The sequence below is a fragment of the Lissotriton helveticus genome, chromosome 1_1 (assembly GCF_964261635.1).
Source record: "Lissotriton helveticus chromosome 1_1, aLisHel1.1, whole genome shotgun sequence".
In the NCBI taxonomy this organism is placed as follows: Eukaryota; Metazoa; Chordata; class Amphibia; order Caudata; family Salamandridae; genus Lissotriton; species Lissotriton helveticus.
In genome coordinates, this window is record NC_136057.1 from 2,000,773,485 (window position 1) to 2,000,917,663 (window position 144,179).

The 144,179-nt window shown below is 45.6% G+C and overlaps 1 protein-coding gene across 3 annotated transcripts; it reads right to left on the reverse strand.

Annotated features, from left to right (window-relative positions):
- Positions 1–3,555: 3,555 nt before the first annotated feature.
- On the reverse strand, positions 3,556–121,139 carry VCAM1 (vascular cell adhesion molecule 1). Of its 3 annotated transcripts, XM_078644568.1 has the most exons (7): positions 120,928–121,128; positions 119,981–120,265; positions 117,257–117,586; positions 88,775–89,038; positions 56,867–57,124; positions 8,637–8,870; positions 3,556–6,945 (listed from the first exon to the last, which is right to left on the reverse strand). In XM_078644568.1, the coding sequence occupies exons 1-7, from the start codon at positions 120,992–120,994 to the stop codon at positions 6,788–6,790; spliced, it is 1,596 nt and encodes a 531-aa protein (XP_078500694.1). In that variant the 5' UTR covers positions 120,995–121,128; the 3' UTR covers positions 3,556–6,787. The 3 variants fall into 3 exon arrangements, with proteins under 3 accessions (XP_078500694.1, XP_078500685.1, XP_078500703.1); XM_078644559.1 differs by lacking the exons at positions 3,556–6,945; positions 8,637–8,870 and adding an exon at positions 14,505–15,612 and having other exon boundaries at positions 120,928–121,135; XM_078644577.1 differs by lacking the exons at positions 3,556–6,945; positions 8,637–8,870; positions 88,775–89,038 and adding an exon at positions 14,840–15,612 and having other exon boundaries at positions 120,928–121,139.
- Positions 121,140–144,179: the final 23,040 nt, after the last annotated feature.

Here is a 144,179-nt window from a genome sequence, read left to right on the forward strand (position 1 = left end):
GTTTGTTTGGGGGGGTTGCTGTGAGTTCTAGGCAGTAGCCATGTTGGATAATCTGTCTTACCCACTTGTCTGTTGTGATGGAATTCCAGACAGGTAGGAACTGTGATAGTCTGCCCCCCACAGGAGTGGAATGCTGTAGGGGAGGCAGAGGGAAGTCACTATTTGGGAGTGGAAGAGGAGCGGTTGTTGTTATTACCTCTACCTCTTCCCTTATTGTTGTTGCCTCTGTATCCTCCTCTAAAGTAGCCTTTATTAGAGGAGGTTTGTGTGTGTGTTTTAAAAGATGATGTGTTATCTGTGCCGGTCTGCTTGGAGCCTCCTCTATAAGAGGAGCGGCGAAAAGAACTTCTAGTCTGGGTGGATTGTAATGCACCCATAGACTTAGCAGTGTCCGTGTCTTTCTTCATATTTTCTAGGGTGTTGTCTACTTCCGGCCCAAACAACTGGTTCTGATTGAAGGGCTGGTTCAGGATGGTAGTTTGTACTTCTGGTTTGAAACCTGAAATGCGTAACCTTGCATGATGTCTGAGATTAACACTAGTATTAACTGCTCTGGATGCTGTGTCAGCTACATCTAGTGCGCATTTAATTGAGGCATTAGATATTAATTTGCCTTCTTGTAAGAGCTCTGCTGCCTGATCTTTGTATTGATATGGTAGGTGTTCCATTAATTTTTCTAGTTGGTCGTTGTGAGCCCTGTTGTAGCGTGAGAGTAAGGCTTGTGTGTTTGCTATGCGCCATATGTTTGTTGCTTGCGCAGCAATCCGTTTCCCTGACGCATCAATAATTTTAGATTCTTTGTCAGGCGGGGGGGTGTCACCAGAAGTTTGGGAATTGGCTCTTTTACGTGCATTTGACACTACCAAAGAGTCTAGTGGCAGATGTCCCTTAATGTAGACTGGATCAGCTGGAGCTGGTCTATACTTTTTCTCTATTCTGGGATTTAGCACCCTACACTGTACTGGATCTTTAAAAATGTCGGGAGCATGTTTAATGACTCCTTTGATCATGGGTAATATTTGAGTAGACCTTTGTGACTGCTCAAAAGTGTCTAATAAGAAATCCTCCTCAATGGCATCAGAGTGCATTAAAACTCCATGGTAAAGGGCAGCTCTGTTTAATAGATGATTAAACCCAATACTATCCTCTAGAGGGGAAGGTTTTGTTGGGTAGTACTGAGGATCAGGGATGTCTGGTGCATTGTTTGGTGGAAAATGATATGCATCGTCATCTTTGGGATATTCTGGATTGACATCCTCATCTAAAGGGTATGTATGTGGCTCTGGTACGTCATCCCCCCACCTAAATCATCCTACTCGTCAGTGTGGTGTGATGATGCAGGAGATTGAACAGGAGAAGTTATAGGTTCAATATATGGGGGGATAGGAGAGGAAGAAGGTGAAGGAGAGGAAGGGTGGTGTGTCTGCTGGTCTTTTTTTATAAGGAATTGCTTCCACATGTCTAGTTTTTGGATTATTATGGACTTTTTTCTGTCTAGGATCTGGTCTAAACAGATCTTCCTCTTCTATAATCTTCTTCGGCGTCGATTTTTTCAGTGCCGATAGGGGTTGCTTAGTGTTCTTTGCCTTAGGAGGAGTGATTGAGTCCTGTGGCAATTTTTTCGGTGCCGAATGTGGTTTAGGCTTGTCTGGAGTCTTTGGTACCGATATTGAAGATTTTGGCGTGGAGACAGGTTTTGTTGGGCCTGCAGCGCCGGAATCTAGCTACCCTTCCTTATTTTTGGAACCGGAGGGTTTTGGAGTCGAAGCTTTCGGGTTCGGTACGGTTCCTGGCTTTGGCACCGATGTGTCTTTTGGTTCGGGTGCCGAAGGGTGTTTGGGCACCAAAGGGCGTTTTGGCTTCGGTGTCGAAGAGTCCTTCGGTGTCGAAGGATGTTTCGGTGCCAATGGAGGAGGTGGAATTGGCACATGTGTTTTTTTCGGCGCCGAGGCACCGGAAGGCGTAGTCTTTTTCCTCGGAGCCGAGCCCGAAGGCGGGGCTTCGGAGGATACATTTCGGTCTCGACTGGGCCCCATGGGCGGCGTGCTGACCGTTGCCTTTTGTTTAGGTAGTGTCTGTTGTGAAGGGGCAGAGGTACTCACGGATTGTCGAGATGGAATCGAATCGTCCGAGTCCTCTGCTCCCGATATGATCTGGAGATAAGGTGAGTCTTTCTCGGCGACGAGTGGAGCCTCGTCCTCGGAGATATCTTCGAGTGGGTTCTCGTCCCCGGAGACGTCTTCTTCGACGATTTCCTCCTCAAAGATGGCCTCCGGTGCTGGCGCTGATCTCCTCATCTCGTGTCGACGGGCCCTCCGATCCCTAATGGTCTTCTTCGATCGGAAGGAGGCACAGGCTGTGCAGGTCGACTCGTCGTGTTCTGGTGAGAGACAGATGTTGCAAACCTCGTGATGGTCACTATGAGGGAATTTTGCTCGACATACCGGTCATCTTTTGAATGGAGTTCTGTCCATGAGGCGTAGGCCGTACGGCGCCGATAGGCCCAACGGCCTGCGTCGACGCACCGGGATGTAGCTGGTGATGTCGAAAAGTCTATTCGATGTCGAAAAAGTTTATCTAAAGTTTCACGCTTCGAAAATGCAGAAAAAGTGTTTTCTAGCCGGAGCGGAAAACTTTCATCCGAACCCAGGGGCGGAAAAAAACAATCTGAGGATGGAGTCGATGACCATGCGCAGTATTGTCCAAGGGAGGAGTCACCTATCTCGTGACTACAAAGACTTCTTTCAAGAAGACAACAACCTGCAATCATCCGAGCCCAACACCAGGTGGCGATCTATTGCTAAGTGTACAATCTGCAGCTCATATGCCTCGAACATATAGTTTTAATGTGTGAAAAAGGCATGTGTGTTCAAGGCATTCATTGTAATGTTATAGAACCTTGCCAAGACACTGGAGTGAAGGATGGCTTAAGATCAGTAGTCCCTGTTCAGACAATATTTAACAAGAGCATTTGGGATGCACTTACCAATTTATTCTTTAAACGTTACCAGCCTCTTGTCCATTATCAGGAGATGGTGTACACACTAGAAGTATCCAAATTGTGACAATGACTTCTCTTTCTTTACACCAGAAGACTTCCCAGACCATAATGTCTATTATGTAAGATTTGAATCAAAACAAATGGGAATTTTAAAGGTGAAAAGTCAATCTTTCCCAGAACCCATGCTGATGATAATACATCTGCGTCAAGTAAATGCAATATTCCGGGCATCTTTGTGGAGTTAATTAGATAGGAGTTTTGGAAAATCTGGCATTTGTACTTTTTTTTAACCCTGTGAAAATATTGAACCTAAGCTGAATTTGGTTTTATAATGTCTTCTTTACAGGTGGAGAAGCGGGGTCCACTTTGTATAAATTGAGGTTGAAAAAAATCTGATTAAGAAGCAGGTCACATGTCAGAATTTGAACTATTCTTTCGAAAGGGCGATGGGGTCAAGTGGATGGTATCACTAAAAAAAACATTATACTAAATACATTTGCACTCTACATGAGAGATCATCAGAGAAGAAGGGGGAGAAGAAGGCTGTACAACAGTTTAAAAGTTAACAAAATCTGGACTTTATTCTCAGTAATAAAGGCTTGTTACACAATGGTACCTTACAGGTGTATTTACAAAAATATAGATTACAAAACAAAATATTAAAATACAATTTTTCTGTATTGTTTATTATTTGCTTGCTACGGTAACTGGAACATGTTACAAACATATTGCTATTTTTATCATATATCCAACATAAAAGCAAAGTCATGAATTAATTTACTAGTACCTGAGATATGATACATTGAAAGAGAGTTGTAACCAAGTTCATTGACAGGCTGATAACATTTGATGTCCTATGTTAGAAGGTATCAAAAAGTAGGACCAACTTATCCACTGTCGAATGAAGAGTAGAAATCAGAAATGCCCCAGGCAGGGTATTCAATTCCATTTTGACGACACTAAGTGCAAATAGTGGGTGGGAATGCAATCAGTCCCCTCCGATGGATGCCCAGTCCTAACCATGCATCTTTATTTAGGGAAACCTTCTTAACAAAGCGGGATGAGCCATAAGTGCCGTTTACCCTCAAGCAGAACCATGCTTATCTTAACCAGGCATATGCACTAACCACGCATATGCGTGGTTACGGCAGTGCGCAGTGTAGATGCTGGGATGGGCAGGCACAGGAAGAGGAAGGATCTGGACATGACACGGCGTGTTAAGTGGGGCTCAGGTTTTTGGGGGGTCGTTTATAAGGGTGGGGGTAGTTTTAAGGGCTCAGGGTTGGTTTTTTAGGGCTGCAGGGGTGGTTTGTTTTTAGGGCTGGGGTCAGGTTGCTTTTAAGGCTAGTGGGGGCTCAGGTAGTTTTTAGGAGACAGAGGTAGCCGGGTAGTTTTAAGGGCTCGAGGGTCAGGATAGTTTTATGGGCTCAGGGAGTGTGGGGAATTTTTTGGGCTGGGGTGTCAGTGGGTTTTAAGGCTATGGGGAGGACCGGGTGGTTTTTGGGGCTCGGGGGGGGGGGATTAGGGTCGTTTGTAATGCTCAGGAGGGGGTACTGGTAGTTTTTAGGGTCAAGGGTGGATACTTTTTAGGGATCAGGGTGGGTGTCCTTGGTGTGATCTTTACCACACATACCTTTACCAGTCATGCCTTTACCACAAAATTGCGTGTTAAAGGCATGCGTGGTAAAGGCAAGCATGGTAAAGACATGCATTGTTCAGCTGCATTTGGTGTTTAGGCAGCGTAGTAGAGAAACACATGTTTAGCAATGCGTGCCTCTGTCATACAACCCTTTATTTAATAATAAACAGTGAAAGTTCCTATGGGCATGAGATCTTCTGAAGTAAGGTATACACACACTGCTAGACTTGCAAACACACAACATGTAGTTAACCTGGCGTATGAACCTTAGGGTTATTGGATCATGAAATAAGCAGGTGTGTTTTAATACCCTATTTGTTCACAAAGGAACCACAAAATCAAGTATTGCCACTTTGTTCAAAAACGCTTAAGAGTAGGAGATTTTACGCATGTTATACAATCCTGAAAGTATTAATTTACTTACCCATTTTTTGAATCACAGACATCACAGTGGAAACTCTTTCTACCATCACAATTCTATGTTTAAAAACCGTGGCTGCTTATTTTATGGTTAAACAAGTTTAGGAAGACGGAACAATGCCTTTACCTCTAGTCCACTAGATCAAAAGCATTCCCATGGTAGATGTGATCAAACGAGATTGGCACTGAATATTGTTCTATGGATTAAGCATAATTTAAGCTTGTTTGCCAGGGGTGCCACCACCAGAGCTTGAGTGCAGCAATCAATTGGCACATTAGCTTTCACAGTCACAGAGACCACGGACTTAACGGGTGCTGGATCTGTGTATTTTTCCAGAGTAGCTAAGACTGTCCCTGAATAGATACTAGTGGGTGTACAGAAGGGTCTGTTAAATCTCATAGGTAAAAGGTGACCAATTTATGGAACTGAAGCCTTGCCTTTTCAGGCTTCAAAATCTTTACAGGCTTACTCGGCTGATCCGTCAGTAGGATTGACTTCTATATTCTGCTACAGAAAGAGTCTGCACTTGCCAGTTGTGGCAATGAGGGTAAAAACACCCAGGTGCTCCAGTCATGATGGAAGCCATACGTGTAGGGAGACGTGTAAATCATGAGACAGAGGAGAAAGCAAGCGGCAGAAAGAGTAGACAGTATGGGGCTCGGCCCTAAGGCAGCATGGTGCACAGAAAAGAAGCAACTGTGAGAATGTGCTTGGAGATGTGGGCACTGGTTATGAAGAGGAAGGGGACAACAATATGGCACTGGGCAAGAAGAAGGACAGGCAGAAGCGATGACTTTGCAGGAAGTGAACAGGGATACTAAGATGGGGCGGATGCAGAGACGGGTACAGTAATATGAGACCCAGGAGGGAGGATTCAAAAGAAAGAAAGGTGCCTTAAAAAGGGGGAAAGTGAATAGATACAACATTAAGGTGGGGAAAGAGGTGATGCCTGTGAAGGTAGGAACAGCCCTGCTAGTGGAATACCTGAGATGGCACTGTGATGATGAAAGGGGGAAGAAGAAAGAAACGTGGATAGGATAGGAGTGGATAGGGTCGGAGAAGGGACCAGTGTCTCCTACTTAAAGGAACTCCATTCTACAAAAGGCAGAACATTACAAATGAGACATAATCATATTGGGGAAACCAAAGCCATTTTAGGATTTGGAGCTTCCAGGCTATAGATCAGCATTGAGAACAGAATGGTGATGCTCCTCTCGATGAATACATCTGTAGGCTATTATTCGTGTTTGTTTGGCACGGTAGGCCTTGGTGGTAACCCCAAGCTTCTATCAGTTTTCTGTTACATTTTCCTGGTGAACACTGTGATCCATATGAAATCATGCCTTAAATTGTTTGCTCTTCGCATATCATTTGGCAGTGGAAGGTTGATTCTTAAATGTAGAGCAATTCTAGTAACTTCAAATTTTTTAGTGCCTTATTCATTTCACAGTTACCACAATAATGTACACACATACATGTACTTATTTATACATTACTAAATATGTACACATCTCTAACACTGAACATTGTTTCTATTTACAGTGTGACAGTCCTCCGCATGCGCCAAAGATCCAATGCATTTCATGTGTGATGTACTCAACGTCATGCGAACAAACTCCAGGTACTCTGCAATGCAGGTCCAATAGGGTCTAGTTTGGGGTTGAGCAGCACTCTGGCACACAGAAGATACTCTCCTTCTCAGATCCGCCTCTTCTGCAAGGGATTGTCACACCTTTGTCTTCAGAGGATTAGCAAGACTGTATGATCCTTTTGACTTAGCTTGCTTTGAAAAATGTACAGCTGCTATGATGGCCAAAACTGACATCACTGCAATACAGGTAAGGACAGAGATCCCCACGTAGACGTCTTTCAGTGATTCTGGTTCTGAAAAAAATATATACAAATTAGAAAACACTGCCCACTCTTACTGTATATTGCACTGCAGGGATTATTTACAAGCCCAGTGCACCGCCGGAACGCCACTGTTTATAATGTATTGGCGGCACACTAGGCTTACCCATATCTACAAGGCAAGGTAAAGTCACCTTACATGGCTTTTTATGGCCTTGTAGATATGGTGTGAGGCAATGTAGCACAGGTCGCTGTGTTGCCTCACACTGCAATGAGGAGGCATGCAATGGGTGTTACTGTGGGTGTTCCCACTTAACACCCATGACATCTGGCACATTCCCAGATTTACAACATGCTGTGAACCTGGGATTGCATCAAAAGCCTATGCCTCCCAGGGGTGATGCAAGGGTTGTTTTTGTGAAGGACGGTGTCCCCTTCCCCACAAAAACAACCTGATTTCAACGCAGACACCCTTGCACAGTGCAAGGGTACCTGCGTAGGTGCATGGCAGCCATTTGTGCGCCAGCGCTGTGAAAGATGACCTGCATAACTCATAGATACGGTGCATTCCTATCCTTTTCTTTTGACGTAGGGCAGCGAAGCAGGTACCTTTGAATCTACTCATTAGCCAAAAAAGTAAATTTCGAGGTTGCATTCTCTTCCTAATTCTTTTATTATTATTTTTTGCCAATTATGTAGTGAACTAGCCCGGAGGTTTTCAGATTATGTTACATAAAACACAACGTTTTTTAAGTACAACACAGATGGGAACCAGCTGCACCAATTTACACGTAAGCTGTAAGATATGGGGATAAACTCCCTGCAGGCATGACACAAACCCTTTTCTGCCAAGGGCACACGCTTAAAGTGATAGAATATATCACCTACCGCAAAAACCCCAGAAAAGCAATATTGTTTTCTCACTAATTACTTCTCATGTGCTCCCCACCCCCAACACATTGTTAATGCCCTCCCTCCCCTTGTAAGGGTGAAAATTTGACTATTTTAACTCGCCCTAAACCAATAGAATGGCTTGGATGGGTAGTATTAGTCATTTATCATGTATACATAATTATTAAACAACTGTTGATGTGCTCATTCAAAATTGGACAGACAACGCCACCATGTAGTGGGCAGCCATAAGTACCAGTGCTGACAATTAAGTGCTGGTGCCAGGAACCGGAAACCACCGGCTCAAATTAAGCATTACCCACACACAGCATCTATCCTTCAACCTCTAATCCCACCCTCATCACGGGCAGACGTTTGCTCCAACCACTCTCTCCACAGTACTTGTCATTATTTTTCAGCACCTCAATGTTTAAAGAAAACAACCAAAATGACAAGTTATTTCTTTTCACATAGTTGTCCCGGAGAGGTTTTGAAATAAAATGACGTAGAGGAGGTTATTACATTTTCTGGATTTCCGGCCACTTTGACCTCTATTTTTTTTAAATGCCCACCCATTAGGTGAGGAGGAGTTTAGTTTGTGTTGCGAGCTTGCCCTTTAACATGAAAATTGTTGTCAAGGGCAACTCTGTTAGTGCATACGTCATGGAGCCATGTCTAGAATTGGGGACCAGTGTCCTGTAGCTCAATGTATACCTCAGCATCCTTAAGATTTTGAATGAGTATCAAATCTCTGTGGTATTCAATTAAGTCAAGTATAAAGTTAACAGAGGTCACCAGGGCCAGACACAAAGCTAGGTGCATGCGATACTCACCTGAAAAAAGTATTTTAACCTCCTGAGTCTCATTCCCAGGTATGATGTAATTGTCAGCGGTGTCGGTGCCCACGTCATCATTGACCACAGCAAAAGATGCAACCGTGGAGTTCCTGGAAACGATGAGAGCTTCATCTTCTGACCACACAATTGTTGAAGGGGGCACTGTCGTGCTTTTTTCTTTTGGGTCTTTTTCAGCTGGTGGTAATCGTATGGTGGTACTTGGGTAGGTAGCTGCAAAGAGGACATTTTGAGAAATAAACAGATTACCACAATCATAGTGGTGCAGCAATAGATCACAGTGGAGTAGGAAAGGAAATTACGGTGGTGGTTTTGAAATTATTACTCTAAAAGAAAGTAAATTACAGCCTTTAAAATATTTTGGTTGCAATTCACAAAGAAAAATCTGTGAGCACAATATTACAGATGCATAATATTGTGACCCCCATATCTGCATAAATCTGTGCATGGCAATTTACAACAGTGGTGGTTTATGATGTAGCATCTGCATTTGCAAAGACCCACTGCGGCACCAACTAACATCATGGGTATGGCAACATTGCACCCCGGACGTGCCATATGTCCCATCTATCACATAGCCCAATAGATGTGGAGGTTTCATTGAATTATCCACACACCTAAACCCAGTGTGTCAAAAAGAAAACACATATCCCCTCAACATATTCACATTTTCTGACTCTTCCATTACTTTGTTGTCTCTAAATCAATATGTACACATTATATGTCGTCTGTAGCCTGCAATGTTTCATGAGTATATGCATGTATCTGCGTTGCATTAAAGGGGCCCACCATCAACTACTATTGTCTTACCACAGCAACAGGCCATACAAAGAACCTGCAGGTGTTCAACATCATGTAAGATTCTTTATTCACTTCCCTTCAACTATCAAAACGTTCCTTTTTTAGTCACCTAGGTATTGCTGATGCTTATCATCACTTCTAAATAACTAGCCATATTCCAGACTCTCTGCGGCATTCATTTCTATGTAACCATAGTGACATGCCTCACTATCCAAACAATATCCACTCCTTGTTCCAGTACAAAGATGAACTGCTGTTTAATCACCTTTTATTGAAAACCACCAATAAGGCATGTCTCATGACAAGGACTTTAAGCCTGCACATGCAGTCAATCACTGTGTGAGTCAGTTCTTTAGGACTCTAAGGGCCAGATGTAGGTAATCCCCGATTACCGATTCTTAAATTCCGAATCATACCGATTCGGTATTTAAGAACTGGCAATCGGGATGTAGGTATATTTACCGAATCAATTACCGAATCGGTAAGATTCGGTAATTACCGAATCGGTATTTACCGATTCGGTAATTGCCATTGATTCCTATGGGCCTCAAGGCCCATAGGAATCAATGGCAATTACCGAATCGGTAAATACCGATTCGGTAAAATTAGCGAATTTACAAGGGGGACAGGGTGTCACTTTGACACCCTGTTGCACCCCTGATTATGGCTTGTGTCCAATGTGACACACATACATGCCCATAGGGCATGTATGTGTGCCACATGGCACAGGTGTACATGCACAGAAGTGCATGTACACGGGAATTCGTTATTTACCATGAGATAGTATTTCATGGTAAATAACGAATTCTGAAGGGCCTGTGGCACTATTTTAAGTGCCACCTACATCTGGAATTACCGATTCGGTAAATATACTGAGTCGGTATTTTATCCAATCTGTAAATTTACCGAATCGGTAAATTTACAGATTCGGTAAAATTCGGGCCCCCTACATCTCAAAAACCAATTACCGGTCGGTAACGGGCGAAATCGGCCGTTACCGACCGGTAATTGGCGACCTACATCTGGCCCTAAGCACTTTACCGCTGCTAACCAGTGCTAAAGTGTATGTCCTTCTTCCCTAAACATGGTGACATTGTTATATACTCAATTGGCAAATGTAATTTACTTATAAGTCCCTTGTAAAGTGGTATACTATATACCCAAGGCCTGTAACCTAAATGCTACTAGTGGGCCTGCAGCACTGGTTGTGCTACCCAGACAACTAGCCTTTCAAACCTGTCTGAGGGATGCCATTACAAGGCCTGTGTGTGTGCAGTTTACTGCCACTTCGACTTAGCATTTAACACCACTTGCCAAGCATTAAACTCCCCTTTTATTACAAATAAGGCACCCCCAAGGTAGGCCCTAGGGAGCCCTCAAGGTAGGATGCTGTGTAAGTAAAAGATAGGATATGTAAGTAGAAATAAGTAGCTGTAACATGTTTCATATCTTTGAAAAGGTATTGATAAATCCTGTTTACTGGTTAAGTTGGATTTAACCTTACTATTTTACAAATGCCACTTTTAGAAAGGAGTTACTTGCTGGTTGAGTGATGGCCGAAAGATGCAATTAAGTTTATCACAAGAATTCGGGACGTGGATGAATTGAGGCCTGCGAAGGCGCGAAAACTCCTATCCTTGGAAAGTGAAATATGACACGCCGTACAACTCTTGTCTAAATCACCAGACCCTGTCGTCCTGATTTAAAGCAGATGCCGACTCGCAACTTTGTTTACTTTACGAATCCAACCAAGTCTCCCCAGATTCTCGCGAAACACTCATGAATAAGAAGCCCTGATGATAGGCACAGTACTTGATGCCTGTGCTTTGAAACGAGTTGGCATTCTACAAACAACACTGAGGAACTGCTAAAATTATACTTTTTGTGGTTGAGGGAATTGGACTGGAAATTAAACCTCCGCTACTATATGCAGATAGGAAGTTCCCCTTGTTAGGCGTTGCCTTGATTTTGGCCTAAGTAAAAGTCAGAAGGCTAGCTGTGTGTTTAATGAACATGGTGTAAAAAAACAATGTTTCTTTTGTGAATTGTTGCATTTTTTCAATGTCGTTTTTTCATTGTTTTGTCCATGAATGTATTTTTGTGAATTGTTTCATGTATTAATTGTGTTTGATTATAGAAATATATGTTTCTTCTTTTACTATGTTTGAAATAATGTGTTGCTAAAAAGATACAAAAATTCTAAAATAAACTGGTTTAATTAATAACCTAAATCAAACATAAAAAAGCTTTGTTTGACAGATGCTATAAATAGATTCAAGCTAAAAATATTGAAAGAGTCAGGTACCTCCCATTGTTTTTGATAAGTATTACGGCCTTACCTGCCTCTTGTCCAATGGGCCAAACCCCTTTAGCGGTTTCACTTTTAGAAAGTGGGCATTGCTCAGCTTGTACTGCTCTGTGTGTCTTGCAGCCTGTCTCCAATACACCCCTGGGATGGGTGACAGCTACACTTTGTGAATTCCCTCTAGACAGCCCACAAGCACAGGAAGGATGGGTGTGACCGAGAACTCATCTGCATTCATCTACATTCTGATTGCTCTTCCTGAGGAGGAGTTGACACTTACATCTTAATAGGCAGTGTTATGTGTCACACACAAAGGGCTGATTACCCCCTACTGATAGTCTGGAGCCAGGGTTGGGATGAAAGGGGACCTGTGCAGGGCTTCCTTTGAAGTTACTCCCACTTCAAAGGCACATTTGGGTAAAAGTACTGGGGCTCTGACCCTACCAAGACAGTACACTACTGGACCTGTGAAGAACTCTGCCAGGAGCAAAAGACTGTTGTGCTACAAGGATTGCCAGTTTCCTTGAGTGACTGTTCTGGAGGAACTTCTTCTCTGCCTGAAGGCAAGGACTTGGCCCATCTCATTTGAACAGAGAGTGACTCCAACGGCTTGCCCCCTGTTCTGAAGTCTCAGGTTCATCAAAGTCTTCATACAACCCTTCAGCTGCTGCTAGACTCTGTCATCTGCCTCTCTTGCCAGAAGTGCCAATCGGGTCCTGAACCTCAGAAGTTGGTTCTCCTGGTGTGTTTGCTTCACAATTGGTGCAGTGACCACTCTACGCCAGTGGGAACTGGAGCATTGCCGTTCGATGCCGGCACAGGAACTGGTCGACTACTTCGCTCGATAGACTGCGTGGCTTGACGACAACGGACAGCACAGCTCTATGAAAACACAGTGACTGCACTGTAAAGGGGTTCGACACCAAAGCATTCATCAACTGCACAGATCAGTGCAGACGATTCACCTCCATCCATAAGATCAACGACGTTATGGTGCCTTCTCAACTCCTCGCAGCTATTCTTTGATGTCGACGCTTGCTCCACCCAAGTTACTTTGTCAGCAGAACCTGGCTGAGTCCTGTCACCGGCTTGCCCTCCATCGTGGTTGGCCTGAACTCTGGGTCTACCCCAGCTCAGCGCAATCTCAAGTCAACCTTTAGCGCTATTGACTTCTTAGCACTCTTTTTGGTTTATTCTTTGAACAATCATGAATCCAATCCTACTTATTGTATTTGTGTTGTTTTGATTTTGCTTTAATCATAAAAATATTCTCTTTTTTTTTTAAACATGTGTGGAGTATTTTGTGGTGTTTTCATTGTGTTACTGTGTGTGTGTTGCTCAAATACTCTACACATTTGCCTCTCTAGATAAGCCTGACTGCTCTGTGCCAAGCTACCAGAGGGTGAGCACAGGTTATCTTTTAGTGTGTATCTAGCTAACCCTGACTAGAATTGCGGTCCCTACTTGCACAGGGTCCATACCTCTGCCAACTAGAGACCCAATTTCTAACAACAACCTACAAATATTGGTGAATGTTCTGTGTTCCCACCTGCATGTTCCTCCAGTCAATTGTGTTGAAGGAGAATGAAGTTTTCCACTGGTGGAATTTTCAAAGTTGCTCTGCCATTGGAAGAAGCCACTGTGTATTCCTTGGGATGACAGAAGTGAGATCAGCATGGCTACCCAACTGAGGGCATCGGCACCTATGCAACATTTCTGTCAGACTTGCTGTTTTCCACTGACCGTGATATCATGGTGAATCTTTACGGAAACACTTGCTAACGGCATTAGCATCTTGTGCCTCTACCCTAGCACTTGTGGGACTATGAGATGATCTTCTAGACATTAATACGTGCTAAAGCTTCATCCATGCCTCCCTGTCTGGGAAACAAACCTGTCTTTGTAGATTATTCACAAACAGCCAACTGCTACACACATGTAGCTGTACCAGAGTAATAGTGCTGAGATCCTACAACTGTGGTATCAGATGTGGGGCCCCTGCCACAACAAAATACTTCAGTTTTGTATGCCAGCATGGAAATTGCCACCTAAATTGCCTGCAAGACTGTCTCACAAGAAAAGGGCTTCTCCCAAAATTGTGTTGTTGTTGGCGCAGAAATACACATCATGTATCACTGTTTGAATGGTGTACCGTGTGATATATTTTATCTGCAATCCCTTCAAAACTGTGCTAGCATAAATAGCACCTCTGCAATTATATGTACTTTTCAAGCTCTTGTACTGGAAAATTGGGACCACAAGACCATGAAGTTCTACAGCTCTTTCAAATGGTGAGGGCCCTCACATGGTTTAGAATGGGAAGAAAAGGGTTCTGCAACCTGAATCTCTCTTGCAAACCCTAAAATCACTGGATATTTTCATGATAACGTGGATGACCCTCAACCCCTTGAACATATATGCCACTCATTTGTAAAATATCCTTGAAATAACTATCATATATAATACTACATGCCACACTGGTCTTACATATCACTACCTATTCCCAAACTGATGGAAAATAAACCTGCAAACCCCCCTAAAAGCCATTGGCTAATAAAATGTTACATTGTCTAAGGTGACTGAGATGTTTGACATGTATCAGTAATATGTAGGAAGGGCTGTGTCCAAAATGTAACCTTCCCTCAAGGTACACCTACTTGCAAACACACCATCCATGATCTATATTTCAACATAGATACGGTTATTACACTTGGGTAACAGAGACATTATAAGAGTTTGAAAATAGTAAAGCATTTTATCAACGTTTACCAGTGCAAGGTGATATGTTCAGAAAAGAAAAACTAAAGGTTTTGGGGTCAGAATGAATAATCTTAAAAAATATAAAAATAGCCTGGAAAAAACTGTAATACAATTGCAGTTTGAAAAGGGGTTGTAAACGAGGCAGTCCCAGAAGTCCAAAAATTGATAGTAGAAATATGTTCAAATATGAGTAAACAAAAGTCCATAAAAAAAGAATAATAATAAACCCGAAGTCAGTTCACTTCCTCTTGTAAGAATGTGCCCCAGTGTGGGTTGATGATATCATCTGCAAAGTCACCAACAGAAAATTCAACCAATTCCAGTTTAGAAGACAAAGGCACTTCCATAACCTGCCCACAGCACCTTCCCATTGGAATGAAACACAAAGTTTGGAGAAATGGTTAAGTGACAGGCAGGTATGACATACTGCACAGATGTGGGATTTAGGTGAGGACTAGGTTGCAGTCCAGAAGGATAATAGGCATATTATTTCCCTATGCTGGGCAGCCTGTGCTTCCAGAAGGCCAGCAAAACCATCATGGATCTCTTTAGTAAGATCTAACATGGCTTTCAGGAGTGCTTGCTGCCCATATGTCAAATTCTTAAGTCCTTCCTCAGCTTCTTTCTGGTAGGGCGGATGGATACACGGGTGAGCAGAGACCCTACATGCAGTGGAGGGGCCAGGTGAAAAGAAGGCCTTCCCCAGTTGGCACCCTTTGTTCAGATGGGCAGATGGTTGTGAAGGTGCAGGAGGAGGAGGAGGAGGGACAGGAGAACTGCCTACAGTGTGAGAGGATGTTGGGACCTCACTTGTTGGTATCACAGTGCCTTCTGAAACAAGAGATTCTGCCTCGTCAGTTTCCTCAAAGGTTTTGTTGATGGCAAAGATGTCCAACTGCCCCTGGTTTCCTGAGTTTTGGAGATGCTTGCTGCTCTTCCCGGTCGAGCTACTTGTGGGCTGGTGCCATTCTTCATTTCTGCCTTCCTTTCCTTGCTTTGAACCCATAGTGGTGGTTGCCTGCAAATGGGTTGTAATCCTCCATTGCCCGCCAATTGATTGTGTAGGTTCCCCTGCTTGATTTGTTCTTGCTGCAAAAAATTAGAGACAAAGATGCACGAGGGGGCATGGAATGTATTGTACAAACTTACAACTGTATGACAGGTCACAATACATAATAATGATAACAAGAATGTTCACTAACGTATTTCAATAGAACTCACTACAGAGTCACTCCTTAAATCTGTTATAAATGGTGTAATCTACCTAAAAACTACAGCATCCAGTTGATTGTGATCCAACTATGAGTATCAATGAGAGCTATATAGGGTTGGGGGGCACCCCAAAGGGATCATCAAAGGTATTATTCATCCACACATATTGTCCATGTAATACCACCAGGCGTCGCAATAATGAAGGTTGCAAGGTAATGCTTGACTCAGCATGAAACAATTAGCATTTTTTTCAAAATTGAGCAGACACCTTGGACAATACCATCAGAATATTGAGCTTCATTCAAGTATACGAAGTTTGACAAAGTAGACAGTTGACATGTCATGGGGGTGTCATGTTGACTTCATAGATATCCGGTCCACCTTATGTTTTCCTTTCCTGGGAAAGCATCCACTTGTCTCAAAACTATGATTCACCCATCTTTATTACTCACACCTTCAAAAGGGTTCTGGCCACCTTAACCTGTGATAAAACAAACCTCTTCTGCTCCCTTGATAGTTCACCCTACGGTTTCCTGGGAAAGCACCCAGAGCCAGAATTACACATTTTGAGCTCCTATTTTAAACCCCCAATAAAGCCTTTTTTCTGGTTAGATTACCGGAGTTCAGGCCAGGGAAGTGTAGGTGATGACTATCGTCATCACCAACTTGTATCTAATCACCGCATGCAAAATCATTTCCATCCACTCCATTCTTTGTACCGTTGTTATCACAGAACCTCCTGTCTGTGAGTCATTCAGAGCACCTCTCAAGGCATGCCTGTACAATTTCTACCAACAGCTGTTCAGACAGATACTGTAGCTAAACCAGACTCAACATCACCTATTGAAAATGAGGATTAAGCAGCACTGCTTAGCGTTTCGGTGGTAATCACAATACTGAGAACTGTACGTTGACCTTAGGTTATCAAACATCTCTGTACTTAAACCCAGCCTAAAAAGTTTTTGCACAACTTTTGAAACCTTTAATTTCCTAACTTAGGGGTCAAATATGATGGCGGTGAATCCGCATCCTCCGGGCCGGTGGAAGCCACCGCCGGCCCGGAGGATGCGGATTCACCGCCGCGGTGACAGGAAACACCCACCAAAGAAAAACCAAAGGTGGTGATGGACGGAGCGTTGACAATACAAACACTCACCCCCAGTCAACTGATCTGGGTTTAATCCATCACCGTTCTTTAGCTCACTCCGCCACCCCAGTTCAGACATGGCCATATGCAAATCAGTCTGACCCTGTGCCTCATGGGAACAGTCCAGCCCGAACTGCCAAGCCATGTCTTCCCTGGACCAGAATCAAGCTTCCCAGGACCGGTTTCTGGCATTACAGCCGTCGTCAGCCGGGCTTGCTTGACTCCAGTGGCAAAGTGAGCAAGGGACTCACGTCTGAGCATACCCTGCCAACTTAGGGCGAACAAAGAAAAAACAAAGGTGGTGATGGACGGAGCGTTGACAATACAAACACTCACCCCCAGTCAACTGATCTGGGTTTAATCCATCACCGTTCTTTAGCTCACTCCGCCACCCCAGTTCAGACATGGCCATATGCAAATCAGTCTGACCCTGTGCCTCATGGGAACAGTCCAGCCCGAACTGCCAAGCCATGTCTTCCCTGGACCGGAATCAAGCTTCCCAGGACCGGTTTTGGCATTACAGCCGTCGTCAGCCGGGCTTGCTTGACTCCAGTGGCAAAGAGAGCAAGGAACTCACGTCTGATCATACCCTCCCAATTTAGGGCGAACAAAGAAAAACCAAAGGTGGTGATGGACGGAGCATTGACAATACAAACACTCACCCCCAGTCAACTGATCTGGGTTTAATCCATCACCGTTCTTTAGCTCACTCCGCCACCCCAGTTCAGACATGGCCATATGCAAATCAGTCTGACCCTGTGCCTCATGGGAACAGTCCAGCCCGAACTGCCAAGCCATGTCTTCCCTGGACCGGAATCAAGCTTCCCAGGACCGGTTTCTGGCATTACAGCCGTCGTCAGCCGGGCTTGCTTGACTCCAGTGGCAAAGTGAGCAAGGGACTCACGTCTGAGCATACCCTGCCATCTTAGGGCGAACAAAGAAAACACCCACCGCCAGATTAGGATGGCGGTGGGCTGGCGATGGGAACAGCGGCGGACGGCAGGTCCATCCGCCCCTGATCCGCGGGATGATGAGCCCTATTTGGTGGCGGTGTCTGCAAGCCACGGTCAGCCAAATTAGGATGTGTGTTGAAACATGCTTTTCCACGGCGGCTTTTCCGCAGTGGAAAAGCATGTGGTCTTTTGTGTTTGGGGGCCCCTTGCGGGCCACCAGGGTGTTGGAGGGGTGGGGGTGCACATGGGGGGTACCTATGGTACACCCCTGCATTTACATGCACAAAGCGGCAGGCACCGCGCGGTGCCTGCCGCTTTGTGCATGTAAATGCAAATCATGCATTTTTAACCTTGCGGCGGGTGCTGCTTCAAGCTGCACCTGCCGCAAGGTTAAAGATACGGGATGTGACCGCCAGGGTGGCGGTCACATCCTAATTGCAACGGAGGGACCGCCGCTGCCCCTGCGGACGGTCCCTCCACCTCGGGGGTGGCGGACGGACGCAAGTCCGCCAGCCATCCAAATAGGCCTCAAACTTTGTTCTCCAGCTTCTGACTTTCCATTGTTTGTATTTTATTCATAGTCTTTGGTAATTGCAGTTCCACTATTGTAACTCTATTGCATAGTCTATCAACCTGTACAGCTTTTACAGATGCCTTAAAGCTACCAACCTTCGTTTCAAGGCTTATATGCAGTTTATTAAGGGACACCTTGTTCATTTGAAATTGATCACTGTGATTCATGGTTACCTAATGTATTTCCTCTGCACGCAGGTCATTCTTCAGGCATTTTGTCTCTGCATCACTTAATTCCCTTCCACTGGCCAATCATTGTACCTCAATTGAGGTTCAACTGAGCAAACTCACAAACATGTGGTATCACGGAACAGACTGTTGGTGTCCTGAAGTCACAATCAGATATCTTAATCACACAGGAGTGCATGATTAGCCTGGTCCGCTGTGTGTTGCACGATGTTGCTTTATGCCTGTCCATACAGAATGACCTTAAGTTTGTAATATTACATAGGAGCGCATAGAAACTCTTAGGAAATAAGCAATGACATAGAAACGTCATGTCAAATATTTCCTCATGCTGGGGCTGCAGCATGGTCTCAATACCTGGAGCAGGCACCTTGATTGGCTGAAAGTCATTCATGATGCCATTGGTCACATGGAATAATCTCATTAGCGAGGTGATGCAGTACAGCAAATACTTTGACATGAGCAGGGTTGGCATGGGAACTGGCTTTGGTGAGGGTAGCTCCAACTTCCATTCCATAAACATGTCCAGGGTCATATGTGGAAGGGCATGATTTCTCCCCATCTCCTCTTTGCATGTCATTTCTAAGAGTATGAGCCTGGGTAGCTTACTTATGGTCATTACCACTGTAATTGGTCAGTGGGTAGATTGCAGCAGCTGGATTGTGGTGTGTCTCAGGTGTTCAACCGGATACTTTATTAGCCCATCTTTCTAGAATTTTGATATCTGTTGACAGTTCGGGCTGGACTGTTCCCATGAGGCACAGGGTCAAGACTAATTTGCATATGGCCATGTCTAAACTGGGATGGCATGGTGAGCAAAAGAATGATGGATTTAACCCAGATCTCTTGACTGGCGGTGAATGTTTTGATTTGTTCTGCATTACGTCCATCAATTGGGTGTCTTTGGACATGGCATATCAGAAATATTCAAACTTTGCATATTGGCACTTGCATGATGATGGGTGTAGCTGTGTGTCAATGACATTAAATAAGGCTTTGATCATGACCTCTGAACGGTGTGCTGTTGTCCTTTCTAAGTCTGCATTTATATAATCAGTTATTTTAAGAAATTGTGTGAGAATGAACCCTTTTTTGCTATTATTATAATATGCTATTTCTAGAGGTGTTCCGTTATTGGAAAGACACAGGTTGTGTGCAGTTTGTTGTATCCTCCTTCCTACTTAAGGCTGAAATACAATGCAGGTAGTGAATCTGTTTGACACCTTTCTAATTTCACTGTGTGGGCTGTGTGGTGTGTGATTTCATTACAAGACAGGAGGCTACATTATGCATGAATCCTCTAATGCAACGTCACAAGCAGCCGCTCTTACATCATAAAAAGAAAGATCTAGAATGCAGTGACAACATAAGCTCAATAAAAGGCATGAGCGACAATAGAACTGCCTCTTTTAAATGTGGCTCGCAAGCAGATAAGTTACTCTTACTTGCTCCCTATATATATTGGGCTGTATGCTACCTTTATATTCATATTGATTGATTTTCACCGTTCTAATATTTGTGTTGATTGTTTTTTTGGCTTTAACTGTATCTCTACTATTGCTCTTATCGTTTAACTATTTATTGAATATTTTTTGATTCCTTATCTTTGGTTGGTTCGTCGATCCTCTCCTACCTCCCCTCCCTTCCTCCAACTTCCAACTGATGGTTGTCGATCGTTCCCGCCCCCCGCCGGAGGTTCGTTGGGCCTCCCTCCTTGAGTACGCTTAGTTCGGATAAATTAAGGTGCAGCCTACCGTGTTTCCCCAACTTCCCCCTTCTACAGCCTTGCTTCACCGCCTTTTTCTTTTAATTTGTGGACCTTGAAATGCGCTCGCTTCATCCTTCCTCATGAGTGCGTCCTCCAACTTAAAGAGAGGAATAGATCTCGGCAGCGGCGGCGTTACCTCCCTTGCCCGTTAACAGTCATTCCTCTAATTTCTCGGCGGCGGCTGGCTCGAGCGAGTCAGTTACATCGCGCATGCCAGCCGCTGCCGGAGACTATGCCGCAAATCAGCTGTTGCTGTCCTTTAGCGAATTTCACCCTCTTTTTCTGTTTAAGCATTTAATTAACGGGCTACTCATGGGACATTTGGCAATTTAGTTCCAAGAGTAAGTTATCTCGGGGAGCAAGCTTTCTACCCCTTTCATCCTTTTACCCAACACTTCCCCGGAAAAATAGAAATAACTTAATTAAAGAAGTACATAAGGAATACAAAAAAAAACTATACATATAAAAAAAGGAGCTCAACTCTATATAATTATTTAGATTTAAATAATCTAATTTGTTTTAATAAGAACTTTAAACCTACCAGACTTTTATTACTTACCCAAATAATATTTTCTCCTCTACTATAATACCTGTCATGTCTGACATGGAATCAGACGACGCTATCGCCAGTTCCCCTAATCATACCAATGACTCCTTTAAAATCTTTCTACAAAAGGAAATGAGGTCCTGCATGCTGGACACGCTCAAGGAGGTTATGTCATCCAAGAGACCCCTTCTTCTTGATCATGATGACACCCCTCCTCGTGACCCTCATCTTGTTTATTCCAAGAGCAGTAAGAAGTCCAGACACTGAGAAGGCACTATTGGAGGTCGTGGAACCTCAATTGACATGGGAGGCCCCAGCACCTCATTCTTGTTGGGAGGCCCCTGCGCCTCAAAAGATACAGGTGTCCCTCGCGACACGAATAGGATGGGTGTCGATTGTGGGACAAATTTGGCGGGTGTCCCTAGCGACATGAATCTTAATAGTGCCCATGATGGTGCAGGTACCGACTCTGACGAAGAAGAAGTCTTCAATAATCCATAGGGTGAGTTTGTCCTCGATTTGGACGATCAAGACCTCAATGATCTAGACTTTAACTAGTTTGAGCTTGATTCTTCCCCCTCCACGAAGGATGCTATCCTCGACCTCCTGGGTGGTGAAATGTTTTTCCCCCCTCAACATCTCCCACCCCAATAGTTCAAAATGGTTCCCCCAAGATCATGTCTCCAAGTTCATCACAGATGAATCAGAAACTCTCTTGAGAGAGAAACTCGTAACACACTCAGGTCTGAATGCCCGAGACCCTCTATTGGAGACAAGGTCTGTCAGACTCCTAATCTCGACCCTGACCTTATCAAATTTTTGTTTAAACTAGGTCAAGACCCTAGGAAGGGCCTCGAGAGAGCACTTAAAAACTGCCAAGATCATCTACTTGACATTCTCGGCCCCATTACCAAGATTCTAGACTTGGCCGAAGACTCTCATGTCTCTAACTCTGCTCTTGATACCAACCTGGTTAGAGGCTGGAGCCAAAGGGCAATTGTCTTACTTGGTAATGCTAACTCTTCCCTCAATATTGAAAGGAGGAAGACCATGCTCAATAAAATAAATCCAAAACTCGGCGACCTGGCCGAAAAGGAACCTTCCTAAAATCCCAGAGGCCTCCTCTTCGGAGAGGACATGATAAAATCTATTGGGAAGTATGTTTCGACCTTTACTGCCTTAGATAAAGCCTAGACCAACATGAGGCGTGTCTTCAATAGCAATATTTTTGGACAGGCTGGAAGAAGGAGCCGTTCTTCCGGGCTGTGGCTACTACCGGCCCTTCACATCCTCGAGAGGCAGAGGAGCTTCAGGCAGAGGTTTCTACCCTTCCAACTGCCAGTTCTACACTCAAAGAGGAAGAGGTTCCCGCAACAGAGGTTTCTCCTCCCATGGAACTCCCAATACCAAGCCTCCAAGTAAGTCTTTCTCTCTCTCCTTCCCCTCCCAAGATCGAGGGAAGACTCAAACACTTTTACCATGCTTGGAAATATTTAACTCAAGACCCCTGGGTTCTCGAGACGGTTCAAGGTTTCCACATAGACTTTGTACATCTCCCTTGTCAATTACACACTCCCAAACCTTTGATTCTTTCCCCGGAACATCAACAGATTGTCAAAGAGGAAATCTCCTCCATGCTTCAAAAAGGCGCTATTATCGAAGTGCCATGGTCCCTGAAGAGGTTCGTCAGCACTCTCTTCTTGGTTCAAAAGAAGGAAAACGGATGGAGACCAGTTATAAACCTACGAGAAGTAAACAAGTACCTAGTATACGGACACTTCAAAATGGAAGGCATTCACCTCCTCAGAGATCTCCTTCTCAAAGGAGATTGGCTGGTCAAGCTATATCTGAAAGACGCCTATTTTACCATCCCTTTGGCGGAAGAGCACAAGCCCTTTCTTCAATTCATCTGGGACAATCACCTCTTTCAATTTCAAGCCCTCCCTTTCGGGCTCTCATCCACCCCTTGGTGTTTCACCAAGATCATGAGAACTATTGTCTTTCTCCTGAGAGAAAGAGGAATACGTCTAAGCATCTACCTAGACGATATCCTTATCATGTCCCAACTCCACTCACAGCTTTTAGAAGATCTCAAGACCACCATGAATCTCATAGAGATTCTCAGTTTTATTATAAATTGAGAAAAATCCATCCTTACCCCCTCGAAATCTCTAGAATTCCTCGGGTTCACCGTAGACACCTCAAAATGTCTTCTTCTTCTTCTTCTTCCCAAAAAGAAGATCGCCAAGATTTGGAAAAAAATCAGGTTCGTTCTAAAACAGCAATCTCTTACTCTTCAGGAACTAGCCAGACTTCTGGGCTTACTATCTTCTTCCATTCAAGCCATCTTTCCGGGACCACTGAATTACCCTGCCCTCCAGAGAGTGAAAGCCAAAGCTCTCAGATCTGGTCTTTGGTACGGAGACCGTGTGACCCTAGATCCACAGGCCAAATTGAACTATCTTGGTGGCTGGACAATTTGGATGCATGGAATGGAAGAGCTATCTTCGGGTCGACTCCAGACTTCGTCTTGGAGTCATACGCCAGCCTTCATAGTTGGGGGGTGCTCCTCCTCGACCAAAACACAGCAGGTGTTTGGTCTCAGGCGAAGTCCTCCCATCACATAAACTTTTTGGAACTGACTGCTGGCTTATACACCATAATGATCTTCAAACACTCTCTTCAGGGCAGATCTGTTGTCCTGAAAATGGACAACATCTCTGCAGTCTCCTATATCAACCGTCTTGGCGGGACCAGATCAGTAGATCTCTCCGATCTAGCCAAGAAACTCTGGATGTTTTGTTTAGAACACAAAATGTAGTTGAAGGCAGAATATCTACCTGGGAAGTTGAATCTTTCCGCAGATTGGAACTCAAGATTCCTTATAGACTTCAGCGATTGGAAACTCAATGTGAACGTTTTCAACTTCTATTTTCATTTTTGGGGCCCTTTCAATGTGGCCCTTTTTGCAAGCAGATTGACCTTCCAACTGCCAAAGTACTTCAGCTGGATGCCGGTCCCAGGCGCTCTTGTGGTGAACGCCTTTCTCCAGCCCTGGTCTCATCTTCAGCCTTACGCCTTTCCTCCCTTTGCCATGATTCAGAGGGTTCTTCAGAAAGTGAGACAAGAACAGTGCTCCCTGGTCCTGATAACTCCCTTCTGGCCTTCTCAAGCGTGGTTCCCGACAACGTTGGAAATGTCGTGCGACATCCCCTTCCTAATCCCTGCAACGAAATGTCTGGTTTCAAACATAAACGGAGAAGATCACCACCTAATACTTTCAGGGAATTTGAACCTTCTTGCTCGGAAAGTCTCAGGCAATCTAACAAGTTGTCTGGACTTTCGTAATTGGCTCTCACTCTCCTCGGTGAGTCCTGGGCACCAGGGACACATTACAGGTACAATAACATTTGGAGAAAATGGCTTTGTTGGTGCATGGAGAGGAACTTGGATCCCGTGGAGGTTCCTATCGTCAACATAGGTAATTTCCTTGTCAAATTATTCGACAATGGCCTCTCATATAGATCCATTAATTGTTACAGATCTGCTATCTCTGCTGGTCACTCTCTCATCAACGGTAAGACGGTAGGTAAGAATGTTATTATTTGTAGAGTAATGAAAAGTATTAGACTAAAAAGACCTCCTTACCCAAATACCAATCCTTGTGGGACTTCAAGCTTATCCTATACCTTTTTTCTTCATGGCCTGATAATTCTCTTCTTAATAGGAAATGTCTTTCCATTAAGCTTGCTTCTCTCTTATGTTTGATTTCTTGCCGTAGAGTATCTGATGTTAAATCTCTTGATATTTCTAATAGATGTTACGACATGTATGGTGTGAAGTTTGAAATCCTTAGGAGAACCAAAACCATGTCAGATTCTATCTTTTACCCTCGTTTTGATTTCTGCAAAAAACTTTGTATTGTTGATTGTATGAATGAATACGATTCGAGTATGAAAGACCTTTGTCCTCAGAATGCTAATCAACTTCTCATTTCTTTTGTTAAGCATTTTAAAACAGTCTCTTCCTGTTCTATCGCTAGATGGATCAAATTAGCTATCAACCTCGCTGGCATTGACCTTTCTAAGTTTCAAGCCTACTCTCTCAGAGGCGCTCTGGCTAGCAAGTCATTCTGGTCTGGTGGTAAGTTAGATGATATCCTTAAAGCTGCTGGTTGGTCCAATGCCTCCACTTTTGCTCATCATTATTGTAAACCTATTGAACACATGTCCGACGTTGTTCTTCAAGGCTACCAGCATGCATAATGTAGCCTCCTGTCTTGTAATGAAATTGTGATTCTCCTATTAACATGACTAGAGAATCTGGATTTCATTAAAGACACAGCGGCTAACATTATCCCACCCGTCCCTCCCTTGGACGGAGTATCTATTTATATGTTCTTGATTATTTGCATTTATATGCCGTTGACTATTGCGTTTTACAGTATGCATTTTGTCTTAGATGCAAGGTTTTCTCAACCTTTAATTTTTCATTCTTCATTTCAGATAACTCAACCTAATGAATCGTCTTCTTCTCCTGGACTACTCTTCTCATCGGAATTCCAGGTTTTCTTCGCTCTCCAAGTTGGACCTCAACCTTACAAACTCTCTTTTGCTTCATTTCATTTAAAGGAGGCAGCTCTGATGTTGCTCATGCCTTTTATTGAGCTTATGTTGTCACTGCATTCTAGATGTTTCTTTTTATGATGTAAGAGCGGCTGCTTGTGACGCTGCATTAAAGGATTAATGCATAAAGTTAGCCTCCATGTCTTTAATGAAATCCAGATTCTCTAGTCTTGTTAATAGGAGAATCGCAATTTACTTCAATGATTGGCAGTAGTAATATTTAGCAATCCAGCCTTGGAGAGGTACTTGAATAGATAAGTGTTTTTCATTAGCCGAAAGATGCTTCCTACTGGCAAATCTGCTCATGTATGGACATGTCAGTTGGTTTCAATGATCTCTCGATGCTTTATTTTCCCCAATGGCACACACATTCTGGAGATGATATTCCTCAACATTTTCCAGCCCAATAAAATTGAAATATCTACATTTTCAACTTTGCAGTAACATTTGAATGCATTATATTATGCGTTTAGGGCTTAAGATTACGCTAGGGAGGTAGGGAGATGTGCCTACATTTTCACATGGCGATCTGTGAATTAGAACTATTGTTTTTGATGTACTTAAAAAGGGTATGCCAAAAATGGTATTATAAATCGACAAAAAGGTGTTTGTGAATCAGGCCTTATTAGTCGAGGGCAGCGGTTCTTAAACCGGGGTCCACGCCGCCCAAAGTTGAATAATGTTAGTAGATTAGTTAATTATATAAAAAGCAAAATGGAAAATGTTAAAACACTCTGTGAATGTGAAGCAATTTGAAATTGGAGGCTAAATCTAAGTTGCCACCCTTACTTTGATTCGTGGGAGTAGAACAAGTACAGCAAACAGAATCTAGTATGGGCCATTGGTGGCCTCAATTGAAGCGCTGGTAAGCACGGGCAAAAGGAGACCATGCATCTGGGTGAAAATGACAAAGTGATATGCTAGAATCTAACATATCATGTAATCTTTTAGACATAAAACTACATTTTCAGAGGCTCCATACTTTCCATTAGAATTTCGATTTTTGAAGATTTTCTTATTTGTGAATTTAGTAAAATTTTTCATAAATTGCATATTTGTTTATTGTTTACGTTTTTCTTTATTGTTTGTATTGTTTTGAGGAGCAGATCCTGGAAAATGCTAAGGCTAGGGTCCCTAACTTCCAGCAATAATTCAGTCGGGTCCACAGAAGTCAAAAGTTTAACAACTGCTGGTGTAGAGGGTATTCCTGTATGGGATACACATTTAGAAAGAACTTATATGCAAAGTTATAAAATGTATATCATAAAATTTCAAAGAGACATGACTCAGGCAGTAGAAGCCTAGAGGATCAAATGTTTCAGACAAGGCATATTTTTTAACCTTCAGCCATAAAACCTTTCAAAAAGAAGTGCTAGATGACTGGGTGATGAAATTCAAACTTTGCATTTTAGGTCTTCATTTTGGAACCATTTCAATGTTTGGCCATTGGTGTGAAATGGCCTTTTGTTGCTGAATCCTATATATGATAGTCTCCCTCCTACATTTCATCTGTATTTTGCCGCAAAATCATCATCCTTGCCTCAAAGCACTCAAAGGATGAAAGCAGTCAGTACTGGTATGTAGGCTTCTTTGTATTGAATATTACTGATAAATAATCAGGGAGTAACTAATTTGTTATTCTTTCTCATATTATTATATTATTATTATTATTATTATTATTATATTATTTTAATTTATAGCGCGCACAGATACTCAAGAGTGTCTCGGCGCGAAACCAACAAAGAGGGAAAGTGTCTTTTTCGGCGAAGAGATGTGTTTTCAAATATTTCTTGAATACCACAGGTTCCTTAATATTGCGTAGGGTCAGAGGCAAAGCATTCCAGGCAGCAGTAGCCTTCCTTGTCAGTGAGTTACTTCCAAGCCTCTGGTATTTAAATCGAGGAACCTGTGCAAAGCGGAGGGACGTGGAGCGCAGGTGTCTAGATGGAACATAGAAAGAAAAACGTTTTTGTAGATATAGTGGGACAAGCCCATGCAGCGCTTTGTGAGCCACAACCAATGATTTAAACTTTACCCGTTCCGCAACAGGAAGTCAATGCAGTGAATGAGGATGGTGTCGCACACTGCTCCTGGCAAAGATACCCAGAAGCCGTCTGGCTGTTGCATTTTGGACTACCTGTAGCTTTTTCAGCAGGTAGCCCGGAGTGCCGATGTATAGTGCATTGGCATAATACAACCGGGACAAAATGAGTGCACAGGTCACCGTTTCTCTCACTGCTTGGGGAAGAAGAGGGAAAAACTTCCTCAAAGTTTTGAGGAGATCAAAACAATTACCGGCCAGCTTCTTAATATGGTATGAGAAAGAAAGACTCTCATAAAACCATACCCCCAAATTCTTGGCAGGCTTCCCTAGAGAGGTTGGCACCGGGAGATCAGGAGGCCAAAGAGATTCTCGGAAGTTAGGAGAGAATTTTCTAAAGAGGAGTATTTAGGACTTCTCCTCATTGCACTTTAGCTGCGCAGCTGCTAACCATTGAAAAATATATGACAGAGTGATGAACCGAGGAGACCGACTCATCGTTATTGTCCCAAGTGAATAGCAGCTGGGTGTCATCGGCGTAGGCCATTACCTTGGCTCCCAAGCTCTCTTCCAGGTAGACTAAGGGTGTAACATAAACATTAAGAAGAAGGGGGCTGAGACAAGACCCCTGGGGCACTCCCGTGGTCACAAACTGTGTAGAGGAGGAGCACAGAGGAATCCAGGTCTGTTGGGCCCGATCTTCTAAAAAAGATCTGAGCCAGTTCCAGGCAGTACCTAACACACTTATCCCAGCGAGTCGTGAGAGGAGAAGAGAGTGAGGGACCGTGTTAAACGCCTCCGAGAGGTACAAACGGATCAGTGCTGGCCTCCCGCTGGCTTCCAGACACTCCAGAATGGCCTCCACGACCTCCACCAGGACCGGCTCGGTGCTATGGGCAGCCCGGAACACTGATTGTGCAGGTTGCAAAATACCCTCCCTCTCAATGAACTCAGGGGCATATTATTAAGCAGGGCATTAAAAATTATCGCAGTTTTAGCAACAGAAAACTTCAGCTAAAGCAGCAATGATGAGCTTGATAATATGCCCTTGTGAATTCCAATAGAAACCCATGTTCTGGTGTGAACATGGGCTCTATTGGAATTCTCCAGGGCATATTATGAAGCCCATTATCGTCGCTTTAGCGGCAGTTTTCTGCCACTAAAACTGCCATATTTTAACGCCCTGCTTGATAATATGCCCCTCAGTGAGTAGATTATTGACAACCTTCTCATGCTTCACATACTAATCCTTTTCAAATGAATAAGCTACACCAAGCAGAAACCATTAATATGATGACTGACACAGACACAAATACACAAGGGTGTGTTCTGGCTCCCACACTCTTCTCCCTCTACATCAATAATGTAGTGCAGGGTTTAAAACAGGTACCAGCTGATGCACCCTCATTGGGGGAAGAAAAAATGGTGGCATTTCTGTTTGCGGACAACACGTTGCTAGTGTCTAAAACACCAAGGGGATTCCAGATACTCCTCAATCGCTTTAATGACTTTTGTGGTGAGCGAGGTTTAGAGATCAACACATCTAAAACTTAATTTTTGATGATCAACCCCCAAAAATCATATAGAGGAAGACCAACCTTGGGAGGCATCCCTCTTGAGAGTGTAAAAACTTTTGACTAGTTGGGCATAACATTATTGGAGGATATAACCTGGAAGCCTCATTTGGCTAAGTCGACTTTGAAGCACACGTAAATATTTGGGACCTTGAGTAAAGAACATAGCACTTCCTTTAGTAAACGAGCGGCAGTAGCACTGCAGATCTATGAGTTTAAAGCAGTGAGTTCAGACCTACATGGGGCCGCATTGTGGGGCTCTAATAAGCTAGAAGACCTCTCTAGATCTGAGAATAAGTTCATGTGGATCTTAGTACTGTTACCCAAGAGCACACCCCTTCTCCCCCTAAGGCTAGATCTGGGCAGGAAATCCATTGCAGAAAAGGCTAAGCTGCGGCCGTTGCTGTTTTGGCGGAGAATCTAGGCAACCCCCAAACTGTGCTCTTATGCTTCTGATCTTGAGTTAGTCAGCTCCTTAGATAAGTGTCACAAAATAAGCTGGCTAAGAAATTTGAAATGTTTATTGGCAGACATAGGGCTAGAGGGCTATTGGGAAAACAAGGATTTGACTATGCTCCCTACCAAAGATTTCATCAAAGCGCAATATTGGGATTGGGTAGCTAAATCTGAAATTACCAATCCATCATGGAGTCGGCTAACCATGGAGTTTATGGCCTTCAAGTCAGTCAGCTCTTTGGAAAGTTACCTTGATATCATCCAGGTTCCCAATGAAAGGAAACTATATATGCAATTCAGGATTGGCACGCACCACCTGAACTCCCTCATAAGTTTTTGGCACAGCACATCGGCGTTAACACAGTTTTGCCATATTTGTACTAGTGCAATTAAATAACCAGTTCATGTATTATTTGCTTGCCCAGCCTACATACGCCCAAGAACTCAGTGGCTTATGCCAGTATGCAAGCTGCTAGGGACACGTAACTATGGTGAAGCTCTCCGAATTGTTAGATCCGACCCAAGACCCATGTTGCCAAGTTTTTGGGTCACATGTGGTGTATCAGACGGAAGATGATGAAGCAGAGATAATGATGATCTTAACTGTTTTTATTTATTTAACTTATATGATTCTAAGATTTTAATCGTGGATGATTCCAAGGATCTGCAGCAACTGTGCAATAGGAGATCATTGACAACATTGCCGACCCTGTTAGCATTGATTGCTTTCAGAGGTTTTTGTTGCCACTGAGATATTGGGCCTTCAGCGAGGTCTGTTCCCTATGTTAATTGTAAACCTGTCCCAGCTCACCGTGGATCAATTTCTCTGTGTATTTTATTTGTTATTACATTTAAATAATTTATTTTTGAGTTGTACTGCACTCTACACTTTTATGGTCGTATGACCGAAATGAAGTTTTCTGATGGACAAATACACTGCAACGCACATGGCATGAAAACAAACTGTATGGCATATTTAAACTGAAACAATTTCTACCTCCAGGACAATCATCCAATACTGAGCTTAAACACAGTTGCCCATACGAAGTTCTTGGCGGAAAATAAAGGTAAGCAGGGAAGCACAAGTAGCAGAAGAGTATTTTCAACCAGCAAAATGATACCATTTGAACAAATGAAGATCTAGATGAGAAGATGGAGAACCATTTCAGACCTTGATCCTCAAATGCCATTCCAGTAGATCAAATGGCTAAAAGGGTTTCATGATTTATTGTATCAGATCCTGATGGAAGGTCTAACATGAATAAGATAAAGGAGATTCCTCAACTCAAGGGTCTGAGTATATCATCTATTATTTCGAAAGTAATGGCTTCCACGCTGCATTTTGATGGAAACCAAAGGGATTTTGGGGGAAGTTTACTAAAACTTTGTCCTGGGTTTGCTTCACAAAAGTGATGCAAACATGACGCAAGTGTTGTGTTGGGATTTACTTTCAAATGCAAATCAAGATTTAAATTGGAAAGTTGCCTAAAGTAATGCACAACGGTAATATTTGAATCTCTGTACTACTTTGTCTCAAAGAGCCATTCCAGTGGGTGGTAAAAGAGCTTTCCCATGCAGCCAGCCAAAGGTTTTGATGCAATTTCCAACCTACTAACATTTGCACCATCTAAACATGCCCACACGAGGCAGGCATACTTGAGAATGAAGCATGTTTAAAAAGTCTCCACATTTTTTCAACTTTGTATCTGTGCACACATACAAATTGGAAAAAGTATTAAAGTTGGTCCCCTTCCAGTACAAAGATAAGCTTGATACAGCACACACATGGTTGCACAATGGTCCACAAGTGACCCACCACTGGGGAAAAGAAAAGCACCAGCTCTATGGCTATGTAGATATGGAACTGTTTCCCCCTCCCCCTTTGTTGCAACACAGCAGAGAAAATTGCATCAGAAGTTAGTAGATTTGCCCCTCTATGTCTAAGGTATGAAAGTAACAAAATCTGCAAGCATTGCTGCACATGCTAGGGAAGATTTAACATTGGTTAAACACACTTGAGATTTGAGTACAGTGTTAGTGTAGCGCATTGTGTGATATGTGTGAGAGTACAAGTATTATGTAGTAGGTTCTTCCTATGAATGCCTTGCAAAGGTTTGAGAGTATCTGATTGTGGTAGGTAAAATGGGAATGTGGAGTTTCAAACTTTTTGAGAGGCACATGGTAAAATAGAGCATAATCAAGTATAAATGCCTCTAGAGTGAGATATTTAATAGGAGGACAAGACAATACTGAGGGGGAAGATGTTCTGAGACGACACATGTTTTCAACCAGTGGAGTTTATTCACTGTCAAATGTAGATAAACACATTCACTCTTAGAAAATTTTTAGGGGGGGAATTAGAAAGATCCTATTTAATTGAACTGCTTGAGCATCCTCCATTCTAGAAATGGAGACTGCACTCAGGAACTGGATGGTCTTCTCTAACCACATACCCAGTATTTAAACTACTTCGTCCATTGCTGTTCCCTTTTAGCCCACTGATGTGACACTTGGTAACTGTTCACCCTCATCAGCTACCACATACTCGCTAAAGATGACACAAATATCAGAAGCACTGTGAAAAGGTAAAAACTAACGTACATTTGAGGAACTCACTACCTCTGTTCGTGACCAAAGGCAGAGTTGACTAGTAACTTAATAACCTTACTCAACACAAAATGCTGGCATCCCCAGAAAGAAACATGGGGGTGGAGAATCAAAATCCACTATGAGGACCTGCTTCTTCTTGACCAGCCTCTTGGGAAATGGGGACTACTCAATGAGTTGATAATCATTCAGGAAATCCCTGCACCAGAGAACCTGAACATCGGCTTTAAGTGGGTCGGTCTACCCAGGTCTCACACCCGGTAAACATTTAAAATGGACATTAAAATGGGTCCTTATTGGGCCCTATATTCATGGCCTTAATTATACTGGAAAAAACATTAATCGATTTATGAACAATGAATGTAGAATACCTTAAGGTAATCCATATCAACAATCTAGTTCCTGTTTACATTTCAGAGGTTTCACTTAATCTTGCATTCCTTTAAAATGTTACCTATTGCTAGGATGTTATGCTTCTTTATTTTTTCAAATAGCATTTTACTGTGGTATAGTGCATACCTTGAACTGAGTCGCCTCCACGTGTTTATAATAGGACACAAATGAGAGCTCTGAAGTGAAGACACAGTGCATGTCAGTGGGTCAAAAAGGTGTTCAGAATACATGGTCATCCAATCCTTGGCCTCTCCTGCGAGGTGCGCAAGGCAATGGTCCCCTATTCCAGCTGCAATTGTGGTTCTGTGCAAATGTGTGTGAAGGAGGTACAACATTGTCAAAATATTAACAAAGCAACAGTAAAAGAAAATACATCGGTTGCAGGTGAGCAGTGATTGTTTGGGGGATGGTGAAGTGAAGTAGATGCGAAGAACTGCATTCAGAAGAGCATGAAAAGAGGGCGCAGAAGAGGAAAGAAATAAGGCGTAAAATATGCAGATGAAGGAGATGTGTAGAGAAAAAGGCAGGGGTGGCTCCTCCGCTACAGTGGAGTAGTGTTGCCCTACTGTCTTTTAGCACAGCAAAAAAGGAAAAATAAAATGATATCATTTTATTTTTCTTTGCTTGGGCAGTTTTATGGGCGGGGCTAGGCTGTGCAGGGGATACAAGTGGTGGCACCCTCCTGAGTGTGCATGATGTTAGCCCAGCTCTCTGGGGCTGGCCAAAAATGAATGCACATTTTGCATGTTTTCCACCCAGGCTTCATTACAGCCTTGGTGGAGAACATGCCCAAACTCCCATTCCCTATCTGCATTCAGCTGTGAGATTGGATTAGGGGAGCCTATCCTGCTTCCTGTTCCAATAGAAGCCAGTAAGAGGACGGAAGAGGGGCGGCGAACAGCCAGCCTGGCCAGCAATTTTTTTTCTCCCACCTTCTCCCCTCCCCCCCCCCCCCCGCCCCATTATTGATTCACGGCAGAAGCAGTGACTGGAAAAAGGGTATGTATATATGCCTAAGAGAGTGAAGATAGCAGAAGTGACTGACACACTCCGAAGACCTCTATCATTTCCACCAGCCTTAGTAATGTTTAACTCACTGTCTCATAATTTCGGAATTAGTACATTTTCAATATTATTTACAACAATATTATTATTGTTACTTATTTATATTACACAGATAGCAAACATTGACAAAGCCAATAGTCCTGGCTGGTTTTAGATGTATGTCCGTTGCTTTGTTATATATCTGTATGAAATAGAAGAAAGCTGAGAGAGGAACCAAAATACCGGTCGGGTGTCACAGTATGGAAAGCAAAGACGTTTCCATGTTTAAGCCACACCCTTAATTACATAGGCCACACCACCTTTTTAGATTCCCCCCATATTGTACCCAGTAAAACTCAGATAAACACCATGTAAGAAATTGGGTTACTGGTTGAGGGGGGGGGGGGGTGAAACCCTTCTCAGGTAGCAACTACAATTCTTCCCAGGGTGAAGTCAGAAGCAAACCCTAAATTTACCTGTGCTCAACCCTCGGTAGCTTGGCACAAAGTAGGCAAGATAAACTCAGAGGCAATGGGTAAAGTATTTGCACAATACTTCAAACAGTAACACAGTGAAAACACACCTAAAAAGGATTTTGGAAACCACTTTAGACAAATTGAACAATTTGTAATAAATAAAATAGGACCAAAACAACAAAGTTCCAATCAGTAGAACCGGAGATATTGAATTTGAAATATCTTAGTAAAAATTGTGCCATATAGCATAAAGCACTAACTGTGGATATCTGGTCACACCGGACTGGGACAAAGTCACAAGTTAATGCTGAGCACGGGCAGGCTATAGGGACCCCGTTAGCCCCACTGAAAAGAATGTTAAATCGTGGTTTGTAGAGCGTTGTGAGGATCCGCATCAAAGATGTGTCGCGCAGCCGAAGCGAGGCCTCAGTTCCAAGATGCAGCGAGGCTGAGATACGAGGACCTGCAATGTCATTGAGAATCTCGTCAATGAGGGCTTGTGATGTGAACTCTGGCATTGAGGAAGCTGACGCATTCAAGGCAATGCGTCAGTTCTGAAAAGCTGCATGGCTATAAAGCAGAGTCCAGCATCGTCGTTGAGGCTGCCATTGACGAAGGATGCAAGGGCCTCTCCTGAGGATGCGTCTCGCAGCTGTGGTTCAAATGATTTGACAGACTGTGATGCGGGTTTTTGAGGGCATTCTGATCCACGCAGTAACGGCGATGTGTCTGGTATGTTCGGCTTTGTGCAGCAGAGAAGATGTGTTAGTTCCCCTGGATCCACAGAGGCTGACAGAGCACCTTATGCACACTTCCAAGAGTCCAGAACTTGGGTGGCACCACGTGGAAGGGTAGACTCATAGATGGCAGAGACGATTCAAAAAGGGGGGTGGTGATGGACAGAGTATCTGAGTTAAGCAGAACATTCCTACCCAGTCAAAAGATCAGGGCTTGATCCATCACCGTTTTTTAGCTCACTGCACCATCCCAGTTCAGAACCTGGCTACATGCAAATTAGTCTGTCCCTGGCCCAGTGCATCATGGGAACAGGGCAGACCAAACTACCAAGCCAATTCTTTACTGGAAAGGAAACAAGCTTCCGTGGACCGGTTTCTGGCATTACAGCCGTCTTCGGCCCGGCTTGCTTGAATCCTGATGGTGCAGTGAGCAAGGGACTCACATCTGAGCATACCCTTCCACGCTTGTGGTGGCCAAAATGATTCAAAAAGGGGGGTGGTGATGGACAGAGTATCTGAATTAAGCAGAACACTCCTACCCAGTCAAAAGATCAGGGCTTGATCCATCACCGTTTTTTAGCTCACTGCACCATCCCAGTTCAGAACCTGGCTACATGCAAATTAGTCTGTCCCTGGCCAGGTGCATCAAGGGAACAGGGCAGACCAAACTACCAAGCCAATTCTTTACTGGATAGGAAACAAGCTTCCGGGGACCGGTTTCTGGCATTACAGTCGTCTTCGACCCGGCTTGCTTGAATCCTGATGGTGCAGTGAGCAAGGGACTCACATCTGAGCATACCCTTCCACGCTTGTGGTGGCCAAAACGATTCAAATAGGGGGGTGGTGATGGACAGAGTATCTGAATTAAGCAGAACACTCCTACCCAGTCAAAAGATCAGGGCTTGATCCATCACCGTTTTTTAGCTCACTGCACCATCCCAGTTCAGAACCTGGCTACATGCAAATTAGTCTGTCCCTGGCCCAGTGCATCATGGGAACAGGGCAGACCAAACTACCAAGCCAATTCTTTACTGGAAAGGAAACAAGCTTCCGGGGACCGGTTTCTGGCATTACAGCCGTCTTCGGCCCGGCTTACTTGAATCCTGATGGTGCAGTGAGCAAGGGACTCACATCTGAGCATACCCTTCCACGCTTGTGGTGGCCAAAACGATTCAAAAAGGGGGGTGGTGATGGACAGAGTATCTGAATTAAGCAGAACACTCCTACCCAGTCAAAAGATCAGGGCTTGATCCATCACCGTTTTTTAGCTCACTGCACCATCCCAGTTCAGAACCTGGCTACATGCAAATTAGTCTGTCCCTGGCCCAGTGCATCATGGGAACAGGGCAGACCAAACTACCAAGCCAATTCTTTACTGGAAAGGAAACAAGCTTCCGGGGACCGGTTTCTGGCATTACAGCCGTCTTCGGCCCGGCTTGCTTGAATCCTGATGGTGCAGTGAGCAAGGGACTCACATCTGAGCATACCCTTCCACGCTTGTGGTGGCCAAAACAATTCAAAAAGGGGGGTGGTGATGGACAGAGTATCTGAATTAAGCAGAACACTCCTACCCAGTCAAGGTGCAAGGTTATTGGGAGCCTGTTGTGTCCCTGAGGTTTCAGATGAGGAGACCGGCCAACTAGCCCTTGGAGCCACTCAGGGGTTTTGGGTTCAAAAGGTGCATGTCCAGTCCTTCTCTCCCAGGCAAGAGGGCAGCAGATCAGCACAGCAGGGCAGCAGTCCTGCAGAGTAGCAGTCCTTTCAGCAGCACAGGTTCCTCCTTCCTCGCAGAGTATCCACAGGTCCAGAAGTGTACTGAAGTGGTGGTGTTCTAGGTCCACTCTTTATACCCATATATGCCTTTGAAGTGGGGGAGAAGCTTCTAGAGGTTTCACTTTTAAGTCATCTAGGCATACTGCCTTCCCCGTCCTGGCTCCAGAGTAAACACCGGGGTTATGCAGCCTTTCGTGTGGAGGCAGGACACAGCCTATTCGAGTGTAAGTGGTTCAAGGACGTGGCTTCGGCGTCACTCAAGATGGCTGCCCAGTGCAGTGGAGGAGGTCTGCCGCACCACGGGCGAGTCGCAGCATTTTGGCACTTGTCGGCACCATTTCAATGGTCCGAATTTCAGGCACCAAGGAAGGAGTCTATGGCGATGAAGGCAAGCCGCTTTTTTAGGTGTAGTGCAGCAAGTTTCTCTTCGTCCTCTCATTGTCGTGGCAGTGTCTTAAGAGCTGCCGCCATTTTGGATTACTGATACTCGTCTTCCTGCACTCGCACTTCACACAGTAAGAGTCTGTGTATGCAGCAGTTTAGAATGCAGAGTTTGACCAGCATATCCAGCGTTTTGAAATTCATAAATGACTCTTACAACATGTATATGTATGTATGTATAAAATATTTTATTACGCGCTCTGCTACTACAGACTATCCTGGCGCGATATGTGAACTAAAACAGAGCCGAACCAAGAGAGAAGGGAAGCAACTAGATACTGAGATTAAAAAGGTGGGTTTTTAACCCCTTCTTAAATTCTGTCAGTGTGGCTGACGCTCGCAATGTGACTTCATGTTGTTTTAATGTTGGCTTTTATGGCTTCATGGTTGGAAGTTTTGCATCTGTGGAGGTTTTGGGCACTTTGAAGTGGCAATTCCTTGATGCAGGTTTAGTTAGAGAATGCAAAGTTTGATAAGCATATTCTGTATTTGTTAGTTCACCTATGACCCTTACAGTATGATTTAATGTGACTTAAGGTTGTTTTAATGTTGGCTTTTAGGGCTTCATGCTTTGAATTTTTGTACATCTGGAGGTTTGGGGCACTTTGAAATGGCAATTCCTTGGTGCAGACTCAGTTGGAGGAACACCTGTGTTGTCATTCGACTATCACTGGTTCTTTTTTTATGGGGAAATTAAGGAAACTGTAATTTGTCTTTCCACCCAAAGGGCGACCCTTGGCAGGTCTGAATAACAACCCTGCATCACTCTCATCAACAGAAAGTCAGTCCCTAGATGCTGGAGAAATGGCTTACTCGGCTCCTGCTCGCAGTTCCTCGCTACATTCTGTTAATAATAAGGTTTCACCGCCCTGTTCTGCATCTAAACGGTTGAAACAAGACCCAACCACACCTGATAAATCAGGATCCCCTATCTCCTTAGAGTTGTTGCTGGAGGAGATTCGGACATTGCGCCCTCTTGTAGAGGAAACAATAGAATGCAGCTTCTAGGTGACAAATGGTCATCAAGGGAAAATCACATATCTGTGATGGAGCAACAACTTCTGTTGGTACAGGAGGAGACTCATAAAAATGCACTCCTTGGTAAAAGAGGTGCACAAGCTTCAACAACATGCAGAGGATTTAGAAAACAGGAATAGTAGGAACAATCTACACCTTTATGGTCTGCCGGAAGCTTTCCTTTTTCACCTCTTTTCTGCCTAAACTTTTGAATATGCCCTCTTCAACCTCATTCAATATCCAGAGAGCCCATAGGCTTTGGCCTCGTCCTCCGCTTTCTACGTCTTCTGTTAAACCCAGAGGAGTTATCATTCTCTTTCTCAAGTTTACCGACTTATTGTTGGTTCTTACTGCAGACAAGGTTAAGCGTCAAGTCTCTTGGCTAGGTAAAAGGATGTTCCTATCTCAGGATGTTTCTAATGCCACTGCAACCAGACGAAAAGAAGTTCTCAATCTTCAGGCACCGCTCCGTTCACTTGCGGCAAGATATGGCATTTTTCAACACTGCATTTTTAAAGTAACTTTCCAAAATAACACTGTGCTATTTAAAGATCTAGTAGAACTTAAGAAGTTTATTCAATCCCATACTTTGAGAAGTATGGATACTGCTGGCCCATCTAATGGTTTATCTTTTTGTCTTTGTTTGGTATTACTCTTATTGTTGGATTCTTCAAAGAATTTTTTTTTTTGTAACTCCTTAATATATCTCAGACTGTAATTCTTCATATGTTTTATTGTATATGATATGTTTTATGTTGTTCATTTTTCCTCCTTGCAGATTCGTCTGATGTAGTTTGGTCCGTTTTCCTAAGTGTTCTTGGTCCTGGTATGGCTTGGCCTCCCCAACCCTCGGGCGTATTTTCGTCTTATGTGTCGTCACCACCCCTGTTCTATTTCGTCTTTTTTTTTTACAGGTATGTTCTTTCAGTCGTACTTTATGGATGTGCACTGTCTCTCCTTTTGGCTTCTTTCTTTTCCTTTTTACCTTTCTTTTTTCTATCCTCCTATCCCTTCCTCCTCTCCTTCTTGTCTCATTTCTGCATTGCTCTTTCTCTTCCCTGGATTATATGATGGAATTTTAATATATGCCTTATTGTTCTGCTATACTATATTTTTTTCTCATGTATATAATTCAGAGTAATCACATGGAATATTAAAAGATTGCTATCACCGATAAAATGACAGAGAGTGTTATCCCATCTAGGTAGATCTAATACTGATCTGGTTCTTCTCCAGGAAAAATCATTTTTCACAATCTGAAGCTCTGAAATTTAAGTGAGCCTGGGTTAGTTATGTGTTTGTTTAACCATCGGTGAATAAGAAGAATGGCGATGTGATATTGGGTAAATAATCCCTCAATAATAATTTGGTTTCTCAACAAATAGATTATATGTGTAGGTGGATAGTAGTAAGCCTCAATATAGATAATGTCCCCTTCACTATTATGAATGTTTATGCCCCAACGCAACCTGATACGGCTTTTTGGCCCTCCATTGACTCTTACTTTATTCTTGGAGGAGATTGTAATCAAATAATTGACCCATTTTTAGATAGACAATCCTCAGTTAAATTTTCATCCCATAAAATGCATAAGCAATTTCACTCTGTTATTCACAAGGGAAGCTTGGTAGACTCTTGGAGATTGTCCAACCCAAATGCTGGAGAGTTACATTTTTACTCTGCTTCTCATGGTTCACTTTTACGACTGCACCATATATTTCTTTCTAGGTCCCTTGCACAGTTTATCATACAGTTATATATTTCTCCAATTGTGCTTTCCGACCTTGCTATGGCTATTATAGACTTGGATTTGGTCCCTCCCCGTCCTCCTTTGCATCAAAGAAAATTCAACAATTATTTATTACAAGATGCCCAGTTCTCTAGTTCATTTATCGCTTTTGCTTCTGATTATTTTTCCTTCAATGACAATACAGAACTTTCACCTTCTTTGGTTTGGGATACATTCAAGGCTTTGGCAAGTGATTTCATTTTAAACCATGTCTCTAGACAAAAGAAGATGCGGTTAAAAGAATATACTAGTCTTCTCTCATCGATTAAATCTTTAGAAAGGGAGCATTTCTCCTCTAAATTGCCCTCTGACCTTAATGCCCTGCTTAAAGCCAAACTGCAATTTAATTCTATTTCTACTGAAAAGGCCTCTTCTGTGCTTCTTCAGAAAAATGCACTTTATTATGGAGGGAAAATAAAGCTGGCAAGTTATTAGCAAATTATCTCAAGGGAAGGAAAAAACAGCACCTTAGCGATTCAGTTTCCACATCGACCGGTAAATCTATTACTAGCCATCAGGCTACTTTAGAAGAGTTTGTTATGTTTTACAAATCTTTTTACATGCCTTAATTAACTCCTCCTTCCTCTGCGATTGTGGATTATTTACATCACACCCCTCATTCTGCTGTTCCTGATTTGGACTTTGATTCTTTAGAGAATGACCTCTCTACTGAAGAAAATGCTGCAGCCTTACGAACAATTAAATTAGGGAAAACGCCTGGTCCAGACGGTTTCACAGTAGAATTCTATCTTCACTTCTCCAATATCCATCTTTCTCATCTGCATCGCTTATTTAATCATTTTACTACATCTTCTTTTACTTCTGGCACTTTCCAAGAAGCTATAATATGTCTTATTCATAAAGATGGTAAAGACCCTTGTGAATTTAAAAATCATAGGCCTTTCTCTATGTTGAACTTTCATTATAAAATCTTTATAAACTCTTCGGTTAGAATCTTTTCTTCCCCACATTATAAGCAAAGAACAGTCTGGGTTTATCAAAGGAAGGCTTATATCGGATAATGCAAGGTTGCTTCTGAATGTTCTTAGTAAAGCTCCTTTTTTTAAATCTTCTCTCGCAGACATAACAATTGATGCTGGGAAGGCATTTGATAGCGTGAACTTGGATTTTTTATTTCATTCTTTAAAATGGCATGGGTTTGGGACTAAAATTATAGCTCTTGTATCATGTGCCCTGGGCATCAGTAATGGTAATGTCAGGATTTCCTCATATTTTCCCCTTAATAGGGGGGTTGGACAAGGTTGTCGTCTTTCTCCTTTATTATTTATTTTAGCTCTTGAGCCCTTTCTTTCTCGGATCCGCCTTAATCCTTCTATCTTTGGCTTTCCTTATGGAGACTGGCATTTACCATGTTCTGCTTATGCAGACGATATTCTTTTCTTTATTTCTTCTCCTGAGGAGTCTCTACCTTCACTATTGCAATAAATGTCTCTATTTTCTACTGTCTCTAGATATAAAATTAATAAGGATAAAACGGAAATTCTCCTACTTACTTAATACACATTAAATAACTCTTATTCTTTTACCGGTTATCAGTGGTTCACTTCTGAAAAAAATAAATACTTGGGAGTATGGTTTACCACCTCCATCCCTGACACAGTTCAAATTAATTTTACGGAACTTAGTATCAAAATTGATAAGATTCTCTCCTCTTGGAACCCTCTATTTCTACCATGGTGTGGCTGTTTAGAATCTATTAAAATGATGATTTCTCTCTTACTGTTACATCTTCTTTGTATGTTGTCAGTTCATGTAACCAAACAGTTTTTTTTTAAAAATCAACACGCTACTCCTAAAATTTCTTTGGAAACATAAAAAGTCAAGGGAAGTATTAGTTACTTTACAAAAAACGAAATTGCTGGTGCGGGGTTTAATTTTTCTCCCTTTTATGGTTATCATAGAGCTTTTGCTTTGCACCAAGTGGCGCTTTGGACTTATGATTTATCCTCATCCTTTTCTTCTTTATGGCTAGATATTGAGCATATTTCTCCTCTTCCCTTTAGCTTTAAAGAGGTCCTATCTCTTACTACTAGGAGATCGCTTCTTCATTCTCATTTATTACGCAACACGGGTCTTGCTGATTAAAATCCGCTTTTCTTCCACATACTCTTGATACAGCCTTGTTTTTGAAAATGCTGATATAGTACAACTCTTTACTCAAGATAAATGATGGGCCCTTTTTTGGTGTACTTGGAAGAATAAAGGCTTAATGTGGGTATCTCAACTTTTTGATAAAGATTCCCCTATCTCCTTTCCTCAATTTTGTCTTTTTTTTTACTGCCCTAGGTCCTATTATACTCACTTTTTATCATTAATGAACATGGTTTTTGATGTCTACTTCTCCCTACAAAACTCTCTGAAGAAGGTTCCTTTCTATTCTGGCAATACTGAATTTCTGAAAATGGGCCCTAGGGCTTCGGCTATTTATAAGTATTTCTCCCTCCCTGATCCCTCCAGAACCAAATCCAAGTCTGAGTTTATATGGGAGAGAGATCTGGGAGTTTCTTGGACAATCCCTTTTTGGAATAAGGTATGGGCACGCATATATAAAAAAACTTGTGGTCTGCTTGTATTACACAATCTCTATTTTTTGTTTATCATTTCCTATATTTTACTCCCTTGCAGTGCTCCAAATTCTCCTCCAATAGCCCAGCAACATTTTGGCCTTGTGATTTTACTGATGCAGATTTAATGCATATCTTATTCAATTGGCCCAATACCCGTAATTCCTGGTACAAAATGTGGGCTAAGATTAAGAAGATTTTATTTTTGATAGCCCTTTCAATATTATTTATCTTTTTTTGGGCACACCGTTCGATTGGCTCACTTCATCCTTCCCTAATAATACATTTTTAGGTTTTGCCTGGCGAAAGCTGCGCTCTGCGCAGCTTTTTCGAGCAGGCGAAAACCTAATGAGAATAGTACGGGAGACAGGAACGGCCCCCGTCTTTCATTGGCTAGCTCCATAAATGGAGGCTAGCCATTGGAAGACGGGCCTGTCCGTCAATGCCGGACCAGATTCGGGGGCGTTCCCGAGAATTTTTGGCTTTTGGCTACGTCATGCTACGTCAGCCGAAAGCCAATTCTCGGGAACGCCCCCGAATCTGGTCCGGCATTGCCGGCACCCGCCTTCCTGCTCGGGCCGTGAGAAGGAGCCTCACTTAGAGCGCTTGGAGCGCTTTTGCTGACCTCTAAAGCCGGTGCCCACCCGGCATTGTCCCTTTGTTTCCCCGCCGCGGCCCCCGAAGCCGAGTTCCCCAGCCGAAGGAAGCAGCCGTCCGTCTCCAGCCAGGGCCGCGCTGGGATTGGCCCAGCCGGCCGGGCCTCCGCCGCGTCATCGGGAGGAGGAGTGGAGAGCAGGAAGATGTCCAGGTGAGTGCTCCTTTTTTTTTTTCGTTTCTTGCCTTCTTGTTTTTAATAGCATCTTGGGTTTTAATTCAACAAGCTGAATGTGCATCAAAGAGCTATTTCCTTTTCATATCGACATTTCTCATAGAGCTTGACAAGTTTGCTTCGTTAATTACAAAGCAAGCTGATATGATTATAGTTGTAGTTCTGACCAGGAGGAAAGAAACACTGACGGTTACAGCGCTTTCAGTTCTGCCTTTGGGTTGAGACAGTTGGGGAGCAGTGGGGAAAGTGTCTGATTTGTTTGTTTGGGTACAGTTGGGGAGCATGTGCAAGGAACGACTAAGTAGGCTTGCATATTGTACAAGTGTTAACCAAATTCCGAGCATTCATTAGATTATTATGGCTATAAATACAATTATTTACTTAAATACTACGGGCAGTGTTAATTCATGAATTTTAACGAAAGTGTCTAATTCAACATGTTGTGTTAGTAAATAATCATCTTAGGAAACTGTTTAATGATTGTCCTTACTATCATGCTGAAGCAGCCTGTCCGCCTGCAGTCTCGCCCCTACCTGTTACTCTCAACACATTATCCTATCCATGTTATCCTAAACGTAATTTATTAAGATAGAACTGCCATACCCGGGAAAGGGGCGTGGCCATATTGAGGCAAAGCATGCTGTAGAGCAGCTAACTGGAGTGGCAGCGGTCTGCTGCAGGAAATGATCACCCTGCCACACATACATGGACACTTCCTTTACTTTCGTTGTAAGGATGTTTTGGCAGCGTGCAGTGCCCGAACCGCCCAAACAAGCCCGTGGGTATCCACCATGTGCCTTCACGGCCCTTATATAGATAGGCCCGCTCGCAGGATAGGGAGGCCGCCTTGGTCAGGTATGAGATACCAGTAACCTGGGGTCGGGATCGCAGCTTGGAGCTCACATTGCAGTGAGGGTTACACAAAAGTCCCCGCCCCCACCCCAACCCAACCCCTCTATTGATGGAACCTTTACTGACCATGGTGAGTCTGACTTTAATTCTAAACAGCCCGTGCAGTAGGTAACGATTTTACGTGTTGCCAAATGTAATTTGTAATAGTAATAACAGCACTATTCATAGGGACAAATTAAAATATAGTTAACCTAATAAACTGCAATATGGCTTCAGAAATAAAAAGGTACTACATTGCAGCATGACTCAAACCCTTTAAAGCATAGCTAAAGATGAAAATCAGCTTGGCTGACTTAGCTGATCGGAATTCATACATGGATTCCTCAGGCTAATGTACTTGGACATTTTTGTGTGCACTATGACGCGTATTGCTTGCTTTGGCGTGTCTTGCCATTTTCGCTTGTCAGAAATGCTGTTCCTTGCAGAGATTCCTGATGCATGCTTTCAAACTGCTTGGTAGATGCATCCCTCGAGCCACACTGTTCCAACTACTGCATGTGGAGTCTCCGCACCCCTTGTATTGCATCATTTTGGTGAAGCTGCTCATGTTTTACAGCGCCAACCTGGTGTCCTAACGGTCTGTCAGCTATCAGAGAAATTAAGAGGAAAATGTTAGCATACAGGTTCTGCGATCTGAATACGCCTCCAAACATTTGGGTACCTCAGATCAGTTTTCTTTAGTTTGGTTAAACTGTATGTAAAAGTGTCTTCAGTAAACTAATCTGTCAAATCTTGGATGAGTTGGATTGTCCGCAATTCATCTTCATGTTGAACACACATTTGGATGCTTAAGATTCATTGGAACCATAATTGCCGGTGATAGTTATGCTCACGCCACCTCAGTGTTGCTTCACATGGTAATTTCCGTTCTCTTTAAGTACAATTTGTTTGGTATTGATAAATGCCGGGCTACATTTGTAGAATTTGGGTGTAGATGTCAGTTGGAATTTCCAACACACACAGTTGGTTATTTACAGTATTTTCTATGCTACAATGCACTTTTAAACGTCAGCCAGAAAGTCAGGCATTCGTGTGGGTAGTATACTAATGTTTACCTTCACAGGTGGTATTGTGTGAAGGATAGACTTTTCGACGTTTAAGAATACATTTTCAATGGCCATGTTTATTGTAAATTCATTATTCCTGGTTGCCAAAACGAGACTAACTTTCTGGCCTGTTTTGAGCATGGTTTTGGTATGCCTATTGGTCGGTTTTGTGTCAAGTATTTTTTTTTTTGGTGTGAATGTAGATTTAGTAGTTGGAGTCACTTGAGGTTTGCATGTGAGTGAACCCAAGGAGTCCAATTGTAGTGTGTATATATATATATATATTTTTTGCGAATAAAGTATCATTTGGTTTCTATATTGGAAAGCTGCAAGCACATCTTAGGCTTGTTTACATTTTGGCAGTTAAATGCAGGTCACCTGATTTCATATTTGTTACGCTTGTGAGGGGCAAATGGATTATTTTACTTCTAGCATGTCAAATGCGGACATCGATCGAGAGTACTGCAGTTGCAGGTTTGGGCAGTGGGCCCTGACAGTGACCATGCAATCTAGTGTTAAGGGATCGTCAGTGATTCAGAAAGGCCTGTAAACATGCACTGCATTCTAACCACCACATAAGGGACAAACAATTTGACGACGAACCTGTCTTTCATTGGAAAGGTGAATTGTACGAGAAAGGTGTGTGGTAAGCTATCTGTTGCAGGGAGTAAGTCTTACTCCGGTGTAAATAATTTCCCGTCGGCCCTAGCTTGTGCAGTAAGATGCGCATGTTTTCCACAAGTCCCCTATTCACTGAAGTCCGAGGCTATCCATGTGTTAGCATGCCAGCTGTTACTAAGCGTGCACCGTGTTACACGTTGACACCTCTATTGTTGCATTCAGAGTAATTCCAGTCCAGGAATGTGATTCTCCCAAGCAGCTCATCTTTCTGACCAATAGTACTAACGCGTAAAATAGTTGGGTTTTTTTCTGTTTGACTCGAATGGTTTCTTAGCCAATCTTCCTATTCTTACCCAGCACTCTAGGTTTGATTTGCGTGCTTTCTTGACTTTCCCCCCCCCCTTTTCTCTAGCCCTTCCTCTTGTTGTGTCCTTCTGCCCGCCTCGTGATTTGTGCCGTTCTGCCCTCCGTTAGAATCATCCCCCCTCGTTTTTGTGTCCTTCTGCCCTCTGTCTGCCTAGTGTTTTGTGCCGTTCTGCCCACTCTTAGAATCACCCCCCCTCGTTTTTGTGTCCCTCTGCCCTCTGTCTGCCTTGTGATTTGTGCCGTTCTGCCCTCCGTTAGAATCACCCCCCCCCCTCGTTTTTGTGTCCTCCTTCCCTCTGTCTGCCTGGTGTTTTGTGCCGTTCTGCCGTCCGTTAGAATCATCCCCCCCCCCTCGTTTTTGTGTCCTCCTTCCGTCTGTCTGCCTGGTGTTTTGTGCCGTTCTGCCCTCTGTTAGAATCATCCCCCCCTCGTTTTTGTGTCCTTCTGCCCTCTGTCTGCCTCGGGATTGGTGCCGTTCTGCCCTCCGTTAGAATCCCCCCCCCTCGTTTTTGTGTCCTTCTTCTCTGTCTGCCTGGTTTTTTGTGCCAATCTGCCCTCAGTTATAATTGTTTCCCCTATTTTTTGTGTCCTTCTGCCCTCTGTCTGCCTGGTGTTTTGTGCCGTTCCTCCACCTGAACTGAGCACTTTAAAATAAGGCCATGCTCCAAAAAGTACCGTAGCCCCCTGCCCTGAACCATAAAAAAGTGCCCCCTAGCACCGTGAAGTACTCTGACTCTGCTCCCTACCCTCCCTTGGTGCCTAAAACTGGCCCCTGCCATGCACCCTACAAAGCTTCGACTTAGTAAACTGTCCCTTCTCTGTGTGCTTCGAGGCCGTAAAATGTAAGCCTAGGCACAAATGGATGGTTGGATTTGTGGGGTAAAGTTTTATTTAATGTGATTTTATGTAGCGCGAACTTTACCCAAAGGTGTCAGAGCGCTTTACATAAGAACCAGTTGCCAAACCTAAGGACTTTGATTTACATGCGTTAAGTAAAAGATACAAACAGGAAAACAATTGAAATGTACTAGATGTAGTCACACAAAGAAGAGACTGTTGTTTCTCGTTATATTTCTATATACATATGGAAGGGATATGAATAGATGTACTGCAAGAGTCACATAGGAATGTTAGAGTAGAAAGGTCTACTGCACATACTAGTGAATACAGTCATCTCTATATACAGAAAAAATGAGTTATATTTAGAGGGGTCGGAGTGGGACGCAGTGGGTAGATGGATGCATGATGGATGGATGTATGCATGATGCATGGGTGGATGCATGGATGGGTTGTTGGTTGGATGGGTTGGTGGATTGCATAAATTGTTGAGGGATTGGCTGTATATATGCATCTATCCATCCACCCATCCATGCATCTATCCATACACCCATCCATACACCCATCCATGCATGCACCCATCCATGCATCCACCAACTCATCCATGCAAGCATTACAACAAGAGCCCGCAGCTCTCCTTCGTCTCTCCTCGCCCCCCCTTCCCTGAGCCCGCAGCTCTCCTTCGTCTCTCCTCGCCCCCCCCTTCCCTGAGCCCGCAGCTCTCCTTCGTCTCTCCTCGCCCCCCCTTCCCTGAGCCCGCAGCTCTCCTTCGTCTCTCCTCGCCCCCCCCTTCCCTGAGCCCGCAGCTCTCCTTCGTCTCTCCTCGCCCCCCCTTCCCTGAGCCCGCAGCTCTCCTTTGTCTCTCCTCGCCCCCCCCTTCCTGAGCCCGCAGCTCTCCTTCATCTCTCCTCGCCCCCCCTCCCCTGGGCCTTGCCCTGCTATTGTAAATGACAATGCCATTTATTTATGTTAAAAAAAACATAAATAAAAATAATGTGAAGAGCAATGCCAATAGCTCTAACTTTAACAAAGGCAAAACCATTGCATTGTAAATGCTTGTTAGATATACTGTTAGCAATAGCTTTTCACCAGATGACTTTAAACTGGAAATCATCAGATAACTTATCCTATAAAACATGGTGGGATTCGGTGTGCTCTCGTCATAAGTTAGAGACTGTGTATGCTATACAATGCACATCTTCCTACAATGTGCAATTGTTATGGTTACCTCATATTTTTAACAAGTTGATAGTGATTTATCAAGTACTGTTTCTGTATTTTCCCAAAATTTCCACCCTCCATGAATTTCTCTCTCTGTCCTCCTTTTATATTATATTACATGTTATGGTATGTTTATAGATATATTGTTTATCATATAAGGTTAACCTAGAGGCAATTTGTTGTTATTTCCATTAAACACTTATGATTTGTTCTAAGATCTCCATTTCTCACTCCCTCCCCTCCCCTTCTCTAACTTCCTTTTCTTCTCCTCCCTTTTAAAATTGTAAAGATTTTATGGTTTTCTTGATAGGGTTTAATACTGAATATGCACTTCTGATTATTATTGTTATTATGAAGTATATAATGGATTTGATAAAGTCATTTAAACATCAAAGTCTAAGTGGGACAGTGCCCAGAACCTTCCTCCAATTATGCCAGTGACAGTTCATCTAGCAGCACCTAAGCTTCCTGTTTAGTGTGGTTGTTTAGGAGGAATACACAAAGCACAACTACCAGTTACACCTTGACATGTGACCCAGTTACAGGCCACAGGCACTAAATGGATAAAACAGAAAATGTCAACTTTCTGAAAGTGATATTTTCAAAATTGTAATTTAGAATCCGACTTTACTATACGTTGGGATTTTTCATTACAATTCCAAGGACACCAAACATGAACTGGTAACCGGCTCCCATTTGGACATTACAGCTTATTAAATGTAATAAGGCAACTCCAATGTTAGTCCATGGGAGAGATAGGTATTGCAGTAGTGAAAACAAATGTTATGAGTTTTACACTACCAAGACAAGTAAAATTTAAAATGACATGTCCCACCTTTTAGGTATATTGCACCCTGCCCTCTGGGGCTGTCCAGTGCCTACCCTTGGGGTGACGTGTATTACAAATAGAAGGTTTGGGCCTGGCAAAAGGGTTATTTTGTAAGGTCAAATGACAGTTAGATACTGCACATAAAGGCTTCAATGGAAGGTCTGAGAAATGCTTAAAAGGCCACTTAAGTGGATGGTACACCAGTGCTGCAGACCCACTGGTAGCATTTAATTTTTCATGCCCTGGGCACATGTAGTGCCATTTTCCCAGGGACTTACAAGGAAAATAAATATGCCAATTGGGGATAACCCAATATTACCATGGTTTAAGGAGTGAGCACATGCACTTTAGTACTGGTTAGCAGTGGTAAAGTGCTCAGAGTCCTAAGTCTAGCAAAAACGAGATCAGCAAATTAAAATGGAGGATTGAGGCAAAATGTTTGGGATAAGGCTAGCCTTAGGCTGACAGGTCTCACACTCCAGATATGCAGAAGGCACAGTTTTCTTTGACTTCTTCGTATTCATTGTTCAGCTATGGTCCTGTAAAATGTTTCCAACCCACTGCTTGCACAGCAATTCATGGCTTAGTGTCCCCAACATGTACAAAACAGTTACCAAGATTAGGATGAAGGTATGTTCAGTGTGAATAAAACACACTAACCAAAGGAGCAAGGACCTTTGTTAATATGCATGAAATCAACATAAGGCTCAATTGGACCTAAATTAGGAGTAGAGTCAATGTGCTGCAAATCCTGGAATTTCAGTTGGAAAGACTGAATGGGAAAGTGGAAAAATATGCATCTTCTACGTTTGCAAACTTCAAAAATATCACAGGGAATTACCACAATACGAATCCTTTGAAGAATTCATTTTTTTTAAGGATACCATCAATAAATAATGTTTCACCACACTGATCGGACGAAATTGATTTCCAGACTCTTGTTTCTCACTGGTAACTGGATAATTAGTCCCTTCTCAGAAGATCTTGCACCTTACTCCATACAGCTCATCTCCTTTATGGGTTCTTGGAAGACGACATATCAGTAATCAGCAGTCAGTCAGAAAGTAAGCAACAATAATCATGTTATCCAGTTGAATCATTTCGAAGACCCATTGTTTCGAAAAGCATTTGGGTCAAAGTTTCACATCTGGCCTTCAACCAGCTATCCCATAGCAGAGTCTGAACGTAGGGCTCATGTAAAGTCAGAAAGGATGATTTTGAAGCATGACTTGATGGAGTTGCTACTGCACAACATGTCAATCAAATTCTGATAGATGATTTGACCTTGAAAATGATGATTGTGAGGCATGATACCTTATAGATGGGTGTAACAAGAGGTGTGTTGGAGTCATAAAGCTGTGCTGGAGCCTGCAGTATATATGGGAGGTCCACTGTCGGTTTCATGGTTTTCTTCAGTTGAGGTAGAGGTCCAATTAACCTGTCGTCCCAGACTGGCATCTTCAAGAATGTGTCCGATTGTCAGTGTCATAGCAAAAGCTTTATCATGCCACCTCAGCACATTTATCTAGGGGGTCCTACATGGTTGCATCCTCAGATGCTACAGAAATGCATCCTTAGATGCTACAGAGGTGTACACAGAAAGAGTAGATAAGCAAAAGTTAAGGTGTTGCAGCTTCAGGAAAGTCTTTGTTAAACATTTCCATGGTGCACAGTCTAGACCAATAAGTAGAAGACACATTATTTGGATTCTTCCAGCTTTTTGAAGGGTGTCTTTAATTGATGAAGGCTTTGGCAATCCTGTAATTAGTGAGAATATCTGTTTCTGGTAAATATTCCTCCGAAACACGGATGGCTGGAGGTATCTAGATAGCCTATTTTTAGGTCTCGGACCGAAGGCTGGCTTGCCAGCCGGAAGTCGGAGATTTAATGATCTTCAGTAGGGCAGTTTGACCCGCCTCTCTCCTCTGTCTCTCCTCCATTGGCTGGCTTCCTAAACGGAGGCCAGCCATTGGAGGAGAGAGGCGACCTTCGAAAGAAGCTCCGTCTCTTTCGGATTCGGGGGCGTGTTCGTGCTGTTCTTTCCACTTTTTAGCCACACCCCTTTTTAGAACGCCGAACACGCCCCCGAATCTGAAAATGTTTTGAAGCTTGCGGCCGCCATTTTTTTTTCTCGGTGAACGCTGGCACGGTTGGATCCTGCTGCCGCTCCAGAGTCTCTGCGTCTGCCGGTGAGGATCATCTTGTTTTAGTTTCATTTTGATAATGATGCTGGCTGCACAGCGCACAGCTAATAGATCTCAAACGCTGGGCCTATCGGCTTTGCCAAGACTTGTTGGTTTTGAGAATCACGCCATCCTAGCTGCAGCAGTCACCGCCTGCACCCCCGCGATGCCCTTTCCTTCATCATGTCTGAAATCCCTCGGAGAGGAGCCCCGGGGAGAGCAGCAAAAGGTGGCGGCCGTTTAATCGGAGCCTCGCATGCGGATGGCGGTGCACCGAAAGGTGGAGTGCGGAGATACGCAGCGCGCCTTCTCGAGGGCGTCAGAGGGCGAACAGAGCACAGACTCCAGATGGCACCCTCGGAAAATGGATATGACTACAACAACTGCAAGTGGTGCAGTGGCACCCAGCGCGCACACCACAGGGCTTCTCGCCACCACCACGGCTGCTCCCTCCTCCCTCTCTCCACTGCCGGCTGGAAGCCCTCATGATAGCAATTCTGCAGAGACAAAGGAGACTCCCTGGCGGGCTTGCTGAGGGATAAAGGCCCAAAATCTTACCAGAATTGATAAACTGCTCGAAAATTGCTCTGATCGCATACAATTGTCCCAAATATTTCTGAAGTAGGGACAATTACGCCAGTGGTTTCTGGCTGCCAAAATCCACGACCGAGTTCTAGAGAGAGAGAAAAACAAATTATCCCACATATCTTAGAGCTGAATAGCAATCGTACTCTGGGATGGGTACACCGTTTCAAAGCAGAGTCTTTCTCAGCATGGATGCCCCCCAGGAGGGGGTGGCCCACTGCCTTCCCTCTTTAGGGCAGGGAGGCCATGGAAGAGGGCTACAAACACTTTGCATCTCCGTCGCTCCCTTGAGCTAAGACACGTGGGTGCCCCGGAGATGGGCCTCTGATGTTTGTCCCGCTTTGTTCGCCAGTTCTAGACCAGTGCAGCCTCTGGCATGGCCCCAAAGAGCTCCTACCCTCCTCCCATGAGCAACTGATGTGTTGCTGCTCTGGCACCGAAAAGACGTGAACTCTTTGGGAGGGAGGCGCAGCTCCCATCTTTTCATGGCCCCGTCCTTAAGTTGTTTGCACTTTAACCTCTGCCTTGACAGCAGACGTTTCCTGCGGCAAAAAGCCACTACGTGCCTGTCTCCACCGCAGAGCCGCAGAGGAGCACTTTTACCAACCATCAAGGGGAGGGTTCTTCGCTTCAAGCACCAACGGACTCTGACAAAAACTTACCTCAAACGAGGCTGGTGACAATAGAAATATTGACACATGTTTCACTTTGGGGCAGGGTGGCATCACCAGAGAAAACAACTTGGAAGGGGGTAAAGTGCCCTAGCTTAAATGTACATTTAGTTTAGTATCTTATTGATACAGCTCACTGACAAACAGGCACTAACACTTCCAGGTACTACAGGCCTATGCTCTTCATACAAACCATAAATCAGATGGGTTAAAATCAAGGCGGTGAAAAGACGTGGGGGATAGAGAGGGGGGGGAGCGTTCGTCTAAAATATGCCCTTCTGAAAATCACCAGTGCGATTTTAGGAACACCAGGAAGTCAAACACGAATATTAAACTGTGCACAAAGTTCCAGGCAGTGACGTCCACACCTGCTTCTTTCAAATCTTAACAGTAGCTTATCTTTCATCTGCTGATATGTGTCTAGCCACCGGAGAACGCCACGTCTAATAAAAAATGATTTGGCTGCATTTGTTTTATTTCAGCTGTGCGCTGAGAACAGTGCGCTTTTAGTACGGCTGCTGGTACGCCTCGTACCTTCCATTTACATTGATCGCGCCGTACGCCGCCTCACACGAGAAGCGTGAGGTATAGTGGGGCTCTTCCCTGAAAGCCATACGAAGCGTACAAAAGTGCTACGAAGCGCCCAGAAGCACTAGTAAGCACCGTACTTTCCAGGAACTTTACCAAAAGCACTGAACTTGCCTAAAATAACTTAATTTGGCAAATAAGAACTGTGGCATTTTTTAAAACATTACTGGAACCTACCCTGAAGCCTGACGACTGTATTTTGAAGCCTGCTTGGCGAGCATCCGGGGGGAGGGGTCGGGGAGGTCATACCCGAGTGCATGGATTTAGGGCGCACTTGTCCTCTGCGCACTGCCCCCTGGCCCAATTAAGAATAGGGTAGCGTTGTTAATTTTGAGAGGACTCCCTGTACTGGTCCGCACTCTTTGTCACTCCACAAAGCTGAGGGACGTTTCCCTGCCTGCCAAGGGTGAACTTGGCGCTGTGCTCCCCAAGGAAAGCTACTGCTGAGCACCATAGGGCCGAGAAGTTAGTTCTTCATAGAGACACTGTCCTGCACTTTTCACGTTTAGACGCTGTTGCGAAAGCAGGGCAGCCACTCACTTTCACAAGCTTCAAAGCGCTTCAAAAGTGGCCCGGTAGTGGTGTTTTCTCATCTAAAGGTGTTTGTTGATATTTTGCTGTAGAATCCTGCTGTTTGTGTGCCCTTTTGCAGAATACGTTCGTCGGGGTCTTTGCCTATTGGACACACCAATCCTGTGCACAATTAAGACTGTGTAAAGTCTGGTCCCTGTTTGCTTCGTGTGAGCTGCTCTGCACAGCCGTGTTTTGGTGCTTATGTTGCTTGCGAAAAGGACTATTTGTTGCAGGTTGTGTTCACCCTGAGATAACCCAGACACACTCCCCCCTGCTTCGCGGCACAAACACAAGTGCATAGCCCTTCTCAGCGCGCACATCCCACGCTGACACTTGGATGCATGTTCCTTGGCTGTTACAATTTTGGCAGGTGTGTTATTTGCTGAGGTGGGAGCTGGCCTCGACAAAGGCACCCAAATTGTTGTCAGAAACAGAGTAAAAGGACAACTGCTTAAATAAAAGATCGTTCTGTTAAATGTCGCAAGAAACATTAGCCCCCTGGTTCTCCTGCCCCTTCGCTGTGCTTGTTCTCCTGCCTTCTCGCTGTGCTTGCTCTCCTGCCCCCTGGCTGTGCTTGCTCTCCTGCCCCCTAGCTGTGCTTGCTCTCCTGTGTGTGTGTGTGGCTCTGTGTACATGTGGCTCTGTGTGCATGTGGCTCTGGGTGTGTATGTGGCTCTGGATGTGTATGTGGCTCTGGGTGTGTATGTGGCTCTGGGTGTGTGTGTGTGGGCTCTGGGTGTGTGTGGGGGCTCTGGGTGTGTGTGGGGGCTCTGGGTGTGTGTGGGGGCTCTGTTTGTGTGTGTGTGTGGCTGTGTGTGTGTGTGGCGCTGTGTGTGTGTGTGGCGCTGTGTGTGTGTGTGGCGCTATGTGTGGTGCTGTGTGTGGGGCTGTGTGTGTGTGGCGCTGTGTGTGTGTGGCGCTCTGTGTGTGTGGCGCTGTGTGTGTGTGGCGCTGTGTGTGTGTGTGGCGCTGTGTGTGTATGGCGCTGTGTGTGTATGGCCCTGTGTGTGTGTGGCGCTGTGTGTATGGCGCTGAGTGTGTGTGGCGCTGTGTGTGTGGCTCTGTGTGTGTGTGTGTGTGTGGCTCTGTGTGGATAGCTTTTTTTGTAGGTGGCTATATGTGTGGGTGGCTCTGTCTGTGTGAGGGTGGTTCTGTGTAGGTGGCTCTGTGTGAATGACTCTGTGTGGGTGGCTCTGTATGTGTGTGTGTGGGTTGATTTGTGTGTGTGGCTCTGTGTGGGTGTAAATGCAATAGGTCATGCATTTGCCAGCGATTAATCTATTGGCATTGTAAATGACAATGCCATTTATTTAACGATTAAGCTATTAGCAATGTAAATGACAATGCCATTTATTTATGATTTTAAAAAAATGCCATGAGCAATGCCAATAGCTCTACCTTTAATAATGCTGAGACCATTGCATTGTAAATGCTTGTTGCTTTATGTATCCCAAACACTCATGCAAGACATCTGTTTAAAATGGTTTTTCCTGAGTCCATAGTGTCATCCACTATCCCTCCAGCCCTAATATTTCAGGTTTGGATGTTTGGACTTGGTTCACATGAGGAGAGTTTCAAGATGACTGTATTCACTGTGTTACCAATCATGGTCTTCAGCTGCTCAGTGGACAAGCCTGCATGGGCCACTGTCAATAGATGGCTACCAGTGAAGAAGTGCAATCCTTTCTTCTGTGCTTTGTTTGCTTTTTCACCAACCTCTTCTGTTCACTGATCTGCTGAGGTTGGAGAAGCATGCATACTGGATATCAGGCATTGCCCCTTACCTTTGCCTTCTCCATCACTGCACGCATCCATGGCTTTCTGCTGTACGAGACTTCCATTCTATAAATGGGGCAGACCCTCAGAAACAGCCTCTGTAAAATACTCTCTAGTGGTGCAGAATAGGTGGGTTTTTATTCTAACACATTGCGGGAAGGACATACATGCATGTTGGTTCAGCCTCTGTTATGGTACCTGAGGCAGTCATCATCACCGCCAGATGGACCGCAGATCTGTGTCATTACTGGATAACATCAGTTCAGCCAACAATCCTGGTGGACTGCTGCTCCTGAATCATCCCACAGGGTGGATGGCGGGGGGTGGAAACCCAAACTGCGCTTCCCTTGGGGTGCCTGACAACATAGCCCACATGGCCACTCAATTTGTAACCACATAGGGATCCCCTTCAAGCATGTATGTTCTTATTTCATCATTAGTGGTGTGCTCTACAAAGTAGTACCCGCTGAAAGAAAAAAGTCTAAGATAACTAGCAATCTATACTTACATCTGCTGAGATGCAGATACCTGTGATGTATACTGTTTAGATCCCTGTCCCACTGGAAACACAAACATGTAGGAGGTGAAGTGGGAGTTGGCTGTTTCACACTTGCCCAACCGAGAGCTCAGAAAACCATCTTTGCGATAGTTGCTTTTCTAATCTATGAGGCAACAGAGGCACCTGTCCCTATGGTGGAGCACATCAATTCATAAGTACTTGGGCAAGGAAGAGAGACAAAATAGTAAAGACTCGATCCCAACTCCGATAGATATCCCAGTAATTGATGTACGAGTATTTCACCTCTAAGTACTTCTGGGTATTTATACACAATAAACTATGGAAAAGCTCAACTAAATATTTAAGGTAAAAGTGTATAACCTTGAAAATCAAGGTGTCTTTCATTTCGTCAACGTTATTTGATTGAAACAAAGTCCATAAAAACACTGATCAACATTTAAAAAAAATGTAAGTATAGGAACTGGACAGGGAACAATGTGGATGTGGAGTGGATGTATAAAATAAAATATAAAACTTTGGATCACCGAAATCTATAGGTCTGAAAGCCATTCTAAAAATGTGTGTAACCAATTGCCTTACAAATGGAGGTTGCAAAAATATGATGAGTGCAATCACAGCAAGAAAGTGCAGGTTTAAGAATATGTTGTATGCTAACTGCACAATGTAGAAGCGAGTGCAAATGCATAATGTCCATAAGGGATCATTGACGAGACCTAAAATTCCCAGCTGTAAAAAACATGCGCATGCAGAACTTGGTCTTTGTGCTTTCACATTTGTTCTTTAAACAGCACATTTTAATTGGTTATATGACCGGATTAGGACACATTTCCACAGTTACTGACCTTGTACAACAAGTTTCAGTTCTGTTCTCTGACTTCCCAGGTCGTTGGATGATTCACACTCATAAACCCCGGTATGTTCCTCTTCAGCCTTGAGTACTATGTATGGACGCTGGTCGGTGGTGAATCCCGCCTCGCTCTTCTTCCTCAGGGTGATGTGTGGAGCAGGCTCACCGAGAGACGTGCAAGTGATGTTCACAATGTCCCCTGCCTTCACAGTGGCATTAGGATACACTGCAAGCGTTGTGCTTCTTGGTGGGCCTAAAGAATGCAATGTTTAAAACAACAAGGATCAAATTAGCAACTCGCAAGTTATATTTACTGTGCAATAAAATGAAAGTGATAGTACTGGGCATATTAAATAGATTTTGTACTGGTGCAGTTCACTTTTGCACCAGGATTTCCACTAGAATTTGCACCAACTAGTTGTCAAACAAGCATTTGCAATGTAATCGGTCTTGCCTTTGGGACCTTGTATGTATTTAGCTATGCAGCACATGAGCCTGGGTGCTGAAACATCTACTGTTCTTTAACATGGAGGTAAAATAAGCAACAAACTGCGTGACACACCAGGTATCGGAACACATAGACAGAAATATTGCCTTTCAACGGGAAATGGTATAGGCCAAAGCTCTGTTTTTAATATAAAATCAGGGCCTTCGGTGGTCATATCACTGAAAATACAAGATTTGAAAAAAATATTATTGCCTACCAGTGCTCATGGAAGACAATTTCTATGGACAGAAATCTAGAGAATGCAAAAGTGATTCTGTTATTTTACTGACCTCTGCTGGTCATTTTCTATCAAAAAAGTTAAATAGAGGCAGTTGCCAGAAAAATAATAAATATAAAGTTCCTAAGCAGAAAGCAATTCTGGTCTTCTACTGACTTCTGCTGGTCGTTTTCTATTAAGACATTTAAATAGAGGCAGTTTAACAGAAAATAAAGTCCCTAAGCGGAAGCAAACAAGTGCTAGGGCTGATCTCCAGAGCCCACAAGGTACATACACATATAAGTATATACTAAAGTATATACAAGAGGTCTCGAATGCTCGACCTTAAAACAACATTGGCCCCACCTCTTTAGTGCGAAACGGAATTAGCATAGACCAATTGCTGCAAAAAGGATTTTGACCCAGCCTGATTGTGAAAAACGAAATTAACTTTGTCTGGTGCAAAAAATGTGGGCAGCGATCAGTGCAAATAAACAGGTTACTTACCAGAAATCTTTATCATTCATTCATTTCCTTTATTTTGGTTCATAAAAACCATAAAAGGTAACAATGTGAAAACATACAAACATAAAAAAGATAATACCAAATACCCCTAGAGCTCATGGCCTAGTCTTGCTCACTCCTCACAGGCTGGACGCACTGCTAGCGCCGGGACACTTCCGTTGGAGGTAGCTGTGCGCTTTATAAGCTTTAATAATAATAATATATGTACATATTAAAAAGTGATAAAACGGGTTACATCTTTATCACTCTAGACCATTGTCCGATTCACAAAGGTAATGTTGGACCAAAAGTCTACCTTTAGAACTGAAGTCTAAATTCACAGCCAACAATGTCGTCTAAAGACCCAAAAGTCCAAGTCAGGTAGGCTGGATGGCAAGGCTTTTTCTATTACAGCGTCTACATATTGAAATAAAGTTCCATTTGGTCTCAGGCTGAGCAAAACTATTTACAATTCAGAATGGTACTGAAAACACACCTGTTTAATTACTGCTGATAATATTTCCATTGGCTTTAACAATCTAGTTGCTATCCGATAGTATAATACCAGATTTTGTCATAAATGGGAGTGCCGAGATATGTTGGTAATACTAAGCTTTACAAATACCAATTCCTGGATCATGTAATCTATAGTGTGCTGAGGACCACGTGGCAGCATTACAAATGTCTTTTAGGGAAGCCAGGAGGTTGATATTGTTAAATCATCCCTGCACAGGACCTAGAAGATCAACACCTGCTGAACTGTGATCAAGAGAAAAGCTAAGAGTCGCATCAGAGTGCAGATGACTCGGACATGCAAAATCATAAAAGAGGATGAGAGGAAAGAAGAGCAGCTAACTGTCCAAACCACCCATCTGATCAAATAGCAGGGAAAAAAAGGTTTATCTGTGAAAATGTCAGATCAACCTGCTGTAGTGGCTTAAATGGAGGACACTGGAGAGACTTCAGTACCAGGTGAAATCCCATCGTGGTATGGGCATTGAACCATAGATCTCTAAAGAAAAGAAACTTTTCAGTAGATCAAAAGAACAAATGCTGAAACTGACGAAATTTCGGACACCAAAAGGCCTGTAAAACTGCCCACTTCTTTTTAAGGGTAGAAACTGCTAACCCCCAAGAGGAACCCATTTCTAAAAAAAAATCAAGAATTTCATCAGGCTCACATGAGGCAGCGTGGAGTTTTGTTGATATACACCAGACTTTAAAATCCTGTCGAGAATTAACCTTAATTAAGAGTTTATGGATGGGGAGGTGGGAGTAGGGGAAGGGGATATTTGGAATACTTAAAACAACCTCATTTGACCTTCCAGAGCCTCTAGGCTTAACCTTTCAAGTGCCAACCCCACAAATCTAGCCTCTAAAGATACTGCTTTAGCACTACAAGAACCATGGGAAGAGAAGGATGGATTGGAAATATCCAAATAGATTGAATAGACATTTACCAAAATGAAGGATACCAGGGGCGTGGGAAACATCGTTTACAATGCACGTGTTACAATGCGTGTCATTGCAACGCATTTTTTACATCGCAAAATTCATTACAACCCATGTCATTACATCGCATAATCCATTACAACGCATCCCCCAAAGTAACGCCCCAGCGCAGTTAGAATAGTAATTGCGTTTTAATGGATTATGCGTTGTAATGGATTTTCCGATGTAAAAAATGTGTTATAAGGACACGCGTTGTAACACGTGCGTTGTAAAGTGTCATATTCCAGGGGTGTTAGTGCCAACATGAAGCTGTTAATAACACTTCTGCCTGTTCCTGATTTCTGAAGCATTTGAGGTACCAATGGGAATGGTTTGAATGCATACAACAAACCCCCCAGGATCCTAAAAGGATAAAGAATATATCATCAAAGCTTTTGATGATGAAACAAGACTGCAGCACATGGGAAGAAGAGCATTCTCCTCTGTGGCAAACAGATCCAGATAAGGGCAGATGTACCAAGTTGACACTCCATAAAAGAACAAGGCACAGGTGAAGATCTACTGAGGATTGAAACACCCGGCTCAACTGGTCTGAATGCCCATTCCCTTTCCCCAGATCATAGACTGCCATCAGTTAAAGGATAATTGACTCTGCTCATATGCAAACTTTCTGAGCTTTGACTGCCAAACTTGGAACTAGCATACTTCTCTTTCTGGTGATATAAACCTGCTCTACCTGATTGTCTGTTGTGACATTAGAGGTGTTACAGCAAACAAATGATGGACGGAATGCTGACAATGCCAACATTCTCCCCCAGTCAAAAGATCTGGGTTAAATCCATCATCTTTTGCCAACTATGCCACCCCAGTTTGGACCCAGCCATATGCAAATCAGTCTTGACCCTGTGCCCCATGGGAAAAGTCCAGACCGAACCGCCAGGCCAGGTCCTCCCTGGATGGAAACAAGCATCCTGGGACCAGTTTCAGGGTATGTCACCCTTCTTCAGCCAGGCTAGCTTGAATCCAGTGGCACAGTGAGCAAGGAACCCACGCCTGGGCATACCCATCCCACTTAGGGAGAAAAGTGTTACAGCTAACAAATGATGGACGGAATGCTGACAATGCAAACATTCTCCCCCAGTCAAAAGATCTGGGTTAAATCCATCGTTTTTTGCCCACTATGCCACCCCACTTGGGACCCAGCCATATGCAAAACATTCTCCCCCAGCCAAAAGATCTCACAACTGGGGTGAAGGTATGACATTGTTCTGCATTCTGTCAATTGTTCTTTTTGCATTTGTCTCCCCAAGTGGGATGGGTATGCCTAGACGTGGGTCCTGTGCTCTCCATGCCACTGGAGTCAAGCTATCCTGGCTGATGAGGGTTGAAAGCCCGAAACCGGTCCTAAGATGCTTGTTTCCAGTCCAGGGAGGACCTGGCCTGGCAGTTCCGGCTGGACTGTTCCCATTGGGCGCAGGGTCAAGACTGATTTGCTTATGGCTGGGTCCAAACTGGAATGGCATGGCGAGCAAAGAAACGATGGATTTAGGCCCAGGTCTCTGTACTGGGGTGAATGTATGACAGGGTTCTGCATTCTATCCATCAATTGTTCTTTTTGCATTTGTCACCCTGCGTGGTACGGGTATGCCTAGTCATGGGTCCCGTGCTCTCCATGCCACTGGAGTCGAGCTATCCTGGCTGATGAGGGCTGAAAGCACGAAACCGGTCCTAGGATGCTTGTTTCCAGTCCAGTGAGGACCTGGCCTGGCAGTTCAGGCTGGACTGTTCCCATTAGGCACAGGGTCAAGACTGGTTTGCACATGGCTGGGTCCAAACTGGAATGGCATGGTAAGCATAAAAACTATGGATTTAGGCCCAGATCCGTGTACTGGAGTGAAAGTATGACATTGTTCTGCATTCTGTTCATCAATTGTTCTTTTTGCGTGTGCATTAGAGGGGCAAAGTGCAAAAGCACCTGATAAATCGCTGCTAGTTCCCTTCAAATGGAGTAGCTGTCCACTTCCTCTTGATCTTGGATTGAATATTCTCTGAGAGTTGACCTCCATGTGAATGTGCTTGTGTCCATGGTGATTATCAGAGGTGGTGGAATGACTAAGGGCAAACCCTTGTCCAGATGCCCAGAAACCAAACCCAATTGCAACCTTTTTTTAATCTATTGGTTTCCCAGCATTAAAATAAAACATGGTCATGTTGGATTTCAGTCCAGTGTGTAATGATACAATCGAAGGAAATGTTACAGCATTAAGATATGTCAATGGAATAGAAACACATAAACACCATTATCCGCGAATAGTGAATTACAACACAGAATCAAACTCAAGTCAGTGGAACTATATCTTGATGTATTTTCTAAACATACCCCGGCTTTTGTATACTAGTTCTTCCCTTTTGGCACAATGATCCCTTCCACTAGTCCATTTTGCGATACGGGGGATTCTTGTCTCGTCAATGGGGTATTATGTTTCTCTTGTCCTTCATGTATCTCATTGACACAAGAGAGGCAACCAAAGTCTTCCCCCAATTGATACTTTTAAGAGCCTTGACTTGTTACACTGACCAGGGCTGTGTAATTCTTTAAAGTAGGCATTCACAGCTGCAATTGATGCCTGGGCAGAGGTAACAAATGCAGCTGAGCACATGGGATCACCAGTAGGGAAGCCCCAATCTCGCCCTGAACCCACAACCAGCCTTTGGACATTGCTTCTCTGTGATACAACAAAGGTTACATTCTGGGTGTCAATTATATCTTTCTTGAGGGAGGCAGAAACACTCAACCCAAGTCTGTTCCAAATATTGTTAAGATGAATTGAAGGTCCTGAGTTAACGGAAGCTGAGACGTCTGTTGGTTGCGAAGAAAACCATGTTCCTGAAGGCATGATATGTTATGTTAGTAGGATTTGTAAAGCATGACATCACACCCCAGCGGTATCTAGGAACTGGAGCAGGTGTGAAGAGAAGCAAGGAGTAGACCCTTGGATGTAGAAAGAGGTTGTGCCAAGTTATGGGGTTTGAGGAAGAGAAAGCTAGGCCTCCTGTTCTGCTTTTGTGGAAGCGGGGTGTATGTGCAAGAAAGGGAGAGGCAGAGTGTAGGTGTCTGGTGGACTGGTGGAAGTGAAGGTGGCAGTTGAGTTATGCTGGTTCAGTGTTGTGCAGTGCCCTATGTGTTTGCGAGGAGTTTGAATCGATAACGTTTGTGTATCCGCTTCCATTGGGGATCTAAGAGGTGAGGCATGATGTGGGTGCATTGAGGGAGGTCCAGGACAAGTCTGATAGCAGTGTTCTGAAAGGCCTCAAGACGGTGGTGTAGGTGGTTGGGGAGTTCGGCATAGAGTGCGTTGCCGTAGTCAAGTCTCTGGTGATTAGGGTTTCAGTGACGTTACGTCTGAAGCTTTTGGGAATCCTTCTGAAGATTTGTTTGAGGATGCGTAGCTTGTGGAAGCAGGAGGAGCTTACTGCATTCACCTGTGTTGCCATGTTGAGTTTGTCAATATTTGTAATATTATCCTCAGGTTTCGTGCATAGTTGGTGGGTGATTGAGTTGGACCGAGTCCTGAGGGCCACCAAGTGGAGACCCAGGGTTCCAGGGTTCTGGATACTCTCAGCACAATCCTCACAAGCATTTGAGAAAGAAGAGGCATACATTAACCAATCAAGTAGAAAAGGATGAATCTGTATTCCCTGAGATTGCAATACACCTACCAATGAAACAAAGACCTTTGTAAAAACTCTTGGGGTTGAGCTCGCTCAAACGAATGCACTTGAAATGGAAAATGCACAAGACAAACTCTGAGGAATATTTTAAAGTCCAGATAAAGGGGAACATGGTATGACCTTTGGTATAATCATCTGCAGTGTAACTTTCTTTTATGTTTATTGTCTGATGAAAGAATTGACCTTGTTCAAGTCTCACTCCAGCTAAAGTAGCCAGATGGACTTTGAACTTGAAATATGGGGCCGACTATGATCGCGACGGACTTGAGTCCGTCCGCGACCCCTGAGGAGGAGGGAATGTCCGCAAGGGCTGCGGCGTTCCCTCCGAGCATATTAGGATTTGACCGCCAGGGTGGCGGTCACATCCTCTATCTTTAACATTGCAGCTGGTGCAGCTTCAAGCAAGGTTAAAAATGCATGCATCGCATTTGCATGCACAAAGCGGCAGGCACCGCGCAGTGCCTGCTGCTTTGAGCACGCAAATGCAGGGGGGTACCATAGGTACCCCCCATGTGCACCCCCCTTCACCCAGGGGGCCCGCAACGGGCCCCCGAAGTGAAAGTCCGTATTCTTTTCCACGTCGGAAAAGCCGCTGCGGAAAAGCATGTCTGTCACACCATCCTAGTATGGCTGGCGGTGTCTGATAGACACCGCCAGCCATGTTAGAGCTTTTCCGCCACGGTCGGAAGGCGACCGCGGCGGAAAAGCTGCGGACGGAATTCCAGACCCACCAGCCATCCTAATATGGCGGTGGGTCTTTCGAGGCTTCGCAGCGGTTTTTCCGCATCCTCCGGGCCGGCGGTGGCTTCCGCCGGCCCGGAGGATGCGGAAAAACCGCAATCATAATCGGCCCCTAAAATTGGATAACATCATGAGTTCTGAAGAAGGAACTGAGTCAGTGCCTGCCTGCTTTGTTCAGCAAGTCTTGAATGACTCCAAACAGAACCTGATGACAAAGAGGACACTGAGTTAATGGGGTGGATCAGAAGATCTTGGCCAGAGGTTCTTAGAAGAGAATTTAACAGCTAGGCTCTATGATCTGCAACACCTAACTGTCTGTAATCAGGGGTTGCCAAGTTGTGAAACTTATTTTCAATCAATCAATCAAGCATTTATATAGCGCACTACTCACCCGGAGGGTCTCAAGGCGCTGGGGAGGGGGGGTCCGCTACTGCTCGAACAGCCAGGTCTTGAGCTGCTTCCTGAAGGCGAGGTGGTCTTGGGTCAGGCGGAGGTGGGTTGGGAGGGAGTTCCAAGTCTTGGCGGCCAGGTAGGAGAAGGACCTTCCTCCTGTTGTGGCTCTTCGGATGCGGGGGACGGCGGCGAGGGCGTGGCTGGTCAATCGAAGCTGGCGGGTGGGAGTGTAGAAGTTGAGGCGGCTGTTGAGGTATCTTGGTCCTTGGTTGTGTAGGGCTTTGTGAGCGTGGGTGAGGAGACGGAAGGTGATTCTCTTGTTGACCAGGAGCCAGTGCAGGTCTCTCAGGTGTCCGGAGATGTGGCTGTGCTGGGGGATGTCGAGGATGAGTCTTGCTGAGGCGTTCTGGATCCGCTAGAGTCTCCTCTGGAGCTTGGCGGTGGTTCTGGCGTAGAGGGCGTTGCCGTAGTCCAGACGGCTGGTGACGAGGGCCTGGGTGACCGTCTTCCTGGTCTCGGTGGGGATCCACCGGAAGATCTTGCGTAGCATGCGCAGGATATTGAAGCAAGACGAGGAGACGGCGTTAACTTGTCTGGTCATGGAGAGGGAGGAGTCCAAGATGAAGCCCAGGTTGCGTGCGTGGTCTGTCGGTTTGGGTGCGACGGAAGTTCTCATCCTGGGCTCCTCTCCCTCCGCCTGGGACGACTCCTGGTGGCCCCCCCAGGGCGGGGGGCCACCAGGAGTCGTCCCAGGCGGAGGGAGAGGAGCCCAGGATGAGAACTTCCGTCTTGTCTGTGTTCAGTTTCAGGTGGCTGGTCGTCATCCACTCGGCTACGTCTTTCATCCCTTCGTGTAGGTTGACTCTGGCGGTGGCGGGGTCGTTGGTGAGGGAGAGGATCAGCTGAGTGTCGTCGGCGTAGGAGATGATGTTGAGGTTGTGTTGGCATGCGATGGCCGCAGGGGGGCTCATGTAGACATTGAAGAGGGTGGGGCTGAGCGAGGAGCCCTGAGGGACGCCGCAGATGACTTCGGTGGCTTCTGATCTGAACGGGGGAAGGCGGACTCTCTGTGTCCTTCCGGCGAGGAAGGAGATGATCCACTCCAGTGCCTTCTCCTGGATTCCGACGTTGCTGAGGCGCTGCACTAGGGTGCGGTGGCAGACGGTGTCGAATGCCGCGGAGAGGTCCAAGAGGATGAGGGCCGCTGTTTCTCCGTTGTCGAGCAGGGCTCGGATGTCATCGGTGGCAGTGATGAGGGCGGTCTCGGTGCTGTGGTTGGCCCGGAAGCCAGACTGCGAGAGGTCGAGGGATCCATTCGTCTCGAGGAAGGCGGCCAGCTGCTTGTTGACGTTCTTCTCGATGACTTTGGCCGGAAATGGGAGGAGCGAGATGGGGCGGTAGTTTTTGAGTTCGGTGGGGTCCGCTGACGGTTTCTTAAGTAGAGCGCTGAGTTCGGCGTGCTTCCAGCTCTCAGGGAAGGTAGCGGTGTCGAAGGAGGTGTTGATGATGTCCCGCAGGTGGGGTGCGATGACAGCGTCGGCCTTGTTGAAGACGTGGTGGGGGCAGGGGTCGGTTGGAGATCCAGAGTGGATGGTGTTCATCGTGCGGATGGTGTCTTCGGTGCTGATCGGGGTCCAGGCACGTAGGGTGGTGGTGGGGAGCGTAGGTGCGGTCGTGGGGAGCGTTGGTTGAGTGCTGAAGCTGTTGTGAATGTCGGCGATCTTGTTGTGGAAGTAGGAGGCGAGGGAGTTGCAGAGGGCTTGAGATGGGGTGATGTCGTTGTTTCCGGCGTTGGGGTTGGAGAGCTCTTTCACGATGTTGAAGAGTTCCTTGCTGTTGTGTGCATTGTTGTCCAGTCGTTCCTTGAATGCAGTTTTCTTGGTGGCGTGCATCAGTTGGTGATGTTTTCGGGTGGCGAGCTTGAGGGTGGTCATGTTGTCTGGTGTAGGGTCTTTGCGCCAGGTTCTCTCGAGGGCTCGGCAGTGCTTCTTGGAGCTCTTGAGTTCGTCGGTGAACCAGGGTGATTTCTTGCTGCTGGGTCTGCTAGGTGGGGTCCTCAGTGGGGCGAGGTCGTCTGCGCAGCTGCTGATCCACTTCGTGAGGTTGTCCGCGGCCTGGCTGGGGTTCGCTGAGCTGGTGGGGGGGTGCTGGCTCAGGGATGCGGCGAGCTGGTCGGCTGTGATCTTGTTCCAGCTTCTGCGTGCACCCTGTTGCTGGTGGTGGTGGACCGTTGTTCTTTTGAAGCTGAAGTGGATGCAGCTGTGGTCCGTCCAGTGGAGTCCGGTGGCGTGGCTGAAGATGATGTCCTTGCTGGATGAGAAGATGGGGTCGAATGTATCAAATGTATCGTCCGCCGGGCAGTGATGTAGCGTTCAGGAATGCTTTCCCGGACACTGTTGCCACCTTGGTCACTGCCTGTGCCAATTTTTCCATTCTGGGCGATCTAAATTTGCATTTTGATGCCCCATCCTGTCTGACAGCGCGTAGTATTCTTACGGACTTAGAGGCCTTTCAACTTTTACAGCTGGTCTCCCAGCCTACCCATTCCGGGGGACATATTCTTGACCCTTTTTTCACCAACTTGACCGAGGCTAAAGTCACGTCGGTGGCTCCTGTAGAGTGGTCTGACCATTCTTTGGTATCCATCTACTGCCCTATGACTTCCAACATCTCCACCTCTCCAGCCAAGCAGGTACCCAGGAGACCCTGGAGTAAACTCAGGCTGGATGACTTTTACCATCTCCTGTCAATGGAACCTTTGGGCCCATTTAACAACGTAGAGGAGGGATATGATCTCTTCTGCTCTTGGCTCACTAGGGCTCTGGATGTTTTGATACCTGTTGCAACAACGAAGATCAACCCTCGAGTGTCAAGCCCCTGGTATGACGACGCTTTGCGCGCTCTGAAGGGAGCCTGTAGACGGGCGGAGAGGGCCAGGCGGAAGACATATGGGGCTGAGCAAAAAGCTACTTATGTCGCATCCGTCAAGCTCTATCACCGGGCCATTTGTCGTGCCCGAGCGGCATTTTATGCCGAGGAATTCCGGAACAGCACTAACCCGTCGAAGGCTATCTTCAAGGCGGTGAAAGATCTTATGTCTAAGCGGCCTATTTCTACGGCTGAGAGTTCTGTCACACATTGTGAGTCCCTTGCTTCCTACTTCTTGGGTAAAGTCCAGTCTATTTATCGGACTTTCCCGAGTACGGGTATAGCACTGGGTAGCCCCAAGGGGACACCCTACCAGCCCGCTCTTCTCACTCTTCCCCCTCTCACCATGGAAGGGTTTGATAAACTTGCTACGCAAGTTAAATCTGGGTCCCCATCCGATCCAGTGAGGCCTGCCCTCTTTCGAGATCAGACCTTTGTGGGGCGTGTGGCTATACGCTCTCTTCACAATCTCTCCTTAGAGACTGGGGTTGTTCCTACCAGCTGGAAACAGGCGGTGGTGTCTCCGATTATTAAAAAGCCATCTCTTGACCCGTCTAAGCCGGAAAGCTACCGTCCCATCTCGTTGCTGCCCTGGCCAGCTAAGTTGACAGAGGCCCATGTCAATCTGGCCCTGTCTGAACACTTAGCCCGGTCCAATGCCCTCGATCCCACACAGAATGGTTTCCGTGCTGGTCACAGCACGGAGACTGCCCTTCTGGTGATGGTGGAACATCTCCGTGCAAGGTTGGATGCTGGACAGACGTCGGCGCTGATTTTGTTAGATCTCAGCGCCGCATTCGATACTGTATCGCACAGCATCCTCCTTGGGCGGCTCGAGGAGACTGGTATCGGCGGCTTGGCGCTGCAATGGTTCCGCTCCTTCCTAGACAACCGCTCCTTCTGTGTTGCCATCCCTCCGTTCAAATCCGGGTTCCAGCCTCTGGCCATGGGGGTTCCGCAGGGATCCTCGCTGAGTCCCACGTTGTTCAACCTCTACGTGAGACCGCTGGCTGATGTCGCAAGGCAGTGGGGCCTAACCATGGTCTCATATGCCGACGACACACAGCTGGCGGTTACTCTCAGCGGGGATGCGGAACAGGATGCCCCCAGGTTTCAGTCCGGTCTGAAGGCGGTGGCCAGCTGGCTGACAGGTAACTGTCTCCAGCTTAATGCCACAAAAACAGAGGTGATGGTTGTCGGGAAGGGAGTGGAGCTCTGGGGCGATCAGTGGTGGCCTTCGGAGCTTGGCCCCACTCCGACCCCAGTGCCGGAGGTGAAGAACCTTGGGGTCTGGCTAGACGCTGGTCTTACATTTATAGGGCACACCAAAAAAATCGCAGCCTGTTGCTTCGGTCTCCTTAGAGGGTTAAGGCCGGTGCTTAAGTTCTTTGATGCCCCGACTAGACAGCTTGTGGTCCAGGCAACAGTCATCTCTCGTCTGGACTACGCCAGCTCTCTGCTGGCGGGGGCTAACCAGGCTGAGTTAACACGCCTGCAGCGGGTGCAGAACGCCGCGGCGAGAGCCATTGTTGGACTTCCTAAGTTCTCCCCGGTGTCTCATGTCATCCGCTCCCTGCACTGGCTCCCGGTTAGGAAGCGTATCCTCTTCAAGGTCCTGTGTCTGACCTTTAAAATCCTCAGAGGCATAGGTCCTGAGATCTTGGCCAACTCTATTTCTTTCTATGTCCCTACCCGCAACCTTCGATCGCAAGGTCAGGCCCTTGCTGTTGTCCCCAGATTTAGGCTCAGCAGGATGGGAGGCCGTTCCTTCAGGGTGAGAGCTGCGTCAATCTGGAACACCCTCCCTGTTGAAATTCGGCTGATAGAGGATTTGCTGTCGTTTCGTAGAGCCATAAAAACTTTCCTATTTTAGCCCCCCTGTTTTAGCACTTTTTTGTAGCATTTTTGCCTTGTTGTGTTATGAATGCTCCGTGTCTCTGCGCCGGGATGCTCCTTCGCTGGAGTCGCTGTGCGCATAACAAATTGTTATAACATAACATAACATAACATGTGTGTCCGGCGTAGCGGGTGGGGGTGGTCACCAGCTGCTTGAGACCGAAGTTGGCGAGGTTGTCCAGCAGGGTGGTGGTGTTGCGGTCATTGTTGTTCTCCAGGTGGAAGTTGAGGTCCCCGAGGAGGATGTAGTCAGCGGAGGGGAGGGCGTGCGGGGTGATGAAGTCGGTGATGTCTTCGCTGAATTGTGTGCGGGGTCCCGGGGGTCTGTAGATGAGGGTGCCTCTGAGGGTGGTCTTCGGGTTGGTGTGGATCTGGAAGTGCAGGTGTTCGGCGGTTGTTAGGGTGTCGTTGGTGTTGGTCGTGATGCGGATGGTGTTCCTGTGGACGATGGCGATGCCTCCTCCAGTTTGGTTGCCGCTGTCCTTCCGGGTGATCTTGTATCCGTCCGGGATGGCGATGGCGATGTCGGGTGCTGAGGAGGCGTTCATCCAGGTTTCCGTGAGGAATGCGATGTCTGGGGATGTGGTGTCGAGGAGGTTCCAGAGTTCGACGGCGTGCCTGTGGACGGAGCGGGTGTTGAGCAGGATGCACTTCAGGTGGTTGCTGCTGGTGCTCGGCTTGGCGGGTGCGGTGCAGGTCCGGATGCAGGTGAACTTGCAGGAGTGGCAGCTGAAGGGTCCGTGGGTTCGTCTCGGGGTGGCTCGGTAGCATCCCGGGATTCGGCCGGTGTTGAGTGCGTTGAGTTCGGTGGTGTTGTAAGTCCGGCGGGGGGGCTGGTGTCTGCGGGGGCCAGGGGTTCGGGCGCTGGGCGCAGTCCAGGCGCGGACGGGCGCAGACGGGATTACCTTTGGCGCGCCTTTGGCGCGCTAGGGCGCGCCCGCTGCGCGTTTGCCACTCTGCCATATGAGGAGAGTGGGGGGGGGCGGAGCGAGGGAGGAGCAGCTAGGAGGCGGGAGCGGGGCGGCGAATGGGAAGGGTCCTAGTTGGAAGGGGGCGTGGCCGCAGGGGAGCAGCGGCGGGGAGCGGGGAGGTGGCGGGAAACGCGGCGGGGCTCAGCAAGGGAAAACAGCGGGCAACAAATAAGAGGACAAATAAGAGGACAAAGGCTGGGCACAGAAAGGGCAACAGAGGATACAGCAACAATCAGAGGGGAAACAAACCGCAAATCACGAAACGGGCACCAGGGGGGAAAACAAACAGTCAGCAGGAGAAAGCGGCGCTGCGCTACGGAGGCTGAGACCACACCAGTGGTCAGGAGCACAGCTGCGGGCAGCGGCGGGATCGGGGCAGCCTGGGCACACCCATGGGGAGTGTGCGCGGTGCGTGGTGGTGTGACCGGCCCAGAGAGGGTTTTAGATGTCCTACCACAAGTCTCATTCGACCCTGCAGATAATCATACTTTTGAAGAGGCAGGAAGTGGAGAGGCTGGAGCTTGCCTGGGCTCTTCTGAGAAGGGGCCATTGGGTCACTTCCTTGATAGGGCTGATTTATATCCACAGGTGTTGATGCAAGACCAAAATATCTTTCGGAGTCAAACACCCACCCTTCCAATAGAAGAAACTGGTACCATAAGTTTACGGTTCTCTATGAACATTTTAACTAGGTACTCTAGCTAATGATCAGACGGTTTAGTTCTAGTAAAAGAAAGATGTGTATCCGAAGCCTTTTGGGATGCGCCTGCCTTCCAACTTTGTCTTTGAGCCACCACGGAAGCACATGAGGCAGCAGTAGCTACACACAATTCATCCAATAAAATATCCTAAAGGAATCAGACCTCCTTTTCCGTGATTGACAAAACAGATGAACAGTCTCCTCCTTGTTGCATTTGGTCTGACAGCATCTGAAAGTCTCTACACGGTATAATTCAAATAAGTGGCGGATCTAAATGCAATACCAATGCAGAATAAATCTCTTTATTGCCACTGCTCTCATTTTACCCATTGCATCAGAGAGAGTGGCATCCTACAAAATTAATGGTCACAACTGAAGGAAATTCCTTGTGAATTGCTCCAAAGGATAATGCCTCGACATAAACATGCGGCAGAAGAAGGTTCCCCTTCTTCCCACTCCACAAGACATTACATTTCAAACGGTCTCATGCAATATGAGAACTTTATATCCAGTAATGATATGAGAATTACTTTTTTCTCAAACATTGAAAAATGTCAGATTACTTAGGCCCTGAATAAATCCTCCTCTCCAGTCTTCTTTTCCATGCTCATAATTCGCCTCTAGTGGAACAGAGACTTTGGCTCTTGACATGGTGTGGGATCCCCTGTAGCCTCACCTCCACCACTTGCATTATCATCATCTGTAACCTGTCTGAAGACAGGACATACTGTACTTGGGATTCAGACAGTAACTCAGTTAGTGCTGCCATGTGGCCACATACCATGGGATATTTCCAACCATTCATGGTTTTAAATCCACAGTCCTTAACCCATGCAGACTTCTACTTTTGCTCACCCTGCTGACATCACTTGCATATTGTGACCTGTAAACCGGTGGCCTGGAAGCCAAGTGGCTTGTAGTCATTCGTAGGCTTTGAAGTAATTGTTCATGGCGCCTGTCTAAGGTTGGAAAATGCCAAGTTTATGTCAATCGACATCATAAAGGCAAACAGTGGCACATGTGCTTGTCATTGCAGCAAAGAGGGTTGAGCAAAGAATGGAAGAAGAGTCTGATCCCCAGCGACCTCTGTGCATCCGAGGTGCTCGCTGGTGAGCACAGTAAGAACGCTTGTTCTGCTATGGAGGGGTCTAGTTCACTGTGCTTCCCTGTGTTTCCCACCTGAACACCTTACACAAGGGCATAGAAGTAAACCTGTTTGCAAAGTTTGTCTTACAGACAGGTCCATGTGAAGCAGGTGCCTAGAACAAACAAATGGACCTCGGCAGGGATGGTGCGCCTTGCCTATATCGGTTTCTGATGGGCATGCATGTCCACCCTCCTGATTCAGGTCAGAGACTACCGATTTCAAGGCTACTCTCCCGTCTCCCAATTCCTGCATGCAAAACCCGATTCCTCAGCGGGCTTCTGACTGCAGGCACTGGTCTTGTGTAACTCGGATTATGCACTGCCAGTAACCTTCTCCTGCAAGCCAGTGCACCACATTTCTGGTACGCTCTCTCTGCCTGCATTAGCGCTTTCTCCAAGGTCGTGACAGGTAAGGAAAAACATATATATTGTATTTCTCATATCCGATCCTGTAGCAGTACACTTTCAATCACATATATGCCAATCAACCTTATGCAAGCCGCAACAGAAGTCAATGGGAAAAAAACATACCTCCAACTTTCCTCCTCCAAAATGTTGGCATGTGTGCTGATAGGATAGCTCATTTGTAAGCATGGGCGTAAAATCCGTTCCGCTCGTGAATTTTGCGGATTTTAGGCAAATTCGCAAATTGCCGAAAATTCGTAAATCCGTGCGAAGCGGATTTTTTGCTTGGTCGCACTTGCCAACTAGAATACTATACAATTTCGCGGGAGTAAACACTTGCGAACACGTAGATGCGGTGGGCAGCGACAATCTCGCAATTGCGAGATTGCAAAATTTGCAATTTCGCACAAGAAATCCACCAGCAGGCAGCATAAACGTTGAAAATTATGATTTTTATCAGAATAACTCCTCAGGTTGACGTTTGCCTGCACTTTTTTTTTGCAAGGAGTCCATTTTGGGGGGGGGGGGAGGAAGGAAGTGCCCCACAGTCTCCAACTTCCTGTTCCTGTCCAGCAGGCTCCTCCCAGTGCTTTCTTCATGTGCTGGTCACTTTGATTTGGATCTTGACCTGGAAGGATTACTTTTTGTGGATGCTGCTGGATATTTGGATTTTTGCAAAACTGAAAGCACTCAGCAGGTGCAAAAGTTCAATCGTATCATTAGTAACCATTCCCTGTAGTGCCTGGAAGGATTACTTTTTTGTGGATGCTGCTGGATATTTGGATTTTTGCAAAACTGAAAGCACTCAGCAGGTGCAAAAGTTCAATCTTATCATTAGTAACCATTCCCAGTAGTGCTTCCTTAGGGGCCCCTTCAGAGTTCAGTTGCCTACTTGCAACTATTCTATGACCCTGCTCTGACCCTCACAGCAGGCTCAGAGAATAGCTACAAGTATACAACAAAGGTCCTGTTAAAAAAAGTTACACTGCAACAGAAAGCAATTACAGATAAGGAAGCAGGTGCCAGCCTGGAAGTTCAAATTCAGTGACACATTAATCAGCCCCTAATTCATTCATGTCAGTTGAGGCAGGGCAGGTGTGCTTTTCCCCCATAATCTACAGTGATGAACTAGAGGGTGGCATGGGTGAGCCAGAGGGTGGCATGGGTGAGCCAGAGGGTGGCAGTGGTGAAACAGAGGGCGGCAGTGGTGAAACAGAGGGTGCTGTGATGAACCAGCCGTAGAAACAACATGGTCGCGACCGTTGCTACCCGACAAGTAAGTTCGCGTTTGGGAACTGGTAAAAAACACTTGCGAAATGGCAGAAACACTTGCGAACACTAAAAAAAAGGAATCCGCAAAATTCGTGAGAGTTCGCGGATTTTGCGGATTGCGAATCCGTAAATACGCAATTTCGCGGATTGCCAATTCGCAAAATCCACCCATGCTTACTCTTTGGTTGAGCACCTGCTTCAGAGAGCTTGTGATGAGTTCCCTGCCTGTGTCAACTATCCCCAGCACTACTTTTCGGTCAACACATAAGCACCACAATATTGGACAACAGGATACCCTCTTTATAATTACTACTGAATTTGAAATATTACTGGTAAATATGACAACACGATACACCCACTGTGGGGTAAAGTAGAAAAGAAACGTTCGGCAGCAAGGAACAGTAAAAAACAGTAAGTTTGCTTTCGAATACAATTTAATTTAGGTTCAAATGCTTAGCACAAACACCACAGCGGTGGTGTAGACTTCCCTTCTACAGTTTATCCACGAACTGTGTCATTGTGTGACACCTTTACCCACTCCTGCGTACCAGATATCTAGACCCCCTCACCATATGTAACAATATCGCAGACAGTGCTCTGGCTTCCCGCCCTCAGCCGCATCACCTTTGCACATATTTCTGTCCCACTACATTACTTAGTATTAAGCAGCTGTTTCCTTCAAGCATGTACAGCAAAATATAAGCCTTGTCAACGCTAGTAAGACTCCCCTTGCTAACTGATAGCGTAGACAGTGCTTCATTCTGCGGAAGCTGAAAGAACTGTCGAACTAAACGGATCACTGAAAAAATATCGAGGGACATAATATCGACTGGAAAAAATATCGTTGCCAAAATATCGACTGACAGAATATCGAGTTTGTATCTACAAACAGGTAAGTACAAAAATATCGAGTTTAAAATATCGTTTACAAAAATATAGTTGTAAAAAATATCGACTTTAATAAAAACAATGTTTAATTACATTAATATAAAAAATTAATTACTAAAATATACTTAACAATACTTAAAATAACTTTTAATAATTAAATAATTAATGAAAGTAAAAAAATAATATTTTTTTATTCATATTTCTTAAAACATATATATATATAGTAACAACATTTAATTAAATAATAGCTAATATTATTAACATACAAATACAAAAGAGTAAAAATTACTATTCTATTGGTAAGTATATAATAATTTTTTTTAATTTAAATTATTTAAAATTAATTTAATATATTTTAATTTAATTACATTTCATTAAATTAATTTAATGTAAATTTAATTTTACTTTATTTTTACACTGTACCCCTGTACCCCAAAAACCCAAAACTGACCCTGAACCCTAAAAAAAACCTTTACCCAAAAACCCAAAACTTACCCTGAACCCTAAAAATACCCCTTTACCCAAAAACTAAAAACTGACCCTGAACCCTAAAAATACCCCTTTACCCAAAAAACAAAAACTGACCCTGAACCCTAAAAATACCCCTTTACCCAAAAACTAAAAACTGACCCTGAACCCTAAAAATACCACTTTACCCAAAAACTAAAAACTGACCCTGAACCCTAAAAATACCCCTTTACCCAAAAACTAAAAACTGACCCTGAACCCTAAAAATACCCCTTTACCCAAAACTAAAAACTGACCCTGAACCCTAAAAATACCCCTTTACCCAAAAACCAAAAACTGTAAATATTTCAATTAGTTACCTATTAATACTAATTTATAACTAATTACCAATTATTTATTTGATAATTAAAATGTAATTTACAATTATTTTATATTAAATACAATTAAATAAATGTTATTATTTCATTAATTATTAATAAATTACTTCCCACTCTATTCCCCTATAAACCCACAACCCGCTACAGGAAATAAATAATTTAATTTAACATAATTAGCAAGTAATCAATTAAATTAAATTAATTACCAATTAAATTTTAATTAATTAACAAATATTTTTTAATTAACAATTAATTAAATATTACTACCAATTATTAAATTTACATATTTAATTAATTATAATGAAATTACTTCCCACCCGATTCCCCTATAAACCCACATCCCGCTACAGGAAATAAATTATTTAAATTTACATAATTAGCAATTAATCAATAAAATTGAATTAATTACCAATTAAATTTTAAATAATTAACAAATATTATTTAATTACCAATTAATTAAATATTACTACCAATAAATAAATTTACATATTTAATTAATTATAATTAAATTACTTCCCACCCTATTCCCCTATAAACCCACAACCCGCTACAGAATAAAATTACACAATAAATCATTAATTAAAAATAATTATAACATAAAATGACACTTTTCACACATATTATAACATGAAAAATTACTATAAATAATTAAATATAATTTAAAAACGATATTTTTTACTATCTAGATTATATACTTTCTATATTATTTACAGTCGATATTACTTCACTTACCTTAAAAACGATATTTTGGCTGTCTATATTCTGTCCTGTCGATATTTTGTCCAAACGATATTTCAAACTCGATATTCTGTCCAAACGATATTTTGGAGTCGATATTATGTCTGTGCACCGAACTAAACATGTTGATGAAAAAACGTTGTGCTACGCAAACAAATGATGCACGGAATGCTGAATAAATAATACGAAAGGTGATGATGGACGGAGCGTTGGCAATACAAACACTCACCCCCAGTCAAATGATCTGGGTCCAATCCATCACCGTTCTTTAGCTCACTCCGCCACCCCAGTTCAGACATGGCCATATGCAAATCAGTCTGACCCTGTGCCTCATGGGAACAGTCAAGCCCAAACTGCCAAGCCATGTCTTCCCTGGACCGGAATCAAGCTTCCCAGGACCGGTTTCTGGCATTACAGCCGTCTTCAGCCGGGCTTGCTTGACTCCAGTGGCAAAGTGAGCAAGGGACTCATGTCTGAGCATACCCTGCCAACTTAGGGCGAACAAAGAAAAACCAAAGGTGATGATGGACGGAGCGTTGGCAATACAAACACTCACCCCCAGTCAAATGATCTGGGTCCAATCCATCACCGTTCTTTAGCTCACTCCGCCACCCCAGTTCAGGCATGGCCATATGCAAATCAGTCTGACCCTGTGCCTCATGGGAACAGTCCAGCCCGAACTGCCAAGCCATGTCTTCCCTTGCTCACTTTGCCACTGGATTCAAGCAAGCCGGGCTGAAGACGGCTGGAATGCCAGAAACCGGTCCTCGGAAGCTTGTTTCCGGTCCAGGGAAGGCAAGGCTTGGCAGTTCGGCTGGACTGTTCCCATGAGGCACAGGGTCAGACTGATTTGCATATAGCCATGTCTGAACTGGGGTGGCAGAGTGGGCTAAAGAACGGTGATGGATCAAACCCAGATCTTTTGACTGGGTGTGAGTGCTTGATTGGTTCAGATGCTCCGTCCATCACCACCCCCTTTTGTACCGAATAAATTATACATTCACCCCTAGTCAGGAGATCTAGGTTAAATCCATCTTCTTTTGCTCACTATACCACCCCAGTTTAGACCCAGCCATATGCAAATCAGTCTTGACCCTGTTCCTCATGGGAACAGTCCTTCCCTTCTGTGCAGCAGTGTGCATGCTCTGTACAATCAGAAAGAACTGGAAGCATTTGTTTTGTAATTTGAAGTGTACCACGTCCCCTTCAATCAAAACCTTAATTATTGCTGCACACTTTTAGGAGAGGGAGGAGCAAACAGGGGCAAGAGATTTTTTATTTACTTTTTTTGCAGTTTTATATAGCACAAACTCGACCCAAAGGTATTAGAGTGCTTTACATGAGCACCAGTTACATTACTAAAGGACAGATTCTTTTTTTTCTTGAAGGCATGGAGAGATTCAGTGATTTGCCCAGTATCACAGAATTGAGCTCAAGCCGAGACTCGAACCTGCTTCCCCAGTTTCAAAGGTAGCAGCTGTAGCCTTTAGGCCACATCATCTCCTGGGTCAAAAAGCGCACAAGAGAGAAAGGAAAACGGAGCACGGAGGCGGGTGGTGGGTGTTTTGAGGGGTGTAATGCACACAAGGGACAAAAGAAAAAGGAGACAGTTCGGCGGTGCAGGGTTGAAAAGTACGTTGTGCTAAGCAAACAAATGATGGACGGAATGCTGAATAAATCATACATTCACCCCCAGTCAAGAGATCTGGGTTAAATCCTTCTTCTTTTGCTCACTATACCACCCAGGTTAGACCCACCCATATGCAAATCAGTCTTGACCCTGTTCCTCATGGGAACAGTCCTTTCCTTCTCTACAGCAGCGTGCATGCTCTGTACAATCATAAGGAACTAGAAACTATTTTTTTCTAATTTGAAGATCACCACTTCCCCTTCAAATTAAAACCTTAATTATTGAGGGGTGTAATGCACACTAGTGACAAAAGAAAAAGGAGACAAGAAACACGGAGTGTGGCAGAGATTTGCGGTTGGAAAGAAAAGCACACAAATGGAAGCAAGCAATATAGAGTGGAAGAGGAACACAGGAGGGAAACAATCTTGTGAAGTGGTGAAGCAAAAAGAAAAAAGTAGTTCCCTAAAAGTGAACAGTGGAAGAACACAAGTGTGTATGCTCCAGGTGAGGAAGAGACACAAGATGGCCAAGGCAAGTAATCAAATCTGCAGCCAGTAAATGAGAGTGACAATAATGCCAACCAATGGTAAGCAATGTGCAAGCTGTATGCCCTATCTAAGACCTGGTACGCTGACAATATGTGTTTAGGAATGTCTGACAGGCTGGACCTAAAATGGGGAGCTGTTCACCTTCCCTTTTTGCTGAGCAAGAGAAAGGCCTCAGTAAGTCAGTAAGCTTCTAAAAAGTAAAAGAAGCAGGTCTGTATTTCGTTGCCCTCATGGCTGCTAAAGTGTGGCCCTCATGGCTGCTTCAGAGTTTTCTTGTGGCAAAATGTATCACTTTATCTAGTGGGGTCAAAGAATACAGGAGGAGACCAACTAATTGACAATTACAGTAGTCCTGTTTACTAAGCACTATTGAGGTGATCACTGTCTTGGCAGTTTACAAGGAAATGCAGGAAGAAAGGCTGTTTAGAAGGAACTGTTTCTGTATGGTCAGTGGTTGGAATTTGGCTGCTGTTATTTGTAATCATGAAGTCTTTCACGTGTACTCCAAGGTCCCTGGATGAAGGTGTAGTGGTCATAATGGTCAATGGGAAATTAATAGTGTATGGGAGGAACCTATGTGCAGAGGCAGCAGAAATGTTTTGGATGAATTTAACATATGTGAACAGATAGCCATCCAGTGGCGTATGGCGTGGCCAGGATGCCGACCAAGATGGCTGCGCAGCACTGAAGCTCCGCTGGAGGATCACAACAAACGTATCCTGTCCGGACTAATGGAACTATAAAGCATTGTGGGAGCTGTGGCCCACGTAACAGAAGAAGCAGCGGTATAGCGGAGCCTTATTGCGTGACCAAACCTCAACAAATCAGCCCATTCTAGTGCGTGTGAACATTCATGGGCAGAGCCGACTGCTGAGACGGATTGAGGCCTGGAAGAAGGCTGCGCAGACCGGGACCTCCAGTCAGAAGATTTCGGTGAAACGTCATGGTTGGTGCGATATACTGCTTTCTGCACTGCAGGCGAGGTGACTGTGGCAGAGTCCCGGCCCTCCCCCTTCCTCTCCTCTGCTGCCTGCCACAATAGGCTGTCACTGCTTGTGATACCGGGGCCAGCCCGTCATGTTTCTGGAGTCCCCGCAGCCATAGGGGCTGCAGGCGTGCCTGGGAAACAGCCATCTGGCTGATCGAGCTGGCCGGGGGGTGAGGTAACAGGGCCTGAGACCCCCCCACCCATGCACTATCAAAAAATAGCCCGCTCAGCTGCGCAGCAAAGCCGAAGAGAAGCTCATACATAGAGGATACATCGCCTGTGCCCCAACGTTGTGGAACCTGCACTTTTTAGATATCACATATCAAGAGGCATGGCAAATAATTTTAAGGAAAGCCCCATGAGTGTTGCAAAGATTTCACAGAAGCCAACACAGTGAGCTCCTACTGGCGGCTGTAGCTACAACAGCTACAGCAAAGAGCATAACCTAGTGCACATGGTGGACTCGTCAGGGGTGGAGTATGCTGAATACCTGGCGAAAGAAGCCTCCAGTCCCACAAGCATTGTTCTTGGAGGGTTTATTGAATTGAACAGAATACAGCGCTCCCTGGCTGCCTTGGCAGTACCCAACGTGAGACAGATGTTGCAATTCAGTGGGTGAGGGCAGGGAGGTATTGGGCATAAGGACCCTAAACAACGGCTGCTGCAGCTTAGTACAACTACAGAGAAAGAACCAGATACGAGCACTAACAGCATTAGATGCAGCCTCCACTGGGGACCCACCTATAGGCTCGAATTCACTATTGCAGGAATTGAGAGATAGATTCAGGGCTTTGAATGGCCGATTTGACACCTTGGAAAAGCGCTTGGACAGTCTGGGCGCTAAAATAGATGTGCGTGACAAACGCCTTGATACAGTTGAAGGTAGGGTGTCTGACCTTGAAGATAGATCTGCCCAGTCTGTCAAATGCCTCGACCGAGTTGAAAAGATCATTAAGGAGGTAGAAATAAAAAAAGAAGATGTAGAAGTGCACAGCAGGCGCAACAACCTTCGCATACTAGGAGTCCCCGAATCGGCCAATACCGGTCGTATAGACCTATGTGTGGAAACTCTGTTGGCCAAAATATTCAGAAGAGACGCCTTCACTCCTGGATTCATGTTTAAATGTGCACATCGGTCCTTGAGCCAACCCCCTCCCCCCCGGCCACTAATTGCGCGCCTCCTAAACATTGACAACATGGGCCACGGCGCTACGTCTAGTAACAGAGCGGGCCACTATCACCTGGAAAGGATTGGGTTGGCCCTGTACCCTGACTTTACAGTCATGGTGCAGGAGGCGAGGCACAAATATATTGGTGTCAAGACAACACTTCGGAATCTAGGACTCAGATATGGTTTGTGATACCCAGCGCGACTTCTGGTGGACGTCAAGGGCAGATCCCACATCTTTGATTCCCCCACAGCGGTTCAGGAGTTCTGTAGGGACTATAAAGGCAGTGGCAGCCAAAAGAGTAAAGTCACAGTCAGGTCTTCTCCCCCTCACAGCGGCTCAGTGGCCAGTGTGGAACTTTTTTCTTCTGAATGACGCACGTGTTATGCTTCAGGTTAATTTGGCTCATTGAAGTAAAGCTTCTTCTTGGGTTGAGATGGGATGTTTATTAGTCAATATAGTTAATTCCAAAGTTGGGTCTCTGGCATGGCGTTGCCACCCCCTCCGTGATTAGCCCATTAAATGTGTCATATGATCATACTCTATTTTGCTTATCACCTCCTTACGTTACTGAAATGTTTGCATGATGCATGTGACTGTATATTCTATGTGGTTGTTCCCTGCGAAGGGTGGTGCAGAGATGGGTGAGGGGTGGTGGGAAGGGAAGTTCACAACCTATGGTTACATTCGTTGACATTACAGATTACTCACTGTACACTGATCAGGGCTAGCTCTGACACACAACAGCATTCACTGTTTTATAGTATAAATGTCAGTCTTAGATAACCTATCCACATTTTGCGACCTGTAGTTCATCACTTGGAAAGTCAGGGGGCTTCATAAAGTTAGAAAAGGGAAGCATATACTACATTACCTACAACGACACAGGATCGACATTGCATTTCTTCAAGATAACCGTCTCCCCAGAACTGATGTCACCACTTTTGCGATTAGTTGGGGCTCTCACCAGTATTTTGAAAATTATAGCACATACGTAACAGGTACTGCAATATTAATACACAAACGTCTCCCCTTTCAGCTACACAAAACACACAACGACAAGGAAGGGCGCTACACAATGGAAGTAGGTCAGTTAATGGGTCACCGCATTGCTTTTGTGAATATATTTGGGCCCAATGTCGACTGTCCAGAGCATTCTCATGACTTGCATGCACATATTTTGCAGCTGGAAGCCAAATACATATGCATGGGAGGCGACTTTAACTTTTTAATGGATCCCGCTCTTGATAGCTCCTCTACCTCCCCAGACACTAAACCATGTGCGTGCCGTGTGCTGTTAGATCTGTGTGATTCCATTGGGTTGGTTGATATCTGGAGACAGTGTAATCCGATAGAACCTGCATATTCTCATTACTCAGCTCAATATGATACTTGGACCAGACTAGATTATTGGTTAATTTCCCCAAATTTGTCTACCTGGTATAAATCTTTCCAACTCTCCCCAGAACATACTCGGGCCATGCTTCGGTGGTGTTAAGGGTTTATGTTCCAGAGGGCAATGAGAGACAGTGGAGATTTCCTGGGCGTGTCTTACTGGATGAACTCTTTAAGTCAGAGCTTGGAGAGGCAATAGAGGAATATTTTGAGCTCAACACTGGATCAGTTAACTCCTAGGCCACACTCTGGGACGCCTTTAAGGCCTACATGCGTGGCATTTCCATCTCTAAACACACAGTGGTGCTGAGCAATCTCAGGGCCACGATAGCTAGCATCGAACAGAAATTGGATACGTTAGATAGAGAACAGTTCCTGCAGCCTGAACCGGTCCTGTTCAGCTTACGAATGTCCCTCTTCACGGAGATCAGGGAGGCCGCTGAGCAAGAAACTCTTTTTTTAACTAAGTATGGCATCGTACGCCGCTATGGGGAAGGTGATAGGCCGGGGCGTACACTAGCACGCCTCTTAAAGCCCTCACCCGGGCGTTCTTACATCATTAAAATTTGCTCCTCTACAGGCCAGACTCTTATGGGCACCCCAGAAATATGGGATGAATTGTTATCATACTATACTAAGTTGTACACATCTCGGGTGGTTCACAACATTTCAGACCAAGAGGAGTACTTGTCAGAGATTGCCCTAGCCTGGCAGGAGAAATTCATGCAAGAATTCCTTACGGAACCTTTTTCCGCAGAGGAGATCATCAGTGCTATAGAAGCTATAAATGGCTCTCCGACCCCCGGATTAGACGGTTTTACAGGTGAATTCTATAAGACTTACAAGGATTTGTTGGCACCACGCCTACTTGAGGTTTACAATGAGGCAGATGAGAGTAAGGAGTTGCACCCAACTTTGCGAGAAGCGGGAATAATACTACTTCTCAAACCTGGGAAGGATCCGATAGACTATGGGTCATACAGACCTCTTTCACTCTCAAACCTTGACTATATAATTTTGGCCAAAATTATAGCGTTAAGGCTGGTCAATTTGAGGACGTTGTTCGCAGTTATACATAGAATATCGCCTGAGGTGCCGGCAACGGCAATACTGCTTGATACTGAAAAGGCTTTCGACTCCTTGGAGTGGCCTTTCTTCCTAGCAGTGATGAGAAGGATGGGTATGCCAAGAGGTTTTATTGACCTCACAGCTTTACTGTACATTGCCCCTACTGCCCGACTTCGCTTAGATGGCACATAATCGCGTTCATTCCGACTCTCTCGTGGCACTAGACAGGGGTTCCCACTCTCCCAATTACTTTTCATCCTAGCTATGGACCCCCTGGTTAGGATTTTCCAAGAACGACATATGCATAGAGGACTTCAGTTTAAGACGGGCCGTCTCCTCATTTCCCTCTCTGTGGATGATAATATTCTCTACGTGCGCGCCCCTCAAGAAAATCTCTAACTTCTAATTAGGGAGATTATACGTTTGGGTGGTTATTCTGGCCTGGGCATCAAAAAGGGCAAATCGGAAATATTTACCCTTACTCCATGTGCCATGAAATAGAATTGTGAATTCCCTCTTGAGTGCTGTGGGGACTCGGCAAAATATTTGGGAATCCACATCCACAAAGACACAGAACAAATTATTCCATTGTACTATGGCCCAGCGATGCATAAATTAGAGTTACAAGTGGTAAATCGCTACCCCTTCCCTGATTCCACCGCCCCAAGTTACCCCCCCTAGTTGATGTGCTAAAAACGACACCTGCATGCTCCCGGCACTGCAGTGGAGCTACTCAGACGAGATCCTAATAACCAAGCGCATCATTACAGTTAAAATGCACCCAGCCACACTCACGGCATGTATGGAAGACAACAAGCGTGCTCAAATACTTAACATACCCACTTGTTCACCATGTTGGCAATTTAATGTGACTGATGACAACCTGCAAATGATGTAGTTTATACTCATATACTCTGTACGCATAAGAACACTTTAATAAAAAGGTTTACAAAAATAAATACAAGTAGAAAGATGGCTGAGACTTCCCCTCTCGCTCGCGGGTCGAGTGGCGTTGATAAAAATGATTGTGCTCCTGAGGTTTTTGTACCTATTGAACAACATTCCCATCCCGCTTCCAAACAGTTTTTTCCTTACACTGCGCTCTAACCTTATTAGACTGATATGGGGAGGTAAGAGACCCAGGGTCAGTTGGGACTCTATGACCATTCCCTACGACAGAGAGGTATTCGGTGTACCTAATCTTCAGGTATATTACCTGGTAGCACAGTGCAGCTTTGCACACACCTGGTACCATCCTGATGCTTGGATTCCTTACACTAGACCTGAAGCTGCCTTAGTTTTACCCACTTCCTTGAACACCGTGCTACTGCAGGGATTCCCAAGAGACCCCCGGGATATTCAAAAGGTGTCTATTACCATTTGGGCATGGCAGAAACTGGTTATACTCTCCCGAGATCCCAAAATTAAATTACCATTGGATCCCCATTACGCAAGAGAAGATAGTTCAGCGCACGCTCAATAAATACCCAATAAGCAAAGTTGGGCACCTTTACACCGGAGGTCACATTTTTTCTAGTACAGAAGAGGGAAGATTCAGTGAGGCAACATTTTTGGATCATTTCATCCTGAATCGGGTCCGCAGTGCACTACAAGCGGAAATTGCCGAGTTCCCCATGGAGCCCGTATCTTTTAGACTGTTAACCACAGTGATTAAGAACCCCGGGGTGAACACCTGATTTCTAAAATGTATCGCGAGTGCATGGCTCTAGTCCCTAGCAGACATGACAAGATCCGGGAGGGGTGGGAGCGCGATTTAGGGTATTCAATTCAGGACTCACACTGGGCTTTCTGCTGCACACAAATCAGGGAGGTCTCCTTAAACAGTCGACACAAATTAATACACTTCAAATTTCTGTGGAGAATGTATATATTCCTGGAGAAAATGCACAACATTAACCCCAATAGACCCCATACCTGCTGTATGTGTGGGGGACCACATGCTGACTTCATGCACCTTGTCTGGAACTACGTTAAGATTGGAGCCTATTGGCGATCGATGTGCAACGAAATAGCTAAGATGATTAATTTGGAGGAAAAACCTACACCTGAGACTGCACTGTTGGGTTATGTGCTTGGTTTCCCCAAGAGGGTACGCAAGTTCACTGCCATAGCTTTTTTACTTGCGAAGAGGGAGATAGCTCTTAAATGGGTCTGTAGATCCTTACCTACAGTGAAGGCCTGGCTCCACAGCCTAACATATTGCAATACGAACAGTGAGCTTTACGCTGTCACACAGCCTCAGGTGTCTCGCCCAAAAGAAATCTGGGGTCCCCTCAAGAGTTATTTGCTTAAGAAGAACGCTTCCCCCTTATTGCAACAACTTGATGGAATTGCCCCCACCGGAGTGGGGAAAAATAAATAAAAGGAAAACAAAAACCCAGAATTACATGTTCTCAAATGAATGCTACCGTACTGGGGTGTAGAGATGTTCTCCACTGTTAGAATGTTCAAGTTAGGCAGGTCTTGATGTATGTAATTATAAACACCAGTGATGTATACAGTAAGAAGATTGAGCTGGTTCGGATAGAGTACAGGGATTGTTATGCATGTACATTATTTTGCATATCATCATTTTGCCGTTTCAACTTGAAAAATTACAATGAGTAACGTGTGGAATAAAATCATTGTGAAAATGGAAAATAAAGTTTTAAAAAAACAAAACTCTTTTTTCTTCATTATAGCACATAAAGGCACCCTCCAATATGTGAGTTCAGAATACAAGTTGTACAAAAACCTACTGAGCTTAGCCTATAATGTTGCTCTTCAGTATTCTGTGCCATGTACAGGGTTTACATGACTACGGTCCTGCCTGTCAGTTGTTAAACATAAACTATTAGTGCGCTATCATTTTAATAAGTACTACTCAGTGCAGTGCTATAATGTGGCTCATTAATGTCAGATCTTCAACATGTTAATGAAATGCACTTTTTTAAACTTTGAAGTGACTTTATCATATTTTAGGTGATGTTAGTGGTGTGACTTACCTAGCGAACATTTTCAGGGCTCAGCTCGTGGAGGGTCACTAAGATCCAAGCCTGGCCCTTGGCACTGCTCTGGCTCGGCTCTCCCTGTAAATTTGTTGGCTCGCCCACATCTAGGTTGAAGTACTTATGCTCTTGATGCTGGGGCTCTCTATTGAATATTAAGCCCTAATATTGGGTTCAATGATTCACTGGAAGTCCAGAAGAAATATTTTGTATTTACTGTAACTTTATTTGTATTCTGGTAGGAAAGTACAGCAATTAATGTAATGGGCATTTCAGCCAGTACAAATTGCCGCCTAATGAGTTGTAAATAATATGTGTTTCTCTCAGTAGATTTGTCATCTTGTCAACAGGACCCAATGCGAGTATGAGACAGCCGCAGCCGCTACAGGTAGGAGCGGTAGGGTGGTGGGGCCGGCTGGGGGGGGGGGGGGGAGATTTTGAGAGACGACCACAATGGAAAATTAAAAATTTAATTAATTTTCCCCTGCGGTCTTCTCTCGAAATCCTCCTCCATTTCCCCCCAAGCTGGCCCCACCTGTCTTTCCTGCAGATGCCGCGGCTGGTACGAGACCCATCTTAACAGAAAATAAAGTGACTACTTCCCATTGTTCTGAACCTGACCTTATCGAAACACATGTCTTGAAGAGGATTGAGGCAAATCCTCCAAATGTGTTGGCTGCAACTTCAAAAGCTGCGAGTCCACACTAGATGTAACTATCATTGAATTACTGGAGGGAATTTCATATTACCCCATAAATAACGTTGCCTCATACACATCATGCTTCTACTCTGCTTTAAGTGAACTGTTTAACCCTGTATTATGGCTTAATATACAGTAACCAGCTCAACCTCAAAAAAATAAACCTCTAAGTATCAAATGGTTAGATCTATTATGCATAGTGAAACACAAGCACCTCAGAAATTACTATTGTACAACAATGTCAAGCATGGCCTCGACCCAAGTGCCATCTAAAAATCCAATAGTCTGAGATCTGTGTCTGAATTTGAGGGCTGGTGATAGGAAGATAAAGAAGGATTTGGCTGCCATCTGCAAGCAGATAGAGGATAGACGAATTCAAAGGAATGGAATATTTTAAAGAGAGGAGTTGGTTTTAAAGTGAGCAGAGAGGACCAAGGACTGAAGCTTGTCGGCTCCAAGTGCTCTATCACGAGCGGCACAGTAATGGTGAGATGGCAAATGGTTGACTCAGAACGAAAAACATGATCCTGGGTTTCTGCACCTATTTCTGCATGCTTTCCCCATTTACCAGGCTTTTACCTGGTACAAATCTCTTCTGCTTTTGGCAGGTGGATCTGTGCCTGGGTTTTACCCCATCCAGTAAACTCAGGTGCTGGAAAACTGCACTGGTTGTAATTTTGTTTTTGCAGATTACAGAAGTTCTCTTCCGAAATGAGATTATCGTTCAACTTGTACTGGACCTCCAATTAGCAGGGAACTTGAGTTGGGAGCTCCAAGAGACTAAGAAAGAATGTTTCTCAGGGATAGGATGAAAACCTTGTGGGATCTGAATCTGTCATTCCGGGATTGGGTAGAATGGCGAGCAAAGCGGGGTAGTCAACAGTATAACATGTTGCAGGAGCTCAAGGAGGATGAGATTAGAAGATGACTGTGGCAGGCACAGGTTACAAAGTTGGATATGTGAGAGAGGGCAGATTCAGCGAAACATAGTGTCCTGAATCCCGGTTGGAAGTGTTCAATGCGTGTAGTGAGGAAGGAGAGAGTAGATAATGATGACTTTTTTAAAGGGACAGAACAACCTCAGATTTAAAGTAAAGAGGGTAGGTGTTTATGATCATGGAGCCACTGACTTTGCAATTGGGGAACCAGGTTTGAGTCTCGGCGTCAGCTCATCATCCTGTGATTCTGGGCAAATTGCCTAATCGCCCTGTGCCTAAAAAAGGTGAGTTTGCGCTATATACAATGGCAAGAAAATAAAAAAATCATAAGCACAGGCTAGACTCCAAATTTTACTGGTGGGAAACATCCTTTACAACGCAACTTTTACCACGCAGTGCCTTTACGACGCAACTTTTACAACGCAAACCATTACAACGCATTGCGCTGGGGGGCGCTCTAGGATAGGGAATACGTTTAATTTACTGTCCAACACCTTCCCTAGTGTCCACGAGGACTGGAGTTGGAATAGTAAATTAAACTATTCACTATCCAGCACCCCAAAGCGCTATGCGTTGTAAAGGTTTGCGATGTAAAAACCGCGTTGTAAAGACATGCGATGTAAAAGCATGCGTTATAATGTCATACATCCCTTACTGGCACTTCTAACATGCTTTATGCTATTTCGAGTTTCCTTCCTTTCTATCTCTCCTGCTCTTTCTCGCACTTTTGCTAACCTAGGGTAGGAGAACCAACACTAATTCAATGGTTGGAGTGAGGGGGTAAAGCTAACCCCTTCAGGGGCATGTACTTAAAGGTCCCACTCAAGGGCACCAGACAATGTAGGTTGGTCAGACCTATACTGTCATTAAAAGTAAGGGTCCCAGGCACTGGCGAAAACGTACAACTATAGTTACTATAACTGAGGGTCTCTAGAAGTGACATGCGACTGAATGTGGAGCGACATGCTAATGGCTGCTATGATGAGTATGTCAGAAACACTGAACATAGGAGCTTGGGGCTTGGGTACAGTCTTCTTAAGAATCTTATAGTAAGTTTGTCTACATCACTGGGCCCTGTTGTGTGTCAGTCATCTCATCAGTTCTAAAAGTAATGGAAACATAACCCGCCATTAAAGTCGTGTACCTTGTACAATGATTTCAGTGGTGGTAGAGTGGCTCCCCACTTCGTTGTTTGCTTCACAGATGTACACTCCAGAGTCACTCATGTTAGCTCTATTGAAGGTGATGGTATCGCCTTCTCCGATGGGTACCCGCCCTTTCTCTAACTCTTTTGTCCACGTCATCCTTGGCGGAGGGTTACTCTTAGCGACACAGTTGAGCGTTAGATGGTCTCCTTCTCTCACAGTGGCGGACGGAGATTCAGAGATAACCACACTCTGTGGAGCATCTTAGGAAAACAAAATGCGAGATGTGTTAGCACTAATGTTCCTATTTCAAACCCAATAGCTGACTAGATCTCCATTTAACACACAGACAGGGCCAAAATACAATACAGAGAAAGGTTGGAAGTAACATTAAATATAGTCATAGGTTAAACAAGGGTACAATGTACATCTGTTTTTGGTAATGCTAAGAAATGGGGAGGGAGAAGGCATGGCGCTGAACAGGGGGAGGGAGAGAAGGGTGGGCACGGAGAATTAGCACTGTTGGCAGCAGCAATATTGTGTACAAGTCAAAGTGTGCAGCCACTTTGACCAGTATGAACAGGAGTACAGCATGCCCCCTAATGGCAACAGGCAAATGCTACTCTCCCTCCACAACCAGGAGTCTGCAAGAGGAACACAAGATCACTGCCTACTGCCTCTGCTAAGTGCAGAGAAAGAAGGAACTGGGCATTCCTGCTATGCTCTGGCTACCCACTGAACTAGCCTGCCGTGATGAGAAGCAGCACAGCCCTAAGACCGAGCCCAGAGCAGTGAGTAACAAGCAGGACAAGAAAAGACTCTGTACCGCAGTAAGAGACAGCTAAGAGTGCACCGCACACCTTTGTGAGCGGGTTATCTTTTAAAGGGGAGAGACTGTGAGCCCCTGCCCAAAGCATCCCAGCCAAAAGGCAGCAAGGTCCACGAAAGGCATGTGGAGGGTGTGTGCCCCCAGTGGCTATCTGACGCCACTGCAATTAAGGAGATTGTGCCACATGCCCCCAGTGGTGAAGGGACACCACTGCAATTCAGGAAAATGGGCAAGCCAAGTGCCAGAAGAGAGTGCCCTGAAGAAGGACCAAGAACGCAAAGTCAGAGGTGCGCAGAAGCCTGCATCCAGAAACTTGACAGCAGGAGCAGATCCTCGGGAGAGAGAGACCTCTACGAAAGAAAAAGCAATGATGAATGGAAGAGGCTGCACCAGTGTGCAGCCCCAGCACAGAATGGTCACTGTTGCCCCCACACCACAACGGCTCAGGCTCAAGGCACAAGCACAATGTCCTTGAGCAAAGAAGAAGGAGGAAAGGTGATCCTCCATCCAGGCAGTGATGCACCAAGAGGATCCCTGAGGAAGGGACTATAACTGCGAGAGTTTTACGCAAAGAAGAAGAGTGTGACATGATGCCACAATGCGAAAGAGTCCAAGAGAAGGAGAGAAGAGCTTGGCATGCCACAGTGCAAGAGAAAAGGGAGAAGAGCATGGTACAATGCCAAATCTTGGAAGAATCCAAGTGAAGAGTGTGGCAAGGTGTTTCCACGTCGTGAAGAAGATGAAAGAGGAGGAGAAGAGAGTGGCACAAGGCCTCAGCAACAACTTGCAAAGAGAACTAGGAAAGAAGAAGAGGTGAGACAAGAGTGTGACAGACTTGTCACATGGAAGATCCTAACAACCACAGGTGTGCAGGAGGAAGTAAGAAGAGCGACAAGTGTCATCGCACCAAATAAGACGTTGTTATCTGCAGCACAGGTTGTCCAGGGATGATAGTCATCATTTACAGGTGCATCACCCTAAGTCATCTCAGGAGCATCACACCACCAGAGTGGAGCTGTATGACTGCAAATCAACAAGAGGCTAACAACACATCCCTGGCACCATAGGAGGTAGGCCACCCAGGAACTTTCTGTGAGGCCAGTTAACCCGAAGCCTGCAGAAGAGAGCATACTGGACCATTAGAACATCCACCCTTGGGGGTGCACCAGGATTGGATGTGGCAGTTCTACAGTGACCCAATTGCTCAGCCTCCAAGAGGCCCAGCATAGCCCACACAGTTATATAGCAATCCAGGGGCAAGGGCCTCAAAGGAATTCCGGTGAGAGGGGAATCCAGAGGTGCATCTGCAGCAGCTCCACAGCAGGCACCAGGAAGCATAAAGGTCGCGGACAGACTGGTCGCCCAAAGTCTACCTTATGAAGGCCTGTGCACTTGAGTCTTGATGGCCAGAGCATACAGACCCTATGACAACCACCCTTTGAGGCTCCAAGAGTGACTTGGTTGTGGTCCTGTTCGCACTTCCTCTGCAACGCCTAGGCGCGGCCTAAGAGACCCCGCACAGTCTACACAGTTGCATGACAGCCCAGCAAAAAGGGCGCCAGAACACTCCTGAAAGAGGGGAGTCCTGGCATTAGAGGGAAGGCTGAAACTGCTCCACCAGCAGGTACTTGGAAGCATCACAGCCTTCAAGGAAGAGTCACATTTCATCAATGTTGTCCTCAGTCGGCAGGTTTGCCGTCTATCGGAGCATGAGCGGGCTGCCATGCTTCATTTCTAATCGGCCTCCGGGTGGGCCAGGTCCCGGGGGCATTTGGAATTATAGGACGGGGTGCATGGCCCCCCTCCTGGGGCTTACTAATGCCCCAGAGGCCACCACCACCCCAGGGCTTGTTAATAAAAGAAATGCAGGGGAGGCCTTAAGGGGACCACCACCTCCCTGGGGCTTATTATTTTATAAATGGAGGGACCTCATGGCCAACCCTGCTTCGGGGACCACCACCTCCCCAGGGTTTTGTGTTTAACTAATGCGGGTGGAACCATGCTGATCCCCTGTAGCCCCGAGGGCGCCACCTTCCCTTGGCTTAAATTTTAAATAATGCAGGTGGGGCAGTCCGGACCCCACCAGCAGCCCTAGAGGCGCCACCTCCCTGGTGCTTTCATTTTAAATAAAATCGGTGTGGCCACAGGGACCCTCCATAGCATCTGGGATGCCACCTCCCCAATGCTAAATCAAACAATGGAGGATGGCCACAAGGCCCCCCTCTTGGAGCCATAGATGGCCCTGGGGACCGCCACCCACCAGGGTCGGCTCCTGCTATGTCTCGGGGTGCTCAGCCCCGGGACATAGTTGTCTGCTATGGCTTGGCAGGAGCTTTACTGCTCCCGCAAAGCCATAATAAACTGTGCACACTTTCAGCAAGCAAGAGCATTGAAAACGCTCTCCCATGCTGAAAGTGAGCACAGTTGCTTTGACAGAGAAGGAGCTACATGTTAGCAGCTCCCTATATGTCAAAGCAATGCCTGCTCCCCCAGGAGGCATGGACCACAGGGGCCTTGAGACTCCACCGCAGTCCCCAACAGAGTGGATACTCTGGGTGGGACTAGGGCACCCACAAGTGAGGCCAGACCCAAGGGGGTGGGCCCCTTGGACTAAGGGCCATATGTATCAAGCAGTTTTTGAATCGCAAAGGCCGAAATTCGCAGAATTTCGGCCTTTGCGACTCGCAAACGGCCGTTTTGCTTGTTTTGTAATGTATGAAACATTCCCAAAATAAGGAATTGCAAAGTTGTGCGATTCCTTATTTTGCCATAGCATTTAGGGAATCGCAATTTTGCGATTCCTTAAATGCTATGTATGTAGCATTTTTGGCTAGCGAAATATGGTTAAGGATTCGCAAATTACCACCAACATTTAGTTGATGGTAACTTGCGAATTCTTCCAAAAATGCATATTTTGGCTATTTTAAAGGTGGCATGTGATGCACACACATGCCCATAGGGCATGTGTGTGCGCCATATGCACACACATGTTCTTTTCAGGGGTGAAGCAGGGTGTCTTTGAGACACCCCTGCACCCTTGCAATAATTCTCAAATTGCGATTAGCAAATTGCGAATTCGCAATTTGAGAATGATTTTGCATTCATTCCTATGAGCCTCCTGGCCCATAGGAATGCACTGGAAATTATTCCTTAATTGCGAATTCGCAAAATGCGAATTTGCAAATAAGGAAGCTTAAGGAATCGCAAATAAAAAGCAATTTTTTTCATACATACCATTTTGCATTTCCTAAATAGCGATTCCTTAAAATTCGCTATTTAGGAAATGCAAAATAGTTTGATGATACATATGGCCCTAAATTCGGCCCGAGGAGGGTTGGCTGCTCGGCCCCCCTCCGTTAATGTTAAAAAGTCCAATAAAAAAAAGCTGAGGCCCCAGGGGATGGGGTCCCGGGGCCAAAATCAGTCCAAGGAGGGGACGGGGCTGCACAGTCCCCCTCCCCAATAAAAAAAAGGCAAGTTGCTGGAGGCCAAGCTCCTTTTCTCCACCACTCTGCAAACGCACCTCCTGGTGCAGTGCTGGTTGCGGGATGAAGTTCCCTGTGAAGCTGAGGGTCTTTGGAGGCCAACAGATCCTCCTGTTACTTCCAGTAAGCCCCAAAGAGCAGGATAGCAGAGGCCACACCCCCTTTCTAAACCAATCTGTAAATGCGCCTCCTGACGCACTGCTGGTTGGGGATGATACTGATTGGATGCTGAGGGTCCTTGGGGGCCAAAAAGCCCTCCTGTTACCTCCAGTAAGTCCCACAGAGCACAATGCGGTCTTAGGAGGCCATGCACCCTTTCTCCACCCCTCTGCAAATGTGCATCCTAGTGCACTGCTGTTTGGGGGATGAGGTCATCTTGGATGCTGAGGGCCCAAAAGTCCTCCTGTTATCTCTAGTAAGTCCGACACAGCAGGATTCCTGAAAGCTGGTCAGATGCCCTGCCCCCTTTTTCCCCCACTCTGCTACTAGTTAAAAAAACATAGAAATTTAAAAAAACTAAAGGTTACAGGGATGATATAGTTAGGAAATACATTTTGAAAACCTTAGAAATACACTTAAAAAAGCAAAGGTTACAGGGTTGTTATAGTTAGCAACTAGAATTTTAAAAAACCTTAGAAATTCACAGAAAAACCCCCCAAAGATAGTGCGCCTCTCCTGGGGCGATCAAGCACGCGATACAGAACTTCTATACTACTATAGGAATCACAAAAGCAGCGAAACAAATATAGGAAAACAAGAACCTACTAAATGTATAAAATAGTACTCACCACTCATGGGACTTCAAAGACCAGCATGCCGCTGGTAGTTATGATGTTGCCACACCCACTTAGGGCATTGTTCATTGAAATAAAAACGTGCAATGAATGGAGTGGTAAGATCTTCTCCCTTTTCTTCCTATGCAGAGTCCTGATGAAGAGGCGTTCCCGCCTTGAAACGCGTCGACATGGAAATAATATGAAGAAGGATGTAATCACGTGTGACAGAAAGGCATGCATACCGGAGGTGGGGAGAGTGTTGTGTGCCTTCTTGGACCGGAGGGGTTCATTGGTGGAACATATATATATATATATATATATATGTGGTCAGCTGCTTCTGGACACCAATCCCCCGTACACTGATCGTACCGTTGGGTGCCATCACGGGTCCGCAGCAAGCGGCAGGCTTTCTTCCGCGACTGGGCTCCAGCCGCAAAAATACCAACAAAGAGTTTTAGCCCTCGGTAGAAGAAGCCACAAGATTGGTAAAATTTGGATCCATTTCTTTTAGGAGCAGCTGCAACAGGAGACGCAGGGAAAACAGTCACCATCTGTTCGTGTTCAGCCAGACCGGTTTCGGGAGTCTATCCCTTCTTCAATGGTGTCCAGAAGCAGCTGACCACACACAAGAGGACACCCAGAGCAAGATTCTCACCAGCCCACATGGGTTTTAATCATTCATTTATTAACTGCCACAATGATGAACTCACACGAGGTAAATGGTGTATGCACTACAAGACCCAGAAGGCCACTTCATTTGACCACGCCCTGGGAGGCAGGCTTTATTAACTACGAGTGCATACTACATCGTCATTGCCAAGCAGAAGCCATTGAAGATAAAAAATGCCAAAAGGCAGTACAGCTCCCTCATGGATTGTTGTGGTGGGAGCTGTACTGCCTTTTGGCATTTTTTAGTTTTTTTTTGGCGGTTTCTAGCGATAGGAGCTGCCGTAGCCGATCCACGGCAAGATTCATTAAAGGGAATGTGCTAGATGTTGGGCAATTGTATACTATTACCTAATGCTAATACTCGGAAGGAATTACATGTGTTAAATATGCAAGACGATATTGTCTAAGGTTCTGAATTTGAATTGTTAAAGAATATGAATGTTAACTGAACTCAACTCTAACATGTGTAATCACCTATTGAAGGTTTGATCAGGAGCGGTGCATTATGACTCCGAATATGTATCGGGCTGGCCGATTCACGGCATTATGTATAATTTTCTTATATGTCTAACATTATGGTTTGGAAGTATTTTGATCATTGACCATGAATTGTTTGTATATATTGTTGCCTATTTTGCACATTCCAATATGGTGCTCGTGCAATATTGACGAATAGTCCTACCTCGCTTTCCTCATGAGATTGCACACTGCACTTTAAAAATGGCTCCTGTGCAACACTCGTGTTGACACATTGATAAAGGGCTTGACCCGAAACGCGTCTGTGAGGAGCGCTTCAATAAAATTGGAAGAAACTGACTAATACCCCGCGAGTGCTGCTTCTTCTTACCCGGCTGGGGAAGGAGATTTGGAGCAGTATTGATACACGGCGCACCACCGTGTTTGCGGCACCCACCGCTAGTGCCCCGCCGTCTTGGTACAGACTTGAGCTTGAATATATATACCAGTCTCAACATTAATATTTTGAACTTACAAAAACACAGACGTTCATCATCATCATAAAAACTTTATTTTGGTCCGAAGACCATAAAAGTGCAAGTGTAATACAGCTCGTACAAGCGATTAAGAACAGACTGAATTGGGGGGCCGTGGCTTTCCGAGCTGCGTTATGGCTGCTCAGTGAGTGAGCTCCGCCAGCCAAGACCCTATCCTTTATGCATCCGCTCATTTTGAAGAGTAAATTCCTGCGACTTTGACATTTTTAAGGACGTATTGCCGATGGCAATAAGTGGTGAAAGTTTGGATCCCATCCTTTGACATCACGCCGAGTTATGACCTCCGAAGCGTGGTGAGGACACTGCGGGCGCCTATCGTTGAAGCCGCGACCCGGCCGCACTGACAACTGTAAGGCGGGGTCGCATTGCAGGCCTAGTCAGGATTCGCCGGATTCGGACGAAGCTGCTGTGATCGGAGCTGTGGGGAAAAGGTGCTGGGTCCCGACACTGGCGCTGCTGTGCCGGGGACGTCTTACTATGGAGGCCTGAGCAGTCCGAGGTGACCTCCGGAAACCGCGACCGCAGGTACGAGGTGGAGCGCGGGTCACGCGGAGCTGCGCTGCGGCCTCCCGTTCCATTGACAACGGTAGATATAGTGCGGGCATATTTGGGGGAGACGGCCGGCCCAGCTGAGTTGAGTGGCGGGACAGAGAAAGGCTGGTGAATGCGGCGCTGTCTGGGCGTGACTATGGGGACCTGGCGGCCCAGGGAGGCGGCTTACCACCACGGGCGCCATTTTAAGGAGGTAATGAGAATGGGGCCTGCATCGTGGGAGCAATACCACCTGGAACACTGCACAGAGGAGTTGATCTGAGCATCTGGGGTGGACCCTATGCGCATTTGCACAGCTGGACGCTGGACTAGAGGACCACCTTGTGGGACTTGGCAACATGGAGTCGCATTAACAGTAGTGATGTCTGTCCTCGCCTTTATATGAACCTCCAAGGCTTTGAATGGGCTGGTAAGAGAAACTCGTAGATGACTGCAGATTAACCTGACAAGCTGTTTGTGCCTGTGGAGTGGTGAGTCTTGCCACAGTGTCGCGGGATCTTTACCTTGATGGGCTATTTGTTGTGCTTGGAGATGGATTCCCAGTGGTGCTCTGCTATAAGGAAGAGAGATAGAAATTATAGCGCCAACTGGACGGGCACATTATATACAGGTAACCTTTCGTCACCGGAAAGTCGAATTTTGTGTGGGTGGACTGTGGCTCCTGTGTCAGTGGACTGTATACTAAGAACCTGCAATACAGTGAGAAGGGCGTGCCATACTGCTTAACCATGGTCAAAACAGATACCAAAGAGCCCAAAATTAGTTTTGACCAGCGTCGTTCTACTAGACAACATGAATCGGACACGGAGACTGCCACTGGGGGGTCCGCGAATGGGCACCATGAGGACCAGGGCGCAGACCTACGTGCACTCATGTTCGAAATGCCCTCCAGCCTGCCGAATATCGACGCCAAATTGGATACCTTAACAATGCAGATGGAGTCAGTGAAAACGCAGGATAGAGTGTACGAACACAGGCTGGATGTATTAGAAAATAAGCATACCGACCTACATGAGTTTCAGGTGGAGACCAACGACCAAATCTCTCAGATGGATAAACTCCTTAATGTGATTCGAGCTAAAAATGAGGATTTGGAGGCCAGATCCCGTCGAAACAACCTACACATCACGGTAGTGTCAGAGACGACGGCGATCACGAAAATGGAAGTCTATGTAGCGGATCTGCTTAAGGCCCTGTTTGCCGAGCATCTATCACCGGTCTTTGCGGTAGAGAGAGCCCACCGTACATTGGGAGCACGACCTCCAGTTGGAGCTCCTCCGTGGCCAATATTGGCAAGAATGTTGAATTATCAAGACCAGGATGCGGTGCTGAGGCAAGCTCACACGTTGGGAATGATAACTCACCAGGGGAACCAGGTCGCCTTCTACCCGGACTTCACTCTGGCGGTACCGGCGGCCAGGAGAGAATTCTTGCCAGCAAAGAAGATCTTACTGAAGGCGCAGATACCATACTCGTTGCTCTACCCTGCTAAACTCAAGGTTTCATATGATGGTTTCGCTCACTTTTTCACGGACGCCAAATCTGCCTTGAAATTTGCGAAACACGTGGGTGGTAAGCGGAACAAGAATGGACCAAGCTCAGTGGAACCATCAGATCGCCAGCTAAGTGACAATGACTAAATAATGTGCTATTGTTATCCTTATATTTATTTCCTTCAGTATTGCTCGTAAACCTTGAGAATGGAATTCCTTGTATTTAGTTGCAGGAGGTGGGCGGATGCTTTCCTGTGCAGCACACAACTGTTTGGGTCCTCATTATTGCTCACTTAATTTGGCACAGTTCACAGCGATATATATATATTAGTTCTAATGTGTACCTACGCCCTTACACTTGCTTATGTTTGATTGCTGAGGCGGACAGAGAGGGTTATGTGCTTGTAACCGCAAGATGAGCGATGGTGTCAGTCTATTCTGCCTTACGTCCGCATGTCATGTTTAATAAGTTATGTTACAGGTTTAGCCTCTTGCAGTTTCTTGGCCGCCCTGCCATGGTAGGGAAGTGTGCCGGTACTCACACGTCCCCATGGGAAATTTCCTTGAAATTTTCTATTTTGTGTTCTTTCTGGGGAGGGATTTGCCTCAACCTGATTGAGGGGTTGATGTAGATGAGGGGGTTAGGGTAGGGTTTGTTTTGGATTTGGATGTCGGTGTATGGCCATTAAGGGATGGGATTGTTATGGGACTTAAGGACAAGCTCACATACCAGACGGGGTGCAGCGGTGACACTTCTGAAACCTTACTCACAAACACGAGACAAAGGTGAACTGTTTAACATGGAATCGCTGTGGCCTGAATGACACTAGGTTAGTTCCCACATATCTTACATGACACAATATCCATGTATGCTTGATACAGGAGACTCATCTCCGCTCCCAGTTCTCGACAAGGTTCTTGCACAGGAGATTGGGCTCGGCGTATATTTCAGTGTACTCTAATTACTCCAGGGGGGTTGCGGTGCTGGTGAGACGGGGCCTAGACTGGAGAGAGAGGGAGGTATATACAGATCCAGATGGCTGGTATATAATAGTTCTGGGCTATTTGGGAGGTACCTAGTTGACAGTGGTAGCGTTATACGGCCCCAACATGGACTCACCTGAGTTCTTCCAAGATGTTTGGGCTAAAGTTAGAGCCACGGGCTGTGTCACGTCCTTATGGGGTGGAGACTTCAATGCCGTCCTTCAGGATGACTTGGACAGACAGGGAACAGCGAGGGCTCACCACTCCGCAGCTAGCAAGGTATTAAACGCCCTGTTAGAGGAAGGTGACATGGTGGACATCTGGAGACTCCGCCAGCCCCTGGTTAAAGGAGGCACGTGCTTTTCGGAACACCATCGTGCCTGGTCTAGGTTAGACTATTGGTTAATGACAAAGATATGGCCAGCTGGGTGGTAGACGTCAAGCACTTGCCGAGAACTATATCAGATCACTCACCATGCTTGCTGACTCTCTCACTGCCCAACACCACACGGAAGGCATTCTCCTGGAGGCTACCCCCACAGGCGCTCTTGGATGATGCATTTAAAGAAGAAATACGAACGGATATTACGGACTACTTCACGCTGAACACAGGGACCGTCGAAACTGAGGCCTCACTGTGGGAAGCGTTCAAGGTGGTCATTAGGGGTCAATGTAGCTCTCGACAAGCAGGTGTTCTTAGGGCCATAAGAACTACCTTGAGTAATATTGCGGCACAAATATAGGATTTGGAGACACGTATACAGGGTGGTGGGGAGCCCGTCCTCTATGCTGAGCTAAAGGCTAAGCCTGCTAGAATATGAAGAGGAAGCACAAAGGGAGGTAAAATTCCTTGGGAAATACGCAGAAGCCAGGAGATAAGGGGAAGGAGACAGACCAGGTAGGACATTGGCTGGTGTGCTTTGGGCCCCACGTCCCACGGCTTTTATCTCAGAAATTCGTAATCATAGAGGTGACACTATCAGGGGCTCCTCAGCTATTCTAGAGGAGTTCTCCTTGTTCTATACAAATCTATACACCGCTAAACAAAATACCTGTCCTGAGGGCATGCAGGAGTTCCTAGACTCAGTGGCGCTAGCATGGTTCAACCATAGTCACAGGGAACATATGCACCTGCCTTTCTCAGTTGAAGACGTTAAAGACGTTATCACCAGCTTGCCTCTAGATAAGGCCCCCGTTTGGTTTGAGACCGCCTTCTATAAAACGTATGTAGAGAAATTGGCACCCAAACTACTTGCCGTATATTGGGAGGCTTACGACATGGGTGTATTGCCTCCATCAATGCGTGAAGCGATCATTATCACTTTACTAAAGCCAGGCAAATTAGAAATGTATTTGGACTCATACAGACCATTGTCACTTATCAACGTAGATGTGAAAATGTTGCCAAAACTGATCGCGACTTGGTTGCAACCTCTACTTACAATGATAGTGCTACCGGATCAATATGGTTTTATCCCCGGGAGATCCACCTCCCATAACCTCAGCACGGTGTTCTCAGTTCTACTTTACCTGCACCCTGATGTACAGGCTGCAGCGGTTTTCTTGGATGCCACAAAGGCATTCGATTCGCTCAAATGGCGTACCAGTTCAAAATTTTGGAAAGGATGGATTTGGCCCCCTATTCCTTAAATGGATCAAACTACTCTACACTGAACCACTGGCTAGAGTGCGGGTGAACGATATTATCTTCACCCCATTCCATGTGACGCGTGGGATCAGGCAGGGATGCCCGCTGTCCTCGTTATTATTTGCTATCGCGATGGAACCATTAGCAGCTCGTATCAGGCAACACCATGCAGACAAAGGTAAAGGATTCGGTGCTAGAAGCCTCTTGATATCGCTATACGCCGACGATGTCACCTTCTATATTTTGAACCCTGAGCGCAATCTGGATGTAGTGTTGCGAGAATTCATCAAGTTTGGCGGCCTCTCGGGTGTAACCATAAACTGGTCTAAATCTGTGAAATTCCCTCTCACTTATTACACCAACGCAGTGACCTCGGAGTTCCCGCTGAGGTGGGAAAGAGATGCTGTGAAATACCTAGGCATATGGGTAAGTAGGAATATACAAGAGTTATGGAATTTGAATTATGGTAAAGCCATTGCCTGGCTGGAGGAAAAGGTGCCTCTATGGGCCAAACTTCCACTTTCGATTGCAGGGAAAATCGCTTTGGCGAAAATGATTGTACTACCCAAATTTTTTTATCTTTTTGTGAATCTTCTACTTATACTTACCCAATCCTTTTTCAAGACACTGCGGTCACTACTGGTATCCTTGATATGGGCCGGTGGCCAGGCCAGGGTGTCTTGGGAGCTGCTGTTCTTGCTGACCGGACAGGGGGGGCTAGGTGCCCCAGACATGAAGTTGTATGCTCTTTGTGCGCAGGCGCAATTCTTGCAATATTGGATACATCAGACGCCATTTTAACCACATGTAGCAGTCGAAAAAGATGCGGTTGCACCCGTTCCACTCAAGGTGGCAGTTTATCAGAAATTTAAACGTCCCATACACTGCAAAAACACTCCTGAGACTCTCAGATGGGCCTGGGATGGACTACGTAAAAGAGCGGGCACACAGATTTTATACGCACCCGCTATCCCCCTGGCGCAGAATTGCATGCTCCCCAATGTCAGGGATGAAATCAATAACAGGGTGGCGTAGACGATGTCACTCCATACATTTTCTACCCCGGGTGGGGTATTCGAGGACCCTTCTAACGCGGAGGTAGGCCAGAGGATATCTTTTGGAGAGTCGTTTCTATATCATAAACTGTCGTGAGTTACATGCTGACTTCCCCTCCCAGCCTCCCCCACTGGCTTCTCTGGAAAATTTGCTGACTACACCATCGCCGCGCAAGCTTATTGCCAGATTGTACACTCACATGCAGAGGGGTGCGCCTGTGACTGCTTCTGGTGCCCGCCTTAAACGGGACATTGAGTTGATTCCGCCTCTGACTGATGACCAGTGGTCATACTGCTGTGCCCAGATGTCGGACCTATCGCCCATTTATAAGCTTTGGCTAATTCATTTCAAAATCATTCATCGCTTTTACAGAACACCAATCAGTTTGTATAAAATGGGTCTCAGAGATGATGATTGTTGAAGTTGAAGTTGAAGTTGAAGTTAAGAGACTTGTAAAGCGCTCGATCACCATGCGGTTTCTTGGCGCTAAGGACACAGACCCGGAGAAGTTTGAAAGAGTCAACTAAGGTGAAAAGGCTCGTGAAAAGAGGAGGGTCTTGAGGGCTTTACGGAAGTCACGATAGGTGGAAGAGGACCTAATCTTAAATGGAATAGTATTCTAGAAAGTAGGAGCCAGGATGGAGAACTTCAAGCCCCCAGGTTTCTTCTTCCTAAAACGGGGAACAGAGAGTAAGGATTGGGTTGAAGAACGCAGATCTCGGCTTGGGGCGTAAGGTACGATTTGGGAGTTAATGAAAGCTGGTGAAGTTCCTGCCAGGGCCTGGAAGGTCATACAGCCCATTTTAAAGAGTGCACGTTCCCCAATGGGAAGCCAGTGCAGGGTTTTTAACAGGGGTGTAACATGATGGGATTTAGGGAGTTTATAAATGAGTTGGGCAGCTTGATTTTGAATGAGTTGGAGGTGCCGAAGATCATAGGCAGGGGCACCATTGTACAAAATATTGCCATAGTCAAGGCGTGACATGACCGACCATGGCCAGAAGAATGAGTTTAAGAGTAGAGAAAGAAAAGAAACGGGAGATCTTACGTATTGTACGGAGGGTCAAGAAACAGGAAGAGACCACAGTACTAATCTGGGAGTGCATTGTAAGATTGCTATTAAGTTTGATCCCTAGTGTTTTAACAGAGGGGGAGGGTGAAGGGGAAGTACCAAGGGAAGGAGGCCAAAAAAGGGGGGTCCAGGGACTGGAGCTGCCACCTGTAAGTACCAATTCGGTCTTATCAGGATTTAGCTTGAGGGGATTGCAGTTCATCTTGTCCCTGATAAAAATCATGAAGGATAGAAAGTTGTGAATGGATGCAGGGGCAGGGGAAAGGTTGAAGATCAGCTGGAGATCATCGGCATAATTAAATACCGTGACCTCCATCTGCTGTAAAGCAAAAATAAGAGGGAAAATATAAAGGTTGAATAAGAAGGGGGTGAGAGAAGAAACCTGTGGAACCCCACAGTAAACGTTGCATGGGGACGCGGAGAAGTCAGCCAACTGGACTGCCTGAGTGTGATTCCTCAGGAAGGAGGAAAGCCAGGCCAGGGCAGGTCCCCTAATGCCGGCCGCCTCGACACGGCCGAGAAGGATGGAATGGTCAACCGTGTCAAAGGCGGCGGACAAATCAAGGAGAACCAGTGCCTGGGGCAAGTTGACATCCGCCCCCCCTCTTAGCTCGTCCAAGACGGAGAGAACTACAGATTCAGTGGAATGTGAAGGGCGGAAGCCAGCCTGGCGGGGGGCTAAGAAGCAGCTCTCCTCAATAAAGGTGGTAAGGGCTTTGGTGACATGGCATTCCAAGATCTTTCCCAAAAAGGGAAGGAGGGAAATGGGATGATAAGTAGAAAGGGAAGTGGGATCAGCGCCAGGTTTCTTCAGAATAGGGATTATTGTTGCTGATTTGTGAAGGTCAGGGACAATACCCTGCATGAGAGAATTATTAATGAAGGTTAAGGGGGGCAAGGGACAGACAGAAAAGATCTCTCTCAATATGTGTGCCGGACAGATGTCAGAGGGGGATCCTGATTTGACGTCTCCAAGCGCGCTCCACCTGCCGTAATGTGAGTTTTTTGTCTTTAAGCTCGGTATTAAACCATCTATTTGCATCATGGGCGTGTCTAGTCCTGACACGTCTAAGAGGGGCCACTTCATCGCACACTGCAGAGAGCCATTTGTTGATGGTACCTGCTTGGGAGGAGGGGGATTGTCCTGCAAGATTGGGAAGTGAGGCTGAGAGAGAGGAGCAGAGTGCAGCTGAATCTACGCGATTCCAATTGCGTGCCCAGGTATTCCTGGGGAGAGAAGGTTTCCTAACTAGACTTTGGTTGAGGGAACAAGAAACAAAGGAGTAATCAGACCAGGAGCAGGGAGTAAGGGGGGAGAAATAGAAGTATTAATTGACCAGACCTGGTCTAAAATATGGCCATTGACATGAGTAGGAGTGTGAATATGTGAGGAAAAATTTAGATTAGGAAGCAGTTCTGTGAATTTTTTGGACGTAGAGTCCTCAAGAAGGTCGGTAGGCCAGAAATTAAAATCGCCAAGTACCAAGACGGAAGAGTTATTCACTACTAAGGTCGCCAACAGTTGCTGGACTGCAGGGATAAAATGCGACATTTGCTGTGGTGGGCGGTAAATAAGTGCACAGGTGAGAGGGACCTGGAAAGAAATAGTTCGGGCAACCAGAAAGTCAACCGCCATAATGGAGGGAAATGATAACAATTGGAATTGAAGATTGGAACGAACAATCAAGGCTACCCCGCCTCCGTCAGTGATGTCATTTGAGATGTCATCAGTGATGTCACTGACCATGTCATGAATGATGTAATATGTGACATCATCAGCAGTGGATTGCGGGCGCTCGAGATATAGTTAGTACAACTAACTATATCAGAGGAATTTCAATGGTTTTGTATGAGTGAAATGTCCAGCTAACTATAACACCCCTAAAATCTACAGTTTTTTCAGTGAATTTCTAAGGTTTTTTAAATGCTAATGCCTAATTATATCAGGCCTGAAAACTATGTTTATTTCAGTGTATTTCAAAGGTTTTTTAAATGCTAATTCCTAACTATATCAGGCCTGAAACCGATGGTTTTTTCAGTGAATATATATATATATATATATATATATATATATATATATATATATATATATATATATATATATATATATATATATATATATACACAAAGGACAAAGGGGGCAATATTGTCCTATGGGCAAGAGACCTCTATTTGGAGGAAGCACTATTACAACTTAATGATGCTACTTGCTACAGACATTGCGATGTGGGCTCTGTCAGGAAGTCACAAACAACTTTTTATTCATTGTTGATGGGGTGGAGATCATCGGGTCTCATCAGCATGGATGAACTAACATTTCTGAAAAATTAGCATCCCATCACGCCCGTCCTATACTTGATTCCGAAGGTCCACAAGAACCCACGTAAGCCCCCTGGCAGACCCATTATCTGTGCATGTGGGGGGCTCCTGGAAAAGACTACTGTTTATGTGGACTCATTCTTGCAGGAATTTGTGTGTGGGCTCCCCTCGTATATCCACAATTCCAGCGATTTTTTAAGGAAAATCAATGAATTAGTGTGGGATCCGGAATTTTTGCTAATTACTCTTGACGTCACATCGTTGTACACGAGTATTGTGCATGCTGATGGATTGAGGGCTACTGCATACTATTTAGGACAACGTCCGATTGAATTTGCAGAACACAATAAGATGCTACTGTCAATGATGAGTTTCTGCCTAAACAACAACTTCTTTATGTTTAACAAACAGCATTACCAACAGGTCAGGGGAGTAGCCATGGGGCCTGTTTCTCTCCCAGGTATGCCTGTATTCATATGGGATACTGGGAGAGACAGGTCCTCTTTGGTGAACACTCAGCAATTTGCAGAGACCATATCGTGCGATGGTATAGATACATCGACGATTTATTTATGATCTGGCATGGCACATTAGTACAGGCAGAACATTTCATTGATAAGTTAAACACAAATAACTACAATCTGGCATTTACTTCTAATGTTAGTGCATGCCAAGCAACCTTTTTGGATGTCTCAATTGAGATTACCAATGGCTGCCTGGAAACAACATTGTTTAGAAAACCTACTGCAGGTAACACTGTATTGCACGCCAAGAGCCACCATCCCCCGCATCTGATAAGGAGCATCCCTTATGGGGAAATGCTCAGGATCAGAAGGCTTTGCAGTACAGAAGCACAGTGTAATGCAGCACAACAGGCCAGTGAACAAAGGTTTCTGACTAGAGGGTATAGCGAGAATATAGTGGCGGCTGCCATACGAAAAGCTAATGCCCTTCCTCGTGCAACAGCACTGCTACATAAAAAATCCCAGGGTCCAACTCCTATGTCCATGCAGCAACCTATCAGACTAATATGGTCATTTAATAGCCAACATGGGACACTAAGAAAAATAATAAATAATAAATAAACATTGGGATCTGGTGAGATGTGATCCCGTGATTGGTGAACTAATGCCAAGAAAGCCAGCAATTACTTACAGGAGGGCATATTCCTTACAGGATGCTTTGGTTAAATCTAGCCCAGAACTGGAACCATCCAAGGATTGGCTGGCAAGCAGCAGAGGCTTTAGGAAATGTTCTACATGCAAAGCCTGTTCACATGGGGTTAATACAACTGAATATCTCACCCCTTTCTCAGAAGTCCCATGTAAAATCAACACAAAACTAACATGCAAAAGTGAATTTGCAGTTTATGTGTTGGAGTGCCCGTGTGGGTTAAGATATGTGGGCAGCTCCAAACTGCAAGTCCACAAACGTGTACTCCAACATTTGAGGGCTATTAATAACAATGATTCTGCTTACCCTGTGGCTAGACACTTCAAGGAATATCACAGCAACAACAGTGCTCTCCTGAAGTAGTACGCCATTGACTCAGTGGGTCCCCTTAGAATAGGAGGTGATAGGGATGCTGCGCTTAGATCTTTGGAAACAAGATACATCTTGGAGTTGGACAGTAAAGTACCTCATGGACTCAATGCCTCAGAAGATTTTTATACCTGTCTCTGAGAGATTGTTTCCATGAGACCTATAGGGATTATAGTTATCTGCCACACTCCTACCTGCATACATAATGAAATTCAGTTAATACCATGTATCCATGTTTGTGTGGTTCATGCCTGTTTTTTGCATTTAAACCATCACAAAAACTGGAGTAAAAAATCGCCACTAGTTGTGTTTGCAGGTCAGACTGGGACCAGTCTGATCAACATTCCATTCCAAAACACAGACGTATGTATTTTTCCTATTTTTCATATACATTTTACAAAAAAGGTGTTTTTTTTAATCTATGGTTTATCATAGTTTTAATGTGATATAAAAAGAAATTTCCTAAAAAAGAACAACTAGTATTTGGTAGGTGTTTTTAAAGACGATAATTCATTGATCACATACCCTACCCTTTACTATACACATCACTGAGACATCACTTGCACTTTTACTTTTTCATTTACTTATTTGGTGTCATAAAATAGGATGCAATACGGCAAAACTGGACATATACGTAATGTTGTTGAGGTTGAATCATTATGTGCTGGTCACTGAATGAGATATTGATTGACTGTTTTAGCAATTTATATTTAATCATATATGGTGCACATCTTAAACAGTATTGATTTTAATTCATTCTTTTTTATATATAAAGAATTGGATTTTAGGCCGGCTTTTAGGACGTGTCATGTGTATTTGTATATTCTATATATTTTATATGGATAACATAATTATAGCCAAAGGTATTATTATTTTTGCTATTTTTTGCACTAATTTAGGCTACTTTGTAACCAAATTTGATTGTGACATGTACCTATTGACAAAAGTCGTAATTTGATTCATGACATTATGTCCTGTATGTGCAATATCACCATTATGCGGATTTATCCCACTATTTTTTTTGGCCGTGTGCATAAAGAAAATATTTAGTATTTTTACTATGTTTATAGTGCATTCGCTTGACATCCAATGAAAATGTTGCATTCACTAGCACTTGCACTTTAAAAATCTGCCACCGCCCTCTAAGGAGCCATGTGACCAAGGCCTCTTCTAGGCCGAAACGTTATGCTGTCTGTTGCAGAATAAATTACTCACAGAAAATCTGGGTCTCCTGTTTCTTGGCGGTGTAGCGGCTGGAGTCGAGTCCGTTTTGCTGCTTGTGGGAACCTGTGTTCATATATATATATATATATATATGTAAATATATATATATATATCGCCGCTCCAAAAAACACCAGGACGATGCACTCATAGGCGGGTGCTTCTCAAGGTGGGGGTGCACCCACTCATCCAATCTCTGCTCCAATATCCGTATCAAAGGACTAGGTCCATCCGGAAAAAAGCACTCGCGGGGAACAGTTCGGGTTAATTTATTTCGGTAGTAAATCTTCATCCATGTTTCATGGATGAAGGTGTACTACCGAAACGAGTCTGTTTATGGAGTGTCTGTTTGGTGATGAAATAAATTAACCCGAACTGTTCCCCGCGAGTGCTTTTTTCCGGATGGACCTAGTCCTTTGATACGGATATTGGAGCAGGGATATATATATATATATATATATATATTCCAAGTTGGCTCCTGATTAGCAAGACCCCTGGCGCTCCAAGATTCGGTGCAGAACTCCTCAGCTGAGCCCAGCCTTAATTATGTCGCACACCCCCTCACAACGAGGGATTAAGTTCGCACTCACAAAGGTTTTCCAAGTATTCCAATTTTTAGTTTATTTTCTCATTGTCAGCTCATCAGTCACAAAAAACGTTTTTTTTTTTTTTCCAAGTTTTCCAATTTTTAGTTATTGTCAGCTCATCAGTCACAAAAAACCGACGCGTTTCGCTGCTCCCACACGCTGCATTCATTATACATTTTTACATTTTCGACCTTGTCTACAACAGTATAATATTAATCACATTTTTGTGCGTGTGCATTCTATTGTGGTTGCACACACATATCTTCGATCATTTTATCCACATATGGTTGTTGACCCCTAGTGGGCTTTAAGGTGCTACCTTTATCACAACACATAACTTGATACAGCTTGTATCTTATGATGTGCAAACTGCGCACTATTTCACCATTGCTTAAAAAGATCTTATCCGCCCTCTAGTGGGCCATTATCATTTATGCATATAACCAAGGTCATCTCTCACTGGGTATTGAATGCAAAACAAATACTTACGTGGCTTGGATGGCAACAAAGGCGGTCGCCTAAGTTCGAGAGCTCCGCGACCCCGGGGAGAAGAACGGCGGAATAACCAGCGATAACCCTCGGTCTCCCACAAGAAACGGAGGAAACTGTGGGGGAATACCCAGAGCAGCGAAAGGGAAGAGCCTGAGTAAGGGACAACGGCAGATTTAACAAAAAAAAACCATTTTCGGGAAGGCGAAGAGAAGCCCAAGATGGCGGAGCAGTAAAAGCGGTAGCCACAACGACTGGGAACCATAAGGAGTATCCAAACCGGGCTCAACGCGGTGGATACGGGCGAGAGTCACTCCACAACAGAGTCGGCAGAGGCGGCAGAGGCGGCGGACGGCCGTACAAGAACCTGACGGGTGCACACACAAAAGTTACAAGCGCAACCCGAAGACAAACAAGGCGGCCATCTTGAGCGCGACCTGGAGCGCAACAAGGAGTGATACAACGGTCAACGGTCAACGGTAGCAATCCCAGCCAAGCTCATCGCCGGAGGTCCACCACCGTGAGGAAGCGCAAGAGCGGAGCAAGCGGCCACACAAGAAGGCGGAAGAGGGGGGCGGCAGAACCGGAGTGAGGCGGAGCTGGGTACAAGCGGAGCAGCGAGGCACACCCCCGCAACGGTAGCGCGAGAGCAAGAGAGCAGCTCCCAAGCGGCACAAACGTAGCCATACCGGTCCCGCTCCACGCGGCGAGGCGAGGCGCCAGTGTAGCAGTCGGCAGCACTGAGGCGGTGCCATCCGGAACGGGGGAAACGAACGGCGGCGGCCATCTTGGTAAAGGACAAGGCACACCGCTGCTGGAGTGTGCCCGAGCCAAGCCGACACAAGGTTGGCAGGGGAGAACGGAACACTGCTGGCCTTCTTGCGAGCAAAAGCCACCACGCACGGAGCATACCTGGGAACGGTAAAAAGTAGAGAAAAAAGGCGGCGGCCATCTTGGAAGGGGCATACCACATCAGTCCATTCCACAGCGGACAAGAGCGAGTAGGTGCGAGCAAACCAACGCAAGCACATCGCAACTAAGGTAGCGCGAGCCGGATGGTCCTCTGCGAACGTAGTCCACTGAGACCGGAGTGCATCAAGTAGCGGCCGGCGATCAGGAGTGCTCATCCAGAACAGAGGTGAGCAAAAGCGGTGGCCATCTTAGGAGGGGCAATCCAGATCACATCAGACCACAGTGGGCTGGGACGCGATACGTACGTGCAAGCAAACCAACGCAAGCACACCGCAATAAAGGCAGCGCTAGCCGAACACGCACTAAGCCCTGAGCACGAATAGGCACACGTAATACATACGTGTAGAGCACGTCTCAAGGCGCAGGATAGAGGTGGCTGTAGGGTGGCAGTGGACAAAGGCAGCCATTTTGGAAGGTGGAACAGGCGGAGGAAACCATCACAGAGAACATCCACAGGCAGGCAAGCAGGGGCAGCGGAACTTCCGGCCTCGGCGCAAGGGCCAGCTGGAGCGCAACCAAGCACCTGTAAGCGCCTCGGCAGCCTCCTAGCCTCCTAGTCATATCTGGTCTGGAAACACCCTGCCACTGCCCATGCGAGTAATAGCGAAGCGTGCAGCAACAGAAGGTAAAGAACGCTGTGACCAAAACCAGGGATCAGCACCTGGCTCTGGACGGTAGCCCTGGCGTCCGGGAAAACTAGAACCAGGTCGATAAAGTGGCCGAGCAGGTTCACCTTCGGCAGCACTGCAAAGGCTGACACAGCCACGAACACCAAAAACGCTACACCAAAGGGAGCACAGCCCAACCTGAAAAAAAAAGAGAGACTGTCCTTATACCAAGGAAGAAGAGGTCTAGAGATGATGAACGGTGATACAAAAAAAATTAGGAAAGACCTGGAATCACCAATCAAAATGAAAAACCTGCAAAACACAGAGACTGCGATGGACCTGCTCGTCAAAAAAATAACCGAAGCCAATGAGCTGGCCAAGGCCACAAAGATCTCCATGGACAACGTCCAGCTAGAACTCACAGCCATACGTGCAGATCAGAACAAAATAGCGAGTAGAGTAGCGGAGACAGAGAGAAGAATCAGCGACATAGAAGACAAATCAAGTATCATGGACAAAGACATATGCTACATCTCCAAAGTCTCCAGCGACATGCAGAGAAGGCTCGCAGAGCAAGAAGACAAAAACCGGAAAGGGAACATCAGGATCCTAGGCATACCAGAAGATGAGGAGGAGGGGGCAGGCTCATGCGCGGCATTACTTGAGACACTGATACCCAAGCTGACTGGCATAAAATTTGAAAGAGCTTTGGAGATCGACAAAGCTTACAGAATCCCCGCCACAAAACAAGCACACATGAAAGGTCCAAGAACGATCATCTGTAAACCCCTGAAATCCAGCCACACCGATGCCATCTTCGCTTTCGCACGCAAAGGCCAAACCCCCATCTGGAAAGGCAAGAAGATAATATTCACCCAAGACCTTTCAAGGGGCACGGTAGAAGCAAGGAAAGGTTTCCTCGCACTAAGAGACACTATGAAGAGAGCAAGGATAACGTTCAGCTTTGTAGGTCCAGCAAGAATGAGGATAACAGACGGGCAGGACACACGTATGTTCGATGACCCAGCAGAACTACGCAGGTACCTCAGGAAGCCAGAGCAAGAGGAGATGGAACAAACAAATCCCGGTACGGCAAAAAGAAGAGCCTCGTCAGACAGCTCGGAGACGGATGATAAGGGAGCAGCAGGTGGCAGATAAGACCTACCTATGAAGAACAACAGTTACCTCAAGGGCAAAGAAACCTACCTCACCAGAAGAAGAAACTACCTCAACTACGGGAATACGATCCGTGGACAACCTAGGAACACAGGACTTTCCTAGCCTGCAGGCCACACCGATCTCATTGAACAAAGTCTACCTCACATAAGGAACACAGGACCTTGAACACTTGAGAACCTATATCCTTTGCCTAAAAATGCGCAGCACGGGTGGGCGGCTAAGAGGGTTTTCACTTGCCTCGGACAAACCCGGGGGAGCGGAGGGCGGGAACCGTTGCTGTCGCACGTTTACAGTACGTTGACAGGGGGGAGGGGGGCGGGGGGCGGAGGGGGGGGAGAGGGCCGGGAGGGAGGCCATGTAGCACGGACAATCTTAGCCTGGTGGAAGCACTCTTCTTTCTTTCTCTTCTTTCCTGTATCCACACACAACCCCCCATCCCATCCCACATCCCGAGGGGGCACCAATGTCTGGTGGCAGTTAGCAAGCAAGCAAAGAACAAAGAGAAACAACAGAGATCCCTCTCTAAGGTGCAGCGACAGAACGAACACACCATGACGACACCTGACACTAGTGGCCATGCACAGATAGCCTCGGACTTTAAAATAGTGTCACTTAACGTCAAGGGCCTCAACCACCCCGTCAAGCGACGGAAAACACTAGACTACCTAAATAGACTGAAGGCTGACATATACGTCCTCCAAGAAACTAGAGTGTTCACAGAGGAGGCTAACAAGCTCAAAGCCAACTGGATAGGCGAGGTGCTATGCTCACCAGCAATCAACAAAAAGGGAGGAGTCATCACCATAATCAGTAAGAAAGGGAAGTTCCAGGTTCACAACAATGTCACAGACTCCAAAGGGAGGTGGCTGATCACATCTATTAAGAGAGGTGACGAAACAATACACATAGCAAACATATACGGGCCAAACGCGGTAGACAAAAAATTCTGGGAGGACCTAGAGAACGAACTAAATACGATCCCACTGGGCGAACTACTAATAACGGCAGGGGACATGAACCAGGCGATGGACAATGCCACAGACAGACACCCACACAGACCCAGCCACACATCATAAGAACAGAACACACTCAAAAACCTATGCACCAAACTCGCACTAGCTGACCTGTGGAGGCTACAAAACCCTAGCGCAAGAGAATACACCTTCTACTCGCACCCCCACAACTCGTACAGCAGGATAGATTACATACTCATGTCCAACACACATACACACCTGATAGACACAACTGAAATAGGGTCCATAACAGTCTCGGACCATGCACACATATCCCTCTCATTAAGTGGCAAACATAACGAAACACCTAGCAGGAGGTGGCGCCTTAACAGTGACATACTCGAGAACCCCGCCAACATTACCGAAATAGAGGTAGCGATCAAGGAATATCTCCAGTACAACGACACAGCAGACATAGAGGCAGCAACACTTTGGGACGCGCTCAAAGCAACAATAAGGGGGAAACTCATGAATATTAAAGCACGCATGAACAGGGGCAGGAACAAAAAAATTAGAGAACTGGAGGAGCAGATTAAGGAGTTAGAGAGGAACCACACGGCCAACTTAATGGACAGAAACACACTCACAACACTAACAAAGAAAAAATATGAGCTAAACAGAATCCTAAGCGAGAGAGCCTCCACGTGGATCAACAAATATAAATCCATTAACTTATGCTCGGCCAACAAAGCAGGGAAAGCCCTGGCTGGATACCTGAAAGCCAAGCAAAGGCAGCACGCAGTCGCGGCAATCACAGACGCTGATAACAAGACACACACAACGAGCAAACAAATCCTCGAAACTTTCAGGAAGTTCTACAAAGACCTATACACTGCCGATGCCTCGCTGGAGGCAGACGGCGGGGCAAACCTGCTAGAGAAGCTCGACCTACCCAGAATAAGCGAAGAACAGAGAGAGGCCTTAGATCAAAACATAACCAAAGCGGAAGTAGGGAGGGCCATAGACTCACTAAAACCAAACAAGGCCCCAGGTCCGGACGGCTTCACAGCTGCCTTCTATAAACAATACCAACCACTACTCAAAGACACGCTAGTCAGAATATTCCATGCATGCGCGGAAAAAGGCTATATGACGGACTCGATGGCAGAGGCAAACATTATTGTGATCCCCAAGGAAGGGAAAGACCCCCAGTTCCCACACAACTACAGGCCAATTTCCCTAATTAACGTGGACTGCAAAATCTACGCCAAAATCATAGCAGCGAGATTAAACACACATCTCCCCGCTCTCATACACAAAACTCAGGTGGGCTACCTGGAAAACAGACTCTCGCAGGACAACACCAGACTGCTATGCCATTTAATCAATCGCACGGCCAACAGTGCGGAAAAGGCTGTCATGATCGCATTAGACGCAGAAAAAGCCTTCGATAGAGTCTCATGGCCCTTCCTGAACCAATGCATGATCAAGTTTGGACTGGGGGAGAAGTACAGGGGCATGATCATGGCCCTCTACAAAAACCCTCGGGCTCGAGTGGTGGTGAACGCAGCGACATCGGACACACTCACACTAGGCAGAGGGACAAGGCAGGGCTGCCCCCTCTCACCGGGGCTATTCCTGTTGGCACTAGAACCACTCCTCCACATGATCAGATCAAACCCCCGCATCACGGGGGTGCAGATAGAGGGTCAAGCTTTCAAGCTAGCTGCATACGCGGATGACATTCTGATCACCACAAACAACCCACAAGAGTCAATTGAGGCACTCGTGCAAACAATAGAAGAATATGCGCTTGTCTCAGGCTACAAGCTCAACAGGGAGAAATCCGAATGCAAACCTATGAACTGCCACACCACCAAGACTGTCCTGGGCTCGTCCGGCCTGGCATGGCAGACAAAACCCCTGAAATACCTAGGTCTACTCTTCGGAAGGGACCTAAGATCAACACTAGATCACAATGAGGAGGCGATGTTAAAAAAAATTAAGTCCAGGCTAGACACGTGGGGCCCCAAATACATAAGCTGGTGGGGAAGAATTGAGACAATAAAAATGATGGTCACTCCCATGCTAAACTACATGCTCTCCATGCTGCCTCTCACACTCACAACCGATTTCCACAAACGCATAGACAAAAGCATCAACATGTTCCTCTGGGGAGGAAAAAAACCAAGAATAAGCTTAGCGAAACTCAGACTTAAAAAAGAACAGGGCGGACTGAATCTCACAAACTACAAGGCCTTCCAGACGGCGTGCCTTGCCAAACAGGGAACACACTGGATAGCCCCCACACCAGAGTACATGCCGGTATGGCTTGACCTGGAAAGGTGTATCCTAGGGGGGGCAGACCCAATTATGGCCCTCACGGCGCACAAGCACCCAGAGGCCAAAAACGCAATAATCCACAACACAAAGACAGCACTGCTGAGAGTAGACAAGGAAATGGCAGTAAGTATCAAGGGCACCAAATGGGAATCATTGTGGCATAACACCAACATCACTTACAAGGGGAAAACACTAGACAGCAAGGAATGGTACAGCAGAGGCATCACAACACCGTCACAATTAGAAGCAGGGAATAACCCACTCACCTACAGGGCAATACAGCAGACAACCTCCCTACCAAACAAGGAGTTCTACGAATTCCTTAAAATCAAAGCAGCTGTCACCAAAGCGAGCCTCTCGAAACAGATACCCACCATCATACAATACACACAAAACCTAAACAAGACAGGCCACCAAACAGCGCAAATTTACAAGCTAATCACACCACGCACCACAACTCTAAACAATAAGACACTGGCCTTTTGGGAGGAGACCATACAAAGACCTCTAAACGAGGAGGAAAGAGCCAGACTATGGACGGCAGCGTCCAAAAACAAAATCACGCCACAACTAGCACAAACCAAATACTGGTTACTCCACAGGCTGCATTGGACACCAGCGAAACTAGGGAGAGTTGGAGCTAGCGAGAGCAGTATATGCTGGAACTGCCAGAGGGCAACAGGAGATCTATCCCACATGCTATACGAATGCCCCAAAATCAAAACTTTCTGGAGCAAGGTCTATAACGTCATAGACACAGTCACAGGAAGTAAGACACAAAGAGGACTAGCGGGGATAGCCACTGCCTTCCTATCAACAGAACTTCAGTCCAAAGAAGTACGAGACCTGGTCGATGTACTTCTGACAGCTGCGGTGAAAACGATCCTGGGTAACTGGAAGGACACTAGCAAAGCCACCTTCAAACGCTGGTTCAACTGGGTAACCTTCCTCCGGGGGGCTGACAACATCACTGCCAAGCACAAGACGGCGAATCATACCGCTAAAGATAACATGTGGGAAGCTCTCGACGCATATCTGGAACAGTGACCCCTCCCCCCCCCCCTCCTTTTTCTCTCTCTCTTCCTTTCTTTCTCTCACGTGGCCCCACCAGGCCGCAACTTTGCAAGAACTGTACAAGTATTACAAATGTTTTGCTTTCGCTTTGTATATGGAAAAAAAATTTTTTTACTTTCAATAAAGAATATTTTGAAATAAAAAAAAAATACAATTCATTTAAAGTCCCTTCTTGGATAATAAAATTCATTATGAATATTGTGCACTGACATTCAAATCATCTTTTTGATACCACAAACTGTCCCACTGTTATATTCTTGTGCGTCACAAATGTACATGCAGTTCATTTTTTGTGACTGATGAGCTGACAATAAGAAAATAAACTAAAAATTGGAAAACTTGGAAAACCTTTGTGAGTGCGAACTTAATCCCTCGTTGTGAGGGGGTGTGCGATATATATATATATATATATATATATATATATATATATATATATATATATATATATATATATATATTGGAAGGGGGAATGCCAAAAACTCCTTTTTTACCAACTTATCTCCCTTTACTTCTTCCCTCCCGAACCATAAAATTGCCCTTTACCACTTACCACCCCATAATACTAAAATCACCCTTACCTCCCTTTATCTCTACCTACCTTTAAATACTAAAATTACACTTACCTCCCTTTACCTCTACCCATCCATGAACTCTAAAACGACCCTTCCTCTCCTTACCTATACCCACCGTTAAACCCTAAAATCACCCTTACCTCGCTTTATCTCTACCCACCTCATAAACCGTAAAATTACCCTACCCTCCATTTACCTCTACTCACCCCTAAACCCTAAAGTCACCCTTATCTACTTTTACCCACCCCTGAACCCTATGGTCACCCACATCCCCCTCTACATCTACCCACCCATAAACCCTACCTCCCTTTACCTCTATCCACCCAAATCACTAAAACTACCGTTTCCTCCCTTTACCTTTAACCACTTTTTAACCCTAAATCGACCCTTGCCTTGATTTACCTCTACCCGCCCCAAACTATACAACTACCATTACCTCCCTTTACCCACACCTAAATCTCTTCTTTTGAATAATAAAAAGGTTGCATGCTATAGTACTGCACAGTAACGTTAGAAATACTTCACTGCATGGTACTTATCTGTGTGGTAAGGGCACATGAGGTAATGGATGCGTGGTAAAGGCTGTTTCCCAGTAATGACAAAAGCCTGTTTACCCCTGTTTTAAGCAAATATTGAACTTTGATGTGACACAGTATTTCAGATTGTAGTGCTGTTCATAACAGACAAGAACATTTATCCAGCAGAACTTTTGAGATTTGGCATTAGCATGTGCTCTTACTGAAAATAATGAAACCACATTACCAAGAAACTCTTACTACAATCATATTATAATGATGCTTGTCAACATTGCCTTTTTCATTTCAGGGGACCTACCATACCACGCTCCCTTTCACCCCACTCCCTACATTCAAATTGTCTTCGTCATTATATTAAGATTATGGGTAGAGAATTTCACATAATGCTTTGTATGCAGAAAATACACTTTAGCCAATGCTCTATGTATTATTTGGGGGTCACAGAAGAATCAATTTTGGTGGCTAAGATTTTGGCAACTGACTTGCAAAACAAGTACATATCTACTTACAGTTCACATTGAGCGTCATTGAGCGTTGCCTTTTCTTTGGTTTCATTTCCATCCGTGGGTCTTCAAAAGACATTTGTGCCTGACATAAAATATCCGTGCCGTCATCTTCCACGAAAGGAGTAAATTTGTGCTGCAGCCTCAAAGTAGTTGTTTTGTCCTCCACAGAGTCATCTATATCTTCGTATGTCCTTTTCTCCACCTCATGGCTATTCCTTATGAGTCTCAGAGTGCAGCGTCGAGAAGGAAAGACATCTGTGACTTCACAGGTGAGGGCAGCGGGTACCCCGGCCACAAGCGGGGTGCTGGAAATCACTGGATCACTGGAAAGGGCTGCAGCCAGAGTCAGGGAAACCAACAACAATACATGAATTGGCATTCTTTTGGAATGTTATTGCATGAAAGATATAACATTGCCCAATTGAAAGCCACATCAATGGACATTCTTTTGGAGAGCAACATCAATGGACATTAATTTGGAGAATAACATGAATGGGATATCTTTAGGATCGTGACATGAATGGACATTCTTTTGGAGAGTAACATGAATGGTCATTCTTTTGGAGAGTGGCTGCATGAAAGGTATAACATGGCCAATTGAAAACACAACTTAAATGGACATTCTTTTGGGAGAGTAACATGAATGGACATTCTGTTGGAGAGTAACATTGACATTCTTTTGGAGAGAAACATAAATGGACATTCTTTCGGAGGGCAACATGAATGGACATTTTTTGGGAGAGTAACATGAATGAACATTATTTGGAGAGTAACATCAATAGGCATTCTTTTGGAGAGCAACATTAATGGACATTCTTTTTGAAGAGTAACATGAATGGACTTTTTTGGGACAGTAACATCAATCGACATTATTCTTGAGAGTGGCTGCATGAAAGATATAACATGGCCAAATTGAAAGCATAACATCAATTTGCATTCTTTCGGAGAGTAACATGAATGGACATTCTTTTGGAGAGTAACATGAATGGACATTTGTTTGGAGAGCAACATGAGTGGACATTCTGCTGGAGAGTAACATTGACATTCTTTTCGAGAGAAACATAAATGGACATTATTTTGGAGGGCAACATGAATGGACATTTTTTCGGAGAGTAACATGAATGAACATTCTTTGGAGAGTAACATCAATGGGCATTATTTTGGAGAGCAACACTAATTGTCATTCTTTCGAAGAGTAACATGAATGGACTTTTTTGGGATAGTAATATCAATGGACATTATTTTGGAGAGTGGCTGCATGAAAGATATAACATGGCCAATTGAAAACACAACACCAATGGGCATTCTTTTGGAGAATAACATTAATAGACATTCTTTTGGAGAGAAACATGAAATGACATTGTTTGGAGAGTAACATACATGAACATTCTTTTGGAGTGCAACATGCATGGACATTCTTTTGGAGTTCAAGACGCATGGACATTCGTTTGGAAAATAATATGAATGGACATTCTTTTGAGAGTGATTGCATGAAAGATCTAACACTGGCCAACTGCAAATGAGGATAACGGATCTAATACTTGCGTTCTCAGCTGTAATATATCACAAGATGACTAGGAGAGAGAGTGAATAATGGCTTCGTGTAATAAACTGGCGCTTTCACAATAATGTGTTTGTATTTTATCTTTTAGTACAGTAAATTATATTGGTAAATGCTACTTTGTGAACTTTGTTGCCTCTGTCAAATTGCAACAATTCATCCTGGCATCACTTTGCTTTTTAATAAGAAAACGTCTGTAAGTGCAAATATTGTGGGCATGCTACTGCATGAACACCCCAAGCAAACTAGCATTGGTAGGTGGCAGAGAAAGATGTGCTGAGGCTGCAACCTTTTCAAAGATTTCTCCCGACCAGCCACCCAATTTATGCCATGTGTCGTTTTGACCATGTTCGTATTGTAATTTTATTATGTTAACTATACAGGACCAGTGCATCACACACAACACTGCTCAGACATGCCATAAAAACTGCTCTCGGCCCTCAGGAGCACTCAAAACGACCACAGCACTTTATGGCATGAAACAGAACTCTGTAGAAGCAAAGGGCGCGTGCAGACAGGGATGGGTGTCCAACAGTACTTACAATAACCTACATGAATTTCCAACACAACTTATCAAGGGAAGCACCATACACAGTGCACAATACGCAGTCAATATACTATTCAGGTATCTGTATACTGACAACAGAATTCACCCATACAATCACCACATATCACTTACAAAACCGTCCATAGCTAACCAGAATTCATACCTATTTGCAATTATTTCACACACATACAAAATCACTGGTCAGTGCAGGAGTCATAGATGGCAAAAAAAATACTCTGCCAGACCTGCAGCAGCATCTCACCAGACAGTAGAATATCTAATTATCAACATCAAATATTCCCACGATAACAATTACTGCATTTCACAACGGATTCACGTCTGTTCTGGAATTTTCAAAACCTGGGCATGAATTTACCAAAAGCAATGCCATCGCAAGGCTATAAGACTAGCAGAAGGAGTGCCTTATAGATACATATAACATTATCACATGATATGGAAACCTTAAAATCATCAGCAGCGCTACCAAACAACTGTACTCTGATCAAATGGCCATTGACCAACTAAAACAACAGGGATAGTCAGAATCCGTCAAGCTCATAAAAACAGGATGATGGCACACTGGGCGCTATACACAGATCTTCACAATCCTAGTACTCACAGTACACGTCCACGTCGGTTTTGGTTTGCCGCCTCTCCGACCCACAGGAGGCGAGGCATATGTACGTCTGAGCATTGTCGAAGCCAACGGGGGCCACGGTGAGGTTGGACTGGTGCCCCACTGTGCTGGTGGCCCCGCCGAGGGACGAGTCTCCGGTCCCCCTCCAGACGAAGAACACGGGCTTGTCGGGCTCGCAGCCGGTCACGGTGCAGACCAGCACCAGGGTCCCTCCGTGAGGGACAGCGACCCAGCTCTTCGGCAGTAACGTGGCCTTAAAACCTTCCGCTAAAAGCACAAAAAGTACAGGAGATTCAATGCACACGGCATTTTGTCTTGCGCGTTTTTTTTTAATCTCTTTGTTTAAAATAAAAGTAAAATAGAACACTAACCGGAAAACATAAAAGGAAAGGATGATGCAATCTATGAAACTAAAGCCAATGCAAAATACAAAACTTAACAATATCCAGATACGGAAAAAGGTAACATGAACGCATTAATCACATCATTAAAATGTCACAAATATTCCCTTGTAGGCTTTCATGGTTTCTCAAGGATAACATAACATTCTCCTATGTGGTGAGCAACAAGATCAGCTCCTCGTCCTCTTGAACAGAGAAACTAACAGCAGCTTTTACGAGTTGAACTGTTACTGATCATTACATAGGGATATAAAACCAACTTGCTGAAGCTCACACCAAATGCCCATAGGGAGCCGGGACTTTAACTCTATACATTCTCAGAGAACAATGCTCAGCCCACTAAGAGCTCATTACAGTCAAGAATGTAAAGGACCCATTTTGCTTCAACGTGGTTTTAAAGGGTCAATGTGATGTTAAGGAATTAACACCACACCAGGCTATAAATAAAGTAAGTCATGATTCTATCAGCAAAGACGTCAGACCAGAAACGAATTAAATTGTCTGTCTGTTTAAAATACCCAAACTCACCGCTTAGTATTCCGAGCAGGAACACGCAGAGAGCTAAAGATGCCCTTGGTATCCGGGCAACCCTCATGTTCTTGACGAGGGAAGGTGATGGGGCCGGGAGTCGGTATCCAGGGGCGTGGAGTGCACGAGGTGACCCAGACTGCGAGTGAAGAGAGGGGCGCTCGCGCCTTATGAAGGGCCTGGGAGACGGGAGACGGGAAATCCCGGCGAGCCGCGGGGACACTCAAACTAGTCCGCAAAAAAAGTAAAAGTACACAAGGGAACCGAGGAAAACCAGGGCTATAAATAGACGCACGGATCTCGCGGCTGTCAGCGCCCTCTGTTGCACCCGAGGCTAAACGTCCCTCCCTTAAAAAAATTAACTTCTGGCGCTATTTATCGAAACAATGAGCCAGATTCAATCAAAGACACAAGCAATGCGTTGCCAATACTATTGGCTCTGGCTTGCATTTTGAGCCTTGACTAAAATATTAGCAAGCATTGGCAAATACAATAGACCCCCCTTTTGGGAGCGATTGAATTTGCCAATGGTTCTAACCACGCTGTGCTACATCATGATGTTGAGCCTCATGGCTATGAAAAAGGAAAACAAATAATTGCGGCCAGCAACGTAATTTTGAAGGCACGCACCACAAGCATGTGGCAGAGGTGGAGGAGAAGTGCACAAGTGTAAAAGGAACGCTGGGGTGGGATAAGCAGATGAGGGCTGGTGGACACACATGAGCAGGCAGTGCAGTGGAGGGGGGAGACATACAAGAGGAAGACAGCAGGAAAACACATACGCTCTCATAGAGTGCTTAGATAAAGAGATAAAAGTAGCACCTGAAGTAGAACGACAAAAGTAAGGGGGTCCTTGCTCCAGAGAAGGGACAAACCAAAGATTAGAGGAAGTGAAGCCACACTTGATAACAAATTAGATGTAAGCAAATGAGAGTGACAACGAATCAATCAATCAATCAATCAGACATTTGTAGAGCGCGCAACTCCCCTGTGAGGGTCTCAAGGCGCTGAGGAGGGGTGCGGGGGGGGGAGGGGGGGAGGAACAGCTACTGATTGAACAGCCAGGTCTTCAGGAGTCTCCTGAAGGTCAGCAGATCCTGGGTCTGTTGTAGGTGGATGGGGAGGGTGTTCCATGTCTTGGCGGCGAGGTGGGAGAAGGATCTGCCGCCGGTGGTTGTTCGGTGGATGCGCGGGACGGTGGCGAGGCCGAGGTCAGTGGAGCGGAGCTGGCGGTTGGGGGTGTAGAAGGTGAGTCGCTTGTTGAGGTATGCTGGTCCGGCATCATGGAGTGCTTTGTGATCGTGGGTGAGGAGCTTGAAGGTGATCCTCTTGTTGACGGGGAGCCAGTGCAGGTCCCTATGATGTGGCTGTGGCGGGGGATGTCGAGGATGAGGTGTGTGGAGGCGTTTTGTATGCGTTGGAGTCTCTTCTGGAGTTTGGCTGTGGTTCCTGCCTAGAGGGTGTTGCCGTAGTCCAGCCTGATGGTGACGAGGACCTGGGTGACCATTCATCTGGTTCTGGTGGGGATCCATCAGTAGACCTTGCGAAGCATATGGAGGGTGTTAAACAGGAGGAGGAGACGGCGTTGTCTTGTTGGGTCATTGACAGAGAAGAGTCTAGGATGAACCCAAGGTTGCGTGCATGGTCAGTGGGTGTCGGCGCAGTACTCAGTGAGGTCGGCCACAAGGAGTCATCCCAGGCGGAGGGGGTGGAGCCGAGGATGAGGACCTCCGTCTTGTCCGAGTTCAGTTTCAGGCGACTGCTCTTCATCCATTCGGCGACAGCCTTCATCCCTTTGTGGAAGTTGGATTTGGCAGTGCCGGGGTCTTTGGTGAAGGAGAGGATCAGCTGGGTGTCGTCGGCGTATGAGACTGTGTTGAGGTCATGCGATTGGATGATGTTGGCCAGGGGTGTCATGTAGACATTGATGAGGGTCGGGCTGAGTGATGATGCTTGGGGTATGCCGCTGGTGATCTTGGTGGCTTCGGATCGGAATGGAGGGAGGAGGACTCTCTGGGTTCTGTTGGTGAGGAAGGAGGTGATCAAGTCCAGGGCTTTATCGTGGATCCCTGTGTTGTAGAGGTGTGTGCAAAGGGTGTGGTGGCAGACGGTGTGGAAGGCAGCCGAGAGGTCCAGGAGGATGAGGGCTGCGGTTTTGCCGTTGTCCAGTAGGGCCCTGATGTCATCGGTGGCGGCGATGAGGGCAGTTTCGGAGCTGTGGTTGCTGTGAATCCAGATTGGGATGAGTCCAAGGTGTTGTTCTCTTCAAGGAATTGGGTCAGTTGTCTGTTGACGATCTTCTCGATGAATTTTGCAGGGAATGGGAGCAGGGAGATGGCAGGAAGTTCTTGAGGTCCTTTGGGTCTGCCTTGGGTTTCTTGAGTTGGGCGATGATCTCTGCATATTTCCAGCTTTCTGGGAAAGCAATCATTGGTATGCAATGGGCAGGCTCTAAGTCCACTGTATACTCAAAAAATGTCTTGCAAGAGACAGCAAATGCGCTGTCTTAGGAAAGTCTTAAATTAGCCTGCAGCAGTGCAAAAAACAAAAATAGATTATTGTCTTTGTATAGAGCATCTATGAGATAAAGAAGTTAGAGCCTTATGTACAAAGTTTTTTTGAGGTTGCAAAGGCTCCAATTCGCAAATCTGGAGCCTTTGATACTCCAAAATAGCTTGTGTATGCGCAAAACCTAAATTTCAATTCAGTAGTGGAAACTGAATCACAAATTGGAAGGGGCGTGATTTGGGCATCGCTTCCAATTTACTATGTCTTAAGGCATCCATCAATGGTTTGCAACAGCAATTGCAGTCACAAACCCTTGGTAGGCTATTGACACCTCAAAAAAGGTGGTAACCAATTTACAAATGGAAAGGGATCATCAAGGGATGCCTTCCCTTTTGTGAATGTTGACAAACCATTTTTAGGTCTCGACTATTCTATCCCGCAGGGAAAAATAGAAGAGAGTATAGTAGTTGAAGCAAACTCTTTGACCAAGCGGATTCCAAGCGGATTCCTTCCAATGCATGCGATCTATTGAAGCGTGACGCTTCGTCAGCGTGCGCTTGGCCTCACTCACACCCCATATGCTCGTTCCCTCCCACTCGCTCGCTCCCCCGCCCCCATCCGCGCACGTGTACACAACTCCCAGGCCCTTCATTCGTACGCGCCTCTCCTGCTCGGGCAGCTATTTCAGCTCCAAATTCGTGTCTCTCACAATGTCCATCAGCCCTTCATTCGTACGCGTCTCTCCTGCTCGGGCAGCCATTTCAGCTCCAAATTCGTGTCTCACACGATGTCCATCAGCCCTTCATTCGTACGCGCCTCTCCTGCTCGGGCAGCCATTTCAGCTCCAAATTCGTGTCTCTCACAATGTCCATCAGCCCTTCATTCGTACGCGCCTCTCCTGCACGGGCATCCATTTCAGCTCCAAATTTGTGTCTCTCACAATGTCCATCAGCCCTTCATTCGTACGCGCCTCTCCTGCTCGGGCAGCCATTTCAGCTCCAAATTCGTGTCTCTCACAATGTCCATCAGCCCTTCATTCGTACGCGCCTCTCCTGCACGGGCATCCATTTCAGCTCCAAATTTGTGTCTCTCACAATGTCCATCAGCCCTTCATTCGTACGCGCCTCTCCTGCTCGGGCAGCCATTTCAGCTCCAAATTCGTGTCTCTCACAATGTCCATCAGCCCTTCATTCGTACTCGCCTCTCCTGCACGGGCATCCATTTCAGCTCCAAATTTGTGTCTCTCACAATGTCCATCAGCCCTTCATTCGTACGCGCCTCTCCTGCTCGGGCAGCCATTTCAGCTCCAAATTCGTGTCTCTCACAATGTCCATCAGCCCTTCATTCGTACGCGCCTCTCCTGCTCGGACAGCCATTTCAGCTCCATGCCATAATCGCCGCGCTCATTCTCCTCATCCTGTTGATGTTTACATGTTTCCCCTTCTTTTCATGCTGTACTCCCTTTTTTTAATCAGATTTATATAGCGCAAACTCGACCCAAAGGTATCGAAGCGCTTTACGTGAGCACCAGTTACGTTCCAAAGTCGATAACAATTGGGTTTGCCAATGCTTGCTCTAATTCGTGTCTCTCACAATGTCCATCAGCCCTTCATTCGTACGCGCCTCTCCTGCTCGGGCAGCTATTTCAGCTCCAAATTCGTGTCTCTCACAATGTCCATCAGCCCTTCATTCGTACGCGCCTCTCCTGCTCGGGCAGCCATTTCAGCTCCAAATTTGTGTCTCTCACAATGTCCATCAGCCCTTCATTCGTACGCGCCTCTCCTGCTCGGGCAGGAATTTCAGCTCTAAATTCGTGTCTCACACGATGTCCATCAGCCCTTCATTCGTACGCGCCTCTCCTGCTCGGGCAGCCATTTCAGCTCCATGCCCCAATCGCCGCGCTCATTCTCCTCATCCTGTTGATGTTTACATGTTTACCCTTCTTTTCATGCTGTACTCCCTTTTTTTTAATCAGATTTATATAGCGCAAACTCGACCCAAAGGTATTGAAGCGCTTTACGTGAGCACCAGTTACGTTCCAAAGTCGATAACAATTGGGTTTGCCAATGCTTGCTCTAATTCGTGTCTCTCACAATGTCCATCAGCCCTTCATTCGTACGCGCCTCTCCTGCTCGGGCAGCCATTTCAGCTCCATGCCCCAATCGCCGCACTCATTCTCCTCATCCTGTTGATGTTTACATGCTTCCCCTTCTTTTCATGCTCTACTCCCTTTTTTTAAAATCAGATTTATATAGCGCAAACTCGACCCAAAGGTATTGAAGCGTTTTACGTGAGCACCGGTTACGTTCCAAAGTCAATAACAATTGGGTTTGCCAATGCTTGCTCTAATTCGTGTCTCTCACAATGTCACAATGTCCACACACACACACACACACACTTAATTGCCCAGATTGCCAAGTGAGCGTTGCATGTTTTCTACCGCATCCTGCGCAGGGCCTGGTGGCTCATTGTGAGGCTGGACTTCAGTGCAGACCCTTTACTCAGCCGGGAACATCAGGCAATGTCCTAGAAACGTGCTGTGTGTGAGAGGCAGGCAGAGGCCACTTATCATGTCACAATCGATGTCAGAGTGGCGATGTGCCTGCTTCTTCTATGCTGCCGGCTTCCATCCCAATCACTCTGTGTGTCGCTGCCGGGCTCCACAACCGCCTGCCTAGTGTCCCATGGACAGAGGCAACAGACCACAACTAACTTCCGGGAGAAACAGCGCAACTACATGGAAGCACTTGAATGCACTATCTGGACTCTTTTAACCGCATGCGTGCGGCGGCTTTTTTCGCGCTGTGCGGCTTTTTTTAAAAAGCCGCGTTACATGACGAGCTGAGCTCGTCATGAGCATGCGAGCGGCGCAACTCATGACGAGCTCAGCTCGTCATGAGCATGGAAGGGGTTAAAGGTAGGTGGAGAGTCAAACTACCACATTTGTTGCACCCCGCAAAGACAGCACAAGTTTGCTTGATGAACTCCGTAGAGCATGACTCGCAGTAATATGTCCTCTCAATGTTTCAAGCTTTATTACAAATGTCACAAAAAGATGTTAATATTTCACTTCTGTTCTTGGATTTTCATCACAATACAATACACTGAACATAATCTTCCCAAAAGTTATTTACAAAAGTTTAAGCTATTGACATTATAAATTAAAATAAATTTTATTTAAGTATTAATTATTAAAAAATAAATAAAAGCCATTGTTATTTGTAATATTAATACATCTAAGTCACGTAAATACAACACATATTGCATTACAAATGTATAGGTGTCACGTTTGCGAAAGTTAAAACTATTGGCATTGTAAATGACAAAGCTATTAATTTCGCTATTTTCAAAACCAACACATACATAAAAAATGTGTCATTTACAATACCAATAGCTCAAACTTTCCCAATGTGAGACCTATTGCATTGCAAATGCTTGTTAATAGTAGGCAGTGGTCAATGGGACCACTCCTTACTCCTGAACAAAGTTTGTCAACGTTTTTTTTTTAATCGCATGCTATTTTTTTTTAGCAAAATGGGCTACCTAAAAAATGATTGCTTTATTTAAAAGCAATCACAGACAAGATTCCCTGTTGACACCAGCAGGCCCCCATCTCTGTGATGATGTCATCAAGTAGGTCCAATTGTGACCCAATAGGATTCTGCACCTTGTGAGCCAATTTCCTAGTACATAGGTCAGTTAGTAAACTATCAATGAATGCAGTAAAAATTGGTAAGGAAACTGTGACCAATTTTACTAACTGTATTCTTCGTACATAAGACCCAGAGAATGTTTTCTGTGAAAATTCCCTTCACTCTTGTCCCGCATGCAACAATGAAAGCACTCAATTATACACCAAACTGCTAATAGCATGAGGTGAGAAAGTAATATTGCTCTGTGCAGAGCCAAAGGGAATGGTATGTGATTTTAAAGCATTGGTAACAGTAGGCCATGGAGATAGCTGCAATGTTGAGCTGATCTAAACAAGCAGTGGCAAAGCCACAGCACGTTAATTGACACAAATTACACATACACTCATATGTGTCAGGATGGTTTGGCAACCATTTTTTAAAATTTACCATTTCAATATAGTGGAAGCCCATCTTGGAGCGCTAAATTAGAAAAATGTAAAAGTGCACAAAAGCAAATCATTTATAAAGGAGCGAGCGGTAGCAAATTGCAGCTGCAAGGCCCTCTAAAAAGGGAAAAAACACAACAGGGACACGATCAAGGGAAAGAGGAAGGCAGGGAGCAATAGAGGAAGTGGATATGATATAAATATGGAAAGTTATAAGAAATCAGAGAGGAGCGCGGGAAGCAGTCAGTTCTCAAAAATGGGGAATTACCACAGGAATCACGTGCCTAAACACTGATTCCTGTGGTAATTCCTTAATTCTGCGCCCTTTCTGTGACAATTGTATGTGTATTTCTGATTTGGGCAAAAACTCCTGCTCCAGCCAATTTGCATCTATCTCTGATACCGTAATGACAACCGAACTAAAATACCAGAACAGGCAACATCTCAGCATTACATTTCAACCGGGCAAACAAGCCTCTGCGGCTTATATCATTAACCAATTGCTTTATTGTATACATTTATAAAATTCGAGACAATATCCCTAAGACCCTCAAGCAGATTTAATGATTAAACTACATCTACATACCGCTATAAAATCAATAAAAAATTCATTTTTGGCTTGACCCGAATGATAAAACATCCACATTGTTTGTTAAAACCATTGAAAAAGCAATGTAAGTTTCATAATGGGCTATCCCACATCTACTGCTAAAATACATAGGTGTTCAATTAAAACCAATTAAAAAAAATATTCTGTGGTTACAGGGTCTTTTGATTTTGATGTCTCGCAGGTTTTATCCAGCAATCTTGCCAACTTTCTGGTAAAAGCGTTTGATTGTGTCACAAAACGTGCTGAAGTAGTGTCTTTTACTGTTTGGAGAGAGACCTTCCCAAAAGAAGATAGTAAATACTTCGGGCCTCATTTATCAAACTTCTGCGCTGCGCCGCAAGCCACATTATGAGGCACATACCTGTCCTTTCCTTGCACTGGCGCCGAAACTGCTGCCTAGCACCAACGCAAGCACCCTTGCAGACAATATTGGTTTTGTACAGGAAGGAGTACCTTCCTGCACAAAAACAATCCTTTGAGGCATACTCCTTTTTCTATGGTGTTTGTACAGCACACGTAGAAAGTGGAAATAACAAGGAGAAGTAAACATATTTCTCTTCGTCACGCCTCACCTAGGGAGGCGTAGTATTTTGACACATTCCCAGGTCTACTGATGGTAAATATGGGAATGTGCCAAAATCCGGGGGTGGAGGTGTGGGACCACCCACCCTCCACCCATGGAATGGCTCCCTTGGACAGAGTAACGCATTGCAGTGATTTGCGCTGAGCTTCATTACTCTAGATATACCAACTAGCGCAAGGCCACACATGGTGGCCTTGCATGGCTTGATAAATCTTACTTAGCAGTTGCGTCGACCTTGCACTCCAATTGCGTGGTGCATGGGTGACGCAACTGCCTGATAATCTGCCCCTTACCACATAGATCATACAAGCCCAAGCACGGGCATAAATTATGCTCAAGAGTCTCTTTGGGATATATAGAAATCCTGAAGGTGTGAGAGCGGAAATTACAATTCCAGGACCCTTCAAATTCTTTCAGAGGAATATATAGTAGGTGGAATCTTAAGAATGTTGCTTTGCCTCAAGATTAGAATCAATGTATTGTTGATTGAAATTGAGATTCCTTAAATGCAATGCATGAAAGTGAAAAAAATAGCGAATTCGCTATTAGGGCACGCAAATGAAGTACATCTTCGTGGTAATTCGTGGTAATTTGCAAAAACTTTGAAAAATGTACTAAAGTGCATTTTTCAAAGTTTCATGTTGCGCACACACATGCCCTAAGGGCATGTGTGTGCGCAACATATGTGGACACATCAATTTCAGGGGTGCAACAGGGTGTCCTTTGGACACCCCTGCACCCTTGAAATCTCAATCTCAATTTGCGAATCGCTAATTGCAATTAGCATATTGAGATTTTCTACCCATTCATTCCTATGGGCCTCTAGGCCCATAGGAATGAATGGGGAGATATTCCTTAATTGCGACTCGCAATTTGCAAGTCGCAATTAAGGACTTATTAGAAATCGCTATTTTTGTAGTGATTTCTTGATGCATAGCATTTTGCTATTCCTTAATAGCGAATCGGTATTAAGGAATAGCAAAATGTGTTCTTGATGAAGTCTCTTATTCGTTAGTACTCAGGTAAGCCATTTCTAATAACATGTTTGTAGGTAGACTTTGGCATGGCCAAAAGGTCAGGTACTGGTGGTATACTATTGCCTTAAATTCAGTGGTAATTTGAGCCTGAGACAAAGGAAAACTGCTGCTAGGTTTCTGTGTCAGCTTGCAGTAGATCAGACCTCTCATGTAATCTGTACTCGCAGAGGTGCAGTAACAGAAGAAATTGATTTTTTGAGACAAAAAAGCCACCTGCATTGAAGGTAGATTTAGTTTGAGTAGGATCATTGTATGCAGAGTGGAGCTTCTTATGCTAGATAGAAGGCAAACATTTTGGATAAAAACTATAACTAGCTCGTCCACCCTAGATCCTCATTACCTAATGGGTGGATATGTCCTGTATTTAGCACCTCGTGCTAAGTAACAGGGATTCACTGCACACAAACAGTAGCACATAGACTGCCAAACCTCAAGAGAAGCTGTGCCAAGTGTTTTCAAAGATTTCATTGAATTTTATTGTCATAACACAAAACCATACAAGAGGAGTCACTCCTTAGTTTGGCAAGTAAAAATAGCTGTCAGGCAACAGATTAGACGTAAACTAAAATGAAACAATGACCTCATGGCCTCCTTATTCACAATGCATATTGATTAGAAGGTGTAGTCTGCCTTTACATGCATGTAAATGCTGTGATGTTTTAAGATTTTGGCCCCTGGTTTCGGCACTCAAGAGAAAAGTTGTAGTGCTCTAAAGCATAATGGGCCGAAGGTCACCTCTTAAGTCCTAGAAATGTATATTATCTGTGGTCATCATATTCTGCCAAAAGAATTATCCTGCTGCAAAGATTGCATCTCATTACACAAACATCCATGCACACTTTCGAGAGGCAAGGCAGCTTTAGTGGCATATTCCAAGCAAGTGGCCATTGCATGCATGGCATCTAGGAGGAATGGACAAGTACACCAATACGTCTTCAAGAAGTGGTTGCTTGAGGTCACGGACTGTCAGAAGCTTCCTTGTATCTTCCTCTGTAATTCTCTCCCTCTTGCTGGGATATTTAGCCATTCCTTCGAAGAGAGGGCCAGGACTTAGAGAAAGAGAAAGGTTACTTTCTGGTTTACTCTGTTACTCCTAGTTCGTGAGGCTCACCTATCTCCAACTCACGCCCACGAAATCTTCTGCCATCTTCAGTGCAATACACAAATGAGCTCCTTGGTGAACACAATGTTAGGGGTATAAATCTAGGTTAGACAAGGGGCATGGCCACATACACATGCAGAGGCAAAGCATAGGCTTTGGCAAACAGGTCTTGGAAGCAGTCTCCATTTTTGTCACTTTGTGGCTGGAAAAACAGGGAGTCTTAAAATAAGAGGAGCAGTGTCAGCATTGAAGTAAGTTCATCCTTTATGATTATTTGGGCTGTGCCCGGTGTCAACTTACCTTTGTCACCTTATGTTCTGTGATTTTGTTTTTAATGACCTTGAAATTGTGTGATCCGCCTATTTATTAGAAAGCAAGATGGCTCTAGTGAGTTAAATTATCGTTAAGAGTAACCCGTGGTGTGGACAACTCTTTCTCATGCTCCCTAAAGGTGTATGAGGTTGGTCCAATGTGTAACTCATGTTCTTTGGTTTTGCGCATGCAAAATAATTATAAAGCATTTCTTTGACTATTAGTGCACCACAAGCCCCTAAACACTAAGAGCATTACTTGTTGAAAGATGGTTCAACATGTCTGTTGTACTTTTACATTTGAAGCGTACAGGGAGTAATTAAACAGAGCCAAGCAGTGCCTATTGCCTAAGTGAGTTTCAGAATGGTCAAGTAAGTAGCTGCTCTGATTTCATAATTTATATGGCACTTTGTACCCCTAGCGCAGCTTCAGTGCAATCTGACTTTAGACAAGTTAATAGGGTGTATGTTGCAGTGATGCACAGCACCCATCCCAGACACTACCCCACAAAACATCTCAAAAGGGTCAACCCTTTTCATCTGAGAATCACTTCTGCTTTGCCTGAACACGTTTTGGCACAGCACTGAATTATTGCACCAAACTGTATGGAAGCATGACCAAAGGTATGCTACATGCATGCACATACACAAACATACACACAAACCACTTTCTTGCTGTCTGATACACAACCTACTTCATTGGCTATGCATGGCAATTATTTAAAGGGTGTATTTCAATCATATGGCTTACTCTCGCACATTGGGCATTATGGGACCGCTCCTTCACACCTCCATCCAGAGAGGTAAAATCTGAGGATAATTGTCTGATGGTTATCAAAAGGGTGAATTAGACATTAGAAAGGCCTTTCCTATTTCAGTCCACACATCTCTGCTGGAGTCTGCCAGAGCTAGACTTACAACAGTTCTGAAATTTCAAATGGTGGTAAAGACCTTTGTTTCCTGAATTCTTAAATGACTGTTTTTTTGGTTTGGCGTTCATGGCAAACATATTGTATTCTATACTTAAAGGGCTTTGAGCTAGTGTCCTTTTGCCATTGGCTTCTTTTGGTCTCACACCTGCAGTCTTTGGCTCCAGACACTGTTAGGCAAATCTTAAGTCAGCCCACAAGAACATTTGAGTCTCACCTTTTTTAGGGTTGAGCCTGCGAGAGCATGCAGTTGTGCATGCGTCTCGCTTGTGACACCTTAATGTATACAAAAAGGGATTGAAGTCCACCTATTGCTTACCATTTGTTGGCTGCAGCATCCCTCTTCTTTGCAGCCATTTTAATTGGCCAATGCTGGCCAAGTGTCATTTCCGATTCTTCCTGTGGAGCAGGGACCAAGCACAGATTAATCAAACTTAATCAGTGCCCATCCACTGGTCCCTACGTGATTCAGGTACTATTTCTTCTCCTACCACTCGCCCTGCCTGCTGCTTCCTCCATATCGCTTGTTTCTTATGCTTGCAGCATTCATTAGAGAGAATGTCTTTGTAGTTCGTCTTGGTCCCATTTCATGGTTCTGCCTAAATGCTCCCATTTTTTACCCTGTTTGTTTTCTTTAATGTTAATTTGTTTTGAGCTTTCGCAGCATTTCTTCGTTGAGTTTGTTCCTTCCCTTTTCATTTACCTGCTTTTTATTTTAGTTAAAAAAATTGGTTTAGTAGGAGTAAACAAACACCAGCATAATAATACATTTAAACCAACCAGAAAGATGGTTTTGAGGGGAAAGGGGGATAATATGACAAGATAGTCATACATGGTCAATTTTAATAACTATCTGACGATATTATAAAATATTATCATGCATTAATAAGTACAATAAAGAGACAGAAACAAATCATTATTCTCAAGTAGAAAAGAACGGAGGTTTAAGAACTTCCACTGTATTAGGGTAATGTTGAGAAGAGGGTCGTGCTTGCTTATCCAAAAAAATTGTGATTGGAGACCACAAAATAGAGCGTTTAAAAAATATTGAGAGAGGATGACAGTATGAAGTGTCAAGTCTATAGTTATGAAAAACTGCATACCACCAAGGTTGAAAGGATAATTGGGAGTAATCTTTCCAGTTCTTTATTATTTGTTGAAATGCCACTGCTCACAGTAAATCTATAATTTTAGTGTGTGTGGAAACTGCATTCCCGCCAGACTTTCCAAGAAAACATTAACTGAGGAAAAGTGTATTGGGGAGTTAAAAATTTAGTTAATTAGCTATGGGGCAAGTGACTAATAAATGTTTGATGTCTGTAAAATGTGATTGACATGACCAACAATGGTCAGGTATATCCGGGTATATGTGGTTAAGTTTAGCAGGAGAAAAGAAAATTATTTTGTAGATGTAAAATAATGTTTGTGTAGTGTTGGCAGCACAAGACGTTTTCCATACTTTTATCAAGATATGTCGCCAACTAGAGACAGGCCAAATGACTTTTAAATCACGTTCCCATGCTAATCCAGTGTCAGTGCCAATTTTAGGCCTGGTCATGGGAATTTGTTGTAAGTATCGATAAATAGTGGAAGCTTTTGGACTTGTAACAAGAAGAGTACCTAATGTGGAGAAGGGTGATGCAGGTTGGTCGATACAAGATTGGAAATGATTGTGAGCAGTAGTTATGTTTTTTAGTAGTTCAAATGTATTATGAAAAGAAGAATGTAAGATCAAAAAGACTTTGAGCTTGTGGAAAGGTCAGAAAGGAGTTATTGATAAAGTGCTGGTTGGCCCATATTAGTCCGGATTTTCTCCATGATTTCCAGTGTAGGGGTTTGCTATTATGTAGTAATGAAGTGTTATTCCAAATTGTAGAACCGAGGAAAGAAGTAATATCAATAGGTTTATATGATAATGAAGGTTATAGTAAACTGCGGGGGGCGTGGCTTAGCACGCGAAGTGAATGGACGCCTGTGGGTGAAGCTCCGTGCCGAGCTCCCCTTCCCGGTGCTTTTATCCGGGACTATCCTCGGCGAAGCCAGCCGAAAACCACAGGCGACTGCACCGGTGGTCCCGACGCGGCGCCTGCCCGGATTTGGCGCGGATCGGAGCTATACCCCGTCACCGGGAAACACTGGCCGCCCGCGGCCGCGGGCATTGCCTCTGATCCCGGCGTGTGCCCAGGAAACACCGGGGATCCGGACGAGGCGGAAGGCCCGAAATCGCGGCCTACCCTCACCCCATGCGGCCTGCATACCAGTGCACTGAAGGTCGCCCACCACCTACGCCAGGACGGTACCGGGGAGGGACGACCACATCAGCCCAGCCGGAATCCTCCTGCAATATCCGTGCTGACGGACGGACCCCAGGGTTGGAGTTAGCAGCCTCCTGCGACGGACACCACGCGCATCCGCCACATAGCGAGACGCAGAGGTGTGTGATCCGGCCTTGAATCCCTGGGGGCCTAACTGACGGCGGCGGCGGAGACCCACAACGCGACGGCCACAGACGGGAGGCGGCGGACGAGCAGGCCGCAAAACACCACACACACAGCCCTGGCCACCAGCAGCACTAAGGCGGAGCCGAACACCCGCAACTGCACGTAGACCTCTGGCTACCCACGGCGCTGCAACCCACTGCTCGCAGGCGGCAATAATACCAGTCATCCAGGCACGCCGGCCCTGTCCGAGAGAAACGGCGGCTGTCGCCGCCCACAGCCACGTGTAGTGCCTCCGGCCCCGGGTCAGGACGGATCAGAGGTCCCGAAGACGCAGTCCACACCAACCTTGCATACCCGCGCCCCAGTGCACCAGAGATCGCTCGCAGTGTACGCTGATGGGACAATAAGGTGAATCGATTACACCGGCACGACCGGAAACCTCACGCACTCGCCGGAGCTGATCACAGGACGCACCCTGAGGCTGGGAGCGGCTGCTAGGCCTGGAAGCGACTCCACCGTGACGAACATCGTGCAGGCCCAAACGCACGGAGAAGAGGTAAGGAGCGCGACTGGGCTCCCAGCACCTGGAGAACGGATGGGCAGTGGCGGCCGGGCCACACACTGAGACAGCTGCCGGCCGACAGCGGTGGACACTCAGACTACACCACGCCGGCGCGGCACACAACCCGCATGGATGCACACAGAGCCTGCGCATACAACCCGCATAGATACGCACAGAACCTGAGCCCCTTGCCACAGACGAGCTCGTAGCCAACCGGGGACACACCAAGGAAGCACGCCGCAAGCTCAGCGACGCCCAAACGCACTGAACTGTGCCGGGGAGAACGACGCCCAAAGGTTGCCTACCACCCAGGAGAGAACGAAAACCACGCAATCACCACACGAGCTGGCTCTGCTGACGCCGGTTGCCAAGCCTCCGCTAGAGGCCGATAGCCTACAACCACCTGCCCACCATTGCCTAGGCTGGGCAGGACCAAGCCGTGACAAGAAAAGCGGACTCTACCTTTGGACACTGATGTCTGGCGGGGCCAGGACACGGGCTAGCACCGGAGGCGCGATGTCTAAAGGCAAAATGGACAAACCCGGCAAAACCACGGACCAGGACCAAACGGCAGCAAAGCTAGACATCATGCTAGCAGCCATGGAGCGACTGGAAGAATCACTTCAACTCACACGCACCTCCCTGGCCACCAAGATCGATAGCGTAGCCATAGACCTCACGCACCTCCGCGCAGACCACAAAAAACTTGCCGACCGCACCTCGACACTGGAAGGGACTGTGAAGGAGCTCCAACCCCAAGCCAGTCAGACACATACCCACATACAGGACTTGCTGAACCGAGTGGAGTTCCTAGAGGACAGGGCTGAGGATGCGGAAGGCAGGGCACGAAGGAATAACATACGCCTGGTCGGCGTTCCGGAAAAATGGGAAGGGAGAAAGCCGGAGGAACATATGGAAAGATGGCTGGCATCCATCCTGCCTGAGGGCTCACTTTCGCCTCAATTCGTGGTGGAACGCGCCCATAGAGTCCCGACCACACCCCTGGCGACAGGCTCTAATCCACGACCTATGCTTCTCCGCATTCTGAATTACAGAGACAGAGACTCCATACTGAGAGAAACGCGCAAACTTGATGATGTGAGAATAGAAAACACCAAGGTAATGTTCTTCCCGGACTACACCATACAAGTACAGAGGCAGAGACAATCCTTCCTGGCAGCGAAAAGGCGCCTCCGCCAGCAGGGCCTACAGTACTCCTTGCTATTCCCCGCAAAACTTAGAGTGATAGCCGGAGAGAGAACCCATTTCTTCACAGACCCAGACGAAGTGGAGGCCTGGTTGGACAGCGGCACAGACTCTACCCCCAGGACACCGGCGGACCGCACACACGGGCGCCAACCTGGCGGGAATAGGAGACGACGCCGCCCGAGGCAACGGGCGCAGGGACACGCGAGCAGGTCGCAGAGGATGTCTCCCCCTGCGGACGCTGCACAGCAGGAAAAGCAAGAAGCCCTCCGGCTTGTACGGGACCTCAGCCACTCCCCAGCATCCAGCGAACCAACTGGCAATGGCACACGAGACCCCCCAAGCGACGACGAAGCACTATATGGGATATCGGACTCTCCTGTGACGGATCCTGGACCGGACGTCACCCCCCAAACATCAGAGTACATTGGCTGACCAGCTCCCAGAACATATCCGCCGAGGTTCCCACAAGAACACTCGGAAGGCCATCTGCGAAGAGATCGCAGATTCGGACTGGATAACCCTGGCTCGGCGAGACCCCTGGCAAACTGTGAGCTACGACTCGACTTGAAGATGCCCCAACAGACACTGCCCTCTACTCCTGTGGCCACCCATCCTGTCACACACTGATCAAGACACGTAATGTATGGCATTGAATGTTTGTTTTGTACCAGTGTCTCTTACGATTAAGGCTGGCTTAGGCTTCCATACACCCCCCGGGAAGGGGAACGACCCCTATATGATGACTCTAGAAACTCTTGACCAGCTGTTACTGCTAGCACTGCACAGCCGCCCCCAGAACTGAACTAAACTTTGTTACTCTCCTTGAGAGCATGGACGGGAGCACGTTTGCCCACCGACCTTTTGGTATTTCGCATGTTTGCGATGTTCATTGGCTAACTGTTTTATTGGCCATGTTAACTACCTGTTTTCCCCCTTCACAATGCTGCAATGGCGTGCGGGACAGACAATATTCCTTACGAGTGGCGGGCGGAGGGGAGGTGGGGCGGGGGGGGGCGCTTCGGGGAGACCGTTAATGTAATGCAATGTCTGTGATCAATATATGCACATGGAATGTGAGAGGGATGCACACACCGTCCAGACGGTATCAAATATTCTCATACCTTAAACGCCACAATGTGCAGATTTCTCTCCTACAAGAGACGCACCTCTGTGAAGCAGAAGTCACCACCTTACACCGCAGATGGCGAGGCCACCTTTATGCCACGCACCACTCCTCCTATGCCAGGGGGACGCTGGTGTGGATACGCCCGGGTACCCCGTGGATAGTGCAGGACACCTTAGTAGACCCCGGGGGGAGACATGTAGCAGTTAAGGGCAGAATAGACGGGAACCCGATAGTGCTAGCCTCGATCTATGCACCCAACACAGGGACTCAGGATTTTTTAACACAGTTATCCAACATTCTGGCGCCTTGGCATGGCATACAGTGGGTACTAGGCGGGGACTACAACTGCACACTGGACCCTTCCCTTGACCGCTCCCGTCCTCCACCACCCAACTCCCAAGCTCATCACGCAGCGCGAGCCCTCCTAGACTGGTCCGTGCAATGGGACCTACAAGACGCATGGCGCAGCCACAACCCAGACACCAGGGCATACTCCTTCCACTCAGGGGCACACAACCTGCATGTACGTCTGGACAGGTACATGGTGTCTAGAGACCTACTGCCGGCGATCAGAGACACGCAATACATGGGCCGCACACATTCGGACCACAACCCACACCTTATGACACTCGCCTGGGAACAGCCGAGGCCGCCAATCCCCACCTGGAGATTGCAACCAGACCTCTTACTTGACGGCACATTCAGAACCTCGATAGGGGCACAAACAGCACAGCACTTCGAAGATAACAATAACACTGCTTCCACACCCCAGCTAGAGTGGGATGCGTTCAAAGTAGTCCTAAGGGGGCTATGCCTCGGCACCCAGGCACATACCCGCCGACAGCTGGAAGCAGACCTGAAACAGCTGGAAAGGGATTTGCTACAAAAGGAACAAGAGGCGACGGGAGGGGACAACACAGAGCTGCTTGAGGCAAGGATGGAACATGACAGACTAATAGGCAGACTGAAACTGGTCAACTTCGCTGCACACTCGGCACGTACACATCACTACGGCGATAAGCCAGGCAAATTACTGGCCTGGCTGATACGGCGAGAAGACCGTTCTGCCCCAGTGACGGCCATAAGCCCGACCGCGGACACTGTGGTATACACCCAGACGGGCATACATGATGCCTTCGTGACACATTACAAGACATTATACCGGTCGCAAATGAGCAATCCGCAACCAGACATCCAAGCATACCTAGAGGAACTCACACTTCCCGCCCCAACTGACAACCAACGAGATGATCTCGGAGCGCCGTTGGTAGCGGAAGAACTACGTGAGGCCATATTTGCCCTCTCCAATGGGAAAGCCCCTGGCCCGGACGGGCTGCCTGCAGAATATTATAAAGCATACTCAGACATCCTCATTCCTGAACTGCTTAGAACATATTCGGCTGCTCTGGACAGCTCATCCTTACCAGCGTCCATGAATGAAGCACTATTGGTATCACTTCTCAAACCAAACAGGGAAGAGACACTCCTTGGGTCATATAGGCCATTAGCCCTGCTCAATACGGACTACAAGATCCTGGCATCAACATTGGCCCGTAGACTGGCGGCCCTAGTACCGGCCCTGGTACACAAAGACCAAAATGGGTTTGTCCCAACAAGATGCACCTCCCAAAATATTCGGAGGCTGTTTCGAGTGCAAGAGTATGCAGTCCAGACGTGGCCAAGATCGGGTTGCCTAGTGCTGGACCTGGAGAAGGCGTTCGACTCTGTCGAATGGCCCTATCTATCGGCAGTGCTGCGTAAATTTGACCTGGGCGATGACTTTATAGAACTAGTGGGCTAGTTATATGGGAAACCCGAGGTGAGAGTGCGCACTGGGAAATTGATCTCCGAGCCCATCAATGTCAGAAGAGGCACCAGACAGGGTTACCCGCTTTCCCCATTATTATTTTCCCTGGCGATCGAACCCCTGGCTGAGCGGCTGCGCTCCAGCGGAGCACGATGGGGCATTCCGCTAGCAGACGACACACATGTCGTGTCACTATATGCGGACGATTTACTTTTGTACATCAAAGACCTGGATGATATGCCACCGGAACTGTCGGACATATTCCACACGTTCGAACTAATGTCGGGCCTCAAAGTCAACTGGGCCAAATCGGGGGCATACTCGTTCACTCCTGACGCCCCGGACCCTGTACTCCACATCAATAATGAACGATTACCATGGTATCAAACCACGTTCAAGTACCTGGGCATACATATATATAGGACCCCCCTAGACATTTTGGACGGCAATCTGACACGGGCCATAACGTCTGTTAGAACACGGATCGCCTTCTGGAAAACCCTCCCCATCAACGTGCCAAGCAGGGTGACCTTAACGAAAATGATAGTACTCCCCAGGCTCCTGTACTATTTTGCCAATCTCCCACTATACATCCCTGTCCGTATATTTAGAGAACTGGAGTGCATGCTCAGAGATCTGATCTGGAACACAGGCAGGCCAAGAGTAGCACTGACGAAGTTATACAACCCGGTCACTGAAGGCGGCATGGCGGTCCCGAACCTGGAGCTCTATTATCTGGCAGCACAGGTGCAATGGGTGGTGGCCTGGATTTCAGGCAGGAACCTCGAGGACACGGCTACGGCCACAGACATCCTCTCCCCGCTGCAGATACACACCCTATTCCACCCACTGACGAGCCCTAGGAATCACACGCAATTACATGTAGCTGTGGCCACGAAATGCTATGGCAGATGCTTACGTCTCACTAAAACCACCATACCATATGCACCAGCGTTGCCACTCCTGGGTACCCCCAAGGCCACGTCAGTCGTGACGGAGGCGGCATTGGAACAGTGGACGCGTGCAGGCATAGAAACAATGGCGGATCTGTACGCAGATGGCGCCCTGCTCTCCTTCGAGACGTTGACTGCTGACACGAGACTGCCTGCGGGACAGTTCCTGCAACATGCCTCAATACTAAGGACACTTACGCAGAAATGGGGCAACATTGCTAACGAACTGCCCACACACCAGTTAGTTCAATGCATGCACGTGATGGGCAGCGGGACGCATGTAGTGCACTGGCTAACACAGGCGCTGCTCTCACACACACAAACCACATTACAACCTCTGCGGGATAAATGGGCGGTAGACAGAGGGAGGGCATGGACGGACAAGGAGTGGGCGGTGATACTCTCGGGCCCCCGCAACATTCCCCGTAATGCACGCTTCAAACAGATACAATTTTACGTCCTACACCGCGCATATCTATCCCCGGACAAGATTAACTCATATTTCCCGGGTACGGAGGCCAAATGCCCAAGATGCGACACGGAGGGAGCAGACCTCCTCCACATGCTGTGGCAATGTCCCCGGCTTCTAGCGTACTGGCAATCGATACTAACGCTGTTGAGGCGCTGCACGGCGATGCCGATCCCATTCTCGTGGGAGGCATGCCTGCTGGGCCTCTTCCATAGGACCAAATTAAACAGGGTGCCTTCCCGCTTCTGGGACCTTGGCCTCATCACAGCCAAAAGACTCATCACAAAACATTGGAAAAGGGCGGCACCACCAGCGATGGAACACTGGCACGCTTCGCTAGATAACTGGGCGAAAGCGGAGAGTATATCTCTACATAATGAGGAGACGGCGGGACTGCGTAAATACCCCATAGCGACACTCTGGGACGACATGGTCCGCTCCTTCCACAATGACCCCCGGGCACCAGGGACTCCAGAGAGACAGCCACTCCCAGACGGGGAACACCGTGATGGCCACCACACACCAGACGCCACAGACAACGGACATAACGCCCACACACCTGACACCTAGATCCCCCCTCTTCCCCCCCCCCCTGCCCGGCCGACACGCCAAGACTGCTGCCACCCTCCCGCATCGCCAACATAGCTCCCGCAATTGCAGGAACAGCCACGAACTGACCGACGCGCTACCACCGTACTCTCCCCTTCCCCCCCCCTTTTTTCCCCGGCCTCCCCCCCCCCGCCGCAATCTCCACTACCTGTTACACCACACGCCGCATGATCCCAAGTTCGATATCCTTTTCCCATTACGCTTTTATTGAATTTGCTCACTTAACAAGATCCGTTAACAGAGATAGCATGATCACGCAATGTTTGAACGTTGACTTTATCAGCGAACTGTTGCAATGCACTTTGCGATCCGCTCCATGATCTATGTATGAACTTCCTTAACTGTTGAATCTTCATATACCAAGACTCTGTATGACATATGCTTGTAATTTTTTTTATCCTTTGCACTGAATAAAAGATATTTAAAAAAAAAATAAATAATAAAATAAAGCAATGGCTCTCACGCCGAGGCATTAAGCATCAAAAAAAAAAAAAATGAAGGTTATAGTAAACTGCAAAGATGCTTGTAAAGAGATATGGAGACAGTCTGAGATTGTCTGGAAAAAGCCAGTATTCACGAAAACTGAAAGGAAAGAGAAAGCATTTCTCCAAGTCTGCCATAAAGGAAAAAATTCAGAGGATTCTAAACGCCAATTAATAGATTGCTTTAAAAGAAAAGTTGAGTGGTATTTAAGAAAATCGGGGAAATTAACACCACCATCTGATGTATGACGTTTAGTTTTAGTTGAAAAATTTAGAGGAGAAAGATAATGCAATGTTGCAAATGGTGTATAAAACTATGGGTACCAACATCATCTTTATAGTATCAAGGCAACCCCACAAGGAGAGATGTAAAGGGTGCCAACGATTAACTAAGAATGTTAATTTATTTATGCATTCATCTAGGCTTAATGAGAAAGAGTACTTGAGTGAAGATGCGAAACCTAATCCTAGGTATTTGATTTTTGTTGTGTTGCAGGAGAATTTGGTGGTTGGAAAATGTATAAGTAAATTTGTTGAGGGGTAAGATTTCACACTTATCCTGGTTTAGTTTATAGCCGAAGATAAGAGAGTAAGAGGCTACTTTGTGGAAATAGGCTGGAATAGATCCTTGGTGATGTGAAATAAATAAAAGAATGTCATTGGCATAAACTGCCATTTTAATCTGCTGAGTATTCCATTAAATGCCTTGTATGTCAGAGTGATTTCTGATCCTGGAAGGGCTATAAAGTTAGGTTAAAGAGAAAGGGAGGAAGAGGGCAACCTTGATGAAAACCCTTGCTGAAAGTAAAATAGGGGGAAGTAAGTCCATTAGCAAAATTGCTGCTTGAGGAGTAGTATATAAAAGGGAAATGAGTTTAATGATTTTCGTCCCAAAATCGAACTAATGAAGAGTATGGAAAATAAAGGGCCAATCTACACAATCAAAGGCCTACTCAGTGGCTAATGTAATTGTTGCTAGAGATTCAGACAAATGTGTGGACTTGGATAAAACATCGAACAGTAGATGAGTGTTAGCAGATATATATCTCCCTTTCACAAAATCTGACTGCTCTTTCCAAAGTAGTTTGGGTAAAAGGGTTATAAGTGAAGGGCTAGATCTTTCAAGATAATCTTATAGTCGATATTGACAAAAGAAATAGCATATCAAAAATGCCCCTTGCTAAAGAGAAAGGGGTGCAGGGGGGACAGCTAGCTTGATTAAAAGGTCTAAAAGCCTGTGCTCCTATAATGAGTCAAAGAATCAACATAGGGCTAATGTTCCTAAGAAAAAAGGAGAGGCAGGGTCTCTCAAGAGGTGGAGAGTGCCTGGACTAGAGCTATGGATGGGGACAGTCAGCAGGACTGTTTTATGTTGCCCTCACACATCCCCTGGAGGATGTCATGCTTCACCATAGGGCAGTGCTCCTCAGGCCGGCGCTGCAGTGCCTTACGGGTCCCCTGAAGGGTCACTTTGGCGGAGATCTTTATAGAGGCTGCCGTATGATGAGTGCAAGTGAGGTGATTTGTGATGTGAAGTGGTGGGGTGTGAACAAAAGTTTAAGCTGGTAAGGTAGATCCCGCACTGTACTTTAATGAGGGGTTTGCCCTTCCAGGGGTAAAAGAAACCTATGACAGGTAAGTGCTACCTCAGGGTTTTTAAGGAACCCTGGTAGTTTGAGTGTTGAGCCTTTATAGGAGAAGTATCCTATTGTCTCAAGGGAGGGGCCTGATTCTGGTCACCCCTTCACAAGTGTGTCAACATGTTTCACGCCTATTCTGGTCCTAGGGATCCATTGTGCTTCATCAGGACAGAAAACATATAGTGGACAAACTACCCCACACTGAGTTTGTGCCCCTCGGTGCTACCTACTATGCATGTGTTGTTCCAGGTCTGACCTAAAATAAATAGGAATATGGTAACATTAGGTGGCGTGGAGGTGCTGCTTCAAAGCGTGCCAGAGTTCTGGCAAGCAGAAGGCGTTGCTGCACCTACCCATCTGCACGTTTATTTTAGGTCTGACCTGGAACAACACACACACAGTAGGTAGCTATAATAATTCATGTTTCAAAGAATATTACATACGATCCCCTGCAAAAGCTAACGTACATTAGTTTTAGTGCTATACACAAAGATATCTAATAACCTCTTATAAAAATACTAGAACATAGTTAAAATAAATTAAGTAGACCAAAGACGGAAAGTGCAAATGTATAGAAATCAATCTTCTGGAGTATGAGAACACAGAACAAGTAGCTGTGTACAGACATCAAACAGCTTGAGGACCAGCTTATATTAAAAGAAAAGTAAGTGAGCAAACAGTTACATCCATTCTAGCAATAGGCCAGTAGCTTAAATTCTTTCTCATACAATAATTCTTATCGTCCAATAGTACAACTGCTTTAAACTGTGAAAAAGGTAATAAAGAGCAATGACAG

What these genes read in the sequence shown, in the direction of transcription:
- VCAM1 (XM_078644559.1), bottom strand. Translation starts at nt 120,994, where the DNA reads ATGAGGGTTGCCCGGATACCAAGGGCATCTTTAGCTCTCTGCGTGTTC. An exon ending in CACTGAAATCATTGTACAAG is followed by an intron (nt 57,125 to 88,774) that starts GTACACGACTTT and finishes TGCATTCTTTAG; the next exon opens with GCCCACCAAGAAGCACAACG. An exon ending in ACTGAAACTTGTTGTACAAG is followed by an intron (nt 15,613 to 56,866) that starts GTCAGTAACTGT and finishes AATTTTTTGCAG; the next exon opens with CAAGAACAAATCAAGCAGGG.